This window comes from Bos mutus, chromosome 5 (genome assembly GCF_027580195.1).
Source record: "Bos mutus isolate GX-2022 chromosome 5, NWIPB_WYAK_1.1, whole genome shotgun sequence".
Lineage (NCBI taxonomy): Eukaryota > Metazoa > Chordata > Mammalia > Artiodactyla > Bovidae > Bos > Bos mutus.
Window position 1 is genome coordinate 57,853,135 of NC_091621.1, and position 144,179 is coordinate 57,997,313.

Here is a 144,179-nt window from a genome sequence, read left to right on the forward strand (position 1 = left end):
TTTCAGGCAAGAATACTGGAGAGGGTTGCTATTTCCTTCTCCATATAAATGCACATTCTTGTGTAATTTTAAGGCAAAAAAAAAATAAATAAATAAAGATATTACACAATCAAAATCATAGAATGCTCAAAATAGGGAACTGATTAAGCTAAGTTTTACTGAATATGGGGCTTCCCTGGAGAAGGCAATGGCACTCCACTCCAGTACTCTTGCCTGGAAAATCCCATGGATGGAGGAGCCTGGTGGGCTGCAGTCCATGGGGTCTCTAAGAGTTGGACACGACTAAGCGACTTCACTTTCATTTTTTCACTTTCATACATTGGAGAAGGAAATGGCAACCCACTCCAGTCTTCTTGCTTGGAGAATCTCAGGGATGGGGGAGCCTGGTGGGCTGCCGTCTATGGGATCACACAGAGTTGGACACGACTGAAGTGACTTAGCAGCAGCAGCAGCAGCAGCAGCTGGTAGCTCAGTTGGTAAAGAATCTGCCTGCAGTGCAGAAGACCCAGGTTCGATCCCTGGGTCAGGAAGATCCCCTGGAGAAGGAAATGGCAAACCACTCCAGTTTCCTTGCCTGGAAAATCTCATGGACAGAGGAGCCTGGTGGGCTGAAGTTCATGGGCCACAGAGTGGGGCATGACTGAGGCTCAGTTCAGTTCAGTTCGGTCGGCTCAGTCGTGTCCGACTCTTTGCAACCCCGTGAACCACAGCCCACCAGGCCTCCCTGTCCATCACCAACTCCCGGAGTTTACCCAAACTCATGTCCATTGAGTCAGTGATGCCATCAATGGTTGGTTGGACTGAGAGACTAACACAAGTGAATACTGGCTACTTAGTTTCAGAAGGAAGAAATTTTCATTCTATTTATTCTATGGAAGTTTTGCATATGTTTGCATGTCCAGGGAAATTCATACATTGCATCCTATTTTTTAAAAAAATCTTTCCATCTCTCACTAGCTGATAATTGCATTCCATTTTTAAAGCAAAGACCAGGTCTTACCTCTGAACCAAGTTATACAATACACTGTGGGGCATGGAGTTCAGTAACTGTTGAACAAATGAATGAATGAATAAATAAATCAAGTTCAAGTCAGTTGCCAGTATGTAGTAATTGAATCCAACACCCTCCTATGTTCTTCTAGCAAATATTTATTCCATGTCAAAATCGAGTGCTGCTTTTGCATCTACTCTGTATCACTACCTTGTAGTTACAGGTAGGCAAAGAACCAATGTTTGAGAATTTTGAAACATTTGTATGAAAACCAATGAGATTAGATATAAAATTATTTACCAGATTAGCATTCCAATATGTTCTCTTTTTCTGTAGAAGATAAGTAGAGCTTTAGTTAACATAAGGATGAATTTCACATAATTCTGTGTGTACCCTTAAGCACATATCTATATATTCTGGCAGGGAAAAGAGTGTCAGCACCAGGGGAAGAGCAATGGGAATAAAGCAAGTGTGCAGAGGTCTGATCTCATCAAAGGGGAGAATCTACTTAATCTTTTTCCCCCCTAAACCTACATATGGTATCCCCTTTCTGAAAGTGGCCCACAGCTCAGACTTTGATCTGCCTGTTGAATGATCTGACTAATAACTTAGCATGACAAGGGATATATTCTTTTAAATAGCAAGTGTCCCAAATAATTAGATTTTAACTTTGAACTACTATATTTGATCAATAATAATAAAGAGAAGATTCTTGATAATTTTTCTAACATTTTTTTTTTTTTTTTGCTTATTCTACATGCATGGGTGATGGTACTTCAGTTTTTCCAGAAAAAGCTCGTGATTGGAAATTAGATAATAAAAAATAAAAATCTAAATACAATATAACTGCTGCTGCTGCCAAATAGCTTCAGTCGTAGCTTTCATTTTAATAGAAATTGCACATTTAGGAAAAATAAGACCCTAGCATTTGCTATTTGTTCCCACGGTCATTTATTTACATCACACACTTCTATTAAGTGCCCACTTTGAGTCCTGCACTACTCTACATGCTTGAGGTATACCAGTGGGCAATGCAAAGGACCTTTAGGTTCATGGGCACAAAAAGAAAAAAAGATAAACATAATAAATAATGAAATAATTACAGTTTATTAGAATGCAATAACAATAACTGCTGCTGCTGCTGCTAAGTCGCTTCAGTTGTGTCCGACTCTGTGCAACCCCATGGACTGCAGCCCACCAGGCTCCCCCGTCCCTGGGACTCTCCAGGCAAGAACACTGGAGTGGGTTGCCATTGCCTTCTCCAATGCATGAAAGTGAAAAGTGAAAGTGAAGTCACTCAGTCGTGTCCAATTGTTAGCGACCCCATGGACTGCAGCCTACCAGGCTCCGCCATCCGTGGGATTTTCCAGGCAAGAGTACTGGAGTGGGGTGCCATTGCCTTCTCCCATAACAATAACAATAACTAGAGCAGAGTAAAGAGACTTGAGAGTGCTGGAGCTGAAGAGTAAGACAAAATTTAAGAGAGAATTGTCAAGGATACTGGAGCAGAGGTGGTGATTAGGCCATCTGACTTGCAGATATTTGAAGTTAAGAGTGTTCCAGACAGAGGGAACAGCCACTGCGAAGTCCCCGTTAAGGGTGGAGCACACTTGAGGTATTTGAGGCAAGAAGGAAGCCAGCATGGCAGAATCGGAATGAACAAAGGGCATAGACAACGGAGACCTGTACATAAGCTTGTGCAGAGTGTTAAGGGGTGGACAGAAGATCATGGAAGACTTTGGAGAAGGAAATGGCAACCCACTCCAGTGTTCTTGCCTGGAGAATCCCATGGACAGAGGAGCCTGGTGGGCTACACTCCACGGGGTCGCAAAGAGTCGGACACGCCTGAGCAACTTCACTTCACTTCACTTCGTATGGAATTTGACTCTACCATTAATGAAATGGGGAGCCATCTCAGTTTTTTAAAGCATAGGAGTGACAGGATCTGACTTCCATCCTCTAAGTATTATTTCAACTACTATTAGAAATGAAATATAGAGTAACAAGTCTAGTATTATGTCAACAAGTTAGGAGGCAATGGGAATAATACAGGTGAGAAATAGATGGTTTATTAATACATCAGGGAGGTAAAGCAGAGAAAATATAAGTAGTCTGTTTCTGTTAACAATGTTTTAATTTGGTCTTATAAGAACTCAGCTAGAGATGACAGTCAAAATAGTCACATAATGCTAAAACACTTACTCAAAACATTACTCAAAAGAACATTACTGCTCATTTCAGGCATATTTGCATTATCTTGTACATGGATGGTGAATTGCTTGAGTATAGAGAGCAAATTCCATATATTACTCTACCATAACTGTACAAAGTACTCAGTAAACATTCTTTGATTAGTTTCCTAAATGAAGATTTGTGGAAGCTTTCTGAAAATTTCCAATTTTGTTCAGTTATCATGTTCATTAAGTCTTCTGTGATTAAAACTTATGAAATCTAACATGTTTTATGATAAGTGCTCATGATTATTTTAATAAAATAGCATGATGACAAATGTTAATTCATTTAAATGTTTTCATCAGTTATGATATTATTGTGGTGAACAAATGTAACATTCTTTACATTCTTGCTGCAAATATGCGATAAAAAGATACTACTGGTGAAAAAGAAGTGTGAAAAAAAGAATAAAAGACTGAAATGTTAGTTTAAGCTTAAATGTGGCCCATGAAAGAGATGTGAATTTAAGTTAATGAGATATTTTTAGGAACAGTGAACAGTATGCTTTGATGCAGTTTTGTTTTTCATAAAGACTTGAAAATTAGTACAATAAATACAGTTACCTTTGTCTTTACAGCTTTTAAAATTTATCAATCTTTAGTAGAACGCTAAAGCGCAGGCGGCTGCGACGGGCGCGCTAAAGCACGGTCGAGAGGAGCCACCCCACGTCCGAGGTCAGGGGCAGAAGCTGGGAGGACCCCATGCCCGAAGGGCGGCGGCCAAGAGGAGTTACCCCACCTCCGAGGTCAGGGGCAGAGGCGGAGAGTACCAGACTGCGATGGCGCAGGAACGGCCGAGAGGAGCTACCCCATGTCCGAGGTCAGGGGGCGAGGCCCAGAGGAGATGCCCAACGTCCGAGGTCAGGGGCGGTGACTAGAGGAGTTACCCCGCGTCCGAGGTCAGGGGCGGCGACGAGAGGAGTTACCTTGCATCCGAGGTCAGGGGCGGTGGCCAGGAGGAGATACCCCACGCCCCACGCCCGGGGCCAAAGGCGGCGGCCGCGAGGAGCAACCCACGCCTGAGGCCAGGAGCGGTGGCCAGGAGGACCAACCCCAAGTCCAAGGAGCCGTGGCTGTGTGGGCGCAGGAAGGCCTAAAGGAGCTATCCCACGTTGAAGGTCAGGAAGGGCGGCAGTGAGGAGATACCCCTCGTCCAAGATAAGGAGCAATGGCTGCGCTTTGCTGGAGCAGCCGTGAAGAGACACCCCACGCCCAAGGTAAGAGAAACCCAAGTAAGACGGTAGGTGTTGCAAGAGGACATCAGAGGGCAAACACACTGAAACCATACTCACAGAAAACTAGTCAATCTAATCACACTAGGACCACAGCCTTCCCTAACTCAATGAAACTAACCCATGCCCATGGGGCAATCCAAGATGGGCGGGTCATGGTGGAGAGATCTGACAGAATGTGGTCCACAGGAGAAGGGAATGGCAAACCACTTCAGTATTCTTGCCTTGAGAACCCCATGAACAGTATGAAAAGGCAAAATGATAGGATACTAAAAGAGCAACTCCCCAGGTCAGTAGGTGCCCAATATGCTACTGGAGATCAGTGGAGAAATAACTCCAGAAAGAATGAAGGGATGGAGCCAAAGCAAAAAGAACACCCAGCTGTGGATGTGACTGGTGATAGAAGCAAGGTCCGATGCTGTAAAGAGCAATATTGCATGGGAACCTGGAATGTCAGGTCCACGAATCAAGGCAAATTGGAAGTGGTCAAGCAAGAGATGGGAAGAGTGAATGTCGGCATTCTAGGAATCAGCGAACTGAAATGGACTGGAATGGGTGAATTTAACTCAGATGACCATTATATCTACTACTGGGGGCAGGAATCCCTCAGAAGAAATGGAGTAGCCATCATGGTCAACAAAAGAGTCCGAAATGCAGTACTTGGATGCAATCTCAAAAACAATAGAATCATCTCTGTTCATTTCCAAGGCAAACCATTCAATATCACAATAATCCAAGTCTATGCCCCAACCAGTAACACTGAAGAAGCTGAAGTTGAATGGTTCTATGAAGACCTACAAGACCTTTTAGAACTAACACCCCAAAAAGATGTCCTTTTCACTATAGGGGACTGGAATGCAAAAGTAGGAAGTCAAGAAACACCTGGAGTAACAGGCAAATTTGGCTTGGAATACGGAATGAAGCAGGGCAAAGACTAATAGAGTTTTGCCAAGAAAATGCACTGGTCATAGCAAACACTCTCTTCCAACAACACAAGAGAAGACTCTATACATGGACATCAGCAGATGGTCAACACGGAAATCAGATTGATTATATTCTTTGCAGCCAAAGATGGAGAAGCTCTATACAGTCAGCAAAAACAAGACCAGGAGCTGACTGTGGCTCAGACGATGAATTCCTTATTGCCAAATTCAGACTTAAATTGAAGAAAGTAGGGAAAACCACTAGACCATTCAGGTATGACCTAAATCAAATTCCTTATGATTATACAGTGGAAGTGAGAAATAGATTTAAGGGCCTAGATCTGATAGATAGACTGCCTGATGAACTACGGAATGAGGTTCGTGACACTGTACAGGAGACAGGGATCAAGACCATCCCCATAGAAAAGAAATGCAAAAAAGCAAAATGCCTGTCTGGGGAGGCCTTACAAATAGCTGTGAAAAGAAGAGAAGTGAAAAGCAAAGGAGAAAAGCAAAGATTAAACATCTGAATACAGAGTTCCAAAGAATAGCAAGAAGAGATAAGCAAGCCTTCTTCAGCGATCAATGCAAAGACATAGAGGAAAACAACAGAATGGGAAAGAGTAGAGATCTCTTCAAGAAAATCAGAGATACCAAAGGAAAATTTCATGCAAAGATGGGCTCGATAAAGGACAGAAATGGTATGGACCTAACAGAAACAGAAGATATTAAGAAGAGGTGGCAAGAATACACAGAAGAACTGTACAAAAAAGATCTTCACGACCAAGATAACCACGATGGTGTGATCACTGACCTAGAGCCAGACATCCTGGAATGTGAAGTCAAGTGGGCCTTAGAAAGCATCACTATGAACAAAGCTAGTGGAGGTGATGGAATTCCAGTTGAGCTCTTTCAAATCCTGAAAGATGATGCTGTGAAAGTGCTGCACTCAATATGCCAGCAAATTTGGAAAACTCAGCAGTGGCCACAGGACTGGAAAAGGTCAGTTTTCATTCCAATCCAAAGAAAGGCAATACCAAAGAATGCTCAAACTACTGCACAATTGCACTCATCTCAGACCCTAGTAAAGTAATGCTCAAAATTCTCCAAGTCAGGCTTCAGCAATATGTGAACTGTGAACTTCCTGATGTTCAAGCTGGTTTTAGAAAAGGCAGAGGAACCAGAGATCAAATTGCCAACATCCACTGGATCATGGAAAAAGCAAGAGAGTTCCAGAAAGGCATATATTTCTGCTTTATTGACTATGCCAAAGCCTTTGACTGTGTGGATCACAGTAAACTGTGGAAAATTCTGAAAGAGATGAGAATACCAGACCACCTGACCTGCCTCTTGAGAAATCTGTATGCAGGTCAGGAAGCAACAGTTAGAACTGGACATGGAACAACAGACTGGTTCCAAATAGGAAAAGGAGTACGTCAAGGCTGTATATTATCACCCTGTTTATTTAACTTATATGCAGAGTACATCATGAGAAACGCTGGACTGAAACACAAGCTGGAATCAAGATTGCCAGGAGAAATATCAATAACCTCAGATATGCAGATGACACCACCCTTATGGCAGAAAGTGAAGAGGAACTAAAAAGCCTCTTGATGAAAGTGAAAGTGGAGAGTGGAAAAGTTGGCTTAAAGCTCAACATTCAGAAAATGAAGATCATGGCATCCCATCGCTTCATGGGAAATAGATGGGGAAACAGTGGAAACAGTGTCAGACTTTATTTTTCTGGGCTCCAAAATCACTACAGATGGTGACTGCAGCCATGAAATTAAAAGACGCTTACTCCTTGGAAGGAAAGTTATGACCAACCTAGATAGCATATTCAAAAGCAGAGACATTACTTTGCCAACAAAGTTTCGTCTAGTCAAGGCTATGGTTTTTCCTGTGGTCATGTATGGATGTGAGAGTTGGACTGTGAAGAAGGCTGAGCGCCAAAAAATTGATGCTTTTGAACTGTGGTATTGGAGAAGACTCTTGAGAGTCCCTTGGACTGCAAGGAGATCCAACCAGTCGATCCTGAAGGAGATCAACCCTGGGATTTCTTTGGAAGGAATGATGCTAAAGCGGAAACTCCAGTACTTTGGCCACCTCATGAGAAGAGTTGACTTATTGGAAAAGACTCTGATGCTGGGAGGGATTGGGGGCAAGAGGAGAAGGGGATGACAGAGGATGAGATGGCTGGATGGCATCACTGAGTCTGGGTGAACTCCAGGATTTGGTGATGGACAGGGAGGCCTGGCGTGCTGCGCTTCATGGGGTCGCAAAGAGTCAGACACGACTGAGCGACTGATCTGATCTGAATGTCCAGCCTTCTATAGTTTAAGCTATAATGAGATAAACCAATTTTATAGCTTCTAGATCTGAGAACAAATTGAAAAATATGTGCCTTGTTTTTACTTTCTGTTGAGGGTACACTTCAACATTGATCTAGGGGAATACATATTGTCCTAAACTAAAAACAAAATATTCAATACAAACCATGATTTGTATTTATAAAGTGAAAATTCATTTACATGTGTTAAGCCTGATTTTTCTCTTATATTCAGTTCAGTTCAGTTCAGTCACTCAGTCGTGTTCAACTCTTTGTGAACCCATGGACAGAAGCATGCCAGGCTTCCCTGTCCATCACCAACTCCTGGAGCTTACTCAAACTCATGTCCTTCGAGTCTGTGATGCCATCCAACCATCTCAACCTCTGTCATGCCTGTCTCCTCCTGCCTTCACTCTTTCTGAGCATCAGGGTCTTTGCAAATGTGTCTCTTCTTTGCATCAGGTGGTCAAAGTATTGGAGTTTCAACTTCAACATCAGTCCTTCCAATGAATACTCAGGACTGATTTCTATTAGGATTGACTGGTTGGATCTCCTTGCAGTCCAAGGGACCCTCAAGCGTCCTCTCCAACACCACAATTAAAAGCATCAATTCTTCGGCACTCAGCTTTCTTTATAGTCCAACTCTCACATCCATACATGACTACTGGAAAAACCATAGCTTTGACTAGATGGACCTCTGTTGGTAAAGTAATGTCTCTGCTTTTTAATATTCTGTCTAGGTTGGTCATAGCTTTTCTTCCAAGGAGTAAGTGTCTTTTAATTTCATGGCTGCAGTCACCATCTGCAGTGATTTGAAACACCCTAAAAATAAAGTCTGTCACTGATTCCACTGTTTCCCCATCTATTTGCCATGAAGTGAAGGGACCAGATGCCATGATCTCAGTTTTTTGAATGTTGAGCTTTAAGCCAACTTTTTCACTCTCCTCTTTCACTTTCATCAAGAGGCTCTTTAGTTCTTCACTTTCTGCCATATTGGTGGTGTCATCTGCATATCTGAAATTATTGATATTTCACCCGGTAGTCTTGATTGCAGCTTGTGCTTCTTCCAGCCCAGCATTTCTCATGATGTACTCTGCATATAAGTTAAATAAGCAGGGTGACAATATACAGTCTTGATGTACTCCTTTCTGGATTTGGAACCAGTCTGTTGTTCCATGTCCAGTTCTAACTGTTGCTTCCAGACCTGCATACAGATTTCTCAAGAGCAGGTCAGGTGGTCTGGTATTCCCATCTCTTTAAGAATTTTCCACAGTTTGTTGTGATCCATACAGTCAAAGGCTTTGGCATAGTCAATAAAGCAGAAGTAGATTTTTTTTCTGGAATTCTCTTGCGTTTTCGACAATCCAACAGATGTTGGCAATTTGATCTCTGGTTCCTCTGCTTTTTCTAAATCCAGCTTGAACATCTGGAAGTTCATGGTTCACATAGTGTTGAAGCCAGGTTTGGAGAATTTTGAACATTACTTTGCTAGCATGTGAGATGATCTTTTATTACTTTATTTTGATCTAAAAATCCTTTATTATTTTAATCTAAAAGTCCATAATATTAGTGAAGGTACATCATCCAAGAAATCAAAAGGGGTAAGGAATTATGGAGTAAGTAATTTAACATATCTAATTGATATAAAAGAAAGAATCTTGCTTGCATTAAGATAACCACACTTTGACTACACAAAGCTCAGACTATAAACACTTTTACATTAATATTTAAATTTCAATGTAATTGAAACCAGAGTTTTTCTAGCTAAATAAATAATCACAACATTAGCAACTATACATGATAAATTGGAGACATTTAGGACATAGGATAAAATAATTAGTAAGTTTTGTAGAACCTCATGTCACATAAGTAGTCCAGTTTAAAAGTACTTTTGAAGCATATGTTCTTCCAAAATCTGAGTTTGTTGGATAATTTTATAATTTTTTCTTAAAGAAAATTACATTTAGTATCTTCCACCAAACTGATAATAAGGTGCAATCACAAAAATATTTCTGCAGCATACTTGTGGGTTTTCTTATTTGTTTTATGCCTACCAAAATTTGCAAGCAAAAATTAAAAATAAAATTGGGTTGACCAAAATGTTTGTTCGGAGTTTTCTGTACGCTGGTATGGAAAAATTTGAACAAATTTTTTTGCGAACCCAATAAATAATAATAAAAAACTTTAAAAACTGAGAAGTTTTGTAGACAAAGATATTTTAATCTTTGACTATTTCATTATGTAGTGGAAAATAATTCAAGTGGGACCACATGGAGATTTCTCAAAATTCTGGACAATCTCAGAAATTAATAATACGAAGATATAGAAATAAATTCTAAAATACCTGTTGATTTCAGTTTATTATGAAAACTGTTTAATGAAAATGTACATCTGAGAGCAAGCCAGCTCATTCAGCTTATAGGATGCTGTACCCTTAATATTTTTATTTAAGAATAGGTCAGTTTAATTCCAGGATGTCCACCTTTGTCAGGCAACATTTCCTTATAACTTTTCATCTTCACTAAGAATGAAAACCATCCGCAGAAGAAATCCTCAGAAATTTGGGTCTGTACTTCTCTTTAAATTGCATAGAACATCTTTCATGCCCACAGATATTTTTACATCTAAGACAGCCTGCAGTTCTGCTTGCCAACATGAAATTTGTTTCACAAATTTTTCAGCAGCTGGTATGATAATGAGCCAGTTTTTATGCAAATTAGTGATCGTCCTAATCAATTTTTAACTACAAAATTAAAATTTAAAATTTTTTGAGTAAATTATTTTTAAACAGAGAAAAGCTTTATCAAATTTATATATTTAGCTTATATCCCATTATATTTTAAAAAAGTATGTTGAAGAACTATTTCTATGAAGCAGAGAAAAGTTTCTGCTGGAAGTGTAGTGTTTAATTATGTGCTATATTGAAAGATACATTTTATTTTTAAACTAATATTATTACAAAATGATAAATTTTCATTAATATAGTAAGGTTGCCACATTTTTGTATTACCACTTTAAATGCAATATATTTAATCATTTCTTTAGAAAGACAAAGAAGTACCACAAAATAAACTTGCTACTTTTGATGCTGAAGCTAATTATTCCTTCTAATTGACTGAGCCAACCTTTTGCAAACCACAAAGTAACCAACTATTAAATGTATCTAGTTGTTTACAGAGTATAAGTTACTTTATTTTTGTTCCATGAATGACTGTTCTTTTGAAAGTAAAGGATAGTTCTTATTATTGATGGGCTTATTGGTCTATGGCTGTATTTATATGTGTAAGGACCTCCTTTCTGAATTTTATGCCCTGTAATATAGTAACATATCCTTTAAGGTGAAGATAAAAATGGATTCAACTTTGGCATAAGGTTTAAAACAGGGAATAAAGTATATTGTTATATTTACTTTTTATCTGATCTGCATACATTTTTCTGTAAAATAGGGACTGTACAATCCATGGACTTCTCTAGGCCAGAATACTGGAGTGGGTAGCCTTTCCCTTCTCCAGCAGATCTTCCCAACCCAGGAATCGAACTGGGGTCTCCAGCATTGCAGGTCGATTCTTTACCAGCTGAGCTATCAGGGAAGCCTGTAAAATATTAGTATCATACAATTGGTTGTACCTTTGTATTCAGTCATTTCTCAAGCAATCAGAGATCAATTTTGAATTTAAAAATGGAAAGATAAAGCAAAATTTTCCTATGATTTAATATCACAGACATTTCAAACATGCATTTAGTATACGGTAAAACACCAATATTCCAAGTATATAAGAGAGGAAGTAAGTAAGTGTTATTCGCTCAGTCGTGCCGACTCTTTGCGGCCCCTTGGACTGCAGCTCACCAGGCTCCTCTGTCCATGAGATTTTCCAGGCAATGATACTGGAGTGGGTTGCCATTTCCTTCTCCAGGGGATCTTCCCAACCCGGGGATCGAACCCAAGTCTCCTGCACTGCAGGCAAATTCTTTACTGACTGAGCCACAAGGGAAGTCCAAGTATATAGGAACTTTTTATTCTAATAAATTTAAATAATTAAATAAATTTTTAATATTCAAAGATGAACAGAATTTGATATTTTTGATAGATTTTATTTAAACCTGCACTTTGACACTGTAGACTTGGATATGGACTTGCTGCAGAGTAGATATGTTAAAACTGAAAAATAAAAACATAATTATTTTATTACTGACATTATAATTTGTTTTTCCTTCTGTTCCCAGATTCAAGGTCAACTTATTGTCTAAATGCTTTTTTCTCAGTCCTCTGAAGTCTAGAATTTAGAACAGTTCCTAGCACAAGTTAGAGTCTGAATATATATGTATTGCTTAAATAAATGATAATGAGAATAGTTTTGTTCCTTGTCATTATACTAACAATGCATCTTTATTTTTCACTGACTTTTAATTTCATTTAATTTGTTCAGTTGTATAGAAATATATATACATTTTGTTTTCAGTTTTCTTGAGACACTGATTAACATAGACGCAAAAATTCTCAACAAAATACTAGCAAAATGAATCCTGCTGCTGCTGCTGCTAAGTCGCTTCAGTCGTGTCCGACTCTGTGCGACCTCATAGACGGCAGCCCACCAGGCTCCCCCGCCCCTGGGATTCTCCAGGCAAGAACATTGGAGTGGGTTGCCATTTCCTTCTCCAATGAATCCTACCATACATTTTTAAAAAAACATATATCATAATTAAGACTGACTTATCCCTGAGGAGCAATGATGTTTCAAAATACACAAATCAAAAAAATGGGATACAATACATTAACAGAATGAAGAAGAAAAATCATGAGATTATCTTAATGCATGCTCAAAAAGCATTTGACAAAACTCCATATCTATTCATGATAAAATTCTCAATAAATTAGGTATATGAGAAATATACCTCAACATAATAAAGGGCATACATGACAAACCAACAGCTAACATCATGTGTTGTGCTCAGTCACTTCAGTCATGTCTGACTCTTTGCTACTCTCTGAACTATAGCCCCCCAGGTTGCACTGTCCAGGGGATTCTCCAGGCAAGAACACTGGAGTGGGTTGCCATGCTCTCCTCCAGGGGATCTTCCTGACTTAGGGATCGAACCCACATCTCCTGCATCTCCAGCACTGCAGGCAGATTCTTTACTGCTGAGGGAAGCCCCAGCTAACATCATATTCAATGGTAAAAAGAAGAAATCTTTTTCTCTAAGATTAGAAACAAAGCAAAGATGCCTTCTTTAACCACTCCTATTCAATAAGGTACTGGAAGTTCAGGTCAAAACAATCAGGCAAGAAAAAGAAATAACAAACATCCAAATAAAAAAAGGAAGGAGCTCAATTGTCTCTGTTTGTAGATGACATTATCTCATATAGAAAACCCTAAAGATTCCAGTAAAGATACTGGGAAAAAAACATAGAAATTAATAAATCAATTTAGTAAAACTGCAGGATACAGAATTAATATACAAATCAGTTGCATTTATACATATTATCAATAAACTTTCCAAAAAAGAAAATTTAAAAAATCCCATTACAACAGTATCAAAAAGAATAGAATACTTAAGAATAAATACAATCAAGGAAGTGAAGATCCATACACTGAAAACTATGAGACAGTGATGAAACAAACTAAAGAAAGCATAAATAAATGAACAGGCATTCTAAGTTCATGGATTGGAATTTATCTTGTTAAAATGTCCATACTACACAATGCATTCTTCATAATAAAATTTAATGCTCTCTCTTTTGGAAAAGAACTTAGGGACTTAGGAAAACTGACGCAGAATCCTAGTTTAAAAACTACCCATCTCCTGAAACATGTTTTCGAGATAAAACAGTCAGTGCTTTCAGCAAGCCTATAGGTCCCAGCCCAGGCACAGTGACATTTACTTTCTATAGCAAAACAACATAAATGGAATGACTAATAAATTGCCTTCATTATTGATGAGTCAGAGACTGGGTGAGTCTGTGCCTACAAATAAAAGATACTTAAAACACGCCATTGGGCAAGACTGGAATTGTCAAAGATAGAAGTTGAGACACCTGGGAACAACTAGGTATGTAAATATATATAATGTAGGTATGGAACTCAAAAAAGAGAAGTCTAGTTACAGAAAGTATTTTAGGTTGCTTAAGTGCTTGGGTTGTATTAGATTACTGTTCATGATATTTAGTCCTTTCCCCAATTTTCTTTCTTTCACTTTCACTTTCCAATCTTACGCGGAAATAAAACGTCCCTGCTTCATTATATGGGGCTTGGCCAAGTGTCTTGCTTTGGTAGAATGTGGGCAGTTGTGATAGCGTGCCAGTTCTAATTCTGTCCTTAAAAGACATCAAGTTTCTGTCGGCCCTTTTGCCATGAAAAGAACACGCGTTAGAAGATAATGGTTCCAGGTAGGTTAAGAGACATGTAGAGAAGACCTGAATGAAGCTTAGAACTGATAGAACCAGGCCAGTTTAGCTAAGTGATGAGGATGGTAATTGTAGTTCTAAACCACTGGGCTTGGGAATGATTTGGGTTTATAGCATTGTGACAGTAACTGGCTTATTCAGTGCTCCTCACTTTATTTTTAAATTAGCACTACATTTTAAAATGAGCACTACCTTCCAGTCCAGTCTCCTCAGGACCTCGCATTTATTCCTGCCTTGCTATAATTTCAAATTGAGACTTTTATCATACTTTTCATAATCAGGAATTGACAGAGCTGTGCAGAGAGGTGGAGAGGGACCATTAAATGGTGGTCCCTAGCGTTATCAAATATAAAGAGAATCTAAATGATGAAAAAAAATAGAATTTAATATGAGAATCTACTTAGATGGGTTGGAAATATAATGCTCAAGTATTATAAGAAAAGTATGTGCAAATAACTAAGAGATTACAATGTGACAATTAGACTCAGAATAAGGTGGTATGAAAATGATGGAAGAGAAAGATTGCTGGTAGAGTGGTTCTAAGACTACAGATTCTTTTCTGACTCACTCTGAATTCTCATGTGTTACACACAACCTTAAATGCTTCATTGGCATAATAGTAAAGTAACTTATATTATTAAATATGATTGTACCCTGCTTTTCTGTGAAAGATATGCTATTATATCTCTCTCTACCTTTAAGTTCTGCAAATTAGTTTGGCTTAAATCCAAAAAAACACCAATATTTATACATTATTAAATTTAAAAAGCCCTGAAATCGGTGTTAAAAATCATTAATTTTCATTAGTCTCAAAGGAAATATAAACTTCTTGGCTATATTTCCTACAACAAACAAAGCTATTATAAGAAATTATTTGACAGAATTTATAAAAATAATTGGAAAATGGTATACCAACTTAGAATTAAAATTAAAAGTCCTATGCTTATTACAGAGCAGTTTAAGTAAGTTTTTTTTTTTTCCTATATAGAAGTCAAGAACAGTTAAATTCTGTTACATTTAGAATGCTATATTTGGTATTATGAATATAACAGAAGTACTGTGTTCCTGGCTTAGAAGTCATTCTGCTTTCAGCTTTGTAGCACTAACTTGACTGTCTTTTAACTTCTCTATCGTGGTTAAAAGCAACAGAAAATTTCCAATTATCCAGGCTTTGACTGCTGTTAAGCTCTTACCCTCTTTCAGGAGGCTAAGTTCAGTTAACTAAAAAGTCCATTGGAATTGTCTTTTCAGTGTTTTTTAAAGATGTTCTTTCCTTTCCTGACATTGTGCTATCTAAAACCTTTAGCACATATTAAAATACTGCAAAGACCACTGAGGTGCTTGTGCATGCTTAAGTATTCAGCAAATATTTATTGTGGAGAATGAATGAATGAATGAATGAATGTTTACTCCCCCTACACACAAATAAAACTCCTATGGGTTTCCATCTTTTATGGCATTAATTCATAAATCCTTATTATTGTGATCAAGCAGATCTCTAGGACATGACTTAATTACCTTTCCAATTTCATCTCTTAATATATCAAACACATCAATTCCCTCTCATGAGTGAAATTCACTTCACAGGTGTATGGTTTGCTCTCTTAATCAGAAATATCTTCCCTCAATTTTCTATTTGGAAAAATCCTACTTTTCCAGCAAGGCCCATTTCAACTGTTCAGCATAGTAGTTAAGAACACAGACTTTGATGCCAGATCACTTTGGAAATTTTTATCCAGTTTCCTATAAAACTAAGCATATGCCTACTATGTGGTACAGGAATTCTATTCCTAAAAATTTACCCAAGAGAAATGAAAAGACATGTCAATAAAAATCAGTACGAAAAATGATTATAGCAAATGTATTCATAATAGTCAAAATTAGAAATAGTCCAAGTATCCATCAATAGGAGTATGGATAATCATTATACACTTATATTCATATAATAGAATACTATTCAGTAATAAAAAGAAATAAACTACTCCAATAACATGGATGAATTTTAAAAGTATTATTCTGAGTGAAAAAAAAGACTTAGTACAAAGAGTACTATGGTGTGATTTGGGCTCCCCAGGTGGCTCTGGGGTAAAGAATCTGCATGCCAGTGCAGGAGACTCAGGAGACAGGGCTTTGATCCCTGGCTCTGAAAGATCCCCTGCAGGTGGAAATGGCAACCTACTCCAGTATTCATGCCTGGACAATCCCATGGACAGAGGAGCCTGCAGGCCCCTGTCCATGGGGTCACAGAGAATTGGACACAGCTGAGCACACATGCACAGTGTGGTTTAATTTATATAAAGTTTTAGAGAAGTAAAAATGGATGTATGTTGGAAAAATGAGAACAACTATGGCTTGGAGGGGTTTTACCTGAAAAGATGTAATTTTCTGGAGTGATGTTTTCTGCAGTATTTTATGTCTTGGCAAGTGGTTGTGTTACAACTCATCAAATGATATATCTAATTCTTGATAATTTTCTTTTATGTAAGTTTTACCTCAAAAGAACAAAAAAGAACTATAAATGTATATTGAATCCCAATGAATTACATCTATGCTGAAGTGCTTAGGGGAAAAATGTACTGATGTATACAATTTATATTGAGATGTTTCAATAATATAAGACAGATTTATGGACAAGTAGAATGGTAGAAATATAAATTGATCTGTGATAAAAACAACTATAGTAAAATATTAATGGTTGAATCTAAATGGTGAGTATATGAGCATTCACTAGAAGTTTCCTCAGACTTTTTGTATATTTGCAAGTTTTCATAACAAGTACTGGAAAAAAATTTAACTACTAGTTCTAGAAATCATCTTACTCTAATTATTACTCTGCTATTTGCAGGATGGTAATTTTCCAAGTCCCTATTCCAGGTACATTCAGTATTTGGCCTTTTACTGTAAGAAAAAACTGTTTCTTCTTTCATATTATTGCTTTATTTATTATAAGTATGGATTTATGTATTCTTATTCTATAAGAATTCTATAACAGTCATGTTATACTACATGACTGTCATTATTAATTTTCAAGTTTGAAATTCCTCATATTGAACAAGTTGGAAGTCTTTTAAAATAGTTATTTCCTTTTCCTAGGTCCCTATCTCTTTTTGATCACTTATGACACAACATACTTCCAAGCTCGTTTTGTATTTTCTTTGTCTCAGATTTAGCCATTTCAGAAACACTGATTCTTTTGAGTGCAGAATGATATTTAGAAACTGAGACCTTATTTCTAGATGTGTTCTTTGCTACATGTGTCTTTGCTTCTAGGCCCTTCCAGTAGAATTTCATGAATTTAATATATTTAAATTATATTTAAAGATGAGTTAATTCTGATACTACCAATTTCACTGCAACATTAGGGTGCTTTCTTTGCATTTTTTGGTCTTCTTTGACTTCCAGCACTGCATATTTGTATCACCTTCCTCCACCAGTGAAGACTCTGCCTCGAAAAAACATTAATATATTATACACAGCTCAAACCTGCCACATACTAAACATGTATAGTATCCTCAAGGAAGGATTCCTGGGTAGACAATGATGTTGTCAACTACAAATTGGCACTTGCCTGTCAACTACAAATTGGTGGGTGCCTGTCAACTACTAATTGGCGTTTGCCTATCAACTGCTAATTGGCACTTGCCAAGAGCATTTGCCAGCGACTGAATAACAACAAGGGCATCTGCCACCTGCCTCTGCTGCTGCAGCTGCTGACCTTCAACACTCCCTGAGGGAATTCAGGGTGGAGAGTGAGGCACTCTGTGCCCCAGGGAAACTGGTAGAATAGGTCTTTAGGTAGTTAGGTATTTTCAGAAACTGATTTCAAGATCCCAATCCTTGTGTCTCCTCATATCTAGAAAAGCCCTAACTCCCTTCCTGGTGACATCAGCTCCTCGGGACTGGCCAAAACTTTTGTAAAATGAGTGCTTGATTGCATTGAACTCTCCGTTCCCCAAAATCTTCTATATTGACCTTTCCGTAAATGACTCTTTGGAGCAGTCTCTCAGAGCTGCCCGAGGTGCTGTCTTCCCAGGCTGCAGTCCTCATTTTACCCCATATAAAACCTCACTCGCAAATCTCATGATGTGCATCTTTTTGGTCAACAATGTGAACACAGGTAACTATTCCTTTTTGAATCTGACTGCAATTATCAAAGGGAATCTCAAAGAGGGAGTTTCTGAATATGGGTTGAAAACTAAAGAAAGACACTTTTAAAAAACTCAAGAATTTTAATTTGGTATAATGTAGGAAGGTACAAATGATACTCTTTTTCTGCTTAAAAATGTTGCATCACTTCAAAATAATAAAGCTATGCCCTTCAGAACTTCCTAAACACACACTAATTTGCAGAGCAAGGAGTGAAGTCCTCAGTGAACAGGGATAGAGCTTATCACTTTCATTTTTTTTTAAACACTCTGAAACAGTATAAATGTGAAAACAGCTAGACTGGAAGTCATACAGAAAACAGCAACTTCAGAAAGCAGAAGAGCAACTGGGAAAAATCTCTAACACTGAGGAGCAACACTAAGAAAGAGGCTGAAGACAGCATCACTTTGTAACTAGTGAGATCCTTTTCTTATTCAAAAAAGGGGGGGATATTAATTGGGCATTATGTCAGACTTTATTTTTGGGGCTCCAAAATCTCTGCAGATGGTGACTGCAGCCATGAAATTAAAAGATGCTTACTCCTTGAAAGAAAAGTTATGACCAACCTAGATAGCATATTGAAAAGCAGAAACATTGCTTTGCCAACAAAGGTCATCTAGTCAAGGCTATGGTTTTTCCAGTGGTCATGTATGGATGTGAGAGTTGGACTGTGAAGAAGGCTGAGCGCCGAAGAATTGATGCTTTTGAACTGTGGTGTTGGAGAAGACTCTTGAGAGTCCCTTGGGCGGCAAGTAGATCCAACCAGTTCATTCTAAAGGAGATCAGCCCTGGGATTTCTTTGGAAGGAATGATGCTAAAGCTGAAACTCCAGTACTTTGGCCACCTCATGTGAAGAGTTGACTCATTGGAAAAGACTCTGATGCTAGGAGGGATTGGGGGCAGGAGGAAAAGGGGATGACAGAGGATGAGATGGCTGGATGGCATCACCGACAAGATGGACATGAGTTTGAGTGAACTCCAGGAGATGGTGATGGACAGAGAGGCCTGGCGTGCTGCAATTCATGGGGTCACAAAGAGTCGAACATGACGGAGTGACTGAAGTGAACTGAATTTAAAAATGAGAAATAGAAAAACAAAACAGATCAATAAATACAGGAGAATATAACAAAAGTATTAAAGCCAAAATTAGCAAGTTAAGAAATTGAAAAAAAAAAATCAATAGAATCCGTCAATGAAAAACAAAGCAAAACACCACCACCAACAAAAAACCAACATATACAGCATAGGTTTGGTTGGGATCAGATGGTGGATGAACAGTAGAACATTAGTAGAGATTGGAAAATGGCAACTGACAGTCTACAGTGGCGAAAAATTTGACAAAACTGTCACATGCCATCATTTAATAAAGAAATAACATGATGAACCTGGGTTCCGGGGGAAGGTTTCTAAAAATAGAATGTTATTGGTATGAGTTTGTTGATTTAGTTGTATTTTATAAGTTGTCTGCCAAAGAAGAGTTGAGTTAGGAGAGAACTGGCTTATTTTCAAGAAGAGAAAAAAAAAAAAAAAAAGCTCAGGAATTCCAGAACTTGCAGGGCTTATAGATATAGCACAATAGCACTTTCCTTTCTCTAATTGGTAAATGGAATAACAAAACAAAAAATGTTTTGAGTAACTTCAGTGAAAAAAGTGAGAGAATGATCACCATACCTTTTGTTTTAAACTAGTGCATGCTTAGTTGCTCAGTCATGTCCGATTCTTAGTGACCCTTTGGACTGTAGCCTGCCAGGCTCCTCTGTCCATGGGATTTTTTAGGTATGAATACTGGAGAGGGCTGCCATTTTCCTCCTCCAGGGGATCTTCCTGACCCAGGGATGGAACCCAAGTCTCCTGTGTCTCCCACACTGCAGGTGGAATCTTTACCTGCTGAGCCAACTCAGATATAATTAATTTGCCTTTCACCCATCAGATGCTCTAAGTTGGACAAAATATCTCTGGGAAAAGAGACCAAAGGCTTAATCCAACAGGTATCTGATAAACTCAAAGTACCTATGATTAAATCTAAAGAGAAAGGTATGTCTTGAAAAGAACTGTGTGTTTGACTATTTATACACAGAGTGTAAGTCTATTGACTATTTATACACAGAGTGAATAAATTGACTATTATACAGAGTGAAGCAAATAATTTTTAAACTGTATTGAGAACTATACTTCTAGAAGTACCACCAGTCTGATTAAGTTGACAGACTTTTTCAGGCACCAAAATTCCCATTTCACATGTGACAAGGGATGATACTGAAAAAGGAAACATTAATTAAAGAGCGGGGCACTCAGAAGCCATGGAGCACGAATGGCAAGGACATGTCTTTTAAGGAGGAGGACCATGACCTCTCACTAACATTTCCTCAGTGAGCCCAGGAACACTTTACAAAGCTATCCCAGTGAGGTTTCAGAACTTCTCTGGACTACTGACTACTCTGAATGGCAGTGTTTATCATAGTTGTCTTGTTCCTGTTCCACCATCATATGTTGGATTTGTGTTGAGTCACACAGGGAAGGCTGGATTACCACTTCCCCTCCTCTGCGTCTCCAGATCAAGAAGAGTCACACCCGATTTGTTTCGGACAATGAAAAGTAAGTGATGTGACACATGCCACATCTAAACAGAAGTTCTATTTGCAATTGCATTGGCCTCTTGTCTTCCCTTTTTCTAAGAGAACAGGTATATTCCATATAAGGTTTGCTTCTTCGGGCAAGGTCCTAGAATGAAAAGACATGGAGCAAAACTGAACATAGTCAAGCAGACTGGAGCAAACTGCAATTGCTGAAGTGTAATATGAGTGAGAAATAAACACGTGTTGTGTCATTACTGAATGACTAGTTGTGCAGCAGACTCTCTATCACAAACATAGCTAGAAAACAGATTTTAAAGTACTCCATAAATACTGTTTTAGTATGCACAACTCTTGTTTAAAATTTAGTTAAAGAAGAGTCTCTATTTTTTTTTTCCTCAAAGTAAATAAAGACAAAGAAGAAAACCTATATAGGAAGATTTTTTTAGAAGCTCTAGGAAATAATGTGAAAGAATTACCTCTAAAAGATAATTGGGCCCAGATGGCTTTACAAGCTGATTCATTTCAACCTTTCAAAGGAGAGATACATTCAAGGAGATATATTTACACTAGTCAACAATTTAGCAAAACATAAAATCTTCCCAATTCATTTTGTAAAATCAGCATAGCCATAATAACACCTAACAAAAATATCACACATAGAGAAGGAAACTCATAAAAAATTCAATTTGGATAGGAATGCTATATGCTGGATTGGCTGTTTTCAATATGATACCACTATTACTTCCACAAAAGGGTGAGCACTGCATTTCTAAGAATCGCCTTCCTTGTACTGATTCTTATGGTTTGCCAATAGTACAGAGTAAGGTGAAATCACCACGCTCAGTTCACACAGCCAATACAGTGGCTTCTTTAAATTCTCTGTGAATTTGGGAATCTGCATGTGCTATACTGCTTGACATGCAAGTTGTTAGTAGCTTGCAACTAAAGCTGTACTTACAGAGTAAATTATAATATTGAAGCAATCTACAAGCTAAAATACAACCATAGTTGTTGAAATCCAAAAGCAAGAAAGAGACACACATAAGAAATCTGTCAATAATGTGGGAAAAGAAAAATCACAAAAAAGCAACAACAAAAAAAATACATTGCCAACAATATCAAAAGTTGACTCTTTGAAAGGACTAGCAGACAAATGTTTAGAAAAATTGATTAGAAAAAAGAAAAGGTTGAAATAAACAATACTAAGGAAAAGTATATATATCTACAAGTATAATCTAGAATTTAAAATAAAAAAATACTAACAAACTTAACACAACACACTAAAAAATAAAAAAAAAAAATAAAAGAACAACTTAAAAGAACTAAGTCACCAAAATGTACTCAGTAAGAAATAGGAAACTTAGGAAAGGGATGACAAAGAGATGGTAACATAAGTCATTCCCGACTTCATTCACCCTAAGAAGAACAGCTAACATCTATTCAAGAATAAGACACCGATGAGAGAATCCTAGAACAAGAGGCTGAGGCAGAAGTAACCAGTTATAGATGATTACTCACAGAAAATTAAATATTTTAATATCACCATTATTTAAGTCAAAGATGAAAGAAAATGTAGGCGAGTGAAATCATCCAGGGAGAGCATGGAAAGAAAAAAAGATGTAAGGACCAAGGACAGAGCCCTAACCATTAACATTTATAAAGAAAAAACAATAAAGAAAATGGAAAAGGGGTTGCTAAAAAGAAAACTGTAAGCATTTACTTTTATAAAAGAGAACCACTGATTTCAGCATAGGTGACCTAAGTACTTAACTGTCATCTTGCTAAGTCATTTCAGTTGTGTCCAACTCTTTGCAACCCTATGGACTGTAGCCCACCAAGCTTCTCTGTGCATGGGATTCTCCAGGCAAGAATACTGGAGTGGGTTGCCATGCCCTCCTCCAGGGGATCTTCCCGACCCAGGGATAGAACCCATGTCTCTTATGTCTCTTGCACTGGCAGGCAGGTTCTTTACCACTAGTGCCATCTGGGAAGCCCTAACTGTCATCTTAATTTAATAGAATTCCAGCACCAATCTAGTCTTCTTGAGTTTTTCTGGCTATGTTTCAATGAGAAAAGCAGTCATTTGTCAAATTTTATAAAACAACAACACTAATAAAAATAAACAAAACTATATATTTGCATATCATATGTATATATAGACATGTGTATAGACAGAGAGAAAGAGAGGAAGAGACTGGAGAGGAGGAAAGGAAATTTTGTAAGAACATATATCAAATAGTTAACAATATTTACTACTAGCCTGTAGAATTGATGGAAAGGAAAAGAAACTTAAACACAGGGCTTTAACTTTTTAACTTCTTACCATTTACGTATTCATAGTTTTACACTTATTCAATGAGCAGGTATTGTTATTGTATTAAAATAATAATACAGAATTTAGATGATGAGATTTGAATAAATCTGTAGTGAGATTTTGAAATGAATCAAAGAAAAAGCAGAAAAGACATGAAATGTAAAACGAATACTATAAAATATTTTGGTTTTAGATCACTACATAGCTGTCAACCCAAATTAATGCCTGGGCATAATACCTGACATATATGTCAACTGAAGAAAAATGTACAACCTAAAATTATCAGTTATGACCAACCTAGATAGCATATTGAAAAGCAGAGACATTACTTTGCCAACAAAGGTCCGTCTAGTCAAGGCTATGGTTTTTCCAGTGGTCATGTATGGATGTGAGAGTTGGACTGTGAAGAAAGCTGAGCGCCGAAGAATTGATGCTTTTGAACTGTGGTGTTGGAGAAGACTCTTGAGAGTCCCTTGGACTGCAAGGAGATCCAACCAGTCCATTCTGAAGGAGATCAGCCCTGGGTGTTCTTTGGAAGGAATGATGCTGAAGCTGAAACTCCAGTACTTTGGCCACCTCATGCGAAGAGCTAACTCATTGGAAAAGACTCTGATGCTGGGAGGGATTGGGGGCAGGAGGAGAAGGGGATGACAGAGGATGAGATGGCTGGATGGCATCACTGACTCGATGGACGTGAGTCTGAGTGAACTCTGGGAGTTGGTGATGGACAGGGAGGCCTGGCGTGCTGTGATTCATGGGGTCGCAAAGAGTCGGACACGACTGAGCGACTGAACTGAACTGACTGACTGATGTTTTTCCAGGGACTTCACAGAGCACTATAGCCTGGGAGACAACTTTTCAGATATTGTGAAGAACTGTTTCAAAAGGAAAAAAAGCCAGCATATATAGGAGTTTTTGCTGAAAAAAACATCTTGTAGTCAAACATCAAAAGATTACTGCTAATCACAGAAGACAGACTTCTCAAGTTACTGATTTTTAGTGCTTTTCCATGTATGTGAAAGGGAGCTTCCTGGGGTTCAGAGGGTAAAGAATCTTCCTGAAATGGGACCTGGGTTTGATCCTTGGGTAAGGAAGATTCCGTGGAAAAAGGAATGGTCTTTCCAGGAGTCATGTACATGGCCCATAAAGAACTCTGAATGCCAAAGAATTGATGATTTTGAATTGTGATGCAGGAGAAGACTCTTGAGACAACAAGGAGATCAAATCCGTCCATCCTAAAGGATAAATCAACCTTGAATATTTATTGGAAGAACTGATGCTGAAGCTGAAGCTCCAATACTTTGGCCACCAGATGCGAAGAGCTGACTCACTGGAAAAGACCCTAAGGCTGGGAAAGATTGAAGGCAAGAGGAGAAAGGGACAACAGAGGATGAGATGGTTGGACAGAATCACCAACTCAATGGACATGAATTTGAGCAAACTCTGGGAGATAGTGAAGGATGAGAAAGCCTTGTGTGCTGCAGTCCATGGAGCTGCAAAAAGTCAGACAGGACCTATCGACTGAAAAACAACAATGTATAGGAAGACACAAGAGTCCAGGGTCATTGGCATTATTCCTTAGATATGCATCTCAACTATACAGAGCCACTATCCTGATTTTCCTCCATCCTGAACTGCCCCCGGGGGCACCACTGAAGGGCTGCTGCAAAGACTGATGGATCGATGGTGGACAACATATATTGTTTATTGGATTAGCAGGTGATATTCTCTGTTTTGGGGCTTCCTGGGTGGCATGGTGGTAAAGAATCCATCTGCCAAGCAGGAGATATGGGTTTGATTCCTGGGTTAGGAAGATCCCCTGGAGAAGAAAATGGTAACCCACACCAATATTCTTGCCTAGAGAATCCCTTGGATTGTGAGGAGCCTGGTGGGCTAGAGTCCATGGGATCACAAAGAATCAAACACAGTTTATTGACTGAGCAGGCACACATTCTTTGTTTACTAAAATGGCAGGTGACATTCTTTGTCCATATATATATATATATATATATATATATATATATACTATTTAGAAGTATAATATTATGTAAAAGAAATTTATGATTAAAAAGTAACTTAAGGGACTTCCCTGGAGGTCTAGTGGTTAAGGCTCCATACTTCCACTGATGTGGGATAAATCCCTGCTGGAGGAACTAAGATTCCACATTCCATAGAAAAAAAAATTTATAAAGTGATAATGTTTTTGGTATTTTCAGGTGTCAGAGTCATTATGGCTTTATCTACAAAATGTAGAAATAGTAGTAATTTGATCCTTGTCTACCGTTTAAGCAATTGTTTAAAAAATTTGATTTGATTGCTTTGACATTTATGAATTCAGTTAGCCCCTCCTCTCCTCATACAGAGATCAGATAACCTGGTTAATTGCCTTGCTTTTTACCTCTCAGTCCCTCATCAGTCATAAACACTTAGGATCAACAGAATTTTCAATAGGAATTTGGGAATTGTGCAGACTTTATTTTATAAACATTTTGAGACTATAGACTATATATCAAATAACATTTGGTATGGAGGGTAAAGAATAAAATTTTTATTAGGATGAAGAATAGAATTTCCACAAAATGCTAAAGAATGTAGAAAGGTAGAAAAATTCCTCCTCCCCAACAATAGAAGATGGATTAATATAATCTCATGATGTGAATTAATGTCAATATTTTTCTTGAATTGTTGTTTCCTCTTATAAAGTGAAAACCTTTAATTTGTCAGACCATCCTTGGGAATGAATGGATGAATCTTGTGAGAACTGCGTCCTTTGCACTGTCTTGTGGGACACCATTTACATCCTTAGTTAAGCCATTAAAAGGCTTACTGGTCTGAGTTGCTATTAAGATTCTTCTCTTCAATGGCCCGACAGTGCATGGATCTTTGAATTATAAATAATTCTAAATTATTAAAATTTTAATTAAACAATTAAACAATTGTTCTATGTTAACTGGCATTGTGTCCTGCCAAAAGGCAGAATTTTGAAAATGAATATACTCTTATGATGTGAAATGATTTCAATATTTTCCTTTAGTATTGAGCTTTTAAAACTTATAAAAATAATCTTTGAATTGTTTTTCTGAACTTGGGAGTTTTTGCATAATATTGTCATTTTGAGATTTGGTTTTAAAAATACTATGGTAGAAAGCTGTGGCAAGTCAAGATTCCTCTCCCCACATATACTCCCCACATGCTTAAGAGAAGACTCACTTATTTTCTTTTTCAGACCTTTTATTACTTTTTAAAATGAGAAGTATCATATTAATTGCTTAAAAGTAGGTGTCAAATTCAGAAGGTGATTTGGATACAGGCAGGTATTTATTTACTGTATCTAGCAGATGCCTCCAGACTACGTGAATTTAGACAGCCTAAGTCTCAGGTTTTTCTTCTGCAGTGTATCTACATCATAAGGTTGGTGTAAGGGTTTAAAAAAAATAGGCATATTAATTATTCTACACATTCCAAAGGCACATACTCAACATCAAATCAATACTTACCAATATATAAGAATACAGAATGGTGGGCTTCCCTGGTGGTTCGGGGGTAAAGAATCCACCTGCCAATGCAGTGGTGTGAGTTTGATTCCCCAATCTGGGAAGATCCCACATGCCTGGGAGCAAGTTAGCCTGGGCAACACAATTCTTGAGTCTGTGCTCTAGAGCCTAGGAGCCAAAACTCCTGGGCCCACGTGCTGCAGCCACCGAAGCCTGCGTGCCCTAGAACCTGTGCTCCACAGCAAGAAAAGCCACGGCCATGAGAAGCCCAGGTTCCACAGCTAGAGAGGAGCCCCTGCCTGCTGCAGCTAGAGAAAAGCCCTTACAGCAACAAGGACCCAGGACAGCCAGCAATAAATAAGTAAATAAATAGAATGATTAAAAGCACACAGTGTGGCCATAAAAGTGAGTCTCCCTTTACCTGTAGGTTGAAATCTTCCATGTTCTGCTCGTCCCCATTTGTGTTCTGCCTCTTCCTCTCACACCAGTCCTATGGGGTAGTCATATTCCTACTGTACGACAAGAGAAAGCACTCAGTAACTGTTAGTGAAAAGATATTAGCAATCGAACAGCAAATTTTTGAAGGATTTTGTTGTTAAAATTTTTTTAAATGATACTGTTCACCTCCGTGACTGCAGTTCCCAGGATCTCCTTCTGGAATCTTTACACCCCTGCTCCACTTCTTCTTTCTAAAGTGCCTAACCCTGTAGTAATTCTACATTTTCCTTCTCTTAAAATCTGTACCTTCACTAAAGGCTTACATAAATGAATAATAAAAAGAAAAAAAAAACCACATCAGTTCAGTTCAGTCACTCAGTTGTGTCCCAACTTTGCGACCCCATGGACTGCAGAATGCCAGGCATCACTGTCCATCACCAACTCCCAGAATTTACCCCAACTCATGTCCATTGAGTCAGTGATGGCATCCAACAAACTCATCCTCTGTTGCCTCTTCTCTTCCTGCCTTCAATCTTTCCCAGCTTCAGGGTCTTTTCAAATGAGTCGGCTCTTCCTTCAGGTGGCCAAAGTATTGGAGTTTCAGCTTCAACATCAGTCCTTCCAATGAATATTCAGGACTGATGTCCTTTAGAATGGACTGGTTGGATCTCCTTTGCAGTCCAAAGGATTCTCAAGAGTCTTCTCCAACACCACAGTTCAAGAGCATCAATTCTTCGGCACTCAGCTTTCTTCACAGTCCAACTCTCACATCCATACATGACCACTGGAAAAACCATAGCCTTGACTAGATGGACCTTTATTGGCAAAGTAATGTCTCTGCTTTTTAATATGTTATCTAGGTTGGTCATAGCTTTCCTTTCAAGGAGTGTCTTTTAATTTCATGGCTGCAATCACCATCTGCAGTGATTTTGGAGCCCCAAAAAATAAAGTCTGACACTGTTTCCACTGTTTTCCATCTACTTGTCATGAAGAGATGGGACCAGATGCCATGATCTTAGTTTTCTGAATGTTGAGCTTTAAGCCAACTTTTTCACTCTCCTCTTTCACTTTCATCAAGAGGCTCTTTAGTTCTTCTTTACTTTTTGCCATAAGGGTGGTGTCATCTGCATATCTGAGGTTATTGCTATTTCTCCCGGCAATCTTGATTCCAGCTTCTGCTGCAACCAGCCCAGCATTTCTCAGGATATACTCTGCATATAAGTTAAATAAGCAGGTTGACAATACACAGCCTTGATGTACTCCTTTACCTATTTGGAACCATTCTGTTGTTCCATATCTAGTTCTAACTGTTGCTTCCTGACCTGCATACCCAGTTCTAAGCAGGCAGGTCAGGTGATCTGGTATCCCCATCTCTTTCAGAATTTTCCACAGTTTATTTTGATCCACACAGTCAAAGGTTTTGGCATAGTTAATACAGCAGAAATAGATGTCTCTCTGGAACTCTATTGCTTTTTCCATGATCCAGCGGATGTTGGCAATTTGATCTCTGGTCCCTCTGCCTTTTCTAAAACCAGCTTGAACATCTGGAAGTTCATGGTTCACATACTGTTGAAGTCTGGCTTGGAGAATTTTGAGCCTTACTTTACTAGCATGTGAGATGAGTGCAATTGTGCCGTAGTTTGAGCTTTGTTTGGCATTACCTTTCTTAGGCATTGGAATGAACAGTAAGCTTTTCCAGTCCTGTGGCCACTGCTGAGTTTTCCAAATTTGCTGGCATATTGAGTGCAGCACTTTCACAGCATCATCTTTCAGGATTTGAAAGAGCTCAACTGGAATTCCATCACCTCCACTAGCTTTGTTCATAGTCATGCTTCCTAAGGCCCACTTGACTTCGCATTCCAGGATGTCTGGCTCTAGGTGAGTGATCACACCATCGTGATTACCTGGGTTGTGAAGATCTTTTTTGTACAGTTCTTCTATGTATTCTTGCCACCTCTTCTTAATATCTTCTGCTTCTGTTAGGTCCATACCATTTCTGTCCTTTATTGAGCCCAGCTCTGCAAGAAATGTTCCCTTGGTATCTCTAATTTTCTCGAAGAATTCTCCCATCTTTCCCATTCTATTGTTTGGGGGGGGGGCAGGGGAAAAAGCCAGCTAGATCTGGGTTTAAATATCTATTCTGCTATTGAACTAACTGTGTGACTTTTTGCAATACATTTTTTTCTTTGGGCATCACCTGTGTCTAATCGATAAATTAGGAAAAATCACCTCATTAATTAATTGAGAAGATTAAATAAGCTATTTTTAAGCCCCCCCAGTGCTTAGTGGGAAACTCAATACCAACTTTCTCATTGGCTTCAAGACATAAAATTACCAATCATTTTTTTGCATTTGCGATAGGTGTCACACATCAGTGTAAATGTGTGGGGAGGGGAATACTAGTAGGATAAAAAAGGTCTTCCTGGTATTACCATAAACTATCCCTGGAAGCATACAGAAAACTTTGTTTCCCATAGATATGCCTAATCCTGATTATGCAGAACATAGCTCTACTTATTTTCTTAAATTCTTCTCAGTTGTTATTGGTATTATTTGTACTACATTTCAATTTATATATATGTATATATATGATATATATCAACATAAATATTTGCCTGTCACCAACATGTGAAGTAAAAGCAAGTTTTGCAAGATGTTTTGTAAGATTTTTATTGTAACTCTTTTTAGCTTTTCCTGTGAGGCATCTATCAGAGTGTTTCTTTATCCATGTCAGAGGAAGGGCATCCAGAAAATCAAATCTAATTTAATTTTTCTTAAAAAAAAATAAAGGTAGGCTTGGAAGAGACTGAGAAACAGCTGTCTTGGCTGCATTAAAAGCTGAGGATTAGTAGCAATGTTCTGACTTGAAATTTAGGTCTTGTGATTTCTTTCCAGGAGATTTTTTACTGCATGAGAAACCTGTCTGTAATGGCCTTATTATTTAATTCAATCTTAATTGGATATAAACCGTTAAAATCTGAGGATTGTTGGAAGGCCTAAAAGTACACAAAGTTTTCTTTTCTTTTCTTTTTAATGGTAATATCAATCACCTAGAAGAGGGAAATGTCCTTCGCCAAGACACTAAACCCTTGCAGCATATTTTACGTTCATTTTGCATTTCTTTCAAATTTTAAAGTTTCAGGGACCTAAAATTTAATCTCTAGAGTATATGTTCTGCCTAGGGGAAGATTCAGCCATTTTCAAAAGTAGGCTAGGCTTTTGTGCTCAGTGATGTATATTTTAGGAATTCTCCACGTGGCTTCATTAGTATGTCTTCATTGCTAAGAGAGATGATTCAGGCTTCATCTCATAATAAGACCCCTTGGAAACAAACAGGATGCTAAGGAACCTACATACGGTGAACACCGGCTCCCTTAAAAAGCCGTAATTTGGCCAGAATCCCTGAGCGCTATCAAGCCACCGCCTGATGGAGAAGCAAATGCCCAGAGTGTTTTCCTGTGTGAAAGATGTAAATGACCGGCTTGGCGAGAAAGCTAGGGAAAAAGGGTTCTTTGGGTCACTCACTGCTTCCAGTCCGGTCGCCGACATTCGGAGAACATTCAAAGGGTGTGAGGTAGGACCATTTCTATTGTTATCCCGGCTGAGACAAAGGCTGGGTGGTGGTGGGGAGAGGGGGGCGGGCAAGTGGTGCCCATCCTCTCGGTTGCATGGGTTGGGCAAGGACGGGAGGGATGGCAGGGCGGGACTTGTTTTGTTTTGCTTTGCAGCCGGCTTTCCCCGAGTCCATCCCGCCCCCGCCCGGAGGGCAGCGAGGACGCGGCGAGGCAGCCGCAGCGGCCTCTGCGTCAGGAGGCGGCGGGGCGGGGAGGTGCGGCGCCCGACCGGGCGACCTGCCTCGTGTCCCCTGGCGCCCGCAGCCTCTCCCTCCCCCGCAGCCTGTCGGCGGCCGCAGCTCGGGCGGGCCGGGCACGTGGGCGCCTCCGTCACACCCTCACTCATACACACACACCCGCGCGCACGCACCCGCGCGCCTGCATCCCGTGCTCTCTCCCTGGCCGACACACAGACGCTCACGAGTCGCTCCTGGCCCCGGCCCGCAGGACAGCGACCCCCCTCCACCCAGACTCCGGGCCCGCCCTCGGCCAGCAGCGCCTGCTCTCCAGACGGCTCCTCGTGCCCGCGGGTCACAGCCACCTGGCCCAACTCTCTGGCCACTGCTGCTACTGTCGGCACTTGGAAACAGCCCAGAGGCGCCCGGCCAAGGCACCCTGAGGGTGAGGACACGCTCCTACCACTGAGGGCACGGTTTAGGTAGGGTGGGGCTCACCACTAGGCACCCTGTAGCCCGGGACCCGGGAAGCGAGCGGAATTGATGCCTGAATGCTGGGAAGGACTCTGGATGTGTCCGGGGGGTGAGGGGAGGCAGGACGGCTCCAAAGCCCCGGGAGGGCCAAGCTGGGCTCGGCGGGCGGGCGACCCTTCCGGCTCTGCGTCCTGCACCTGTGCACAGTCAGGGTGGGGAGTGGGGGCTAGGAGCGGCGCGTAACGGGGAAGCACATGGGTCGAAACGTGCCGCCATCCTTCCTTCCTTCTTGTGACCGCAGCATCCCCGAGAGACTAGTTGTTACCAAGTCAAATTAGGGCTGGCCGCAGGGTGGGGTCCGACTGGGCCAGTCGGAAAGTTGCGAGGGTCGGAGTGGAGCAAGGCGCTTCCAAGGTTCTAGGTGAGTTGGAAGCCGATCCTCGTGCAGGTGGGCGGTGGGGCGGGGAGAGGAGCCAATCTCATTCCTCATTCGCTTTTGGGGGCTTTTGCAACTGCTGAAGGCGACTACCTAAGGCGGGGTGGTTTCACGTGACCCCCGCTCCCTTTTGCCCGAGGCATCCTGCGTTAAATGGTCCCAAAGTGGGGCCTTTCTCCCGCACCAGGCACGCGCGGCTCCCCAAGAAAAGCACAGCTTGTGGGTTTCTGCGCCTCCAGGAACTGGAGAGGGTGTTGCTGAGGGTGTCGGTGCTGGGATTTAAAGGAGAGGATGGCAGAGATTGGAAACCCAGACCGTTTCTACGTTTCACGAACTCGGCGGGTTTGTGCGTGTCCTGGGCAAGAGGACCGTTTTGAGACTTTACGTCGGAACGCGCCTTGTAAATATAAATGGATCAAAAACGTCCGACCTGTTCTGGGGACAGGTGTGACCCACCCGCTCTCAAGAGGCCGCAGCGGCGGGAATCTCTTTCCGTTGAGCAGAGAAGCGGCGTGCGTGGCGCGTTCACAGCGAGCGCGGAACCCGGGCTCGCGCTCTCTGGCGCTGAGTTCTCCCGGATCCATTCTCTCACCTCGGGGAGAAACAGTGGAGTAGGACGAGGCGGGGTCCGCACTCGGCGCGGTGACGTCAGCAGTGTTTGGGTGCTTATGCAAATGAGGCTGCAACCGTTCTCCTCGGACCGGCCGTTTCCCCTCCAGGTCTTAAAGGTACACTCAGGCTCAGGCTGCGCCGTTTGTTTGGTTCACTGCCCAGCAACAGGAGAGGACCGGAGGAGTTGCGTTCTGTGCTACGTTTAGGCTTTTTGTCTCCCAGTTTTTAAAGCAGTCTTATACCTGTCATTGCCTGGTTGTCGTCCCAGAACACAGGGAACAATGTGTTTGCTTTAAGAAATATCATTTTCTGACGAATAACCCAATCGCCTAGTCTCAGTTCTGCAAGAACCACACTCCAGCTTGTCTTCAACGTCTAGTATTGGGTTGGACTTGTAGTAGGTGTTTAATAAATACTTGTTGATGGACTCGAGGGTGTGTGGATTTCTCTTATTAAATATGGAATATTCAACCAGCAAAATAGTCTTTTGTGTGTGTGTGTGAATATGAGTGACTTTTGCTTCTTACATGATCAATGATCCATCTATATTGGTTAGCGTAAAATATATTATCAATATATTACTGAATTCTTTGACTTTGCCAACAAGTGAAAAGAGCACCGTGCGTTTTTTTTCCCCCCCCAGAAAGACAGGAATTACGTGTTTTACAAGGAAGACAACCTCATCGTTTGTTGACAAGTTTTCTTTTTCTGATTGCACGTTATATACTTGATTTGAGAATTACTTTGGTGACTCAGATGGTAAAGAATCTGCCTGCAATGCAGGAGACCCGGGTTCAATCCCTGGGTTGGAAAAGCCCTTGGAGAAGGAAATGAAAACACACTCCAGTATTTTTGCGTGGAGGATTCCATCGACAGAGGAGCCAGGCGGCTACAGTCGATGGGGTGGCAGTCTAACACGACTGAGCGACTTTCACTTTATATTTAAATATATGTAACTTGATACTGTATTTTAATAGTATTAAGAAAGGTATTTATGTTTTTAGGAAATAAGTGCTATGTCATCCAATAAATAAATCAGAAATACTGTCAGTCTAGTTCAAGTTGCTATAACAAATTACCATAAGCTGGATGGCTTATAAATAAAAGAAATTTATTTGTCACAGTTCTAGAGGGTGGTTCAAGATCAAGGTGCATCAGATTCCATGTCTGGTGGGAGCCTGCTTCCTGGTACATAGAGGATGCTTTCTCACTGTGTTCTCACATAGTGGAACAGGCTAGTTAGTTCTCTAGAGGCTGTTATTAACCCCTAAAGGCTTCACCTCTTAATACCATCACATTGAGGTTAGAATTTCAACATATATGGGATGGAGGGAGGACTCAAACATTCAAACCATAGCAAATAGTAAAGAATTTTTAAATTGGATGATAGCTATTTGAGATACCAGTAATCAGGTGAGATGCCTTAGTTGTTATTGAAATTTTAAATTAAGTTAAAATAATTAGTAAAACCTAAACTTCAAAAGCATTAGTTTACCCAGTGATCACAGTTCAAATTTTGCTGGGTACATATTAGAAAATAGGCTTCCCCTGTCATAACATAAGACTTTTGTTTGAGATGACAATAAATTTGCATTCCTTTGAACTCTGGGGTTATCATACAGGTAATTAAAAAATCATTGACTTAGAATGATAGACCTGACTTTTGGTGATGAAAAGCACCACAAACTTTCACTTCTTAATTTACTTCTCAACTTCTTTTGAAGAGTTCTTTAACCCCTTTATTACTGTATACATATACATGATGGGCTGTGTTAATATATTCCTATGCAAAGTCGATTTTAAAATAGTTTCTGAGCAGATGGTATTATTAACAAAATCCATGAGCATAGTCTCATGTGTGCAAACATTCAAGGTTACATAGCAGGAATCCTTAGGTTTATTTCCAGTTTTGCCTGTAACTTAAAACAAGTCCTAACTACTCTTGTGGATATAGTGAGTAAATAATTTTTAATAAACAAATTTATCTGCTTATACATTAACTTTGACCAATAATAATTGTCTCATATTTCTTGCTGAACAGCAAGCCCTAGAGTATGGTACATGGTAGTTTTAAATGCACAGTACCACTTGATATACTGGGCTTTCCAAATGACTCAGTGGTAAAGAATCCACCTGCCATTGCAGGAGACACAGGAGATGGAGGTTCAGTCCCTGGGTTGGGAAGATCCCCTGGAGGAGGGCATGGCAACCCACTTCAGTATTCTTGCCTGGAAAATCCCGTGCATAGAGGAGCCTGTCACTCTGAAGTCTGTAAGCTAACAAAGAATTGGACACAACTTAGCGACTGAGCACCCACACAAGCATATAGGATAGGACTATCCTATATGATAGGATAGAACTGTTTTATAGAACTGTTGATATAGGATAGAACTGTTTTCAATTTTGAAGGTCAGTTTATTTATGTGTGGTTAATGTGCCCTTCGGAGAAGGCAATGGCAACCCACTCCAGTACTCTTGTCTGGAAAATCCCATGGACGGAGGAGCCTGGTAGGCTGCAGTCCATGGGGTCGCTAAGAGTCAGACATGACTGAGCAACTTCACTTTCACTTTTCACTTTCCTGCATTGGAGAAGGAAATGGCAACCCACTCCAGTGTTCTTGCCTGGAGAATCCCAGGGACGGGGGAGCCTGGTGGGCTGCCCTCTATGGGGTCGCACAGAGTCGGACATGACTGAAGCGACTTAGCAGCAGCAGCAGCAATGTGCCCTTATATCCTTTCACATAAGATTAATTGATGGCCATCTTTGAATAGAATGTTTAACTTGGAAGCTTTTTCACCTATCAGATTGGCAAAGATCAAAAAGATTACTCACTCTACTGAAGAAGACAGAGGGAACCAGGAACTATGATACTTTGCTTTTGGTAGTACAAATTGAGACAGCTTTTATAAAGGGTAGATTGTCAATTTTTACTAAAATGATAAAAGTATATACCTTTTGATCAAGCAGTTCCACTTCTAGGAATTTATTCTACAGATACATAAAGTGAGTTGCTTGACTATTTGAAGCAAACTTTTAGAAATAACCTGTATATGACATTCTCATCCCATGAGCTATCATATGATCATTAAACACACACACACACAATAAGCTATTGAGAGCAAAAGTTTTAAAAGATCTTTAAAGTGAAAAATCAAGCTGCAGAATAATACATATAGTATACAGTAATAGTGATGTAAAAAACACGGGTAGATGGAAAGAAAACACATAGTAGCTTTTAATGTGCATATTAACTTGATTATATACCAAATATCTGTGGAGGAATTTGGTGACATAGAAAGATAGGGGTGGGGCTAGATGTGCTCTGAAAAAAGAGTGGGAAGACATTTTTCACTCTGTGCCTACCATTTTACTGTGTTCAGTCAGTTCAATTCAGTTCAGTCACTCAGTTGTGTTCAACTCTTGGCAACCCCATGGACTGCAGCTCGCCAGGCTTCCCTGTCCATCACCAACTCCTGGAGCTTGCTCAAACTCCTGTCCATTGAGTCGGTGATGCCATCCAGCCACTCATCCTCTGTCTTCCCCTTCTCCTATGGAGTTCAATCATTCCCAGCATCAGGCTCTTTTCAAATGAGTCGGCTCTTCACATCAGGTGGTCAAAGTATTGGAGTTTCAGCTTCAGCATCAGTGCTTCCAATGAATATTCAGGACTGATTTCCTTTAAGATGGACTGGCTGGACCTCCTTGCAGTCCAAGGGACTCTCAAGAGTCTTCTCCAACACCACAGTTCAAAAGCATCAATTCTTTGGCACTCAGCTTTCTTCACAGTCCAACTCTCACATCCATACATGACTACTGGAAAAACCATGGCTTTAGACTAGATGGACCTTTGTTGGTAAAGTAATGTCTCTGCTTTTTAATATGCTGTCTAGGTTGGTCATAACTTTTCTTCCAAGGAGCAAGCGTCTTTTAATTTCATGGCTGCAGTCACCATCTGTGGTGATTTTTGAATCACCCCCCCCAAAAAAAAAAATAAAGTCTCTCACTGTTTCCATTATTTCCCCATCTATTTCCCATTAAGTGATGGGACCAGATGCCATGATCTTAGTTTTCTCAAGCCAACTTTTTCATGCTCCTCTTTCACTTTCATCAAAAGGCTCTTTAGTTCTTCGATTTCTGCCATAAGTGTGGTGTCATCTGCATATCTGAGGTTGTTGATATTTCTCTCCACAATCTTGATTCCAGCTTGTGCTTCATCCAGTTCGGCATTTCTTATGAGATATGCTACGTATAAGTTAAATAAGCAGGGTGACAATATACAGCCTTGATGTACTCCTTTCCCAAATTTGAACCAGTTTGTTGTCTCATGTCTAGTTCTGGTGCTTCTTGACCTGCATACAGATTTCTCAGGAGGCAGGTCAGATGGTCTGATATTACCACCTCTTTAAGAATTTTTAAGTTTGTTGTGATCTACACAGTCAGGCTTTGGCATAGTCAATAGGATTATACATTGGAAGTGACAAATAGATTCAAGGGATTAGATCTGATAGAGTGCCTGTAGAAGTATGGATGGAGGTTCGTGACATTGTACAGGAGGCAGTGGTCAAGACCATCCCCAAGAAAAAGAAATGCAAAAAGGCAAATGGTTTACTATGTTACTTATTCTAAATATAGATTTTAAAATATTCTTAAGTGAAGCCAGTAGCAAATAAAAGATACTCTTGGGAAAACAGTTTCTAGGCGTCAGATGCCATCAAATGAGTAAGGTATAAAAGTCAATGGATATTTTGACTCTGATTTTTGTAGTTTCTAAATTTAAAGAAGTTTCCTATATTCAGTATTCTTAGTAATAAAATTGTATTAGGGCAGCACATGGGATTTAATGAATTCACTAAAATTAACCAGTTATATCAGTATAAAAATGCATATTTTAGTGAGTTGACAGATATTTTAAAGGAAAAAATTGAGATGGTTATAGATTCATATGTAGTTGTTAAGAAATAATTATATAAGATAATATATGTTTGTAAGAAATAATACAGAGAGTCCTTGTGTGCCCTTTATACAGTTTTATGCAAGTGTAACATTTTGCAAAACTGTACTACAAATCGTAATTAGAATATTGACATTGATAAAGCAGCATGCAGGATAGTTCCATCACTGTAAGGATCCCTCTGTGGCCCTTTCATAAGCACAACCACTTCTTTCCTGTCCCCAATCTCTCCTTAAATTATGGTAATCACTAATCTATTATTCATGTTTGTTGTCTTGTCTTTTCAAGAATGTTGTGTAAGTAGAATCATATAGTAAGTATGCACCCTTTTGGGATTGGCTTCTTCCATTCAGCATAATTGTCTGTAGATTCATCTAAGCTGTTGTGTGTATTGGTAGTTTTTTTTTTTTTTTTTCTGAGTAGTATTCTATGGTATGGATTTACCAGAGTTTCTTTAATCATTCACTCTTTGAATGACATCTGAGTTGTTGCAGTTTAGGGCTGTTATGAATAAAGCTGCTATAGACAGTTGTTTATAGATTTTATGGAACCTAACTTTTCCTTTCTGCAGGATAAATGTCCAGGAGGTCAACTGCTGGGTAGTTGCATATGGGAGTTGCATACATTGTTTTCTGGAAAGCTGCACCATGTTACATTTTCACTCCCCAGGTGTGAATGAACCATTTGCTCTGTATCCTTGCAGGATTTGGTTGTCACTCTATTTTACCCATCCCGATCTGTGCAGTGACATTGCATTGTAGTTTTAGTTACCATTTCCTAATGGTAACTGATAATGACAAACCATATTTCACGTGTTCATTTGCCATCCATACATCATATTCAGTGAAATGTCCCTTCATACATCATGTTCAGTGACATGTTCCTTCATGTCCCTTGTCTGTTTTCTGAATAATTTTTAAATGATGAGTTTTATGAGTTCTTATAGATCCTAAATACTGTTTTTTTTTCCCCCTTGGGGTCATGGTTTGCAAATATTTTAGCTTTGCAAAATAAGTCTTTAGCTTATTTTTTCATCCAAATAATAGATTCTTTAATTGAGCAGATTAAAAAATTTTGAAGTCCATTTTGGTGTCATGTCTAAGAACTCTTTGCTTAGCTCTATACTTCAAACATCTCTGATGTTTTTTTTTTTTTTTTAAGTTTTATAGTTTGATGTTTTACATTTAACTCCATGATTCACTTTGAGCTAGTTTTTGTATTAGGGTAATTAAAATGTGTCTTTCAAGGCTAATATTTAAATTGTGGTTAAAAGAAAATCACTGCATGGGTTTAAAAACTTAAACCACACCCTTTTTATACAGGTGTAACCCCATTGTGAATAGTTCCTTGGAAAATATTTTATATTTAGTTAAGTATTTTTACTTTCAGTTAAATTCAATGACTATTCAGTTTATCTCCCCCTTTGGCAGTTATCAATTGCTACATATGCTACATCTGGAAGTTCACGGTTCACGTATTGCTGAAGCCTGGCTTGGAGAATTTTGAGCACTACTTTACTAGCATGTGAGATGAGTGCAATTATGCGGTAGTTTGAGCATTCTTTGGCATTGCTTTTCTTTGGGATTGGAATGAAAACTGACCTTTTCCAGTCCTTTGGCCACTGCTGAGGTTTTCGAATTTGATGGCATATTGAGTGCAGCACTTTCACAGCATCATCTTTCAGGATTTGAAAGAGCTCAACTGGAATTCCATCACCTCCACTAGCTTTGTTCATAGTGATGCTTTCTAAGGCCCACTTGACTTCACATTCCAGAATGTCTGGCTCTAGGTGAGTGATCACACCATCGTGGTTATCTTGGTCGTGAAGATCTTTTTTGTACAGTTCTTCTGTGTATTCTTGCCACCTCTTCTTAATATCTTCTGCTTCTGTTAGATCCCTACAATTTCTGTCCTTTATCGAGCCCATCTTTGCATGTAATGTTCCCTTGTTATCTCTAATTTTCTTGAAGAGATCTCTAGTCTTTCCCATTCTATTGTTTTCCTCTATTTCTTTGCATTGATCCCTGAGGAAGGCTTTCTTATCTCTCCTTGCTATTCTTTGGGACTCTGCATTCAGATGCTTATATCTTTCCTTTTCTCCTTTGCTTTTCGCTTCTCTTCTTTTCACAGCTATTTGTAAGGCCTCCCCAGACAGCCATTTTGCTTTTTTGCATTTCTTTTCCATGGGGATGGTCTTGATCCCTGTCTCCTGTACAGTCACGAACCTCCGTCCATAGTTCATCAGGCAGTCTGTCTATCAGATTTAGTCCCTTAAATCTATTTCTCACTTCCACTGTGTAATCATAAGGGATTTGATTTAGGTCATGCCTGAATGGTCTAGTGGTTTTCCCTACTTTCTTCAATTTAAGTCTGAATTTGGCAATAAGGAGTTCAGATGTTCAAGCTGGTTTTAGAAAAGGCAGAGGAACCAGAGATCAAATTACCAACATCCGCTGGATCATCAAAAAAACAAGAAAGTTCCAGAAAAACATCTATTTCTGCTTTATTGACTATACCAAAGCCTTTGACTGTGTGGATCACCATAAACTGTGGAAAATTATGAAAGAGACAGGAATACCAGATCACCTGACCTGCCTCTTGAGAATTCTGTATGCAGGTCAGGAAGCAACATTTAGAACTGGACATGGAACAACAGACTGGTTCCAAATAGGTAAAGGAGTGCATCAAGGCTGTATATTGTCAGCCTGCTTTTTTAACTTATATGCAGAATACATCATGAGAAACGCTGGGCTGGAAGAAGCACAAGCTGGAATCAAGATTGCCAGGAGAAATATCAATAACCTCAGATATGCAGATGACACCACCCTTATGGCAGAAAGTGAAGAGGAACTAAAAAGCCTCTTGATGAAAGTGAAAGAGGAGAGTGAAAATGTTGGCTTAAAGCTCAACATTCAGAAAACGAAGATCATGGCATCCGGTCCCATCATTTCATGGGAAATAGATGGGGAAACAGTGGAAATAGTGTCAGACTGTATTTTTTTGGGCTCCAAAGTCACTTCAGATGGTGATTGCAGCCATGAAATTTAAAGACTCCTACTCCTTGGAAGGAATGTTATGACCAACCTAGATGGCATATTCAAAAGCAGAGACATTACTTTGCCAACAAAGGTCCATCTAGTCAAGGCGATGGTTTTTCCAGTGGTCATGTATGAATGTGAGAGTTGGACTGTGAAGAAAGCTGAGGGCCGAAGAATTGATGCTTTTGAACTGTGGTGTTGGAGTCTTGAGAGTCCCTTGGACTGCAAGGAGATCCAAGTAGTCCATTCTAAAGGAGATCGGTCCTGGGTGTTCATTGGAAGGACTGATGCTGAGGCTGAAATTTCAGCACTTTGGCCACCTCATGCAAAGAGTTGACTTATTGGAAAAGACCCTAATGCTGGGAGGGATTGGGGGCAGGAGGAGAAGGGGACAACGGAGGATGAGATTGCTGGATGGCATCACCGACTCGATGGACATGAGTTTGGTAAACTCCTGGAGTTGGTGATGGACAAAGAGGCCTGGTGTGCTGAGATTCATGGGGTTGAAAAGATTTTGAATTGACTGATCAACTGAACTGAACTGAACTGAACATATGCTATATAGCTAACTATCCTTTTTTATTTTTATTTTTTCTAAGTAGGTTTTTTAAGTAGCTTTCACCTTCTGTTACCTTCTTGGGATTGTAGTGACTTGAAACAATAATGTTTATCTTTTTCATTATTCTCTATGTTCATTGGGCTCAGCTAGCTGCTTTATCTGTTCTAGTTGATATTAACTGGCAATTTAACTTTGACTAGAATGTCAGAATCTTTGTTCTCCTGCCTGTGGGTTTAGCTCAGATGGCTGATACAATTGGTGACTGATTGAATTTATCTTTCTCTCTCTCTCCATGTGGGATTTCTAACAGGGCAGATGGACTTTTTAGTATTGAGTCTGGCTTCCAAGAATTCAAAGCAGAAATTGCCAGGTTTCTTTAGACCTAGCTTTGTAACTAGCATAGGTTCACTTCTGCATTCTAATGGCCAAAGTAAGTTCAAGCCCAGCCCAGAATTAAAAGAAGGAAATAGACTCCATCTTTTAACAAAATGAGTAACAGGGATAAATACAGCATTGGGAGGAATTCTTAATGTTTGTTTTTGTTTTCTGTTATAGGAAATATCTAAGATCATACTTGACATTCTAGGATGATGACAATAAAACATGTTAAATGCTTTCAAATTCATTTTTTCCATAAAGCACGAAAATACAAATATATAAATAAATGTAGTACAATAATATATGCCTTTTTTTTTCAGTTGCTGAGTCATGTCCGACTCTTTGCAACCCCTCTTTACAGCATGCCAGCTTCCCCTGTGCTTCACTATTTCCCAGAGTTCGCTTAGATTCATGTCCATTGAGTCAGTGATGCTATTTAACCATCTCATCCTCTCCTGCCCCTTTCTCCTATTGCCTTCAATCTTTCTCAGCATCAGGGTGTTCCAGTGAGTCAACTCTTTGCATCAGGTGGTCAAATTATTGGAGCTTCAGCTTCAGCATTAGTCCTTCCAGTGAATATTCAGGGTTGATTTCCTTTAGGATTGACTGTGTGAAAGTCGCCCAGTCGTGTCCAACTTTTTACTATCCCATGGACTGTAGCCTGCCAGGCTCCTCTGTCCCTGGGATTCTCCAGGCAAGAATACTGGAGTGGGTTGCCATTTCCTTCTCCAGTTAGGACTGACTGTTTTGTGCCTATAATAGGCTACTAATAACTCCTAAAAATATGTCTACCTCTTAATTCCTGGTGCTTGTGAATGTTACCATAACTGGAAAAAGAGTCATTGCAGAAATTACCTTCAGATGAAAAGATTATCCCCAAATGTCTAGATGGGCCCTACATGCCTTGCCATTACAAATGTCCATATCTGAAAGAAGCAGAAGGAGATTAGACACACACAGAAGAGGAGGAGACACTGTGAGCACGAAGCTGTACATTGGAGTGGTGTGGCTGTGAGTGAAGTGACAAAGGCCGCTCCAGAAGTTAGAAGAGACCAGGCACAGATTTTCCCCCTAGAGCCTCCTGAGGGAGTGCAGGCCTGCCAACACCTTGATTTTGGTTCATTGAAGCTGATTTTGACTCTCTGGCTTCCAGGAGCTTTGAAAAATTAGATTTCTGTTGTTTCAAGCCACGAAATTTGATTTTGTTACAGAAGCCTCAGGAAATGAATACAGTGTCTAAATCTGAGGTGTCCTGAATATATTAATAAAAGTTTACATGTTCAAAAGACTTTTGTATATTTTTAAAATGTTTAAAGGACTTTTTGAAACAGTTAAGTAAGATATATGATCTGTGCTTGGTTCATGGAAGTCAACAGAAATACATTTCAGTTTCTAGAAATCACTTTACAATTAACTTTGAAATAATTGCAGGCTCACAGGAAGGTGCAAAGGGGAGTCCTGTGTATCCTTCTCCTGGCCTTCCCACTTTATAATCTGATATAAAAGTAGAGTACAATATCAAAACAGCATATTGATACTGGTATAATTCACAGAGCTTTTCCGGATTACACAGCCCTTTTTTTCTATATGTGTGTGTATGTATGTGTAGTTCTTTGCAATTTTATCACATGTATATCCTCATGTAACCCTTATCACCATGAAGACACTAAATGGTACCATTTTACAAGATTCCCTCATGCTGTTTTATAGCACCCGCACCTGTCCTGCTGCTGCTAAGTCGCTTCAGTCATGTCCGACTCTGTGCGACCCCATAGACGGCAGCCTATCAGGCTCCCCCGTCCCTGGGATTCTCCAGGCAAGAACACTGGAGTGGGTTGCCATTTCCTTCTCCAATGCATGGAAGTGAAAAGTGAAAGTGAAGTCGCTCAGTCGTGTCTAACTCTTAGGGACCCCATGGACTGCAGCCCACCAGGCTCCTCCATCCATGGGATTTTCCAGGCAAGAGTACTGGAGTGGGGTGCCATTGCCTTCTCCACCCACCTGTCCTTCCCTACCATAATTCCTAGGAACCCCTGTGGTTCATCTCTGTCATTATTTAATTTTACAAATGCTTTATAAATTGAATCATGAAATATGCATCCTTTTCAGATTGGCTCCCCCCACCATTTTACCCACTCCGGTATTCTTGCCTGGAGAATTGCCAAGGACAGAGGAGCCTGGCAGGCTACAGTCCATGGGGTCACAAAGAGTCGGACATGACTGAGAGAATAATACTTTCACCACGCCCCTCATTAAGCATCATTTGCTGGAAGTTCATCCAGGGTTTTGCATGTATCGATACTTCTTTCCTTTTTATGGCTGATAGTTCATAATGTGGATGTACTCTGGTTTGTTTAGCCATGCATCCATTGAAGGACACTGGGGTAGTTTCTGTTTGGGGCCATTACGATTAAAGTTTTTTATGAACATTTATTTATAAGTTTCTGCTTGAAAATAAATTTTTATTTCTCTGGGATATACGCCTAAGAATACAAAATGGTAGTCACCCTGGTAACGCTATTATTAGCGCTGAAAGAAACTGGCAGCTATTTTTTTAGAGTAGCTATATTATTTTACATTTCTATTCAGTTCAGTTCAGTTCAGTCGCTCAGTCCTGTCCGACTCTTTGCGACACCATGAATCACAGCACGCCAGGCCTCCCTGTCCATCACCAACTCCCGGAGTTCACACAGACTCATGTCCATTGAGTCAGTGATGCCATCCAGCCATCTCATCCTCTGTCGTCCCCTTTTCCTCTTGCCCCCAGTTCCTCCCAGCATCAGAGTCTTTTCCAATGAGTCAACTCTTCTCATGATGTGGCCAAAGTACTGGAGTTTCAGCTTTAGCATCATTCCTTCCAAAGAAATCCCAGGGCTGGTCTCCTTCAGAATGGACTGATTGGATCTCCTTGCAGTCCAAGGGACTCTCAAGAGTCTTCTCCAACACCACAGTTCAAAAGCATCAATTCTTTGGCGCTCAAGCAATGTGTGATTGATCTAGTTTCTTTACATCCTCACAAATTGTTGGTGTCATCATGTATTTATTTATGCCATTCTGATAGATATGTTATAGCCCACCTTTTTGGGTAAAACATATATTAACAAGTTTAAGTTGTTACTTTGTATTTCACTTGTAATAATAGTCTCCTCCTTTTGATTGGTTCTGTGATTTTTTTTGTCATTTTTTTTAATGCATATCTCAGATGCAAGTGCCTTCCTCCTACTTTGGGATTTTTCATATTTTCACTGGAAATATTAATTAGTGTCTACTATAATTTCAAAAGATTTTGTAACAACAGTAGTTAAAAAGTCTTAAAAGAGGGAGCAAGAATTGTGTTGATTGTATGGTGAGTTATATCTATTTTGAGTTAATTCTACAGTGAAATTTTTAGCAAGACTAATAAAGACAAAGGCAGAGAAAATACCTATTATCTATAACAGGGATGCAAATGATATAAGACTACAAATCCTATAGACGTTAAATAATTCTAGGGAATATTTTGAATCACACTGTGCTGCCAATAAATTTGACAATTTAAATAATATAGATTCTTTGAAAAACACAACTAACTGAAACTAAAACAGTGAAAAAAGAAAAGAAAACCTAGGTAGCTATATATCAATAAAATAAATTGAATTTTTGATTTCAAATATTGCAAAAAAGAAAACTCCAGGCCTAGATGGTTTTATTGGTGAGTGCTGCAAATGTTTAGGAAGAAGTAAAACTAATCCTCCATATATTCTCTCAGAAAATAAAAACTCTATTTGAAAACTCTTCTTTAGGGGTCCACGAAAAACAGAGAAGGAAAATATATTGCTTAAGAAAAAAAAATTTTATAGATCCACTTTCCCATGAATATAGTTGAAAAATATCCTTACCAAAACATTAGCAATTTAATTCAATAATATATTAAAAAGGGTAATAAATCTAGACCAAGTATGGTTTATCCCATAATGAAAGGTGTTAAACCAAACAATATAATACTTTACATGAACAGATTAAGAAGTTATGTGATTATCTTAATAAAAGCGGGAAATTATATAACAAAAGTCAACAGTTATGCATGATTCAAAAAAAAAAAAATCACTGAACTATGACTAAACAGTTAAAGGACCTAATTGGAAAAAAAAAATCCATCACTAACAGTGTACCTAACAGTAAAATATTGAGTACTTCCCCACTAACATCAGGGCATAGATGAAGAAGTCTGCTCTTAACACTTCTGTTCAAAATTGTGGTAGATGTCCTAGGCAGAAAATAAGTCAAGACAAAGAAATTAAGATAAGCAATGAGAGAAAAAACTATCTATTTACCAATGACATGTATATAAAAATCCTAAATGATCTTTAAAAAATAAAAACTTGATTGGCATTATTGCAGGAAAGAAAGGGCTTCCCCGGTGGCTCAGCAGCAAAGAATTTACCTGCAATGCAGGACCTGCAAGAAATGTGGGTTCCTTCCCTGGGTGGGAAGATCCCCTGGAGGTGGGCATGGCAACCCACTCCAGTATTCTTGCCTAGAGAATCCCATGGACAGAGGAGCCTGGTGGGCTTCAGAGTCAGACACTACTGAGGTGAGTTAGCAGCAGCAGCAACAGGATAGAAACCTTGTATTAAAAAAATCATTTTTTTTTTTTCCGGGATAGAAATTAAAGCAGATACAAGTAAATGGAATGCTATACTAAGTTCATAGATTGGAAAGCTCAATTTTTTTAAGATGTCACTGTTCCCCAAATGGATCTGTAGACTCAGTCAATGTAAACCCATTCAAAATTCCAGCAGACTGTTTTTTGGGATAGAAATTGACAAGCTGATTTCAGAATTTATGTGGAGGGGCAATGAAACAATCTTAAAAAAGGGAAAACATATTTAAAATGGTTAGGGCTGAGAACCACAAATTAAACATTTACTATGTTGATTTTAAAAGGTTTTGAATCTTGTTTTAAGTGTTTAAAATAGATTTTTTTTTCTGAAAAGTTACACATGAAGATATTAAACAATACAAAAACAGGAGAATGAGAAAAATGTAAAGATAAGTCCAAATTAAATACTGTAACATTTCAAACATTTTAATGTATAAGTCTTTACATAGAATAAATAAATGGTAATGACACACCTATTACATTTATAATGGGTGTATTATTTTAATAGGTATATTTACATTTATAATAGGTGATTTAGAATAGTGTCTAATGAGGTTTTTTGTTTGCAAGATACAGAAACTTATGCTGGCTAAGAAAGAAACAAAGGAATATTGACAGGGTCACAGGGGCTCAAAGAAACAGTGGGGTGCTTGGCAATAAGAAAGGAAAGGGCAAGAATGAGAACAGTTCTGAAAACCAGGAAGCAGGATCCATGACTACTGTAGTAGTTACAGCCTGGGCATAATGCCTTTGGAATTAAGTGAGATGCCAACTTTTTGATCTCTTTGTTCCTGTCCTCAAGATTCAAAATCCAGGGAAAGGAAATCTAAGTGGATAAATGCAGATTATTTTCCAAGTGATAGCAGTACTTCTGTCTTCCCTATACTCATACCTGCTATAGCAAATTTACTTTATTGCTCCTTTCATCAAAACCCGGAGTTTGTTTATGCTCAAGTCATCCAGACTTAGCTGTGTAACTTGCTTTGGGCAGTGAGACATCAGCAGTTATGACTCAAACAGGCTTTACTAGTGCTTGTGTGCTGAGCCCTTTTGGCTAGAGTTGGAACTCTGAGCTTGTCACGGGAACAGGTTGACACTCTACACATTGGAGAGACCATGTGTAGGAGGACCAAAGTGCGCTGACTTATAGGTTTAGTGGCTCAGTAATGTCTGACTCTTTGTGATCCCATAGACTGTAGCCCGCCAGGCTCCTCTGTCCATGGGATTCTCCAGTCAAGAATGCTGGAGTGGGTTGCGATGCCCTTTTCCAGGGGATCTTCCCAACCCAGGGATCAAACCTAGGTCTCCCACATTGCAGGCAGATTCTTTACCATCTGAGTCACCAGGGAAGCTGGACTTATAGGCTATCTCCTGCCTCCTGCAGAAGGTGATTTCCACCCTCTTAGACCACCCTCCTCCACTTGAGTTGGGATGGCTACAGTGCAGAAGCAACCCAAGTCAAGTGAAGCAAAGCAACTGACCATCTTAAGCCTAGCGTAAATTGCTAACCCACAAAATCATGAGCAAATACAGTTTTTGTTTGTTAAGCTATTAAATTTTGAGGTAATTTACTATGCAGAGAGAGAAAACTGTGTTTTCTTTCCTTAAAAAAAGGGGGTGTAAAAATACCCGAAACATTGCATTTGCTTTGAACTCACATTAGCCTTAATAGAATAAACTTGTAATATAATATAAACATAAGACGGACTATTATCATGGCTATAAAAGAAAACACAGTACTCTCAATGTGTTGGCATTTATCCAAGCTCTTTATTATTAGCTAACTCAGTATTTCAGCCACGGTCATAAAACCATTAGTGATAGAGTTTGGATTTAAACTCAGTCTATTTCTATATCCTAGATGTAAATGTTTGGCACCAATACATGTCTTTTCATACCAGTAAAATTAATTCCTACAAGATCCCATTAAAAGTAGTAAATAAGAAGGATTATATGAAATCATGAAGAGGTGCAGTCATTAATCCACTTTTGGACCATGAATTTCATATTTACATTTTCTTCTTTTCTGGCCATGCCACACAAAATATGGGATCTTAGTTCCCCGACCAGGGATGGAACCGGTGTCCCCTGCATTGGAAGTACAGAATCTTAACCACTGGATCACCAGTGAAGTCCCTCATATGTAGACAGTATCGTAACTTGCTTTCTGCCATGAAAGATGAACACGTCTCCAAACCTTTCTTTCTTTCTTTCTCCCATTTACATTCCTGATTTTGTTAGTTAGATTATTTTTGGATTTTAATTTTTATTATATTTATATTTTTCTCCCTATAAAATTCCTACGTTTGAACCTTATTTCCTTGTTTAAATTAATGTTTACTCCTATTACTTAACATGGGTCTCTGTCCTGGTTGGCTAAGCTTCACAATCATGTAGCCTGTTCCTCTCCCTCCCCGTAGGGCTCATCAGATCTCTCATGGATTAGACAATTTGCCTGTGACATTTATAATTGAAATATAAAATACTTGAGTGTGAAAACTGAACAGCAAGTATTTTTTTTCTCTTCACTTTTATAGAAGTGACTGAATATCCTGAGAAGTCTTTTTATTTCTCCTTTCTGCTTCTGCTTGAAATCCCTAGGAGTCTTTATCTCAGTAATTTCTCAGTGTAGACATTTCTGCATTACTTTTTGAAATTATTATTATCTAAACATCTGTTATTTCTTTTATTTTGTGTTTCATTAATTTTGTTTCCTGATATACTACGTTTATTTTTTGCTTTTTTTTCCCTCTCAACTATTATCCCTGTACTCTCAACTACACACCCTGTTTCTCTGTAAAACTCATTCATTCTTAGAAACTAATCTCATAATTACTTAGAAAATAATCTTACCTTTGAATAGGAAGGTTTCTATCTTGTCATACTATGTGATAAAAAATACTTAGTGTCATGAAAATGGAGCATTATATGGAGTGACTTGGAGCACTCTGCCTCTTCAATTCAGATTTAATCTCTGGAAGAGTGGTTCTCAGGCTTCCCAAGTGGCGCTAGTGGTAAAGAGCCAATGCAGGAGATTCAAGGGACTTGGGTTCCATCTCTGGGTTGGGAAGATCCCCTGGAGGAGGACATGGGAACTCACTCCAGTAATATTGCCTGGAAATTTCCATGGAGAGGAGCCTGGCGGGCTACAGTCCATGGGGCTGCAAAGAATCGGACAGGACTGAGCATACACAGTGGCTGTTAAATATTTTCAATAGTAAATATTTCAAGCTTTACAATGTATTCAAAGTGATTCAACTGTTGTAGCACAAAATTAGCCATAGGAGATATGTAGATTTGTGGGCATGACTATGTGCCAATAAAATGCTCTTTACAAAATCAGACAGTGGGCTGTATTGGACCCACGGGCAGTATTTTTGACCCAATTCTTTTTTTTTTTTTTTGATCATGTAGTAGTTTTAGTTGTTTTTTTTTTTTTTTAAACTTTACATAATTGTATTAGTTTTGCCAAATATCAAAATGAATCCCCACAGGTATACATGTGTTCCCCATCCTGAACCCTCCACCCTCCTCCCTCCCCATACCATCCCTCTGGGTCATCCCAGTGCACTAGCCCCAAGCATCCAGTATCGTGCATCAAACCTGGACTGGCATCTCATTTCATACATGATATTTTACATGTTTCAATGCCATTCTCCCAAATCTTCCCACCCTCTTCCTCTCCCACAGAGTCCATAAGACTGTTCTATACATCAGTGTCTCTTTTGCTGTCTCCTACACAGGGTTATTGTTACTATCTTTCTAAATTCCATATATATGCGTTAGTATACTGTATTGGTGTTTTTCCTTCTGGCTTACTTCACTCTGTATAATAGGCTCCAGTTTCATCCACCTCATTAGGACTGATTCAAATGTATTCTTTTTAATGGCTGAGTAATACTCCATTGTGTATATGTACCATAGCTTTCTTATCCATTCATCTGCTGAGGGACATCTAGCTTGCTTCCATGTCCTGGCTATTATAAACAGTGCTGCGATGAACATTGGGGTACACGTGTCTCTTTCCCTTCTGGTTTCCTCAGTGTGTATGCCCAGCAGTGGGATTGCTGGATCATAAGGCAGTTCTATTTCCAGTTTTTTAAGGAATCTCCACACTGTTCTCCATAGTGGCTGTACTAGTTTGCATTCCCACCAACAGTGTAAGAGGGTTCCCTTTTCTCCACACCCTCTCCAGCATTTATTACTTGTAGACTTTTGGATCGCAGCCATCCTGACTGGTGTGAAATGGTACCTCATAGTGGTTTTGATTTGCATTTCTCTGATAATGAGTGATGTTGAGCATCTTTTCATGTGTTTGTTAGCCATCTGTATGTCTTCTTTGGAGAAATGTCTATTTAGTTCTTTGGCCCATTTTTTGATTGGGTCATTTATTTTTCTGGAGTTGAGCTGTAGGAGTTGCTTGTATATTTTTGAGATTAGTTGTTTGTCAGTTGCTTCATTTGCTATTATTTTCTCCCATCTGAAGGCTGTCTTTTCACCTTGCTAATAGTTTCCTTTGATGTGCAGAAGCTTTTAAGGTTAATTAGGTCCCATTTGTTTATTTTTGCTTTTGTTTCCAATATTCTGGGAGGTGGGTCATAGAGGATCCTGCTGTGATGTATGTCAGAGAGTGTTTTGCCTATGTTCCTATACACTAATAATGAGAAAACAGAAAGAGAAATTAAGGAAACAATTCCATTCACCATTGCAACGGAAAGAATAAAATACTTAGGAATATATCTACCTAAAGAAACTAAAGACCTATACATAGAAAACTATAAAACACTGGTGAAAGAAATCAAAGAGGACACTAATAGATGGAGAAATATACCATGTTCATGGATTGGAAGAATCAATATAGTGAAAATGAGTATACTACCCAAAGCAATTTATAGATTCAATGCAATCCCTATCAAGCTACCAACAGTATTCTTCACAGAGCTAGAACAAATAATTTCACAATTTGTATGGAAATACAAAAAACCTTGAATAGCCAAAGCGATCTTGAGAAAGAAGAATGGAACTGGAGGAATCAACCTACCTGACTTCAGGCTCTACTACAAAGCCACAGTTATCAAGACAGTATGGTACTGGCACAAAGACAGAAATATAGATCAATGGAACAAAATAGAAAGCCCAGAGATAAATCCACGCACATATGGACACCTTATCTTTGACAAAGGAGGCAAGAATATACAATGGATTAAAGACAATCTCTTTAACAAGTGGTGCTGGGAAATCTGGTCAACCACTTGTAAAAGAATGAAACTAGAACACTTTCTAACACCATACACAAAAATAAACTCAAAATGGGTTAAAGATCTAAACGTAAGACCAGAAACTATAAAACTCCTAGAGGAGAACATAAGCAAAACACTCTCTGACCCAATTCTTGACTGTCCGTTGCTCCATTGTAGATAGGAGGCTCTTACCTGGTAATGATGACAGCTAATGCAGCTGCTTGGTACCAACAAAGAGCAGTCCTGACAGCTTGTTGGCCAGGTGACTCTCACAGGAGTGGATAATGCTAACGTGGTAGAGACTGTGCAGTTACTTGATTCTGATTATCCTACTTCTCATGTGACCTGTAGGATACCACTGCTTTATCATTCACTACTTCATGTCCTTCCTGGACATTCCTGTTTTGAAGCAACAGTGATACACTTTTGGAGATAACCAATTATATTTTCAAACCTTCACCTATGCCATACTTTTAAGTTCTTCAGGCAAACATAAAAGTTTTCTCTTTCAGAAAAGTTGGGTCTTAAAATTTTGAAATTTATTTGACTTACAAATTGTTGTCTCATATACTAAGTTTTTATAACTCCACTCAGAAACCCAATTTATATTTTTTGACTATATGCAGCCTCTGTATAAGAAAGGAATGCCTCTGACTCAGTAAATATAGGGCCTTGGGGTGAAAGGCAAAAAAAAAAAAAAAAACTGAAACCAAATGTGTAATAATGCAAAATACTTGTAGTTATTATACAATGTAATTGGCCATACTTTAAGTTCATATAGTTGACAGAGTTAAACATTAAGAATGTGAGATTGGTAAGATTAAGTCATTCTCCAAGGAGACATTATGGCCTATTGAAGAAGAGATATACTTTCCCCCAAAAAAACCTCACTTGTTATTGTGGAAGTTTCAATGTTAACTGCAACCCCACCCCATATTATCCTATAGTGATCCCCATCCCATATTATCCTGTAGCAGTCCCTAAGAGAAGGAGGTGGGTAAGAAACAGTGAGAAAAGAGAGTATAAATTATTTCACTTGTGACATTATTAATGTACGATCACTTTTGATTTTGCTTATAATAGAAAAGGAACTGTAAATGCATGCAAATAGATATATAATATTCCTTTTTAAGTTTTAAATTTTATAAACTTTGCCTGAGATTATTGCATTATAAATCTGTATATGTAGTTAAGTATATTTTAGGAATTTAAAATATAAAATTGCATTTAAATTTTGTTTCCGTTAGACACTGATTTTTTCATAGAAAATATGAACTTTGGGTTGTTGTATAGGAATTTTGAAATTAAACTTTGCCAAAAAGATTTACTATGTAAAGCTGGTATGATTATCTGTTGGGCCATTTCCTTCTCCAGGGGATCTTCCTGACCCAGGGATCGAACTCAGGTCTCCTGCATTGTAGGCAGATGCTTTTACCCTCTGAGCCACCAGGGAAGCCCATGTGAAAAACATGCAACAGTGTCTAAATATGTTTTTTTTTTTTTTTTTTCCTGCTAGAAGAAATACAATTCTGAGATAACTGATTTGGGGGAGACTCATGAGTAATACTTTTTAAATTTGTTTTCTTTATGAAGAAGAGTTTTAATATAATAGTACTTTAAACTTCAATACATTCCTTTCCTTTCTATTTTATGGAAAAAAGCAAAAGGAATAACAAATACATGTTTACTGAGGAAAATAAATTGAGTCATATAACTGTGAGAAGTTATATAACTAAGTAAAAAGGTTAGGACACAACTCCAAACTTGTCAAATTAAAACAAATACCCTTATCCTTGTATCAGTAAAGTTATTATGCCAACGGTTTATCATTAGATGATCCAAAAAATGTAGACAGTTAGACAATTTATGTCTCACAAATAGCACTTTGTTATGTCAGGTTGTCTTCTTCCAGCAAAAATTATTTGGAAACAGCTTTTTTCAGCTTTTCAATGATTATATGTTTTCATTTATTGAACTAATATTTACTGAACTTTAGAGGGAAATAATGCAAATTAAACAGGCATAATCCCTAACTTCACAAACTGTTTCCTTATTCAAACCTTGTTAGCCTCTTTAAAATAGTTAACTTTAGAAGTTTTTCACTTATTCTAGAGATGTTTCTATTATTCACAATATTTGGGGAATGCTTCTTCTTCAAGAATTTTCTTCACAGTCTTTCTCTTATTATTCACCAAGTCCTAAATTAGTGTTTTTCCTTGAGGTACACATTTTAATTTTGTAATCAATGAAACACCTCCAAATCTTAAAATGACAAATAGATGATCAAGTTAAAGAATTTTTTTTTTCTTTTGGTGACCCAGTACTCTTTTTATTAAGGTTATAAGATAAAGTATGACAGAATGTTTTTCGGACTTTTTCAAGGTAAACCTAACAGCAGTTCCATTAAAGAATTCCATTCTTTTTCTATCAGTGAATGGCAGAATTCTTTTGGATATTATTTTTCAAGCTTCCTGATCTAGTTTTGACGAGAAACTCTCATACATTTAGTTACTTTTGAAAACAGATAATTTCACACTGGTCAGAATGGCTACCATCAAAAAGTCTATAAATAAGTTCTGGAGAGGGAGTAGAAAAATGGGAACTTTTATACACTGTTGGTGGGAATTTGTTCAGCCACTATGGAAAACAGTATCAACATTCCTTTAAAAAACTGAAAAAGAGAACTACCATATGATCCAGCAATTCCACTTGTAGGTATATATTTGGAAAAATGGAAAACTCTACTTCAAAAGGATGCATAAACCCCACTGTTTAATGCAGTACTGTCTACAATAGCTAAGACAGGGAGGCAGCCCATCAGCAGGCAATTGGCTTATGAAGATGTGGTGTACACACACACACACACACACACACACATATACACACAAAGGAATATTACTCAGCCATAAAAAGAATAAAATATTGCCATTTGTAGCAAGATGGATGGACCTAGAGAATATTATGTTTAGTGAAGTAAGACAAAGAAAGACAAATACCAAATGATATCACTTATATGTGGAATCTGAAAAATAACACAAATGAATACAAAACAGAAACAGGCTCAAAAACATAGAAAACAAACTTATCCGCTACCAAAGGGTGTTTAAGAGAGGAAAGGAGAAATTTCCCTTCCTGCAATATATCGCTTAACAACTTTTCCCTTAATAGCAAATGAATGAGTAGATGAATATGCTAACAGAAGAAATTCTATATAAGACAAATTTACAGGGATAGCATGCAATTGTTTATGTAATTTTATAAGTACTTTATTCAGAGAGGGAAGAAGGAATTAAGAAAAGGTTTCAAAATTCTACTTACAAATGAACTGAGTATACATTATGCAATGGGGTATATCTGAGGCTGAAGTAGATTTTTGCAAGAAGGAAGAAGTTAGCTAAAAGAAAATGTGTGTGAAGCTCTTGTGTACTTTACAATTCTTATACTTCTGTGAATATTAAGCTCTGAAAGGTCAAGAACAAGCATATATTTTATACTATGCAGAAAGAGTTTGCATCGCAAAAACTAAGAAGACGAAGTCTTTGGTATTTTAAATATTTTTCTCATTAAATATTATTTTTTTCAACTTAAAATTTTACAGGTACCTACAGAATATTGAACAAACAGATCCAAGATCCATAAGACTTTATCACCTTGAATCAAAGATTTCTTTGATATCCTCCTCCAACTTTTATTCGTATCAACTAACATATTTTTAGTTGATTTAAGAATTTAAGAATTAAGAAGTTTGCCAAAAGGAAAGTAAAAAAAAAAAAACAAAACTACTACTACCCACACTTTCCAATGCCGAAGAATAGCAAGGTGGTAAAAAGAGAATTAGACGATGAGGTTATTGAGTCTGTCAAAGACCTTCTTTCCAATGAAGACTCAGCTGATGATGCTTTTAAGAAGAGTGAACTAATTGTTGATGTCCCAGAAGAGAAAGACACAGATGTTGTAGAAAGATCTGAAGTCAAAGATGCAAGACCGGCTTGGAACAGCAAGCTACAATATATCCTGGCCCAGGTTGGATTTTCTGTAGGATTAGGGAATGTGTGGCGGTTCCCATACCTCTGTCAGAAGAACGGGGGCGGTAAGTTTCTGTTTTCTGCCTTTTATGTGTGTTTTTTTTTTTTTTTGAGTGATACATTGCTGAGTAAATTGATTATGTCAAATAGCAATCATTGTTGCTGCAGTCTCAGTATTTTAGAAGCTATGAATTTCATTGTAAAACCAGGGAGACGCCTTTGTTGAAAGTGAGTTAAGCTTTGTTTTCAGATTAGGTTTCCATAGGAGCTGATGACTTGCTATGAACACACAAGGATTGCTTGAGGTCATAGTCTCAAATTCTTTCTGTGGATCCTGTTAACATCTCAAAATTACTGCCTTTTCTAACCAGTGTTCCATTCCTTGTTCCTCTCAGTTATTCACTTTGGAGAAAATCCTCAAGTTTCTGATACAAAAGATATTGGTGAACAAGAGAGAGAATGTTCTATCCACAATGTATTAACTCTGAGTTTTAAGTTGTTTCATTCTTGAATGAAACAAAGTTACATATAATTTAGAATGATTATAGTCTTCGGTTGCCAACCAGAACTTTGTAGATCCCAGTAGAAGGAATTTAACCAGATAATTAATATAATACCAGATAGTCTTCGTCTGTAGATATCAGCACCCTTAAGATGCTGTAAAGAAATTAACATTTTTATTTCAAGCAAATTATCTCCATCAGCATATTTAGCTATTTGTATTTGTGCATATAATTGCAAGGGTTATTTAGTGAAAACTGTCTTAAAATCAAGAAAATAAAAACATATACAAAAGAATAGATAGTTCCTATAGGATACAGGCTCAATAGTACACTTGAGTAAAACTGAACATTACCTAACATTCAGTTCAGTTCAGTTCAGTTCAGTCACTCAGTCCTGTCCAACTCTTTGCGACCCCATGAATCACAGCACGCCAGGCCTCCCTGTCCATCACCAACTCCCGGAGTTCACTCAGACTCACGTCCATCGAGTCAGTGATGCCATCCAGTCATCTTATCCTCTGTCATCCCCTTCTCCTCCTGCCCCCAATCCCTCCCAGCATCAGAGTCTTTTCCAATGAGTCAACTCTTCTCATGAGGTGGCCAAACTACTGGAGTTTCAGCTTTAGCATCATTCCTTCCAAAGAAATCCCAGGGATGATCTCCTTCAGAATGGACTGGTTGGATCTCCTTGCAGTCCAAGGGACTCTCAAGAGTCTTCTCCAACACCACAGTTCAAAAGCATCAATTTTTTGGCGCTCAGCCTTCTTCACAGTCCAACTCTCACATCCATACATGACCACAGGAAAAACCATAGCCTTGACTAGACGGACCTTTGTTGGCAAAGTAATGTCTCTGCTTTTCAATATGCTATCTAGGTTGGTTATAACTTTCCTTCCAAGGAGTAAGTGTCTTTTAATTTCATGGCTGCAGTCACCATCTGCAGTGATTTTGGAGCCCCAAAAAATAAAGTCTGACACTGTTTCCACTGTTTCCCCATCTATTTCCCATGAAGTGATGGGACCAGATGCCATGATCTTTGTTTTCTGAATGTTGAGCTTTAAGCCAACTTTTCCACTCTCCACTTTGACTTTCATCAAGAGGCTTTTTAGTTCCTCTTCACTTTCTGCCATAAGCGTGGTGTCATCGGCATATCTAAGGTTATTGATAATTCTCCCGGCAATCTTGATTCCAGCTTGTGCTTCTTCCAGTCCAGCGTTTCTCATGATGTACTCTGCATATAAGTTAAATAAGCAGGGTGACAATATACAGCCTTGACGTATTCCTTTTCCTATTTGGAACCAGTCTGTTGTTCCATGTCCATTTCTAACTGTTGTTTCCTGACCTGCAAACAGATTTCTCAAGTGGCAGGTCAGGTGGTCTGGTATTCCCACCTCTCTCAGAATTTTCCACAGTTTACTGTGATCCATACAGTCAAAGGCTTTGGCATAGTCAATAAAGCAGAAATAGATGTTTTTCTGGAACTCTCTTGCTTTTTCCATGATCCAGCAGATGTTGGCAATTTGATCTCTGGTTCCTCTGCCTTTTCTAAAACCAGCTTGAACATCAGGAAGTTCACGGTTCACATATTGCTGAAGCCTGGCTTGGAGAATTTTGAGCATTACTTTACTAGTGTGTGAGATGAGTGAAATTGTGCGGTAGTTTGAGCATAGGGTTGTTAAATTAAAATAACTTTAATATTTGCTTTACTTTCTTTACTATCTTTACTATATACTTATATGGAAGCTGTTAAAACAAGTGTGTTTAAATACTAAATGTTTTCTACGTGGCATTTCGGCACATAAAGGAAAGAATGCCTATTTTGGTATTTGATTCCAGTTTGTGATAGGTTTGGTGACAGGACAAAAACATGGTTTTATTTTATTTTTTATTTAATTACCAACCTATAAATCAGTTGAAGTAATAAAACCATTCTCATGTGAAATGGTTTCTTTTTGTCACTAAGATAAAAAGCTAAGGTGTCAGGTGACAAAATACATTTAATGTTTTGCTTACTTAATTCAACCAGGGGAAGACCAACAGGTTTGGGGAAAAGTAGGAGAATCCCGGGGACAGGGGAGCCTGGTGGGCTGCCGTCTATGGGGTCACACAGAGTCGGACACGACTGAAGTGACTTAGCAGCAGCAGCGCGTGTGATGGCTTCCCAGGCGGCGCTGGTGGTAAAGAACCTGCCTGCCAGTGCAGGAGACGTGAGATGTGGGTTCAATCCCTGGCTTGGGAAGGTCCCTGGAGAAGGAAATGGCAACCTACTCCAGTATTCTTGCTTGAAGAGTCCCATGGACAGGAGTCTGGCGGGTTATAGTTCATGGGGTTGCCAAGAGTAGGACATGACTGAAGCAACTTAGCCCAGCACACACAGCCTGTGTGATAAATCTGCCTGAGAGGTAAGAATCAATACATGGAGTTGGTGGTACACTACCCATCACTCCACTGAACCTGCAAGCTCCTTAGCTAGTCTTTAATATCACAGATTAATTATTTACCAAATCAGCCACAAGCAGCTAAGTACTACCCTGCTTTATATTTCACAACAAATTATCCCATTTGCAAGATGGGCAGAAGATGAATTCTTATTTTCAGACCTTTTGCCTTATGCACTTTATTGACCATACTATTGAGGAAGAGGCTATCTTGGCTGAAAACTCAGGTTTCTTTCTGTTTGATACAGTATTAGTCTTGGTGGAAAACTCTAAAGGATTTCATAGTTAGTTATCAGTTAGCAAAAATGGCTCTTGCTCCTTACTTTTATATGTAAAGAAAATCAAGATGCCCTTCCAAGAATTGTCCCCTGTCTTCTAATTACAAGTGCTAGAGAGTGATATTATAAAACACCAATGGACTTCATTATTTTGAGATGGCTGTTGGAGTTTAAAAGGTGGTACTATGCATGCAGTATAGCTTTGAGCATCTAGGTATTTGTTTAAACAGTCTCAACTTGCATAAATCGTATTCATCATTTGAGGTACTTTATGAATAACAGAATAAAAAGTAATAGACCAATATACGTTGATCTGTCTGGAGATATTACTTAAAGCACAATGCTTAAGCTTGAGAGTGAAAGGGAGAATGTTAGTTGCTCAGTCATGTCCGATTCTTTGCCACCCAATGGACTGTAGCTTGCCAGGCTCCTCTGTCCAAATGATTTCCCAGGCAAGAATTCTGAAGTGGGTAGCCATTCCCTTCTCCAGAGTATCTTCCTGACCCAGGGATCAGACCCAGCTCTCCCGCATTGTAGGCAGATTCTTTACCATCTGAGTGACCAGGGTAGCTCTGATTAAGTTTAGTAAGTGTTATAATATAGAAACTACCAGCTCAGGTTTTGAAGCCAGTTTGACTATGAAGCCTGGCTCTTTCCTTCACTATACAGGTGATCTTTCACAAGTTAACTTACTATTTCTGGCTTCATTTCCACACCTGTAAAATGAGGGTAATAATTGTGCTTGCTGCTGCTGCTGCTAAGTCACTTCAGTCGTATCCGACTCTGTGCGACCCCATAGACGGCAGCCCACCAGGCTCCCCATTCTGTGGGATTCTCCAGGCAAGAACATTGGAGTGGGTTGCCATTTCCTTCTCCAATGCATGAAAGTGAAAACAGTGAAAGTGAAGTCGCTCAGTCCTGTCCAACCCTTAGCGACCCCATGGACTGCAGTCTTCCAGGCTCCTCCGTCCATGGGATTTTCCAGGCAAGAGTACTGGAGTGGGGTGCCATTCCCTTCTCCAATAATTGTGCTTACCACACTGGATTCTTGTAAGGAATAAATAAGTGATTACATGTAACATGGATAGAAGTATGCCCGGCAAGTAGTAAATGCTCAGTTGTGTTTTAACTAGGACTATTTTAATTTCCAGGACTGTAGAGTAATTTGAGTCTGAAGAAATGGCTAGGTATCTAATAACATGTCATGTGCACATACCTGAGAAAATATTCCCAATGAGTCCAGTCTTCATTCATTCTCTTTTTTTTTCTCCTAGTTGTTCACACACACGTAAACCTATTCACACCCCAGGATTTCATGCAGGTGTTAAAGTGCATTTTCAGTCCTTCAGGAAACATTCTCAGGTCATTAGTGCCTGAATGCTGTTAGTCATCTTAGGGTTTGAATTTTGATAATTCTGTTTTATAATCTCACGCATCCATGCTTTACATTACATACTCCTTTGTAGAATCAACTCATGTCTCAAAGTCTGAAAATCAGCTGTAAGAGAGTAGAGATTTTCTACCAACCACCATTTTAAAGGAAATTCTTATACATGGAAATTATTTAAGAGGTGTATAGACACTGAGATAAATGACTTGAAAAAAAATCATTAATATTTACCTCTTCAACAGAAAAGGTACCAGAACAATTTGAACAGCTTCCAAAATCTATTCAATACCATTATTCATTTTCTTTTTAATGAGAGAAATATAATGAATGGCCTCCTCTTTAAAAAGGGCATTAGTCCCCACTTGGTAGTATCTGGTTGGAAAAAACTCCAGATATGAAATTTGAATTTAGCATGTCCATTTTAAAGATTATCTAATGAATAATTTGCATATGTATTCTCATTTAGATATGAGTACAGGTTTCTTGTTAGACTTTATCAATAATAGAGTCTAATATTAACATTGTCAATTGATTTAGTACATTTTTAAGTCACTGGGCATATGTCTTAAGTTGAGATTTAGCTGTAAAATAATATGCATATATATTTAAGTATGAAAACTTTACTATGAAAATATAGCACATATATTTTATAATAGCTATTATTTTTTTTTTTTTAATTAGTATTCATTCAGTTCAGTTCAGTCACTCAGTCGTGTCCGACTCTTTGCGACCTCATGAGTCACAGCATGCCAGGCCTCCCTGTCCATCACCAACTCCAGGAGTTTACTTAAACTCATGTCCATCGAGTGGGTGATGCCATCCAGCCATCTCATCTTCTGTCTTCCCCTTCTCCTCCTGCCCCCAATCCCTCCCAGCATCAGGGTCTTTTCCAGTGAGTCAGCTCTTCGCATGAGGTGGCCAAAGTATTGGAGTTTCAGCTTTAGCATCAGTTCTTTAAATGAACAACCAGGACTGATCTCTTGGACTGGTTGGATCTCGTTGCAGTCCAAGGGACTCTCAAGTGTCTTCTCCAACACCACAGTTCAAAAGCATCAATTCTTTGGCATTCAGCTTTCTTTACAGTCCAGCTCTCACATCCATACATGACCACTGGAAAAACCATAGCCTTGACTAAACAGACCTTTATTGGCAAAGTAATGTCTCTGCTTTTTAATATGCTATCTAGGTTGGTCATAACTTTCCTTCCAAGGGGCAAGCATCTTTTAATTTCATGGCTGCAGTCACCATCTGCAGTAATTTTGTTGTTACCTACCCCTTAACAGAGTTTTGGAAAACCAAAAATTACTTATTTCCCGAAGTGAACTTTTTTCTATAACATATATATGGGAAAAAAATACCATTTGTCTGTGGTAGATGTTCTTTTTCTTTTTTCTTCTCTTTTAGTCTAAGCAGGCATTTCTTCTTCCCTGTCGTTACTTAGGGAAAAAGTCAGTTTAGTGTCATATCATCTCATTCATTTTGCTTTATCAGATTTGAAATGCATGATTTAGATGAGTTTGAGTAAAATTTAATAAATGACTTCATTAACATTTTGTGAATAAGACTTCCAGGAGCCTTTGAAACCTATTTGAGAAAATATTTTAAGGAATCAGTTATTTTTACAAAAAGTAAAGTTGTTTTACCTTTTCAGTAAAATGAAACTAAAGCTATTCATTGATATCCTTACTTTTTTTCATAATTATTTTTTATCAGAAACTATTGGTAGCAGTCAAATTCAGGTTTCTGATACCAGAAAGCTTAAAGTAATGAAATTGCATTTTCTCTAAAGTCTTTTATAATTATACGTATGGAAGTTTAAATGTCATCTTTCATGAGATAATCAGAATTAGTGTATTCTATACTGTGGCTGTTGAAAATATAATCTATTTTATTTGTTCTTCTCTCTATAGGTGCCTATCTTTTGCCATATTTAATACTACTACTGGTAATAGGTATTCCCCTTTTCTTTCTGGAACTTTCTGTGGGTCAAAGAATTCGGCGAGGAAGCATTGGTGTGTGGAATTACATAAGCCCTCAACTGGGAGGGATTGGATTTGCAAGTTGTGTTGTAAGTTTCCTGGTATGGTATATGCCATATGATTTTTTTACAGGGTTTGTAATTATATAGTCTGAAGTTAAAAGCAACCTTGGAGTGTGTATTTCTCTAACTCAACTCTTTAATCATGTGTTAAAAAAACCACTCCTGGAGCTTGCACTAATACCCAAAATATGCTGTAATGTGAATGTAGTACAATCTTGTTAATGTGTTTTCTTAAGGCCTATGAGAGTCATCATTTTAGAAAAGATAATGTGTCTCAAATAAAAATTTAAAAAGGTTTTTTTTTTAAGTATTAAGTGGGCTTTGATGCATCTCATCTCATTGTTTCAAAGGTAGGGGCAGGAGAATTTTAATGTAATCACACTATTTTATTTTGCAGGTATGCTTTTTTGTGGCTCTCTACTACAATGTCATCATTGGCTGGAGTCTGTTTTATTTTTCTCAATCTTTTCAGCAGCCTCTGCCTTGGGATCAGTGTCCTTTGGTGAAAAATGCTTCACACACTTGTAAGATATCTACAATGTAGAGTTTTTGTATCTAAAGATCATAAAGTTAGTAAAGCTGGGAGCTTTCAAGATATTTTTTCTAAAATCTTTTGAAGTGATTGTAACAAACTTTCCTTGATATACTCAGAAAGATAGAGTTTGGCATCATTTATTTAGTTCTTTATTTTATTGTGTTATTTTATGTTGTTTTATTGTGCCCCAGGATGTTAGGATAAAAAATTATCAGCCTTCAGTTACAAACTTAGACAATATTTTATTTTGTTCGTCTTTATTGATGTCTTACATTTGCATTAAAATAAAAAAGAGGAGAAAAAGAATAATTTAGATTGAAGAAATTGTTTTTATGTCTTGGGTTCTGTTGTTCTATGTTTTTCTTATCTTTTAATTTTATATCCTAGAATATAAAGAATAATTCTGTAGCGCTGTCCGGTAAATATCGAATGTAACATACATATGTAGTCTGAAATGTCCTTAGTCGCCATATTTACAAAAAGTAAAAAGGGACAGTTGAAATATTTTATTTAGTCCAATATATCTAATATATTAATATTCTAACATAAATTTAATGTAAAATAGTGATGTAATAATTTACATTGCTTTTCTCATACTAAATCTCCAAAAACCCCTTTGTATTTTATGTTTACAGCACAAGTCACTTGAGACTAGGTCCATTTTGAAGGTCACATATGTGAAGCAGCTAGCATTTTTGATGGCTCTGCCCCCTAGGAAGTCAATCAGATAATTTTGGGGGCAAAAGGGGCTATAAAACTGATATGTTTTAATCACCTTGATAAAAGCTAGTGCTTTCATGCTCAGTCTTGTCTGACTCTCTGTGACACTTTGGACTATATAGCCCTCCAGGCTCCTCTGTCCATGGGATCTTCCAGGCAAGAATACTGGGGTGGGTTGCCATTTCCTCCTCCAGGGGATCTAACCAGGGGAACCCCATCTCCTGTGTCTCCTGCATTGCAGGCAGCTTCTTTACTTGCTGAACCATCAGAAAAGCCCCTGATAAAAGCCTCACACATTCCTATTTTAGAAATGTGTAACAAGATAATCATCAAAGAGGATTTGTGTTTGTTGATTTTTTTTTTCATATTTTTTCACAGGAGATTTCACTGTGGATTTAAATGCTTCTGTAGAAGCATTAAGAAAAGTAGTACTTTTCTAGGAAATGTTAAGAATTGATTTACAGGCTTACTGGGGGAAAAAAATAGCCTCGTTACTCTTTCTTGTCTGAAATGATTGTGTTACCTTTCTTTCTACAGTTGTAGAGCCAGAATGTGAAAAAAGTTCCGCCACTACCTATTATTGGTACAGAGAAGCACTGAATATTTCCACTTCCATTTCTGAAAGTGGTGGCTTAAACTGGAAGATGACCATCTGCTTGCTGGCTGCCTGGGTTGTGGTGTGCTTGGCTATGATCAAAGGCATTCAGTCTTCTGGAAAAGTTAGTATGTCAGAGCCCCTCCTGCTTCTGCTAAACATCTAATCGCCATTCCTGGGAACTATTCCCACCCCCGGCCCCTCTCCACCCAATATAAATAAATCTGTCTGAGCAAGCTGCAAGTAACACTTCAATCTAGGCAGTTAATTAAAGACTGGTAAAAAGTGGTATTTTTTTAAAAAATGTGTTTAGACCAAGGAAAGGACACAAATAAAGATGTAAGTTTTTTATAATGAAATCTAAAGTTGTTTATAATCTTTCCCTCTTCTATCAAGATCTGTTTTGAACTTTTTTGTCGACACTTAACAGTCCTTTCATTTTACTGGTATTCAGCTGAACCTAATGTTTTAGTTGTCTGATTAGTTCCAATCATGGAAATTGGGAAATGTAGTAGAATAAAGAACTTGTTTATGTTATTTGTGTATCATTTTTTTCTCTGCTCTAGGTGCTCTAGGGAATAGTTGCTTACAAGATTTTAAAAGTCCATTGTGGAGTGTTTCTTAAATATCTGAACATTAGGTAGTTATAATGATCTCAACAAGAAACGTAGAGTAATATAAAAGACTAAAGGGCGTGTGGCCAGGGCAAATGGAAAATTTTATGAGACTGTGGTTGAGAAAGACATTAAGTGAGTTCTAGATACCCTAGGAAGTCAATCAGATAATTTTTTAAAAGGATGTATTAGGAAAGTAATTGTTATTCACTATTTTGCTTTCATAGTACATTCCCCCCTCCCCATTGCCGTTGTTTTAAAAGTCTCTGTTTCTTTTGTCTGGATCACAGCAGGAATTAATTTTGGTTCTTCTCTCTGCCCTGTAGCAATCCATCTCTGTTGTTTTCTCTTTCCCAAGTATAGATCTGATCATGTATCTTTCCAGGTTAATATATTGCCACTTACCATCATATACTAATAAGAGTGGGAATAACTGTATTAAGATAGCAGCAGTCAGCAGCAGTAAAAGCAGCAGCAGTAGTAATAGTGGTAATAAATGACTATGAAGATGATTTTGACAATGATCAGAGCAAGAACAATAACAGATGCCAATATTTATTACATGTTTATTTTTTTTTTTTACATGTTTACTTTGTAGTAGGCACTATGAGAAGTGCTTCATATACTTTATCCCATTTAAATCTGAAAAAAAAAAAAAAAAAAAAACCCAAACAAAAACCTCTAAGAAGTAATTGCTACTCTCAGACCTGCTTTACAGATAAAAAGCAAGTTTGTGGAAACAGGTAACTAGCCCAAAGAATAATGGTTAGTAAATGTTGGTACCTGGAGTCAAACCTAGCTCTGTCTGAAGCTAACGCCCACATTATTGAATTGCAATGCTATACCCTCTCTTGCTGTGACAGCTTTCCCCCACTAAATAGTGAACTTTTTTAGGCAAAGTGTGTCTACTTCATCTTTGCTTCTTGTTGGTTCATATTTAATTAGAAGTGTTTGACAGTTTTTACAGCTTGTAAATCACAGCTGATTTTACATTTCGCTTCCTAATGGAACTTCTTTACCATTTTCCTTTGCAGAAATGAATATGGTAGATAACACACCGGAGTATTTTTTGGTCTTTTATAAATGTTAGTGTATTCTGTGATTAAATACGTTCAATTAGTTGGTTCCACTTGATGTGTCTTCTATAATGTCACAGCCCCAATATAGTCAGGTTTTAAATAAAGGAATAGATTCCTAAGCCAAATCTAACCACATTTATAGGCTTCCTAAGATAATGTCATTTGATAGAATAAGAACCAACTGTGGTGAGCCAGGGAAGACCAAAGATCCCTCTGCTCAAGTCTTAATACCACATTTTATTTTTTCTTTGTCTGAGTATGTGTCTTATCATTTAAAGAAAATACTCATACTTTTCTTATCACATATTTGGGATGTTTTTCTTATGTAAAATAACTTTTCTAGAAAATCTAATATAATTTCTAGACTATATGTGATTTATTATTTCAATGAGAAGGCTTAGGGAGAGGCTAGCTTTTCAGGAGATTTTGAAGAGAAAATTTAGTAGGCACAGATAAGAGAAAGCTATAAGTAATATGAACAAAGTTTTGAAAGTCTAAATGTATATTTGCTTATTCTGAACCAATGAGCTGAATACAATAAGAAATTTATTAGAAATATATGTAAAGCTTTATTTGTCTGCCAAACAAAAAAGTCTCTAAATAAACACACCAATGCAGTATAGAGAAATATGGTTTAAGAATAATGAAGTTTAAGGTTAGTATGTGGGGAAAAAACAACTAAGAGTATTTAGCAGCTAAAAGTCTTTGCCAACACACACACACACAGAGAATGCTAATTTCAAACTGCATGAATTAAGACAGGAATATGACAGTCTCATTCTCCTTTAGGTCAGGTAGGCACAAGTCAATTGAATTACACCTGTAATACTGGATTTTTACCAAAACCCTTATTTTCTCCTTTGTTATGGAGAAGAGTTATCTTAGCTTCTTAATCACAATCTTCAAGTATTTGAAGAAAAAGGAATAAGCCTTACTCATCCCATGTGGTCACATGGTCAAATCCTGGGGATCATGGAGAGTGGTGGGGTGGTGGTGACTCTTCACCGAAAGGAAGATCTTTCGGGAATCAAGCCTGCTAACAATGAAATTAGTTGTCTGCAGTGGTAGAGACTCACACTAGCGAAGGTGGTCCAGTGGACGTTGTATGGCTGCATGTCCTTTGTTGGATCCTCTGTGAAGGGGATGCCTGCCTCCAGGGAGATGGATAGAAATGAGAAGCTCCAGGCTTTCTTTATCTTTAAAGGTAATGTCTTCCACTGGTACTGCTTTGCTATCAGTACTACTCATGTGCCAAGTAAACACTCTGCATACATTAGCTTGTTTAATCTTTCTATCAGCCAGATGATTTACATGTTCATATCCCCATTTGACTGCAAAGTTAAGCTTAGGAAGAATAAATAGAATTAAACAACTGGTAAGTAGCAGAGCTAGAACTGGGCTATGAAGTCCTCAGAAAGGATGACTGTCTGAAGGTGTGTTAAAACATTTTAATATAAAAAAAGAGAAAAATAACTAAATGATTTCATATGTTTACTGTTTTTCCATAGTTGAGTGGAACGAAAGTATTTTCATGTAACATTTTGATTTGTAAACTTATCTCTTTTATTGAATGTCCTTGCTGTGAAAGGCAGTTCAGTTTTGGAATTCTCCAGGCCAGAATACTGGAGTGGGTAGCCTTTCCCTTCTCCAGGGGATCTTTCCAACCCAGGGATCAAACCCAGGTCTCCCACATTGCAGGCGGATTCTTTACTAGCTGAGCCACAAGGAAAGCACTTTTAAGGCCCAGGGAGTGTTAAAACCAGCCAAAGAAACATATTTCATTGTTTTAGTTCCCAGTTCTTAAGAAAAATACTTGAGTCATTCATGTACTCACTGAACTCGAGTTTATTGAGCGCTACTCTTTGCTGGGCAGTGACCTAACTCTGAAAGTGCAGCAGTGGACAAGGCAGACAAAATAGCTGTCCTCATGGAATGTCCATCCTAGTGGAAGAGGCAGGCAAGAAATCATAAAATATTAACAGGTAACAATGCAAAAAATGAGAAAGTGCTTGAGGGGTAGCGTTTTACATATAGTCAATTAGATAGAATTTAAACTATTTTTAATAATATCATGCAACTGGCAATTTTAGTATTCCGAGACTCATTAAATGAGAAGAATTTGTATTTAAAAACACAAAATGGATACCTCTGTAAAATACTGACGTATCTTTACATCTCAGAATTAATAAGTAAATATTTAATAAGTAAATATTTTAATAAGTAAATGTTCAATAAGTAAATATTAATAAGTAAATATTTAATAAGTAATAAGTAAATAATAAGTATTTAATAAAATAAAAGTAAATATAATAAGTAAATATTTTAATAAGTAAAGCTTTCATTTAATAAAATAAATAATAATTTGATAGTAAATAATAAGTAAATATTTAATAAGTAAATATTTTGTTATTTTACCTGCTCACAGGAGAAGAAAATTCAGGTGTGACCTACCTAATACTGCTTAAATGTTTTCATGTTTAAAATCTTGACCGTCACTTTTCTTTATGTTATATCTAACATAAAAGCTTCATGTTCGTTTTTGGACGAAACTAAGCTAGAATCTTATCACTGAAGCCAGATGAGTGTCTTTAAGAACTCAAATACTTGCTGAATTAATAAATGAAGCTTGAATTGTCTGATCATATAATTAGTACATCATTTTTTAAGTACTATAGAATAAAGGTGAGGGTTTTCTTTTTTTTAGAGAATGTGTACAGAAAGGAAAATTTCCTATGAATTGGCTCTTAAAGTACAATATTTTTGAGTATCAAAGAATGTGCAAAGGATAATAGGCCACCCCACCTTTATTCACATAGAACCCATAACTGAATGGGTGAGACAGATAATTACAGCAGAATACATGCAGTAAAGAGCTGCAAATAATAAGTTCATGATAGCATAGAAGCTGCCACTGAAAGTAATAGGATTTGGGGGAGGGCTTCACAGAGGAGGTAGATTGGAGGCTAGAGTTTGATGGTTGAATGAGTTCAGCAGCACGTTCAGAGAGAAGACACCAGAGGCATGGAAAACAGCAAGTGCAAAGCCCAAAGACTGCTCAGTAACCCTGTGTGACTTTTACATACAGTTTGTGTAGCCTGAGGGAGGTGAGGCTTGAAAGGTTAAGTTGACTGCAGGTATTAAAGTATTTACGGACACTGGGAAAATGACTGGCTGTAACTTAACAGTGTGAAGTATTTGAGGGTTTTTTAGCAGTTCATTAACACCATCAGATCTTTGGAAAGATCATTCTGGTAGTAGTGTGGGTGATGAATTTCTGAGATGGAGAGGAGAGCTGGAGGGAAAATCTAGAGGCAAAATGAGCAGGAAGCTGATAGTGAAGTGACACGTCATTGAGGATGAAAGCAAAGGGGCTTGCATGAAATTGGGAGTCAGTTGTGGAAAAAGAACCATATTCTGGTGATTTAGAGTTGTTTAGCATGGGCAAATACAGCTCCAGGAAGAATCATTGACTTTGTTAGCTTCTAATTTGAAATTATGTTAAAAATATACCGAGGTATATCATATCAATTGGAAAAAAAATCATTACCAAACTGTCCAGATTATTGCAGTGTGCAGCCTTCATTTTCACTTGTGAAATAAACGGGTTAATAGGAGTCCTTGTCACTTTGTTGTTAGTCACTCATTCAGGTCCGACTCTTGTGACCCCATGCAGCCCACCAGACTCCTCTGTCCATGGGATTTCCCAGGCAAGAATACCGGAGTGGGTTGCCAAAGGCACCAAATTTGAGTTCTGTTAAAAAAAAAAAAAAGAAAAGATAAACTATTGTGCAGAAGTGAATCCACCCTTCTAGTTGGCTTCAAAATTTGAAAGAAAAATCATAAAAGGAATAGCTGCAATTCAAGTGAGACCAAGGCTACTTGAATAGATATTGCAGACCCGCAAATATAAAGGATGGTAAAAGTAGGCAGAAAGAATGAAAAGCACTCCATCTGAAAGCATTCTGATTCTTAGAAAACAAGAAACGTGGATAAATGGATGCAATTTAAAATTTAGGCCATTTGAATTGATTGAAAAATTATATTTCTTTATAATTAAATTAGAATATAATTACTTTTAGAGAAATATAGTTTCCTAATTATGCAGAGATTTTGTTTGTAATATTTTTAATAATACTGAAATACAGTTACAAAGTATACAGAATAGAAGTGCAAATTATTGTGCTGACTTCTCTGTTGTCTGTCTACAATTATTATAGGATTCAGTGTCTCTGACCTACCTGAGTTATCCTCTACTATGGCAGTTTTTCAGTTTTTTTCCTCCATTCTTCTCACCTTCCCTCTATTTCTTCCCCTACAGATACATATCATATACCTAATATGTGTTAACCATTCTGTTAGATGTTTGGAATTTGGTAGTGAGCAAGAGAGAAAAGGTCCTTGCATTCACAGAGCTTATATTTCAGTAAGGGAGACTGAAAATTAACAAGTAAACACAGATGACAATTTCCGCAGTGTTAAGTGCTGTCAAACCAAATAAAAATAATATCATTGAAGGTTCATGGGACATAGGGAAGGGCATTTGGGGGCCTATTGGTTGGGAAAAAAAGTCTTATTCTGAGTGTTCTATGAAGATTTGCAAAGATGAAGCTGAGAGCTTGGTTTCCCTCAGGGCTGGAGCTCAGGGAGGCGTGGGAGGGCAGGCAGGTAGGCAGCCTGGTGTAAGGCTTTGCAGGACAGAGCCATTTGCCTTTTGTTTCTACTGTATTAGAGATTTCAGGAGAGCATGTAAGCAGGGAGTGAGATAGCCCGGGTGGGAGTATGGAAGCCAGGAAATTAGAAACCATGCAGAACTTCTGGATGTTTGACCTTAACGACTGTTGGGTGGTAGGGACAGCTTTGGGGGGAACCCAGGGTTTTAGGAACCACGTGGAGGTGTCAAGGAGGTGGCACATGTCTGGTGAGGACAGTTGCTTTTCTATGATAACATTTGTTTAATGATGAAGACTTCTGAGGTGGAAAGTAAAACCTTTATTATTCAAGTTCTGTAGGAGCCTTAACAGGGACCACTGTCTAGAAGGTTTACAGAATTATGATGGAACTTTGCTTAATTTTTTTTTTTTAAAAAGGACTTTTGCTATCTAAAACTATAAAGTAGGTCTTGTTAAGGAGTCAGTGTCCTTTTGTTTCTCTTAAACACTGCTTACTTGTGAACTGTGTGAACTGTGAGGAATCAACACTATTCAAGTTACATCACACCTATGGGCTCTTTTAAAGGAGATTAAATAAGGAAGATTTCCCATTTTTCATTATATCCCAAATAGATCTTAATGAATCATACCAAATCAAAACTAATAAGCCATTCTGCTATGATGACTAAACAATGTATGAATAGTATTAATTATTATATTATAAAAGGGTCATTTTCACAGTATGAGGATATGAAGTGAAAGTGTTAGTTACTCAGTTGTGTTGAACTCTTTGCAACTCCATGGACTGCAGCCCGCCAGACTCCTGTCCATGAAATTTTCCAGGCAAGAATACTGGAGTGGGTAGCCATTCCCTTCTCCAGGGAATCTTCCTGACCCAGGGATCAAACCCAGGTCTCCTGCATTGCAGTCAGATTTGTTACCATCTGAGCCACCAGGAAAGTGCAGTATAGAGCAGCACAAATAATCTTTAAGTATGAGAAAGAATATAGTTGTTAGTGTGTCTCACCTATTTTCATCTTTCTTTGCAGATCATGTATTTTAGTTCTCTGTTCCCATATGTGGTACTTATATGCTTCCTAATCAGAGCACTCCTTTTAAATGGTTCAGTTGATGGCATCCGTCACATGTTTACCCCTGAGGTATGTACTGTATTTCCAGTTAAGGCTTATGATCACAAAAGCTTTATGTTGTCAAAATATTCCCACAGTTAAATTTAAGGGATAATTGTTTGAACCTACGTACAACAATGTACACTAAACTATTAAATTATAACTGTTAAGTTAACCAGCCTAGTAAAACCAAGGCTTTTAGATATCTATAATTATATCCAACTCTCTCCACTTTAAAATGTCACACTTTATCCAGAGTAAGTTTCACTATTTAAACTTCAGAAGTTCCTCTTTTACAATAAATTAACTTCCCATTTTTATACCGGTACAGTTTAGAACTTATCAATCTTTACTCTTTCTCTTCTATTTCAGTGGTTTTTAATCTTTTGTGACATGGACTCCTTTGGAAAAAAAAAAAAAAAACTGATAATAGGATCTTCTTACCAGAAAAAATAATGAACATATTAATTTGCTTATTGTCTTAAGAGGTTGACAGAATTCCTAAAGTCCATGGACCCAGATTAAGAATGCTATTGCACTCGAAATCTTGTCTTAGAAAAAATTCAAGGTTTCTTGTTCTGTTTTGAGGTTTTGTATTTTTTAGAATAGTATTTATATTAGTGTGTTTGGGAAGTTCTGTAATTTTTATAAATGCATATGCATTTCAGGAAAATTCCATTAGGTTTCCTAAAAGGCTCAGAACTTAAACTCTGTCATTTAACTTAGAGCTGACCTCAATGTAGGGCTCATTGAGACTTGTATTGGTTTGAGAGGAAACAGTCAAAAACATATTTGAGGTGCATATAGATTTTGGATATTCACTGAAATGAAATCATACTTCAATTATCGTGCTAACACTATCATAATCAGACAATGAGTTATAAAGACACAATCTCAATTTAGTTCAGAAATTGGAAGTTGTCTGAGGCATGACTGCACCAAGCATCGTGCTGAGAGACTCGGGGAGAAGATTTTAGCCTCCCTGGAATTGTCACTCCTGGCAGCTGCCGTGGTCCTGTGAAAAAGAGGCTGTGTTTTTTGAGTATCTGGTTCCAAGTGGGGTTCTGTTCATTCTCAAGTAGCAAAAATGTTGACATTGTGATCTGCTTCTCTTCTATTGTTCAAAAGTCCTATAGGGTTGTTGGAATTTCTCAACGAATAATCAGTTCACATTTATGAATTCAGCTATATTATCATTTAAATCAGCCACAAATGGGCCATACTTAGTGACCACAAATATTTATTTTTTACAGTATAGAAAAAAAAAAAGTTTTCTGAGTTTAAAACAACTAGCTTTGATGTGGATTCCTGGAATTTCACGTTTCTCTAAGTTGGTAATTGTTTGTGACATGACTCTAAATATTGGATTTAAATAGATATTTTAGAATCTAGATACTTGAATATGACAGTTTTATACGGTCTCCATGTTTAAAACTGCAATACTTGGTTAACATTTTAAACCAGAACTGGAAATAACTATTAAAATACAGTGAATTACTTCTTCAGCTCACTTTGGACTATTGATAAGATTGGTATTAGGCCATTGTGGGATGTGATAGTTAATATAATAACAATACAAAATTTTCTATTTCCTTTAAATTTAAGTTGTTTATGTAAGGGAGAAAGTTCCTAAGGACACAAAATATTCTCAGAGAATGGAGATTCAGTTTCTGAATTGGAAATGATCAGAATGTCTTTGGTAAATAGGTATTGTCTGCCATCTAGTGGTAAAAGTAGAGATAGTTGAATGAGTTCGGTTTTAATTTGCTGATTGTGTCCAACTCTTTGAGACCTCGTGGACTGCAACTTGCCAGGCTTCCCTGTCCTTCACTATCTCCTGGAGTTTGCTCATGACTCATTAGTCAGTAATGCCATTCAACCATTTCATCCTCTGTCACCCGCTTCTCCTCCTGTCCTCAGTCTTTCCCAGCATCAGGGTCTTTTCCAATGCTTATCAGCGTAGCTGTTACTGTAGTCCATACGTTAGCAGTTATTGAGGACTCAGTGTGGTAGGCAATGTGATGAGTAGTATTTACATGCTTTGTTACTCTCATCTTTCAGTTGAGAAAAATTAAACTCAGAATGGACAGGCCACTTACCCTAGGATGCACTATTTTTAGATTATTAAATGACTGTCTATGGAAGTCATGTTCTTAACCACATCTGGCTTTGTTCCCGATAAAGGCAATTTCATTGCAAAGGTGAAAAGAGATAAAATACCAATTTAAATACTACTATTACTGAAATCAAAGTTAACTGTCTATTGAGGTCTTTGCCCAATATGGCTAATATTAATTGTTCCATTTAAAAGGTTTAGTTACATACAGCAATAACTGTTTAAGAAGTAAAGCTTCTTGAAAATTATGTTCAGCACAGATTCCAAACTTCAAAACTTTGGATCTGAAACCGCCTTTAAAGATTATATGGTTGAATTACTTCAATTTTCAAAGGAAAAGCTTTCAGGAGACTACTAAATGAAAGAATAATACCTATGTGAATATGCAAAGTACAAATAGTTCAACTCTACCCAGCTTATAATTATTACCTGCTTTGGCTGTTAGTCTTCACCAGAAAACACAAAACTGAGGGCATTACTTAAATAAAATTTATAACTTTTATGGCTAACTGGTTTATGGTTGCATTGGAAAGAAAACAAAGACAGAAATAGAAATAAGCGAAGATAGTTCATTTCTCCCTCAAATAGTCCTTTGCTTTGTCCTAAAGATATTGAAAATTTCCCATATGATTTTTTTCTCCATGTAAGTAACATCTCCATCTAAAGGTTCTATAGGCTATGGCCTTTCTTATTCATTTTCCTTGTAAAATTCCTCAATGAGAAATTTGTTCTTTCTCCTTAAGAACAGATAATCCCCAGATATCTTTGGGTGTGTGTCATTATGATATATTTAAACAACAGAATCGATTCCTTGTAGATTATTGAGAAATAATATTTTGCAGCTGACTTCTGTTCTGTTTAATTTTAAACAGCTGGAAATCATGCTGGAGCCAAAGGTGTGGAGAGAAGCTGCAGCTCAGGTGTTCTTTGCCTTAGGTCTGGGATTTGGTGGCGTCATCGCCTTTTCAAGCTACAATAAGAGAGACAACAACTGCCACTTTGATGCCATCCTGGTGTCTTTCATCAATTTTTTTACTTCTATCCTGGCAACACTGGTGGTGTTTGCAGTTCTGGGCTTCAAAGCAAATGTCATAAATGAGAAATGCATTGCAGAGTATAGTCATTAATTTTCTTTACATTTTATGGCATAATTGTATTTGAAAAAAATCTCCTTCCCAAACCCACAAGTGTTTATTAATGCTGTTTTACTTTTCAGAAATTCGGAAATGATCATAAAACTTGTGAAAATGGGCAACATTAGTCAAGATATTATTCCCCATCATATCAACTTTTCAGCTATTACTGCAGAAGATTATGACTTAATTTATGACATCATTCAAAAAGTGAAAGAAGAAGAGTTTCCTGCACTTCATCTCAATGCCTGTCAAATTGAAGATGAGCTCAATAAAGTTAGTAGTCTGTTTAAGCACTAAAACAATTCTCATTAACTTTAAAATATGCCTTACCCAGAAGACTTCTTTTAGGAAAAGGACCTTTAAAATACCTGAGGAAGAGCATGCTGTTTCAAAATTCATCTTTATTTCAGAGAGTGTATTTTCTTAAATCAGAAAGGTTTGCTTTACTATAAAAAGTAGTTTCACTGATGAAGCCACAATAATTTAAAATAATTTAAAATATGAATATAAATAAGGTGATTTTCACATAGAAAATGAAATTAGATACATTTGCTGGTATAATACTTAACACAAAACTTGAATTATGATGACCATTTACATATTGCATAATTGTTTGGACACATGAATGATATCTCCCATCTTAATATTTGTGTTTGTTAAGTCATGATTAACTCCTTTTTCTAGCCACTGTCATATACTTGAATAAAAACGATATAGGGGAATGTGAATTAATAGCTTTGCATAAATTGTCACCCTCTCTTTACTTTGCCAAAAAGAAAATATAATGAAGAAATTGGCCATTAATCACATGCTTTAAGATAGCTAAATGTACCTGAGACTAAATATAAAGAATCATGTGCAGGAAGTTACAGATGAAGCCATCATTAACACAACAATCTTAAATTCCATAAGGAAAGATTTAAATACTAACTTACTCTTAAATTTTTAAATTTTGGCTCTATCCGTGGTCTTAATGAGATAATATGATAACCCTGAATTTTGTTTAGAGGCATTTCTTAGGAGACAACATGATGTTGTCTCCTAAGCACACATCAGTGTGCTTATTTCCAGTAACTGTCCTGCATTATTCAGAGTTTCCCTGCCTTTTCATATACAGAGCCAGTGCGGCACGTGGCTCTGACTAACGTGGCTATTCTGTGTATCTTACAGGCTGTTCAGGGGACTGGTTTAGCTTTTATTGCCTTTACAGAAGCGATGACACATTTCCCCGCGTCTCCCTTCTGGTCAGTGATGTTCTTCCTCATGCTGGTAAATCTAGGGCTTGGCAGCATGTTTGGAACCATTGAAGGGATCATCACACCCGTTGTGGACACTTTCAAAGTGAGGAAAGAAATCCTCACCGGTGAGTTTTTATGTATTTGACTTTTCATTGAACTGATAGCAGGCCATTTTACTCTTGGTGACTGATCAGAGATGGAAATAGGAAAAGAGTTTATTTTTAAAGTCCACTTATTAATATGTTTCAGAAGTATTTGTTATTTAGGGATTTATGTAATAGGCAAATGAAACTTAATCTAGATCATATTATTATTAATTACTTATTAGTTATCATTTATTATATTGCTCTTTATTAGTAGTAACGTCATTATGAAGTGCTGGTACTAGAATAAAGTCAAAGAATGTTCATGTATAATTTTGTATTCAAGTCAAATAATTCTAAAAAAAAAGTTCAGATCATTGGATTTTTCAAAAGTGTATAGCTGACATTGACAAACCTAAATTTAGTTTCCATTTGAAATAGCAATTGTAGCCTGATAGAAGCTAATATATCTAGGAAGGAATGATAATAACATGATTTATCAATATTGACAGTTGTTAATAAGTCCAATCTGCAGTTATTAAAGTACTGCCTGTGTATTGCATCATCCTTGCATTTGAGGGATACCAAGGATGTAAGGGAAATTACAGCAGAGATGCAGACATATAGGAGAACCTCCCCTCTAATTATCAGAATAGGACTGATAATTAAAATCAACATGGTTAGATAAAACTTGTCTCATGTAGCTTGCTCTCTCTCTTAAAATTGTGTTATTTGTCTTTCAGAATGCCTTTTTTTTTTTTTTAATTGATAGCTAGACATGATAAGGACTTTGGGACAGCTACAAAAGGTGTAACATGCATAATGGTAATAACAAATTAAAAAGGAATAAAGGAAATATTTGAAATGAAAAAAAAAAAACTTGTCTCATGTAATATACTGACAGCGTGATAAAGACTATATGTTCTGAGCATTAAGAAGCAGCAAAGATCATCTAAATATATGAGGGAACTATCAGCAGAAGGCATGGAAATTGAATGAGAAAAGGCAATCTTCTCAGGTGTCAGAGGATAGTTTTAGTTAGTAAGAACACCCAAACAGAGACAAAGAAAGCAGCAAGGAAGCTGCTAGACCAGAGTGCAGCAACAGTGTTGGTAAGTGATGCAAAAATTAACTGGAAAAAAATATACAGATGATCTTGAATGCTGGCCAGTGGGGCACAAGCTCCTCCCCAGGCTCACTTTTTAGCTCTGAAAGATTCAGTAGTCATTTACGTGTCAATAACTTGCCAATGCATATATACCCTTGCCACTCATTGCTCTGCTTAGTGTGAGTCTAAACAATTTCAGCAGTTTGTCAGATATACATCTACATTTCTTTAATTCAGTTGGATACAAATGAGAAATGTATCTCTTTCTTTTCCTGAAAGGCCCGCTCTGCTTCTGCAGTTTCTATTTATTTTAAGGCTATCAATATCCTCTGACATGCAGACTAAATAACTGTCATCTTTGCTGCTTTCCTCATCTTTCCCAGCATCTCAACCCTCCTAATATAAGAGGGCTTGCAAAATTAAGGGAACAGCAACAGTGTGTGTGTGTGTTGCGGGGGGCGGACACACATGGGCGTATTTTTCAACTCCCAGTGGAAGACTTAGTAGATCAGAGTAAAGAGGAATATACTCTGTACTCCCTTTACCTGTATTTTGGGATCATACTTTTACTTCAAGTCATTTACTTTGAGGAAATGTTCCCCCATCACGTTTGTCAAATGTTTTTGTCTGCTTTGATATGACGGTAGGACTTAGATCTAAGTTACTTATTATCTGTTCCTCTCACCTCGTCAGCGAGGCTCTCAGTGTCTGTCCCACCTAGAGTACACTTTCTTCCTACTTATACTATGATGCAATTAGGCGAGAATAAGTGTGATACAGGCCATGGTTCAAATCTACGCTCTGCTACTTCCATCCTGAGACTTTGAGTATGATTTGCTGTGACAAGCATTTAAATATTTCAGTATGTGTTAGACTCCCAAGTAAATGCTCTTAATGTCTTTCCTTTTCTACCCAATGTGTTTATATATAATATTTACTTATGGATGATGTAACTCATACCACTAGCCTAGCACTCACAAGATGAATGAAATGGCTTAATTTCACCCATACTTATTGAGATTGCTCAGGAGCCTCCATTGGATGGGACCCAGGGATGCCTGTTTTCTCTCCTTCTGAACTGCCTCCACCTGCCCCACTTCTGCCATTTTTACTCACTTCTGCTAATAGGGAGTTGAGAAAGACAGCCCAGTCATCTCTTATTTTTGAGGGCTTCTCTACTAACATGCATGAGAGAACAAAGAGTCTAACAAAAATATGTGAATAGTATATGGATTCCAGAATTCTCTCTAAATTTCTATGGTAGTGGTATCTGGTTGGAAGTGTCTGCATCTTTCGGCAATACTCCTATAGAAACTCCTTTTAGACTATTCTTCTTAATTAATTGGAGAATCTGGTTGGCCAACCCTGTCATAACTGTATTTCCAACTCATCTGCCCAGGCAATATCAAGGTAGAGTATAGGTTATTACTAAGGGGTCAAACTTTTTTTTTTTTAATTATGCTTTAACAGTAATGATATTTCAATAAAATATAAAAATATATGTTATCAGTCTTATAAGGCACATTCATCTCATGATTAATTTGAAATTTCAATGTTGCTTCCAAAACTAAAAAACATTATTAAAAGTAGAAATGACCTATGAACATTTGCTGCCTGAAAAGATCACTTTTCTATTAATAATGAGACATGTGTATGGAGATTTATACTGTTATCTTCTCTGTTTTGCCTCGTTTGTTATTTGGGCTTGGTACATACATTTCCACAGACTCAAGGAGATGAATTGAGTTACTGTCCTACAATGAATTCCTATTAAATCCAGGGCTAAATTCAGGTAACTAATTCACAATATATTCCATGGTATCAGGAAAAGTATCCTATTCATATTATTGACAACTTATAAAAAGTAGAAACAAAGTGCATATAATAATTTATAATGCAGTTTAAAAGACTTGATTCTGACAAGGTCTTATTTTTTTTTTAATTTATTCCTTTTGTTCAGTTATCTGCTGTCTTCTGGCATTTTGTATTGGCCTGATATTTGTACAACGCTCTGGAAACTACTTTGTTACAATGTTTGATGACTATTCTGCAACCCTGCCTCTGCTAATTGTCGTCATTTTGGAGAATATTGCCGTATCCTTTGTTTATGGCATAGATAAGTAAGTATATTCGCTTATGCATCCATTTTACATCTCTGCTTTGATATGTATCTCACTTAGGAGAAAAATGACTGGAGAAAAAAATGCCTTGCTACAAAAATCAAATCTTATGCAGGCTCTTCTCCATTCAACAGTTTTAACAAAGTGCATCTCCTTATTAGGTGATGAGATAGAACAGTGTAAATGGTAATGAGGTTTAGGATTCTGGAGCTTTGATTTAATTCTGGTTATTAAATAGGAACTTCCAAGAGCTTGTGTATATTGACTAAGTTCCAAGAACCTTGTTAAGCTGTTTTGAGCCGTTGTTATCTCCACTTCACACATAAGAAAATGCAGGCTTAGTGAGACACCAAGTGACTTGCTCATCACACACCTGAACAGAGGCAGAGCTGGGATTCAGAGCCGTTTTTGTGCTGTGCTGTGTTTAGTCACTCAGTTGTGTCCGACTCTTTGTGACCCCATGGACTGTAGCTCACCAAGCTCCTCTATCCATGGGGATTCTCCAGGCAAGAATACTGGAGTGGGCTGCCATGTCCTCCTCCAGAGGATCTTCCCAACCCAGGGATTGAACCCAGGTCTTCTCCATTGTAGGCAGATTCTTTACCATCTGAACCACAAAAGCCCATTTTTACTTAACTCTGAAGTCTATACCTCTAATTATGTTGCCAACCTGTTTTACAAGAAGGATTGATAAAATGCTTTATTTTATCATGTTACACAATGTTTTGTGTAGCAGGACCATTTTGGGAAGATTATATATATATATATATCACTGCTTTAAGATATATATAGCATTCACTATACATATTTATGGAGTCATGACTTGAATTCACTAGATGCCTAAATCTTTAAATTATATACTTGCTTGGTCTGAAAAGTATATAAACTTGTGTGAAATGAAGCATTAGAGTAATCTCAGAAGAAAAACATTTCTGGAGACCTTGTCCAATATTGTTTAAATTTGTTGTCTTCAGTTAGCTTGTAAGGATTAAGGCAGTAAGACCATCAAGCTTATTAGAGGTTTCTCTGATGGAGAAATAAGTTCACTGAATGAGGACCAGAGTCCTCTTCAACAACATAAAGAACATTATTATACTTAGTGAGCTTTGTGACAAAACTTAGAGAGTATTTCATTATTCTAAAAAGCTGCAGGCAAGGAAAGGTAGGAAAATTTACATTTAATGATCATGTACTAAATAGCAATAGTGGTAATAGCTGTATATTGTTTAGTTGCTAAGCCGTATCTGACTCTTGCGACTCCATGGAGTATTACTACATCAAAATAAAATGGCTTCACAGCCAAAGAAATGATCAAGAAAATAAAAAGGTAACCTATTGAATGAGAAAAATATTTGCAAATCAAATATCCAAAAAGGTGTTAATATCCACAATGTATAAGGACTTATGACTCAGTAGCAAAAAAAAAAAAAAAATAAGTCAATTAAACAACGGACAAAGGACCTGAATTTTTCCAAAGAATATATACAGATCATCAACAGATACATGAAAAGTTGTCAACATCACTAATCATCAGGGGAATGCTGTATGCATTGTCTTAATCCTCGTAACAGTATTCTGTGGTGACTAATATTACTCATCACAGATGTACAATTGGCCTGCCTTGTATAGGCAGACACAGTATCTTAGTTGTAGAATCAGGGCTTTTAACTTTAATTTCAAAACCAGATATTTCTATAGTCTACTGAGCTACCCCCAACTCCTCACCCGCACTGTGTTGGAATTTGATACTCTTACTGGACTGATCTATGGATCAGTAGGATCATAATTTAGTTTTCCATTTAGACTGTTCATCATTTACAATAGGCATAGTGGTAAATATTTCTTTTTAGTAGTTCCTAGATAATAATCATTATAACAACAATAGGAATATTACTACTAATAATACTTGGATCTATAAATTTCTGCTGTTTGTAAGATAGTGTGCTTTGCATATGTTGTCTATGATCCTAAGAATAACTCTCCAAGATGGGTATTATCTTTCTTGAGCATGCCAAAAATGAAGTTCAGAAGGACTAAGATATACATTTAGAAATTATGGAGGTATGATTTGAAACCAGATCTGTTGGTCTCTAAAGCTCATAGCTTGTCCAAGGAGCACAATTGGAGTTCTCGTTTAAAATGCTCTTATTTAATCACTTTTCCCTCCTTTAAACGTCTGCAGGAATCTTATGTTCCTCCTGTTCACCTTCAGTGTTTTCATGAGCTCAGTTCTGCTCTGTGATCTGCCACGTTTACCTAAATTTCCAGAGACAGGGTTGAGAGAAATAAGCCTTCCAGAACCTAAACGTTTGAGATAGCAAACTCAGATGCAGAAAAAGAAATATTGTATGGGCTTCCCGGTAGCTCAGTCGGTAAAGAATCTGCCTGCACTACAGGAGACCTGGGTTTGATCCCTGGGTTAAAAGATTAGAAAGAAATATGATTGAGAGAAAATGAGAAGGAAGGTCCTATGATGCTGAAAGTGATGGCTGCATAGATTGCATTTCCCCAAGTTTCCTTTTTAAAATGAAGGAGAAAAAGAATGACTAGAAGGCAAAACCAAATACCCATGGACACCGGAAAGAAGATATTCCCGTGGACCCTCAAATATGAAAGGTTGGGACAAACCACTGGCAGCCACAGAAGCTGTGCGGTGTCACATCCGTGAGGGTGATGGTAGTGGATACACAGCTGGGCCTCTGACAGCTCTCTACTCATTCCCAGGTCCTCCCTGCAATGTGTGGGAGGCTGATTAACCTGAAGATAGTGAGCTAAACTGGGAGAAGTGGTATCTTTGGCCTCATTTCGCAGATTGCAGAGGGATCCAAACACAACAAGATCATCAGTGCTGGAACAAAGTGGTCTCTAAAATCTTGAAATGAACAACCCAGAGTTCTCTTCCAAGATAAAGCTCTGCACTGAGAGCAAAGTGGTGGGAGCAAAACCTGAACTGAGCAGGAGATAGGCAGTACAAGTGTTGGAAAAGGAAGTCCAAGTAAATACGAGAAAGAGAACAGAGGTTAAAAAAAAAAAAAAAACTGATAAACTATGAGGCCGCCTCTTTTGATTACTTTGCAAAAATAGAGAGGAGGGGCTTCCCCGGTGTTCCAGTGGTTGAGAGCCTGCCTGCCAGTGCAGGGGACACAGGTTCAATCCCTGGTCCAGGAAGATCCCACCTGCCACGGGGCAGCTAAGCCTGTATGCCACAGCTACTGAGCCCACATGCTATAGGGTCTGTGCTCCACGACAGGAATGAGAAGCCCACACACTGCAACTGGTAGTCTCCGCTTACCACAGCTAGAGAAAGTCCGTGCAGCACCAAAGACCCAAATGCAGCCAAAAAGAAGTAAATAATTAAAAAAAAAAAAGAAGCAATGCCCATGTATCCTTCCCTCTCCAAAATTCAGGAAATTTTATTTCACATAAATGTGGTTAAATCATAAACAAAAGTCATTAAAAAAAAGCAGAAAGGAGCAGAATAATATCCCTTCAGATAACAAATCCACACAAGCAAAACAGATGAAAAACTCATAAGATTTCAAAATGAAGTTGAAATAGTGTTGAAAAATGATAGAAGCCACAAAAGAATAGCATATATCAGTTATTTTAAAATTGAGAAATATAATAACTAGAGACAAGGGAGATTTGAAAACAGAGGTGATAGAACTCAGGAAACAATTGTGTATAACAGAAAAATCACTTAATACATGAAGTCAAATTAAAACGAAAACAACAAGTACAATATATATCTCCTCAAGAATTAGAAGCTAGAAAGGAAGAATACTTTTTAAAACCAAAAAGAAATCACCAAGGATAAGAAAATGAACAGAAACAGCAGTCAAGCAAAGATGATTCAACATTTGTGCAATGAGGACCTCTAAATGCAGTGGCTGGAAAATAACTCTGAAAACTGTAATTAAAGAAACATACCAAAGCAAATAACTTGAGTGTTGAAAGGGCAAATGATATAGTTGGAAGAAACAGACATAAAGGCTGACACCAAGACAAAGCCTAGGATGTTACTTGGAGACCAAAAAAAAAAAAGCATGCATGCAGGTAAAAAATAGTACCAAACAAATCATTTACAATAGAAAAATCTGATAGTCAACAAAATTTTTGTAACAATCTTACATAGACATATTTATGATTTTCGAAGAAAGAAAATGTAAACTACAGATTTTAAATTCAGCTGACCTGATATTCAAATATAGTGACCATAAATAATTTTAAACATGCAAGAAATTAGGGAATATAGTCACTGTGATCCCTTTTTGAAGAATCTACTGGAGAACTAGCTTTAGACAACCAAAAAGTCTACAGAAACATTAGTACAAGACTGGTGGATGGGCAGTACATATTTTATCTCGAATTAAATATTAAGGGATATAAACCAGTATGTAATGGCGACATGCTCCTGATAGCATTAACATCATACAGCTGTAAAGTGTGAATGTGCAGAAGTCCTTGGTGGTTCAGTGGTTGGGACTTAGCGCTCTCACTTCTGGGGCCCTGGGTTTGATCCCTGTTCTGGGAACTAAGATCCCACAAGCCATGCAGCCAAAAAAAGAAAAAGCAAATCTTATTTGAGGTAAATAATGTCTCAATAACTTGACTTTAAAAAACAAACACATAAGTCTAATCATTACTCAGTCTAAGTGCTAATTCACAGGAAATAGGAGGATGAGATACACTTGTGAAGCCAACAGTGTGGGATGCAATTATTAACAGCAAAATCTAAACTGTTGGAAACTACGGGACAGAGTGCCCAGCTCATTTAAAAAAAGAATGACAGAAATGACACAGAGGTTAGGAGGCACTTAGCAGAGATGAAGAAAGGAGTTCAGAAAAAAATAAAAAATCAAAGAATCATAATGTGTGGACCCTCTTTCAATCAAATGACATCAGACTGAAAACAGAAATGAGAGTTTGGATCAGTTGGATTGGATGATGTGAGTTAATTATCTCTAAATAAATTTTTTAAAAAAGAGAGAAACAAGGAAATTTTAATGTATTGCAAATATTGTGTTCATAGCATGGAAGGTCATCAGTTGGAGGAGACATTCCAATAATTATAAATGGGCTTCCCTGGTGGCTCAGATGTAAAGTGTCTGGCTGCAATGTGGGAGACCTGAGTTTGATCCCTGGATTGGGAAGATCCCCTAGAGAAGGAAATGGCAACCCACTCCAGTACTCTTGCCTGGAAATTCCATGGATAAAGGAGCCTGGTAGGCTACAGTCCATGGGGTCGCAAAGAGTCCAACACAACTGAGCAACTTCACTTTCACTTTCCAATAATTGGCTTAAGGGGACTTCCTCCAAATAAAAAGTACAGTACACTGGTTCCATTTTACATTATAAATGTTCTTAATTGTTACGTCATCTTCCAATATGACTTTTAGATTCAGTAGAAAGTGTCATAGGGTATCATGTTTAACCCTGGTCAAACCATTGACATAATGCACATTTTAAAGGACATTTAATTTAGCATATTTTAATATAGCTACCTTAACTCGAGGAATAATTAAATTATTTCTTTCTATTTAGGTTTATGGAAGACCTAAAGGATATGCTGGGCTTTACTCCCAATAGATATTACTACTATATGTGGAAATATATTTCTCCTCTAATGCTGTTATCACTGCTGATCGCTAGCATTGTGAATATGGGATTAAGTCCTCCTGGCTATAATGCATGGATGGAAGATAAGGTAAAATAAAAAGAAGAAGTCAGATAAAAGAATACACAGAATATCATTTTAGAGGTTTTTGGCTTTCACTTTTTTCAGTGTAATTTGCTGTTTAATGGGTGGTACTGCTTTTATGCAGGGATCTTAAGATTTATGTTTTGTTTGGCCCCAAATATGTATGTTTTTTTATTTGTAATGAATATTTTTAGTATGTAAGAAACATTGACTTGGACCTCGTTTAAGTAATTTTATCCACATCACCATAGATGGACCAATAATTATTTAGGCTTTTGACGCTAGAGAACATATTGATCAAACCACCAGAAATTTTTCCTGCATAAATTTATAAAATCATATCTGAGACACTCTCTGCCAATGAAAATATGCATCAACAATGTAGATATAATTTAAATAAATATTGAAGTAGAGTTTTGCCTGTCTTCTATTAGCCGTGAATATTCAGTACTCTTGCCTGGAAAATCCCATGGATTGGAGGAGCCTGGTAGGCTGCAGTCCATGGGGTCGCTAAGAGTCAGACACGACTGAGTGACTTCACTTTCACTTTTCACTTTCATGCATTGGAGAAGGCAATGGCACCCCACTCCAGTACTCTTGCCTGGAAAATCCCATAGACGGAGGAGCCAGGTGGGCTGCAGTCCATGGGGTCACGAAGAGTCGGACACGACTGAGTGACTTCACTTTCACTTTTCACTATCATGCATTGGAGAAGGAAATGGCAACCCACCACTCCAGTATTCTTGCCTGGAGAATCCCAGGGATGGGGGAGCCTGGTGGGCTGCTGTCTATGGGGTCACACAGAGTCAGACATGACTGAAGCGACTTAGCAGCAGCAGCAGCAGCATTCAGTTTCTTTTCTCAAGCTGCATTAGCTACATCGTAATGCAGTCACAAGATATATATTATCTATTAGAAAATTAGAATGTTTAATTTTTAGAGCTACCTCTGACCTTTATTCTATGGTCACTAATTCTATACAACAACTCAATTCATGACTGTTCTAAAAAAATAAGTCGGCTATCCTTTATCAAAACCCTTGGGGACAAATGTAGTTCAAAATTTAATTTCAGATTCTAGAAAGGTAATGTGGAGAAGGAAATGGCAACCCACTCCAGTATTCTTGCCTGGTGAATCCTGTGGATGGAGGAGCCTGGTGGGCTGCCGTCCATGGGGTCGCACAGAGTCAGACACGACTGAAGTGACTTAGCAGCAGCAGCAGAAACGTGATGTGGCACATACAACAGGTATCCATTGCCTAGTAACAGTGACCCACAACTTAATGACTGAAAGCAGTGCTGACATTATTTCTTAGGGTTTTGTGGATAAGCTAGAAGATTCTTCTCTGGGTCTTGCTTGAGTCAACTCATGCAGTTAACTGAACTTGGAGAGCTGGGCTCTCTCTGTGAGCTTTCGTTCTTGACTTCTTCCAGGCATTATGGGCTTAGGGTAGCATCTAAGACACAGAGGCAGAAATCATCAGGCTTTTAAGGCTTTGCCTTGGAAGTTGCTTACTGTCACTTCCACAGCAATTTATTAATCAGTCACAAGATTAGCCCAGGTTCTTTGCTTATAAACCTGAGATAAATATATTTTTTTTCACATCCCTGCAGAGAATGCTAGATGATTAATAATTATTTTTTGACTTTAACAGGCATCTGAGAAATTTCTGAGCTACCCAACGTGGGGGATGGTCATCTGTATCTCTCTGATGGTCCTGGCAATATTGCCCATCCCAGTTGTCTTCATCATCCGCCGCTGCAACCTGATAGATGATAGTTCTGGTAATTTAGCATCTGTGACCTATAAGAGAGGAAGGGTCCTGAAGGAGCCCGTAAACTTAGAGGGAGATGATGCAAGCCTCATTCATGGCAAGATATCAAGCGAGATGTCCTCTCCAAATTTCGGTAAAAATATTTATCGAAAACAGAGTGGATCGCCAACTCTGGATACAGCTCCCAACGGACGCTATGGGATAGGGTACTTGATGGCCGACATGCCAGACATGCCGGAATCTGACTTGTAGCTGGAGGTGGAGGGCGGGGGGTGCAGAAATCAGTGAGTGTTATTTGGTTCATTTTTATTAATGAACATTGGCTCTACTAAGAGAAGCGTCAGACTTCGCTTATCAGAGGGTGATCTCAGGTGTTCCGTGGCTGTGATCTTTAATCCTAACGGCAAGGGTAAATTCAGCTTGACCATTCCTTTGGATTCTTCGGTTTACATTTGAGCAGAAAGAGTCACAGACAAAGTATACAATAACTGACTGAGGTCCACATTGATCGGAAGTTTTAAAAATACTTCTGGCATTTGTCTTTTCCAGGGATTCCTATCTCTATAAAAATAGGTGTTACCTCAGTTTCTAACAATTTCTGGCTGTCATGCTATGGGAAACTCAAAAATGGTATACTTCAAAATCGATTAAGTTTGCCTTCAGGGTAACCCCCAGGATTAAAACAAACAGTTTTGTAAGCTGGTGCCGCTCAGCACACTTCCATGAACATATCGTGTAGATAGGCTGCACTTATTTTGGTAGCATTGATACCTTCTTAGGCTATTAGTTGAAGAAAACTGCAAAGTATTTTCTTATGTAATAGCTGTATAGAGCAATAGTATCAAATAATAAGAAGGCACTGATGCTGGGATGAAAGGTGAAATTCAGAAGTGACTGGGGATCGTGTGTGTGATGGCTGTATATTTTGTGTAAAATACATGTGTGTGAAAATGATCTCAGAATGAGTCACTCAGCACTCTCAAGAATTAAGCTGACTCCGCATTTTTCTATGCCGTGTGCCTAAAAACCTACTTGATATTTATTGTGGTTTCAAGATTACTCATAGTATATTTCTATAATATACTTGCAGTGTATATAGCTATATATTAGTACTCTAAGTACTGATTTGAAAACTTGAAGCAAGATGGCATTTTATTTCATATCTTTCTGTTTTGCTTCTGTTTTATGCAAATAAAAATCCTTTTTTAAGTGATTGTTAAACTTGTATGGCATTACATTTTAAGCAACAAATAAAGTTCAAAAATGATGTTTGTTTCCCTCATTGATTTCTCTTGTGCTACCTGAATGGGATTGTCTTGCACCTCCGCCAGCACTTAGGCTTTTCATAGTAATTAATCATCACATTCCAAGAGGGATTAATAGATTGACTAATAGAGTTACCACCACTTTAGAGACAAAAGAAAAGGAGAGTATTATGGCTAAATGGTGTTTGAATGTAGTCTCATGAGCTTCCCAGGAGGCTCAGTGGTAAAGAATTCACCTGCAATTGAGGAGATGTAGGTTCAGTCCCTGGGTCGGGAAGATCCCCTGGAGAAGGAAATGGCAATGCACTCCAGTATTCATGTCTGGGAAATCCCATGGCCAGAGGGGTCTGGTGGGCTACAGTCCGTGAGATCACAAAAGAGTCAGACGAGACCGAGCAACTAAACAGCAACATTAACAATGTTGTCTCACAATTCTTGGAAAAGTACTTATAGGCTCCCAGGAAATCACATGCAGAGGTGAACTGCTTGCTGGATTGGTATTGTCTCTGAAGTGTAAAAAAGTGATGACGATTTCTATGAAACTGTTGTATATATGAGGTTGGATGAAGCAGAACTCCATTGAGTGTCATCTAGTTAAAAAGATTTTATTTGACTGTCCTACCACTATATTGGTCATATTTTAAAGATAATGATGGATAAAGCAGCAAAAGAGGAGAGGTAGTGTACACACTGTATCCATTGATTTATTTTGGCCAAATATTCTTCATCTGCTATGGACATACTAACAGACTACATCACTGCATTTAAAATATAATTCCACTGGTGACTAAAACTTAAGTTTTTTTTTTTTTTTTTCATCTTCACTAATACAGTATTTTGTTTCACTTCAATAATATTTTATAGATAGGGAATATATTCACATTATATGGACTCAAAAATTGTCATAGTTCAGTATAAATTAAATTCCCCCTTCAAAATTTCTCGTCACCCATTTTCCATCCTTGAAGGCAACCACCATTACCAGTTTCTTAGGTGTCTTTATGGAGACACTCAACATATACTCTTTAAAAAATGACAGCATTCTGCATTCTTCCCTATGAATCTTACTTATGTCAAGAAATAATTTATTTTCTACAGCGTTTCATGGGAAGGCACATAAATCTGCCTCTTTATTTCAGAAGTTACGGTAATATAAATTTTGTTTGTTTTCGTGTTGAAATAGTGTTTTCTTCCATGAGCTATCCCAACGTTAGAACTGCTGTAGCAAATGCTTACTTTACCTGCCAACCTTTAGCTTAACATGATAGTATACGGCCAAGTAGCACACATCCCTCTACACTCCCTCTCTTGCCAAAGGGCAGCTGATGTATAATTTGGGGACATGCCTTGCACTAGGGAATAGTGTCTTCTGTTCTCAGAGTAATAGGAAAAATTGCAGGAATCCTTTCAGATGGAAGAGAATCTGAATGCCTTCTAATGCCTTCATATGACAGATGAGGAAACTAAGGCCATGGAAACAAAAGTAAAATGAATTCTGCTTTTTTCATTCAGTTAATTCTTCAGCTGTTCGTTCATTTCTTCACCCTTTCTTTCATCATCTACTTACTAAAAATCTGGCTTATTCTTAATACTAAGCTGAGAAACCATTGTAATTAAGGTGTAAACAATTCATCTTTTCCCAACTTTCTCACTTTTACCTGGGAGCTCCCCTCCCTGTTTTTTTTTTTCTAAGCCAGTGTAGTATTTAATCAATAAATAGTAGTATGAAGTGTCCCAAATTTGCTTTTGCATTACTTTCCACTCTTTCTATAAACTCTGGCCTTAAACTCACACCTAGATGTGACAGAGCCAAAGGTTATTCAAATGGAAATCAGTCCAGGGAGTTTGACAGGAGGGCTAGTAGAGTGTTCCGTTCAGTCAGTTCAGTTGCTCAGTCGTGTCTGACTCTTTGCGACCCCATGAATCGCAGCACGCCAGGCCTCCGTGTCCATCATCAACTCCCAGAGTTTACTGAAACTCATGCCCATCGAGTCGGTGATGCCATCCAGCCATCTCATTCTCTGTCGTCCCCTTCTCCTCCTGCCCCCAATCCCTCCCAGCATCAGAGTCTTTTCCAATGAGTCAACTCTTCGCATGAGGTGGCCAAAGTACTGGAGTTTCAGCTTCAACGTCAATCCTTCCAATGAACACCCAGGACTGATCTCCTTTAGGATGGACTGGTTGGATCTCCTTGCAGTCCAAGGGACTAGAGTGTTCAGAGTGGGTCAAAGGAGATGGAGAAAATGTATTCACTTTCAGGTGTTAGAGTCATAATGAGGAAGCCTAATACCTTGGTGAAAGGACATCTTATGGCATAATTTTATGTAAGTATATTTGCATTTTACATGTATTTCTGTTTATGTGCATTGTTAGATAGATGTTACTTTTTAAATTGAATCTTCAAATGGGTGCTTGATTCCTGAATATTTCAGATAAGACATAGTACTTCTTAACTACAATTATGATTTTGAGTCACTTGTGACCTTTCTAAAGACATAGTTCTAACTTACCAAATTTGAATCCTTTTGGGATTGGATACAGGATATGAGTATTTTTTTAAACATATTCTAATATTCATTCTTGGTTAGGAACCATAGGTATGAAGAAGATGAAAAAGGAAATCAAGTAGAATATGAATTCTGTCTTCAATTAAACAAAATAAAAATGAAGATACAGTAACTGTAATATTTCAGGAGAACAATAATTCAGGTAGGTAGAATTTGGAATTCATAATTAAAAAGTACTTGAAAAGTAAAACATCTTTCTCCTTTTGCCTTTTTTTCTTGTCACTGTATTTTCTGGTCACTCCTCAAAGATATACATGTCTATGCCAACTGAATATGAATAAAATCACTATTAATTATAGCAATTACATAAAATTTCCCATAACTTTTAGTTGTAGATTTTTTGCGTCAAAAAGGGAAAAGACATAAAACTCTAGGTAACTACTAGAACTATTGAAGTTGACATTTTGTATAAGCTATCCATTGATGGATATAGCAAACACCCTCTCCCAACAACATACAGATGACTCTACACATGGACATCACCAGATGGTCAATATTATGTTGATTAATTTTTTTGCAGCCGAAGACGGAGAAGCTGTATACAGTCAGCAAAAACAAGACATGGTGCTGATAGTGACTCAAATCCTTAAAATTCAGGCTTAAATTGAAGAAAGTAGGGGAACCAGTAGACCATTTAGGTGATTAAATCACTTTATATAGTGGAGGTGACCAATGGATTCAAGGGATTAGACCTGGTAGACAGAGTGCCTGAAGAAATATGGAAGGAGGTTCATAACATTGCACAGGATGTGGTTATCAAAACCATCCCCCAAAAAGAGAAATGTGAAAAGCAAAATGGTTGTCTGAGGAGGCCTTACAAATAGTTGAGAAAAGAGAAGCGAAAGGCAAAGGAGAAAGGGGAATATATACCCAACTGAATGCAGAGTTCCAGAGAATAGCAAGTAGACATAAGAAAACCTTCTTAAGGGATCAATGCAGAGAAATAGAGGTAAACAATAGAATGGGAAAGAATACTCAGTTCAGTCACTCAGTTGTGTCTGATTCTTTGTGATCCCATGGTCTGCAGCACATCAGGCTTCCCTGTCCATCACCAACTCCTGAAGCTTGCTCAAACTCATGTCCATCCAGTCAGTGATGCCATCCAACCATGTCATCCTCTGTTGTCCCTTTCTCCTCTTGCCCTCAATCTTTCCCAGCATCAGGGTCTTTTTCAGTGAGTCAGTTCTTTGCATCAGGTGGCCAAACTATTGGAGTTTCAGCTTCAACATCAGTCCTTCCAATGAATATTCAGGGCTGATTTCCTTTAGGATGGACTGGTTGGATCTCCTTGCAGTCCAAGGGACTCTCAAGAGTCTTCTCCAACACCACAGTTCAAAAGCATCAATTCTTCAGCACTCAGCTTTCTTTATACTCCAACTCTCACATCCATACATGACTACTGGAAAAATCATAGCTTTGGCTAGATAGACCTTTGTTGGCAAAGTAATGTCTCTGCTTTTTAATATTCTGTCTAGGTTGGTCATAGGTTTTCTTCCAAGGAGCCAGTGTCTTTTGATTTCATGGCTGCAGTCACCATGTGCAGTGATTTTGGAGCCCCCCAAAATAAAGTCTCTCACCATTTCCATTGTTTCCCCAACTATTTGCCTTGAAGTGATGGGACCAGATGCCATGATCTTAGTTGTCTGAATGTTGAGTTTTAAGCCAACTTTTCCACTCTCCTCTTTCACTTTCATCAAGAGGCTCTTTAGTTCTTCTTCACTTTCTGCCATAAGGGTGGTGTCATCTGCATATCTGAGGTTATTGATATTTCTCCCAGCAATCTTGATTCCAGAAGTAGATGTCAATAAAGTAGAAGTAGGACAGGACAAGAGGCCACTTCAAGAAAATCAAAGATACCAATGGAATACTTAATGCAAAGATGAACACAATAAAGGACAGAAACTGTAAGGACCTAAGAGAAGTAGAATATATTAAGAAGAAGTGGCAAGAATACAAAGAACTGTACAGAAAAGGTCTTAATGATCCTGATAACCATGATGGTGTGATCACTCACCTAGAGCCAGACATCTGGAGTGTGAAGTCAAGTGGACCTTAGGAAGCATCACTACAAATAAAGCTAGTGGAGGTGATGGAATTCCAGCTGAGTTATTTCAAATCCTCAAAGATGATGCTGTTAGACTGCTGCACTCACTATGCCAGCAAATTTGGAAAATTAAACAGTGGCCATAGGACTATAAAAGGTCAGTTTTCATTCCAATGCCAAAGAAGGGCAATGGCAACAAATATTCAAACTACCTCACAGTTGCATTCATTTCACCTGCTAGCTAGGTAATGCTCAAAATCTAGCAAGCTAGGCTTCAACAATATGTGAACTGAGAACTTCTGGATGTAAAAGCTGGATTTAGAAAAAGCATGGGAACCAGAGATCACATTGCCAACATCCGTTGGATGACAGAAAAAAACAAGCAAATTACAACTAACGTAAGCTTCATGGACTACGCTAAAGCCTTTGACTGTATGAAGCACGACAAACTATGGAAAATTCTTAAAGAGATGGGAGTACCAGACTACCTTACCTGTTTCCTGAGCAACTTGTATGCAGGACAGGAAGCAACAGTTAGACCTGAACATGGAACAACAGGCTGGTTCAAAACTGGGAAAGGAGTACAAAAAGGCTCTATACTGTCACCCTGCTTATTTAACTTATATGCAGAGTGTACAGCATGTGAAATGCTGTACTGGATGAAGCACTAGCTGGAATCAAGATTGCTGGGAGAAACATCAACAACCTCATATATGCAGATGATACCACCCTAATGGTGGAAAGTGAAGAGGACCTAAAGAGCCTCTTGATGAAAGTGAAAGAGGAGAGTGAACAAAAACATTAAAAAAATGAGGATCATGGCATCTGGTTTCATCACTTCATTGAAAATAGATGGGGAGAAATCAGAAGCAGTGACAAATTTTATTTTCTTGGACTCCAAAATCACTGTGGACAGTGGCTGCCCCAGGAAATTAAGACACTTGCTCCTTGGTAGAAAAGCTATGACATACCTAGACAGCATACTAAAAAGCATAGACATCACTTTGCCAACAAAGGTCCATGTAGTGAAAGCTACGATTTTTCTAATAGTCATGTATGGATGTGAAAACTGGCCCATAAAGAAAGCTGAGAGTTGAAGAATTGATGTTTTCAAATTGTGGTTCTGGTGAAGGCTCTTGAGAGTCCCTTAGACTGCAAGGAGATCCAACCAGTCAATCCTAAAGGAAATCAACCCTGATTCCTTGGAAGGACTGATGCTGAAGCTGAAGCTCCAATACTTTGGCCACCTGATGAGAAGAAATGACTCATTTGAAAAGACCCCGATGTTGAGAAAGATTGAGGGCAAGAGGAGGAGGCGACAGAGGATAAGATGGTTGGATGGCCTCACCGACTCGATGGACATGAGCTTGAGCAAACTCCAGGAGATAGTGAATGACAGGGAACCTTGGCATGCTGCAGTTTATGGGGTCGCGTATGTTCAGACATGACATAGTGACTGAACAACAACAATAAAATATCCTTTACTGAGTATAGCATATTATTTCCTTCATAATTTAGGATTGATGTAAAATGTTTCAAATGTTAATTTACCTCAATAGACTAACTCCAAAACTGACTGATCTAGTTATCCTACTATAATCCTCATCTCAATCATTAATAAAGCCCATCAAAAGAGGTTAAACTAGAAAAGGAACCAGGACAGTACCCTGTCCTAAATTCAAAGCCTTTTGAGTTCTACCATTACTTTAACATATCACAGTCCTCCCAGCACCACCATCAAAACACACACATACAGACACACACACCACCATCCCCATCACTACCATCACCACCAAAACACCTGATCTATATGAACAACAAAGAAAAACTCTGTGGTGCTTATGTAATTCTATATTTGGTTTCATGTAAATAGAAGAAGCCATACCTTGTAGACTAATGATGATATCTCAGCTGCTCTTCCTTTTCTAATTTATTAACTTTTCACTGGATAGTCAGCTGCATAGAGGCTATTTAGAAGAGACAGACATTTATATTTCTTAGAATACAATTTTCTCAGGAAAAAGCCATTAAAAGAGTTGCAACAATATATCATTTCACTGTTCTTTAAATAAATGTTTACAAAAAGCAAAAAAGCAGAACATTATACAGCATTGTACCCCAATCTGAAAACTTTGGTAAAACTTAACTTCTACCAATTTATGTTTTTGGTAAAACTTAAAATTTGCAAACCTGGTAGCCAAGTGACATTCATTTGATCTACTCATCACCAGCATTTACCCATATTATTGATGCTGCTGCTGCTGCTAAGTCGCTTCAGTCGTGTCTGACTCTGTGTGACCCCATAGACAGCAGCCCACCAGGCTCCCCCGTCCCTGGAATTCTCCAGGCAAGAACACTGGAGTGGGTTGCCATTTCCTTCTCCAATGCATGAAAGTGAAAAGTGAAAGTGAAGTCACTCAGTCGTGTCCAACTCTTCGCGACCCCATGGACTGCAGCCTACCAGGCTCCTCCATTCATGGGATTTTCCAGGCAAGAGTACTGGAGTGGGTTGCCATTGCCTTCTCCTTTTACTGATGAGGTCAACAGAATTCATAGATGCAGATGCCTGGCTTATATTCACTCATCTAGAACACTGTATGTCTCATGACTTTTTCCCTTTCATTTTGAAGCTTTTCTTTAATTTGAGTAAATATTGAAAGGATCAGTATGGGATCATTTGAGATCAGTTATATCATTATCTGGTAGGATTGAATGAACAAGATATCGTCTCTGAGCAAGAGGGGGTCTGGATGGCCCAATCTCTCTGCCAAACAGAACAAATAGAAGTTTATTTGTTATAAACTTTTTAAATATACTTTTGAGGAGAATTATTTCCATTCAGTCCTTTTGTAAACAATTTTATAAGATTTGATATCTCAATACATTTTTTCCTAGTTACTCTATGAAGTAATACAAGGTCGATAAAGACAGCTAAATGAACAGCCAACCAGGCATTCTAAATAGAAATATCAACCCCTCATTTCTTCAGCCAAGTGAGGTCACTGATAAACTGGTTCTAGGACTTAGCTTCAGTGGAATAAACCTAATTATTTACATAGTATGCATTTTATTATCATGATATAAAATGCATTACCTACTTTATTTTTACTTTTTCAACTCATACTCAGAGCTCATATCCATTAAACAGAGAGCATTTTTTCACTCAAAGGTTCTTTCACTTTCATTTTTTTTTTGCCACCTCTTCATAAAATATTTATATTCAAACAAATCCCAACCCAAACAAGTAAATTGAGCTACATTTCCTGTTGACGTTTACAGATGAATTTCAATAGAAAAAGCAATACGCACTTTTTGTCATCCCTTTTGTGGTATTCTTTTAGAATATCTTTCTGTGTTCTTTAAAAATACCATAGTTCATATCCTAACCTTGAGTTTTTCAATTTCACATTTTCAACTTTTTCAAATAAGACCTTTAAGGGGACTTCCCTGGCGGTTCAGTGGTTAGGAATCTGCTCTGCAATGCAAGGAATATGGGTTCAATTCCTGGACAGGGAATTAAGATCCCACATGGTGCAGAGCAACTAAGCCCACATGTCACAACTACTGAGCATGAGAACCACAACCATAGAGTCTGGGTACAAGGAAAGATCCTGCATGAGGCAAGGAAGGTCCCACGTGCTGCAACTATGCCCCTAAGCAGAAAAAAAAAAAAAAAAAAAGTGCACAGAGGCACGTTTCTTGTCAAAAACAAACAAACAAACAAACTCCCAACAAATTAGGCTGTTAAAACTGGTTCTCTATTTCAGGCAGGTGAGTGAATGTAACATCCCTAGAATGGGGATGTTTGATGGATGCATCACTTTTTTGGTATTCTTACTACAAAACTTAACTTTATAATGCACATAGTGATGGCAAGCACTAGTTCAGACATTACTTTGCTTTTGTCATGATTAAATGGAAAAGTACCTGACATTTCACAAGTCATTTGTTTCATAGGAATTTAACAATTGTATATGATTAAGGCATACATGTTCCTTTACTATGCTCAAATAATTTGGGGTAATGTCAATGACACCCCACTCCAGTACTCTTGCCTAGAAAATCCCACGGACGGAGGAGCCTAGTAGGCTGCAGTCCATGGGGTCTCGAAGAATCGGACATGACTGAGCGACTTCACTTTCACTTTTCACTTTCATGCATTGGAGAAGGAAATGGCAACCCACTCCAGTGTTCTTGCCTGGAGAATCCCAGGGACGGGGGAGCCTGGTGGGCTGCCGTCTATGGGGTCGCACAGAGTCGGACACCACTGAAGTGACTTAGCAGCAGCAGCAAGGCCATTAACAATGCTTTGGGGATAGAAAGATATTTTTGTCATTGAATGATCCTATTTCTGAATAAAATGGTGATGATAATTATTTGATAATAATCTGAGGAAAATTATAAATCTCTGTTTTTTACGTCATTGTCCTAGTCATCAGAAAGGGAAGTAATTTATCTGTGAATGTGTCTTTATCTTTTAATAAAAAAAAAGCAGTGCCTGAGCAATGTAACTGAAGAAACACAAAACTGTTCTGGTCTGTTCGGAAAAAAATACATAGATGTTTCTGGCAAAAGTATTTACCAGTGTGTACTAGACAGAGTGGACTATGGGACCTTGTGTTCCTTTGCCAGCGTGTGATATCCTTCACTGATCAGCCAGGTAATGGCAGCCTCACCTGGTCTTATTGATTGCCTCTCAAGGCTGGCCTGAACCCTTGTGCTGTCCAGGTTTCAGAGTCGTCTAGTTGGTTTCACACAAAGGAAATACTAGGAGCTGTCACCCTGAGTGCAGCCATAAAAGCAGCCACATCTTAAAAAGCAAGAAGGAATAATTGGGAGAGGATATTGCTTAGCATAACCCATGTGAATTTTAAGAAATTACTCCTGTTTTAAGAAGGACTGTATACTTTAGATAATTTGGAGACTCTGCTACTGAAAATTAGACTGTAAACTTTTGAAACAGTGAAATGTGATCATTTCTGTTAAGAGATGATCTTAATACTGAGGTCTGGGAGGCTAGGTATAGAGGGGTTATCTATTGCATCCCTACTATTTATCAATACCTTTTAAGCTGGGTGTATATAAGGTTTACCTCGGGATTCCTAAGCTTCGTGTTAGCCAGGTTTCTCTCGACTTTTCCCTCCTTCCTTGTCCATTTCATTGGAAAAGGAAATGGCAACCCACTCCAGTGTTCTTGCCTGGAGAATCCCAGGGACGGCGGAGCCTGGTGGGCTGCCATCTGTGGGTTCGCACAGAGTTGGACACGACTGAAGCGACTTAGCAGTAGCAGCTTGTCCATTTCTGGCTGCAGTGTTCTGCTCTTTTCCTTGCTCTTCTCCTTAATTCATATCCATTAGTCAAGGAATGCATGTGTGTGTGCTCTGGGAAATCCCAGTCAAGGAATAAATGACTAGCAAAAGTTTTAGGGTTTAGCTTCACTCTCTGTGGCAGCTAATATTTAATACAGAGAACAGACTTAAATGTATTCCCCCTTTAATCTCAGAGCTCTAGTCTTTAGGGAGGCAATGGATGAGGTTTTTATACTGACTCCACCTTCCTTTTTATTCAACTAAAGCAGCATCATTTTTTTCTGTTTTCAGGTTGAGTAATATTTCAGTAAAAAGATTAATTCTAAATTTATAAGAAACAATATGCAAAATTCACACGCACACACACACACACACACATAATAAAACTTTGGTCCTGGGACACAATTTAATTTTTTCTTCATATGCGCCCTACCATGTAATATTATGTGACTCTAGATAATTTACCAAGCTAATCTGAATCTCAGTTTTCAAATCTGTAAAGTGGGATTAATAACAGTATCTACCAGTTAGAGCTATTATGAGAATTAGAGAAGATAATGGGATAAAATGCTCAGCACAATTGCTGGCCCATATAAAGTGGCCATTATATTCAGGAATTTCCCAAAAGCTGAAGGTGCTTCTTTACAAACTTGAGGCTTTCCAGATCCCATAAAAGTCAAACCACATACAAGGACTTCCTATTTTTTGTAACTGTAAGACTAGCCTTGAGATGCCAAGATAAATTAGTCTCTTGATTTAGAAATGGCCAAGACATTATGTTTCAGTTCTATTTAAACAATATTTTCTGAATCTATGCCACATGCAAATTCCAGTAAAATCAGTGAAGACAAATATAAGACCCATCCAATGGATGCAGGGCTGAAGATTAGACACTGTAGCCCCAAAGCCCAAAGAATCAGGAACCCAGGGAAGAAATGGGAACTAAGAAGCATAGAAAAGAATGAAACCTGAGAGGCCAGGACTTTGACATGACTCAAATCTCCTTCATATGAGGGTAACAATAGTTTGTCCCATTGGCTTAGAGAAACCAGATCAGTGTAGACCCCACCTTGACTTCTATAGGCATAATGTAGCCAGATGACAGGTACATATATTCAAAGCAAAGTGAACAGTGTATAGTGACAAACTCTGATCTTTCAAGTTAAATAAAGGTGAAAATCAAAAGAGCTGGAGGGACAGTTGGAAAGTGGACTCCATATCTAAGTTCATTCAAAATGATTATTAAAAAAATTAGGAAATACATATTATGATGAAACAACACACTCTAGGGGCCAGATTCTGCCAACAGCTTACCATATTCCTATGCAATATCTCATTTGCTCTTACTTTCATCATGGCATCCATATAAAATCTTGAGAATTACCTGGCTAGGAAGTAATTCTTCATGCACTATTATCTCGGTGGGCTAAAGAGAAGACACTAGACTTAGGAAACTTCTTGGGTACTTAGACTACTGCATTTACCTAAACACATATCCATATAGAAAATTCAGAGAGAGGAAAATACAGAAAAACATCTTAGCAAGTATAATGATGGCCTTTTCTCATGAGCCAACTAACTGCCTATCACTTTCTGAATTCTGTGGTGGTCTGTAGTGACCTGCTATGAAGGTCTAAGGGCAGAACTAAGCAGGACGTTGTGTTAGTTTTCGAGGGCTGCCATAACAGTGCATTGCACGGGCTGGCTTAAAACATCAGAAATCTATTCTCTCACAGTTCTGAAGCCACGAGTCTGAAATCAAGCCATGCTCTCTCTGAAGGTTCTAGAGGAGTGTCTTTTCATGCCTTTTTTCTTAGTCCCAGTGGTATTGGGCAATCCATGTTGACATAAATATACTTCACTCCAATCTCTACTTTTATCATCATATGGTGTTCTCCCTTCATCTGCATCTCTTCTCTTTTTGTAAGGACAATTGTGTTATTAGACTGGGGCCCATCTTGATCTAATACGACCTCATCTTAGCTTAACTGGACCTGCAGTGGCCTATTTCCAGCAGAGGTCACACTCACAGGTACCTGGGGTTAGGACTTCAACATAACTTTTGGAGACACACTTGAGCCCACGAACAGAGGAGACTAAAGCTGTGTTCATTTTTATTTGTCTTCCCTGGGTCTAGTCAAGGCTAGGGTTTTTCCAGTGGTCATGTATGGATGTGAGAGTCGGACTGTGAAGAAAACTGAGTGCTGAAGAATTGATGCTTTTGAACTGTGGTGTTGGAGAAGACTCTTGAGAGTCCCTTGGACTGCAAGGAGATCCAACCAGTCCATCCTAAAGGAGATCAGCCCTGGGTGTTCTTTGGAAGGAATGATGCTAAAGCTGAAACTCCAGTACTTTGGCCACCTCATGTGATGAGTTGACTCATTGGAAAAGACTCTGATGCTGGGAGGGATTGGGGGCAGGAGGAGAAGGGGACGACAGAGGATGAGATGGCTGGATGGCATCACTGACTCAATGGACATGAGTCTCAGTGAACTCCGGGAGTTGGTGATGGACAGGGAGGCCTGGTGTGCTGCGATTCATGGGGTCGCAAAGAGTCGGACACGACTGAAAGGCTGAACTGAACTGGAACTGGTATATATAAATCTTATGCTGCTAAAAGTAAAAAAAAAAAAAAAAAAATACAGACTTCCCTATTATCCTTCATTTCTAGAGAAAAAAGCAGATAAGTGGAGCATTCAAAAGTGTACTTTCACTCTGATTTGTCCCTTAAAAATCCCTTAGGATAAAGTTCAAACTGCTTCTGATGGTAGACAGACTTGGCGGTTCTCAACAATCTCTGCGTCACCTCTGGTTCATCTCTTTCCTAGCACATTCTACATCCCAGCCACATGCTGTATTTGCATTTTGAATGTTCTGAATTCCTTCTAATCCATTTCTTTCCACATGCTGTTCTTTGTGTCCAGATTGCTCTCCACCCTTCCCATTTCCCCCTTAATCTTTGGCTAGAATCAACACATCTTTCAGTTTAGAAGATATTTTCCTTCGTGAAATTGTTTGCCTTGCTATGTACTCTATCTTTGGAACTGCATAATCACACTATACTCAAATTCTCCGTTTTCTGCTTTAGCTTGTATACTTCCAAATGTTAGATGTTTGTTTTATTCAGAAATGTATTTTCCAGGCCTTAAACACAGTGCTTGGCACAGAACAGACATGCAATTTTTCCTTTTTTCTCTCCTTTTTTTTTTTTTTTTTAAGGAAGTAGGAATAGGTGAGAAGGAGAAAATGAAGGTGGAAGTATCATTAGAGAAGAATAAACAAGGCCATTTCTAAACATCCACATGCTTATTCTAGACCAAACTAATCTACCCACCTGTTAGCTAAAATGATCCAATTTATAATGAGCTGCCAGTTTCTGGGATTTTTCAGGGGTTTTAGATAGATACATCAAATATTTTAAGAAATTATCTGATCATAGAGAAACAGCATTTTGTACTTAAAAACAGGAAACCAGTTTGCCTGTTTCAAATGCCAGCTCTGCTACTTTGTATCCAAGTGGCTAATTCAAATCCTTCTCTATGCCTCCTTTGCCTCATCTGTAAATGAGGGATGGTTTTGAACTGTGGTGTTGGAGACCACTCTTGAGAGTCCCTTGGACTGCAAGGAGGTCCAGCCAGTCCATCTTAAAGGAAATCAGTCCTGAATATTCATTGGATGGACTGATGCTGAAGCTGAAACTCCAATACTTTGGCCACCCCATGCGAACAGTTGACTCATTGGAAAAGACCCTGATGCTGGGAGGGATTGGGAAAAGGAGGAGAAGGGGATAACGGAGGATGAGATGGCTAGATGGCATCACTGACTCGATGGACATAAGTTTGAGTAAACTCCAGGAGTTGGTGATGGACAGGGAGGCCTGGCATGCTGCGGTCCATGTGGTCGCAAAGAGTCAGACACGACTGAGCGACTGAACTGAACTGAACAATACCTAACTCATAAGGTTAATGTGAGAATACAATGAGTTAATATATGTAGAATGCTTTGTACCTAGAATAATGCATATCAAATACATTGCTACATAAAGTTAGCTATTATTTTCAAAATTTTCTTATTTTATCCAGTTCTATCTAGATTAATCAGACATATTAACCACTAATTGCTTAATATTAAAATGAATATTCTTACCCACCCTCAAAATTAAATGGTCAGTTGTTATATTTCAGTTTTCCATTAGATATATTACTGCCATTCTGACACAAATTCAAAGGATACTATGTGAGAAAGGAATTTGTAGAAATTCTGTATTTATAATATTAAGGGGAAAATTACACAAATAAAAAAATTAAGTGCCATTTTGTTGTTTTTAATATAGTTAATATTTCTCTCCACTTCAAAAGAGACGTATAAAACCACTGAGTGTCATTAAAGTATTTTCCATAAGGGGGCGCTATTACATTTCCGTATCAATGGAAAGTTTTCAAACTGTTGGTCACATTATATCCAAGTAAATTGACAGTAATAATTGGTGCTTTCGAAGGTGTATATCTATGTTAAAATTTTGTTTTTATGGCTTAAGGCTTTCTTTTTTACATCTCTATTACCATGTAAATTTTAAAATTTTGATAGAATTAAAACCTTTATAAAAATATTAAAAAGAACAACATAATTGATTCTTCAAAACAAAATACACATATACAACCACGAAAAATCTTGTTTTACTAAATTAAACTATCAAGAAAATTAGAATATATATTGATATTTCAGTAACAAATTTGGATATTAGTAAAATATTTTTCTTTTATTAAAATAAAACTTGCTAAGATATATTAGTCAATTTTCCATCACTGTTTAGGCATTGTTTATGTGTGTGTGGAGTAGTATATGTAGAAATACATGAATTATTATATTTTACATGAATTCTTAAAAAATAAATAGAACATTTTTGAAATAGTCTGGTAAAATGAATTTACTCACATTATCTTCTATAATCTACTCACAAGTATGCAATACTTTTCCTTTTTTTTTTTGGCGGGGCTCAGGGTATGTCGGAGGAGCAGCGGGGACAGAGGGGCTGATACGGACGATGCAAACAGTGGTGAAGCCTCCCGGCCGCGGACCCGCGAAGGGCGGAAGCCCGGAATCCCCTGCAATACTTTTCATTGCTGTAAGTTTACAATGTCTTGAAAAATTGTTAAGATTGAGGGATGCACAAATTCTTAAAAAAACATAAGTCTGAAGAGTGCTAAAGAAAATATTAACAGGAGGAGTGTTAAAGTATATTTCTACAAAATACTTCCATTATCATTAATAAATGTATTTAGTAGCTAACTCTGCAGTGAAGAAAGCTTGTACCATCTTAACCAAATGATGAAAGTCAGTATCACCAGTAATATGGCAATTATCCATGGTGTACTTTCTAATACAGTGTATTGAGCAGAACACAATCAATGTAAAACACTCTTTGAAGTAACTGTCCTCTAGTCTTTAAACCTATTGAAGACAAGAAGAATCCAAGGACTGTTTTAGATTAAAAAAGACTAAGGAAACATATCAGTTAAGTGCATCATAAAGTTCTGTGTTGGATCTCAGCACTTTACAGGAAATTATTAGGTCAATCAGTGAAATCTAACTGAGGTTTATAGATTAGATAGTAATATTTAATCAGTATTTGATCAATGGGAATTTCCTGACTGTCATCATTTTACTGTGGTCATGACAGCAAATATCCTAGTTTGGAAAAAGGGTACATGGGAGCTCTTAATACTATTCAACAGATTTTATGTATATTTGAAATTATTTTAAAATCAAAAGTTAAAAAAAAAAACACGAAAGAATTAGGGGAGAGGGGAGAGGTTACTAGAGAGAGAAGACAAGCAAAGGCTGAGGCACTAAAACAGAGAAGGCAGGCAGAGAGAGAAGGCCTAGGTGGCTGAGCATAGCCAGGAAAGGGGTATGATATGCACCAGATGAGGTTTGAGAAGGATGCAGGAACTGTTACTTTGTGAGCTCCAGTGTCCAAAGGCCTTTGAAAGTTGTATAACAGGTAATTGACATGACCTGGTTTATGCTTTAAAACTACTGTGTGTGTGCTGAGTGTAGATTGGATTGTGGTGTGGAGCAGGAGCGAGGAAAGGAAGAAGCAGGAGCGAGGAGGTAGTTTCCTGGAAGACCATGATTGCTTAGCCACTGTGACTGTAATACAGATGAAAAGGAATAGATAGATAGATGTATTTTGGAGTTAGAACATATAGCTACAGGCTGATGGATTGAATGAAGGGATTAAGGATGACTCAGGCTCTCTGTTAAATCAGCAAGCATGTAAATTATAACTTTCATATGCCCCAAAGTACATGTGTAACATAAGGTCTGGCATATAAGAAAGATGAAAAGGAATAGATAGATTTGAGATATATTTTGGAGTCAGAACATACAGCTACAAGCTGATAGATTGAATGAAGGGATTAAGGATGACTCAGATGCTCTGTAAAATCAGGAAACACAAAAATTATAACTTCGATATGTCCCAAAATACTGCTTAGCATAAGGTTTTGCATAAGAAATAGTCACTGTATATATGTTCCTTGATAAATTTAATATCAGTTGAAAATAATTATAAAGGTGGACATAATTATAGAATAAAGCTTCAATAGTGAATGTTTTATGAGGAAATTATGCAAGTTTGTAACTTGAAGCATTTTTAAGTGATACCATCAGGTATCAATGTGATTACTGCTAATATTCTATCACATTTTAGATAATATGGTAACAATTCCATAATAATTCAGAACTCCCATTCGTTGGTTGCTACCTCATGGCTCATAGATTACAACATTGTAGCATTTAAAGTAATTTTAAAAGTGACTTCTAAAGCAATACTGTATTTCAGTGTTTTCCAACAAACATTCATCTAATCCATCTCTAAGGATGCCTGGGCCTAGGAAATCTTTGTGTTCGTTTCAAAGACAAATCAACAAACATTTATCTCTGCTGCCTTCTCTTTTTCTGCTTCTTTCTGCTTCATCCATCTCCATCACGTCATTCGTAAGGGAAAAAGTATGGGATAGGACTGTATTATTCAGAGGTGATTCTACATTAGTGTGATATTTAGTTTAGTTTAGTTCAGTCGCTCAGTCGTGTCAGACTCTTTGCGACCCCATGAATTGCAGCACGCCAGGCCTCCCTGTCCATCACCAGCTCCCGGAGTTCACCCAGAAGAAAGGCATTTACATGGATAACTAGAGGCTTTCCAAACCATTGCAAAGGCAGAGGATGTGACCACTAGGAAAGACACTTTCAGGATATGAGAAAATGAAGTTAGAACTGGGAAATCAACACAGTGAACTTAGCTGCCTGAAGTACCAGTGGGTTCTTTTCAGGATGGCTTAGGAAAGCCTTGGGAAGGCATAGAGCAATGAAATGGATACACTCAGGAGAAATTCCCGTGGCTGCTGACAATACCCTTCATTTGCTGCTTACCTGCTCATGTGCACATACCTGTCTGCAGCTGCAGTAAGATACTCACTCCTCCTCTCCTTCTTTACTTCCCAGCTGTGAAGGGGGCCTGGGGAAAATGGCTTTTCATTTTCTTCCCCCGAATTCTTTGAGAGAAGTCTGAAGGTCAGGGATGGTACCGAGAACCAGCAAATGATATCGATCACAGGTGTGAGGTTTTCCTTTCTTTGAGCTCAGTATCCAAGTTAATGGTTTGTTATTTTTCTGTGCCCACTGCTAGAGTCAGCTGAAGGAGCATATTTTGCCTTTACTTCTCCAGAATTTTTCTTATGTCAATACGATGTAAAGCAAAGTGAGGAATCTGGGAATCTCTAATCAGGATGACACAGAAGATTTTTATTAGGATGGCAAATTTCACTTGGTCAATTTTGTTATACTTCGGCACACATTTATGGGGAAGAAGCAATAGAGTTTTAGACCCAAAGTCATTCATATATTTGACAATTTAGTTAATAGCAGAAACAACACTTGGTTTAAAGACAATTTGCATAATTAACCAGGTATCAGTGGTGCTGGTGGTTTAGTCACTAAGTCGTGTCCGACTCTTGCGACCCAATGCCAGTCTCCTCTGTCCATGAGATTTTCCAAGCAAGAATACTGGAGTGGGTTAATCATTTCCTTCTCCAGGGTATCTTCCCAACCCAGGGATCAAACTCAGGCCTCTTGCATTGCAGGCAGATTCTTTACCAACTGAGGAATTAGGGAAGCCCAACCAGGTATCAGTATGTAAATTCTACTCAGTTGTCAAATATATGAGGAGCACATAAATGTGTCAGAAACTCTCTTAGGAACGGAGGAATTAATAGCTAATGATCTTGATTGACTGCACATTCCATCTATCCTTTGCTTACTGTTAAGACATGAGCTGGCTGACATTCTTCACCTGGTAGTGATCGAAAGGTTTGTTGAGGGGTCTGAGTCATTAGTGAACCTACTTTATCTATCTGTTTGCTGACTTGTTTGTTCGTATGTTTGTTTTGCTCCAATTATTCATTACTGTTACTGCTTGGGATGGAAGTGTTGAGAAAAGCTCTAGGAGAATTCTAGAAGTTCCTGACAGGTTTTCTTTCCTTGCCATGTAGCAACAACCACAGTTTCTCCTTGTTTATGAGGATCCATCCCCCCAGCCAGGATACGATATACTTTTTGCCTTTTGTTTGAATGACATGAGGAATGCAAAATGGCCAAGTGCCAACTAGCAAGGGACAGTTTCAACTTCCCGTACTATGAAAGGAGGAATGTGCAGGAGCAGGTACATATGGGCCCCTGAGAACTGACCATGAGCTACATTTGTCAGCTCTGCATCTGTGACATCACTTTGGAAGCTGGAAATCAGCCTTTGGAAGTAGGTACAGCACAAAAAGCAGCAAATGCTACAAGTCAGGGCCTGATATCAACTATGGCTTCATGACTTATAGACACAAGTGCTGCAGCAGTTATGCATGCTTTCCTAAGCATAGTGTGTGTGTGTGTGTGTGTGTGTGTGTCTACCAGGTACTCTCTGCTGCTGCTGCTGCTAAGTCACTTCAGTCGTGTCCGATTCTGTGCGACCCCATAGACGGCAGCCCACCAGGCTCCCCCGTCCCTGGGATTCTCACAAGAACACTGGAGTGGGTTGCCATTTCCTTCTCCAATGCATGAAAGTGAAAAGTGAAAGTGAAGTCGCTCAGTCGTGTCCGACTCTTAGCGACCCCATGGACTGCAGCCTACCAGGCTCCTCCATCCATGGGATTTTCCAGGCAAGAGTACTGGAGTGGGGTGCCATTGCCTTCTCCACCAGTTACTCTCTACTACTTCTAAAATAGATTCCAGGCTTCCCTGGTGGCTCAGCTGGTAAAGAACCCACATGCCAATGCAGGAGATTCAAGAGATGTGAGTTTGATCCCTGGGTTGGGAAGATCCCTTGGAGAAGGAAATGGCAATCCACTCAAGTATTCCTGTCTGAAATATCCCAGGACAGAGGAGCTTGGCTGAACACATTCCAAGGGGTCACAAAGAGTCAGACACAACTGAGCGAGCACGCACACCACTTACTGAAACTTCTGATTACAGCCTAAACATCAGACCATTTCCTGTCCATGATAATGCTACAATATTTTCAAAAGAAAAGTTGATATGCAAAAGGTCAAACTTTACTGTGCTGTATCTTTGTATTACATGTCAAAGGCTAAAAGTTTATAAGGCTTTATTGAGAAATTGAGGTTAAATAGGGACTTTAACTCCAAAAGCATAGAAGAAAAATATAGAACTACACACTAAATATAGCCACAAGCGCTGTAGCAGTTACACATGCTTTCCTAAGCATAGTGTGTGTGTGTGTGTGTGTGTGTGTGTGTGTGTGTCTACCAGTTACTCTCTACCACTTCTAAAATAGATTCCAGGCTTCCCTGATGGCTCAGCTGGTAAAGAACCCACCTGCTGGTAAAGAACCCACATTGATTCTAGTTCAATGTGGAAAAATTAGACAGGGTGCCATTTTATGGGCTGAAACACAATTAATTTTTACCATATAATTTTAAAACATTCACAAAAAAGAGAGAAGGAGATAATAAATCCTGGTGCATTTCATTGACCCAACTTGAATAATTTTAAAGGACTGGCTAATCTTGTTTAATCTACTTCACAGCTATTTTTTAATGCAGTATTTTAAAGCAAATCTCAGACAGCATATAATTTTAATTTGGTCCTTTTAAAATAAACAAAGTTTAAATGAAGGTAGAGCCCAATCCACGGGGCCTCTTATTCTTTACCCTCAAAGTATTAAACACATCTAGGTTCTATCCTCATGGGTTTCATCCCTTAGTTCTAATTAAAGTGAGGCCTTCTCTTTGCACTCCTTCTCTAAAACTCTGAGCAAAGCTGAACTTCCCCAGAAGGTTTAGTTTACAATGAGTCACTTGCAAAGTGGAGAGGGATTTTGGCCACTTTCATTACTTCTTCTTGGGTATAAACAATGGGTTGTGATAAAAGGGAATTATATCACTTCAGTGAGATGGATTCAGTGAACAGGTGGTCCCTCTCCATTCTCTAAGAACAACATTAAAATAGCAAGGACTCATTGTATGTTGCTTGCATTATGTTTAATTTGTCTTTTTTGTTGAAGTTCATGCAGATATTAAAGTCAATTGTTAACAATTATAGATGTTCCTAATCACATATCTACCCTGTGAGAATAAGGAAAAAATGTCTTTTTATGATGCGTGTTAGGAAAACATTCATGCTATTATAAGCTATTTAACCGAAAGATTTTCAGAAGAATTCAGTTTTGCACGGGCAGACTCCCAGAAACTAGTCATACTCCCTTATATCGAAACCTGTTCCTTTTTCCATATCCTGGATACTGCCTTTTAGGCTGCATTTCCACACCCTTCTCTTAGAAAACTCACTCAAAAATGAGTCTATCACAGACACAGAGAACATACCTGCGGTTGCCAAGTGGGAGGCCGGTGGGGGAAGGATAGATTGGGAGTTTGCAGTTAGCAGATGCAAACTATTATATGCAGATGGGTAAACAAAGTCCTACCATGAAGTGCAGGGAGCTGTGCTGTAGTCAATATTCTGTGATAAGCCAAATAGAAAATAACATAAAAATAAAATGTCTATATATGTATAAATGAATCACTTTGCTGTACAGCAGAAATTTACACACGGTAAATCAACTATACTTAAAAAAAAAAAAACTCCATAAAATCTAGTATAGTTCTAGAATCAATTCTACCTCTCCACTAGTGCGATCAAGGGAATTCAATACAAGGATCTGAGTAAATATCACAGGTCTGTTTTTCTGTTTAAAACAAACTACAGATAGGGAGGGGAGAAGAAGCTTTAACAGAACTGTTGTGGATGAGACATGGGAATTTAGGTGTAGCTCACAGGTCTGGCTCAGATTTGGGTACTAAATCTGAGGACTCATCACTAGGATGGAATGGAAATGGGTGGTTGTTAGTGGAAAATTTGTGTAAAATGTTTATATGCACATATACCATGACAAATGATAATTCAGGGTGACTGTGGTCCAGATTCATACTAAATGCACTCTATTCTCTCGAGGCTAATTTGCCAGCCATGTCTAGATTACCAGCATTTTCAGTCACACCTGTGATCCTCCTCCCAATTCCTAAACCACATCCAGGGGGCTGTGGGTCAATGAGAAAGAATGTCTATTGTCGTGCATTTTCCAAGCATCTGTCTTTGTGGGTATCTTCTTCTATAAAAAGTCTTTCTGGAAGAAAAAATACATTTACTTGCCTTAGATTAGACAGAAGCAAATGGATGCTAGTCAACATGGTAAAATAAGGATTAATAACCTCCTGCCCATTGCAGTCAATGTTCTGATGGGTCAGGAATGTGGAAAGGGAGGAGCATGGTATTTCAGTTACATATTCACTGCTTGATTCTCACTGTCCTGTCTCGTTGTGGACCAAAGGAGACTTTCTGTTTGGGGAGAAATATGAGAGATTTGTTCCCAGGGTTAAAATTAATATGTGTAATGATATGATAAATGCTGATTTCTAAATATAGAAGTCTTTAATAAATATTCATTTATGCCTTTATAATGATAGTATTCAAACTTTACTGTGATTAAAATGACTAGGGAAGCTTATTTAAATGACTGCTTTCTACTCAGAAATTCTGATTCAGTAAGTCTGGGAAGGACTCAGTGATTGACATTATCTTTAATGGATATTTTGGGGATCTGAATACAAAAGACATGTGCCATTTACTGTGAGAGATATTCTTCCACGGAGTGTAACTACATGAAGCAAGCAGTTTAGTGAATATATGTCATATTCCACTCAGATGCACAAGTAAGTCCAAACTTTACCAAACGCCCTTAGCTTTAGCCTACTGTGAAACTTTGCCTGTGTAAAGTACCTACTTTACCTGTGTAAAGAATCAGGCTTCCTTGAATCCATCGCACAGCCTTTCTTTTATTCTCTCACATTGCAACAACATTTTCTTAGCCTCCTCCTTCCTCTCTCAAGTCCTCAGTCTCAATATTCACTGTAAACTAAAATTTTTTATGAGGCAAGGGTAGGATAGGAGGGCTGCAAGGAAGTTTTTGTTTGCTTCTGAGGAAAAGGAGCCCAAAGTCATGACTTAATAAAAGGAAACTAACAAGAGTGAAAAGGCACAAATTAGCAATACAATATATTATCATGCCACGAAGTAAACCTACTATCTTTTTTTTTGGTACTATTATTCTTGATCACTGGGGCTTCCCATGTATCACTAGTGGTAAAGAACCCACCTGCCAATGCCAGAGGGGTCAGTAAGAGACACAGGTTCAATCCTTGGGTCTCTTACTGACCCCATGTTCTTCCCATGTTCTCCTCCAGGGGATCTTCCCGACCCAAGGATTGAACCTGTGTCTCTTACTAACCCCTCTGGCATTGGCAGTATTCTTCCCTGGAGAATACACTCCAGTGTTCTTCCTTGGAGAATCTCATGGACAGAGGACCCTGGTGGGCTATGGTCCCTACGGTCGCAGAGTCAGACACGACTGAAATGACTTAGCATGCAGGCATTCTTGATCATTATAATGTTCATTCCACTTACAATACCCATTTGGTGTATTTCTGAAATATCTTTCTTTTTAAATTTTGAAAGTAATTCATATATACTTACAGAAACTTGGAAAATACTAAAAAAATATATCCAAGTAAATAAAATCACCCATAATACCATAACATCATCTGGAAAAGTTTTTAATAAACTTTTTAAAACAGCCCTAAAATCTATATAGCATTTACTTTGTTCCTTTATTTCTCAAACAATCACACAGGAAAGACCAGTAAGAATAAATATGCCATAATGAGGTGTGGGATGGAATAATAGCAGAGAGGTTTTCTTCTTGCCGGAGATCATTCTGTTTACCACAGGACACTGGCAAGGATGCCCAGTTGCTCTTAGTGGTCAGTATGGCTGATCTCTGAGATAATAAAAGGCTTAAAGTAAATTTGATTTAATAGTTTATAGAAAAAAAAACCAGTGTAATTTATCTAAATCTTTGACTAGTAACAGCACTTAAATAAAATATTGGTAAATTTTTAGCCAACCCTTACTTATTACCTGCTTTTGTTTTTATAATGCAGCTAATTGTCTTACAATAACACTTTTATCACTGTGAACCATGACTATAGCCTTGAAATTAAAAGATACTTGCTCCTTGGAAGAAAAGTCATGACAAACCTAGACAGCATATTAAAAAGAAGAGACATCATCACTTTGCCAACAAATGGCCGTATAGTCAAAGCTGTAGTTTTTTTGGTAGTCATGTACGGATGTGAGAACTGGACCGTAAAGAAGGCTATCAAAGAATTTATGCTTTTGAACTGTGGTGTTGGAAAAGACTCCTGACAGTAGGAGATCAAGCCAGTCAATCCTAAAGGAAATTAACCCTGAATATTATTTGGAAGGGATTTCCCAGGTGGTGCTAGTAGTAAAGAACCTGCCAGCCAATGCAGGAGACCTGGGTTCGATCCCTGGGTTGGGAAGAGCCCCTGGAGAAGGGAATGGCAACCCACTCCAGTATTCTTGCCTGGAGAATCCTATGGACAGAGGAGCCTGGTGGGCTACAGTCCACGGGGTCACAAAGAGTCGGACACGACTGAAGCAACTTAGCACAACACAGCACAGCATTCATTGGAAGGACTGATGCTGAAGCTGAAGCTCCAATGCTTTGGCCACCTGATGAAAAGAGCCAACTCATTGGAAAAGACCCTGATACTGGGAAAGACTGAGGGCAAGAGGAGAAGGGGTTGGAAGATGATGAGGTGGTTAGATAACATCACTGACTCAACGGACATGAGTTTGAGCAAGCTCCAGGAGACAGTGAAGGACTGATGCCTGGCATGCTGCAGTTCATGTGGTCCCAAAGAGTCAGATACAACTTAGCGACTGAACAACAACACTTTTATGTGTGGTATATTTTATCTGACAAAGTTTTAGGTCAAGTTTAGCTTTAGAAGATACAAGCCAGCTGTTAAAACTTGTGACGGTGTTTTGCAGTTCCTTGCAAAGTATTTTACTTACTCTGCTTTCCTGAATGACTTATTTTGCTGATCTGTGGCTCAGTTAATGATCTTTCATCATGATGATGACCCTACCAAAGAGTGATATTCACACAGAATTGGATTAAATTTCATTTAGCAAATCAGCCTTGTCCTTTTGCTTTTCTTTTAAAAAAATATGTATTTATTTATTTGGCTAGGCCAGGTCTTAGCTGGAGCATGTGGGATCTTCAGTCTTTAGTTGCAGCATGTGGAACATAGTTCCCGGACCAGGGATCGAACCAGGCTCCCTGCACTGGGAGCAGGGAGTCTTCACAGTGAACCACCAGGGAAGTCCAGACTTGCCTGTTTTCAAATGAATTTTTCCCATGTCGTAAAGCATGGACTCTTAATGATGAAGCAACACCCCTAGCTTCAAAAGTATATATTAAATAGATTAACCACTTTTTCGACTGGCTGCCAGTACAGGGAAAAAAGAAAAAAAGAAAAACTATGAGTCATTGGGAATGGCTTTAATTCATTGTCAACCATAGCTAATATCACAGGCTCTGTTTCTGCAATATATTCACTTTCAGCTGTGATGATTGAATCTGAATTAAAAATCTTCTTTGTCATGAACCTAAAGAGAAAAATATCCTCTGATATATTTATTTGTTCTTTGTTGGTAGTTTTGGAGTTTGTGAGATTATTACTCTGGCAGCTGTGGGAATTATATGGACATAATTATATATGTTTTTAAGTTTATTATTTCTTTTAGATATGTCACTGCATTTAACATAGATATATGTATGCACATATATATGAAGAAGGATCTTAAAGACTTCCTTTCCCATTTTTTTGATTAAAAATATTTTATTTCGGTAGCCCTGTGATAGACATAAAAAAAAAAAAATGAAAATAAGAGAGGAGAAACTCTATGGGTACCATTTCCCGAACTTGTACTTTCAGCTTGAGGACCCAGTGTGGGAGGAATAGGGCATGGAATTGTTGCAAAGAACCCTTAAATCCTTAGACATGTTGTGCATTTTCTGAGAATGGAAATAAGCATGGTTTTCCACTTCTAGACATACTATTGGATTTATTGTTGATGCAACCAATAAAGTGTGAGCTCATCTAAAAAAAAATCCCTTATTAGATATATGATTTATAATATTTGTGCCTAAAATATGTAGATACCATCCATGGTCAATCCTAAAATAGTCTGCTTTTCTTAGCTTCATAATGTCAACAATTTAGGATAAGCAGTACATTAGAAAAAAATAAAAAAAAAAATAAAAATAAAAATATTTTATTTCAATTATAGGCTAGTATTTATTCTTAAAAGCTTACGTGAAGAAATTCTGAGCCCATAACTGTAAATATTCATGTCTACTCATTAAAAACAAAAGGGAAAAGAAAACAAAATGTAAAAGAAAACTTACTTTGTTTACAGACCCTTAAAATGTACCCCCTAAATTTTTTGTATGGATTTGATCATTTTTAAAATTTTAAACATTCAGAAGAGCCTACTCATCCTTTTAAGCTGAGAGAAAAAGTTTTCAATTTCAAGAATGCTTCAGAAAAAACTTCATAAAAACTGTTTCACCAATGAATTAATGAATAATTATATTATTATGATATCAAATAACATAGAATTAGCATGATGGATTTCTGACCACATATAATTTTTTACAAATTGTTTCCAGGTTATAAAAATACTGTGGGAAAGAAGAACAGATTTACACTGGAAGTCCCAGGAAGAATTTCTCTTGAGGGGAAAGATTATTTATTTCTTTGGCCTATACTTATTTCCCTCTAAGAAATAGATTTGAAGTGCTTGGGTATATCTACACAGAGTAAGTGTAAAAGAGTAGAGAAGTAGGGCAATGATATAGAGATGTATATCTCAATCTTGAACATGCTATACACCTCTCTTGAGTTTGTTAGAACATAGAGTCTGATTCACAGTTCTCTGATGAGGTCTGAGATTCTATGTTACTAACAAACTCCCAGATAACACTGGCTCAGACCACACTGAGTAGATTCAGAGCAGTGGATTCTATAACTGACTGCCTATCAAAGAAACCTTGGGGAGATTTTCAACCAAAAGAGAGGTTTATGTCATAATCTAGATGTGAATCTGGGTCACCAAGTGGGCCTGTGACATGTATGTAGTGAAATAAGCTGCACCGGTGATTCTGAGTCTCAGGCAGGGTGGTGAACCATGGGCTTAGACTAGTATTTCTCTCTACCAAGAATGAGCATGGGTATAGGTGTGTAGATGGGGCTTGGGGGGCAAGATTTTCACAGATCAAGAAAGAGAAGAAGAGTTTATTCTGAGCAGGTGCACCTCCTAATCTCAAAGCTTCTTTCCTTTCAAATAGAGAAACACCCATTGGTGAGATAAAAAGCTGACTCATAGTTACAGCATCATTATTTAGAACTAAATCCAGAAACCTCTGAAATCATTTCCCAATTTTCTTCCCCTCCCCAGCTCTGCTCTGGTTGTAACTGGCTTTCTTGTTTTTTTCTGAAAATCCCTAAGCAAACCACTCCCAAATTTTAAATAGATGTTTTTTCAGCCTGGATTACTCTTACCCCAAATAATCCTTTAGCAGGTATCTTCACCTTTTCAAATATTTGATCAAATACTGCCTCCTCAACAAGCTTCCTGACCACCTATTCAAATAACAACTTGCCACCAGCTCTTTCAAGCTTCCTCTCAGCATCATTTTTCCCCTAAGCACACGTCATGTTCTATCACATTATTTATTATGTTTATTAATCAATTTTTGTTCTCACTCCCTCTTTACCCTCAACTGGAAGGTAGTGATGTAGGGGATCTTTGTTCACAGATATTGCCAAACTGATAGAAAATTCCTGTACCATAGCGCACAGAGTCAGACACGACTGAAGTGACTTAGCAGCAGCAGCAGCAGCAGCACATATTTTATAAATGAAAACATATAAACTCAGAAGTCATTTCAGAGAGGTCCTCTATGACTGCCCCAGTAAAAGAAGAACCCATCTTCAAACCTCCTTTCTTCATTTCTCTGTGCCACACTAGATTACTATACTAGCTTATTATCTATTCCCTATGTTCTCTCTCCTTCTCTTTCTCTTTCCACACATACATAATTTTCATTTGTTTTTGAATGTATTATTAGAACATAAATTAAGGATAGTGGTAGTATTTCAGAGGTATGTACTAAACAAACATAACACCTCCTCACACAAGCTATGTAGGTAATAAATATTTGTTGACTCTTTTAAAAAAGGGGGCACTATAAAGATATGTTAGCCTCTCTGCATTGCTATAAGGTAATGAATAACTACTGTTTTACATTTCTCTAGATAGAGAAACACTGTCTGGTGTTGATGGCTGATTTAGTGCTCTATTATTCAAGAGAGCAAGGGCAGATAAATCAGTGAGACATTTATTCCCAACATTTATTCTACGATCTTTTCATCTAGCAAAGTTTACATTATGACTGCATCCAGTTAGTTTGCTTGCCCACAAGCACCCAGGTACTGAGATTCTCCCCCACTCCCACCACTGTCTCATTTTCTTGACTCCAAAAGGTGCATACCCAAGAGTTTTCCTAATGAGGAATCAGCAAAAGTCTGGTTCAGCCCAAGGCAAATTTACACAGCTGGCTAAAGTCACCGCATGGTGGGATGCTGTTCTTTAATACACTTGTGGTTATCAAGAGCTCCCTATTTCACAGTTGTTACTTTTGATCCAACAGGGTCTATACTTTGCATTATACAGCACTTCAGCAACCTTGCTGTTGCAGAGGCTCCCTGCCCTGACAGGGTGTATGAGGTATGTTGGCTAAACAGCCTTGAAGCTGGCGTCTGAGTGTTCTTTCCTGACCTAAGCCATCCAGTTGTGTCAATTTACTCATAGCTTGTGGCACCCGAGGCCACATTCAAAAGATGCAAAGATGGTTGTGCATTTGTCGCTCTTGGTATAACTGCAAACACAAGTAGGTCTAGGAAAGAAAAAGAGGCTCTAATCTCAGTCAAAATCCAATAGTCATATTTTCTAAAATTACAAGAATGGTTAAAATTAATCATTTTAGAGTTGACAAGATAGAAGCTAGATGCAGATCATCTGAGGTCTCTGGCTAAACCTCTGGCCCAACAATTAGTTATTTAGTCATTCACTTATTAATTCACTCAAGAAATTTTACTTAATCTTATAATGTACACATTATTGGGCAAAGCACTTGGGGGCAAACTCAACAATTCTGATTATGCAAAATATTAAAATAAAAACAGAAAAAGGGTGATGCATGTAGTGATTATAATGAATTTAAATGCAATTCAACAAATACTTATTAAGGTACTTATTTTGTGCTCCAAAGATAACACCTGCACATACACACAGTTGGTTTGACCAATTATTAGCTGCACACTGTGTAACATAAATTTTGAAAGCTATAAACAATTGTCTAAAAATTAGGTCTTAGAGAACAGGAAGGAGTGAGTTTTTCAAACACCTCCCCATCACTAAGAAATATTTTCATTATATCTTGGATAGTGATGGTGTTGGGTACCTCTTTCTGAGGAAAATTCATCTTAAATAGGGTATTTTAAAATTCATATTAACTCCTGAGAGCCGAGTAGGATTGGAAATTTGTGGAGTAGGTTTATGGTTGCCACTATCCTTTTGCACTGCAAGCAGTCAGGGCTCTTACTTAGATCAGAGTGCTAGAAATCATAGAATGTGGGGAGAGTCCCACATACAATGTAATTTTACTGTGTCCTAAAGACTTCTAAATATTTCAGTGTTGCAAGTGGAAAAACTCCCTTATAATTATTTGAGAATAGACCCTTCTTTCATTTTACATATAAACACAAAGGATATTTTTGCATAATTTTAATGGACACAATTTTGTAGGCATGTACTATTGAACAAATCAAGGGAAGATTATCCATTATTCTGTTTGAGAATTTACTAACAGTGTTTCATATTGTAGGAAATAAAATAACTAACAGTAATCCCAATGATAATATTTAAGACAACAAATGTATACAGTTTGGATCAGGTTCAATGGTTATGAACCTACTTTTATTTTACATAAAGCCATGACCCTCTGGCCACTTCATCTCATTTAGTGTAGACCTGCTTGAGTATTGACTGCTGCTGCTGCTGCTAAGTCGCTTCAGTCATGTCCGACTCTGTGCTACCCCATGGACTGCAGCCTACCAGGCTTCTCCGTCCATGGGATTCTCCAGGCAAGAACAATGGAGTGGGTTGCCATTTCCTTCTCCAATGCATGAAAGTGAAAAGTGAAAGTGAAGTCGCTCAGTCGTGTCTGACTCTTCGCGACCCCATGGACTGCAGCCTACCAGGCTCCTCCGTCCATGGGATTTGCCAGGCAAGAGTACTGGGGTGGGGTGCCACTGCCTTCTCCTTTAACTCTATATAGGTAAGTTATTTTATCTAAGAATTTTATTTCAGGAAATTAATGGGGAGTTTGAAAATTATTAAAAAAATGAAGTTTTATATATCTGAAGAATTTGAAAATCACAGTATGATTTGACAAAAATGTTTTTGAAAGTTCAGTTGCTTAGTCATGTCCAACTCTTTGAAACCCCATGGACTGCACTATGCCAGGCTTCCCTGTCCATCACCACCAACTCCTGAAGCTTTCTCAAACTCATGTCCATCGAGTCAGTGATGGCATCAAATCATCTCATCCTCTATTGTCCCCTTCTCCTCCTGCCTTCAATCTTTCCCAGCATCAAGGTCTTTTCCCAGGAGTCTGTTCTTCACATCAGGTGGCCAAAGTATTGGAGTCTCAGCTTCAGCACCAGTCCTTTCAATGAACATTCAGAACTGATTTCCTTTAGGATTGACTGGTTGGATTTTCTTGCAGTCCAAGGGATTCTCAAGAGTCTTCTCCAACACCACAGTTCAAAAGAATCAATTCTTCTGTGCTCAGCTTTCTTTGCAGTCCAACTCTCACATCCATACATGACTACTGGAAAAACCATAGCTTTGACTAGACGGACCTTTGTTGACAAAGTAATGTCTCTGCTTTTCAACATGCTGTCTAGGTTGGTCATAGCTTTTCTTCCAAGGAGCAAGCATCTGTTAATTTTATGGCTGCAGTCACCATCTGCAGTGATTTTGGAGTTATTTTAATTTTTTAAAAATTTTAAATAAGTGATTTTAAAAGTTACATCTCTATTGAACTCATTTCAAAGCTCATATTCTTCTAAACATAAAATCTGGTAGAGAATATATAAAAATGGAACAGGTAACAATAAATTATGACAAAATACAACATGAGGCAATATAAAGAAGGAACACAGGGCTTGTGAGAGGACAGAGGAAGGAGAAACAGGCTTTTAAGAATGTGTAGGGTCAACCTGTGGGCTTCCCTGGTGGCTCAGATGGTAAAGAATCCACCTTCAGTGCAGGTGACCTGGATTTGATATCTGGGTTGGGAAGATTTCCTGGAGAAGGGCATGACAACCCACTCCGTTATTCTTGCCTGGAGAATCCTCATGAACAGAGGAGCCTGGTGGGCTATAGTCCTTGGGGTTGTAAAGAGTCAGACATGACTGAACAGCTGAGCCCAGCACACAAGTTATCCTATAGGGCTGGTGAGAAATGAAGAGAGAGAAAGATATAGCCACACATTAGATCACGTATAGGAGGCATTGGTAAAATTGGTAAATGGTTCCACTTTGGGAAGTAAATGAGCTTGGCAGAAATAGTATTTAAAGCTTCTTATGTAGAATGAGAATGAATGAATGCAGGGAAAAGATTGAGAAGAAGCTACTGGAAATATGTTAGACCAATGTTAACAGGATTATGAAGTAAGTGGAAAGTGAGTAAGTTATTAGGTTCTTTTAAATTAAGAACATTTATGCATTTTACAACATAGAGATAATGAAACATTTCTTTATCTTCCTCTTTACTCTGTTGACATTCTCTTGACTGTTGCTTCTGAGATCTCCAAGAACCTGGGGAAAACATTCTCTCACATTGTTGGGCTTGTGCTTCAGTGGCTTCTGTTCATCTTAGATCTTAACCTGAAAGCCAGTTCCCAAGTAAACCTTTAAGGAAGTATAGCTGGAGAGTTGCCTCTCTTCTCTTTGAAAGCTTAGACTTTCTTCCCAGTGATTTTTAGGCTTTCTTCTCAGATTATTGGGAAGTTAGGAGCTGTACTTTCTTTTTTTGTTGTTTTGCCAGGTACATAATGGACTTACAGATTATTTTGTTAATTGAAAATAACCACACAAATACAGAGAACCCAGAACAGTCATCAACTTAACAGAAAAATTGGAACTAACCTTTCAGAAAGTATTATATATGTTTACAGAACAGTCTAATGCTGTCATAGTTACAGTCAGTTCCAGGCAATGGCATTTGCTACACTATAGGAAAATCATAAATTGCCTCTAAATATTGAGGATTTTTATTTAGTGATCAGCACAGCAATTGGATACTAAATGGACTTTCTGGATCCCTGGTTAAGGTTAAAAGTTCCATTCAATAAGACTTCTGAATGCAAAGTAACCTGTTATATTTAATACATATATGTACACAAATATATATATATACATATATATACACAATATATATGCAATAAAATGTTAGTCTACTTACTGATTTACCTGTAAACACATTATTTTTTAGTCTACTTACTGATTTAACTATAAACATATTATTTTATTATTTTAGTTTTCTTATTATTTTCTATAATAGTGATAACTTCAGTTACTATAAGAATAAAAACATTTGGGGTAAATACAACTTTCATTTCTTTCTCTGAAAATTTCTACCTTACCATCTTTCTTTGCTACATTTTTCTTATCTAAAAATCATACTGAAAATGAAGCTAGATTATTTATTACACAGTTTATCTGCTTTAGAAAATGGAATCTGAGGCAGGTCCATGAATCAGATGTAGACAGTGGTAACTTGGAAATTTTAGGATATAAAGGCCAATCATTTCTTTTGTGTGAGAACCAAAACCTCTCTAAAGTTCTTTCAAAATGGAACACATTTTGTTTTATTGTTTTTATCATTTGACAATTCATTTCTACAAATTCAAGACAGAAAATTTCATTCAATTCTCTTAGGATTGGAAAGGAAAACTTTAACATCACAGGCTAAAAAATCATAATTCCATTCCAAATATATCTGAACCACAAGTTCTCACAGAGAATAAAAAAGTGAATATTTAAATAAAAACACATTCATTTAAATTTTATACATGAGACTGGGGAAATAAATATGTTCCAATAGGATGAACTTTGGAAAGCAACGAATGTCAAAGTGCTATTCTTTCATCTGTCTAGTGAAAACATATCTTTACATTGTCAGATTCCAAATTGTATTGTTTGGAAGTGATACGTTTCAAGTATCGTCTATTACAATTTGTTATAGATCCTTTACCTTTGATTTTATTTGATGAGTATCTTTAAAAGTTACATTCTAATGAAACTTAACCTTAATCATTTTTTTCAATTGTTACTACAGTTATCTGCCTACTAGGCCCTTATGTCAGCTGGATTTCACAGCCCTGTGATGGGGTTTCAGTTTGTTATAAACACGTTCTATAATATTCTTCCCATTTCTAACTTGTATTTCACTCTGGCAAAGCTGGTTCTGATTTGGATTTAATTATGTTTACCTTTTAAACTTTTTAATCTCTTAACTTCCTGTTTTCTATTTCTAATTCTTTCCAAATGCCAGCCTTAATCTTTTTTTAAATAATGCCATTTGTGTTTTTCTTTCTTATGGCTGTGCTCTGTTTCTTTGTGCGTATCATTCTTTAATTTTTTTTTTTTTTTTTGTATAGGCCTGTATAGGTAGATACAAAAAATACTGACTGCTGGATGGAATTGTTACAAAAACTAATCTGAAAAACTTTTATATGTTAAAAACATTCATAAACTTAGATAATATGGATTATTTTTGGTAAATTATTGGCAACTGATACATTTACATTCATTCCAATGTTTTCATCAAGGTATTAAAATCAATAATGATGGGGTAATTGGGGAGATGTTAAATGACTTCCCTGGGGCTCAGGCGTCTGCCTACAATGGGAGAGACCTGGGTTCGATCCCTGGGTGGGGAAGATCCCCTGGAGAAAGAAATGGCAACCTACTCCAGTGTTCTTGTCTGGAAAATCTCAGGGATGGAGAAGCCTAGAAGACTACAGTCCATGGGGTTGCAAAGAGTTGAACACGACTGAGCGACTTCACTTTCACTTTCACTTTACAGAGTACAAGAATATGAGTAACTTCTGAAGATCTAATGCATAGCATAATGACTATGGTCGACAGCACTATATTATATACTTCAAAATTGCTAAAAGGCTAAATCTGAAAATCAATAGTGCCATATCAGCAGGCTTTTGTATTATTTATTGATTTCATTATCATAATATACTATTTTTTTTTGTATTTTTCTATTACATTTACAGGGAGTTACACACTTATGTATAAAGGGCTTAAAAGTATCTTCATTTAAACTGTAAATTTAATCTTGGTTAAAAAAGAATGTTTGGAGGCATGAAAGTTAGAACTTCTATATCATTTCATTTATAATGTTCAAGACACAATCTGAGAATATTTACCATATTATGAATCACAAAAAAACATGAGGAGGGAGACATTCTTCACAACTTGTGGGTAAGCTAAGGTTTGCTAAGATATTAAAGAGAAATTACCGTAAAAAGATGATAAATTAGACCTCATCAAGTAAAACTTTGGTTATTTAAAGATGTCATCAAGGAAATACAAATATAAAATACAAGTATTGTAAAAACCTATATCTGACAAAGAACTGGTAACCAGGAAATACTGCAAATCTTCTACAACACAAAAAATAAAAAGACAGAGGCAGAGCCAAGATGGCAGAGGGGGAGGACACGGAGTCCCTGTCTCTCCACTCCTAGGACACTCAGCAAATGCTGATGGGGCACCTCTGACAACCAGGCAGACTGCAGGAACCCCCAAGCAACCAGGATGGCTAAAATAAAAAAAAGTCTGAATTCTGCAGCTAAACTTGTAGTTCATCAACAGTAATATAGGTTGATCAACAAATGAATTGATGAGATATATGTGATAAAGCAAGTATAACAAAGTATTAATTGTATCAGCTATGTACTATGTCTATGGATATTTACTGCAAAAACCTTTCAAGTTTTCTCCATGTTGGAAAATTTTTATTATAATATGTTAGAAAAAATAGGATATAACTTTTATTTTAGTTATTTATGCATTTTTAATATAGTTCAGCTTAAAGCATGCACGATTTTGATTATTCTTACTGATGATAAAACAAGACAACTGTATACTATTGACATTTTCATCAGTAAAGTACTTAAGTTCATTTAAGTACAGTTGAAGTGGAAAATGAGTCCTTGGTGTATTAAGATCAAGGAAGCCCAGTATAAAGCATGTCAGTGCTTTGAAATAAAATTCTGAATAATTGTTGAGAATCTTTTAATTAAACACTGCATCATTGGTGTTGACAATGGCACAGAGGCTGATGTGGAAAAAACAGGTATCAATCTATCTGAGTTGAAAAAGATTCTGAAATTCAGACTCAGGAAGTTTCAGGACTATATGATAAAGCCTATTAGGAATTATAAAATAAAAACCCTATTGCTAAAGTGGTTATGTTCTTTCTTATTAGTATATACTGTGACAATGCATCTTACATCTTCAATGCATGACATTTTAGGTTTAATGAAATATGGTATGTATGAGTCCCTCCTATGTTCTAGACACCGTGTTACAGTAGGTGCTAGAAAGAGACATGAATAAAACACGATCCTTGTCACTGGAAAGTGCAAATTGTGTAAAGAAATATATCAGGTACACAAATATAATTAATAATGCATCATATTAATTGCATTAATAATTGCATCATATGAGCCCACTCTGTAGGAGCATATAAACTTACCTGGACTTGTCTGGGAAAATTTCCCAAGAACTGATATATATTTAGTTATGATGTTGTTGTTTAGTCACTCAGTTGTGTCCGACTCTTGTGATCCCATGGATTGTAGACCCCCAAGCTCCTCTGACCATGGGATTTTTCAGGCAGAATACTGGAGTGTGTTGCCATTTCCTTCTGCAGGGGATCTTTCCAACCCAGGGATCCCAGCCATGCCTCTTACATCTCCTGCATTGGCAGGCGGGTTCTTTACCACTAGTGCCACCTGGGAAGCCCCATAGTTATGAAAGATGATTATCAATTCATTTGGTAGAGAAGACAGGTAGACAGGAAAGAGCAGTCTTAAAAAAAAAAAAAAAAGCAGAAAGCACAAAAACATAAAATAATGAAGGAACAGACCATTTCAAAAGTGATGACACGTTTCATATGTAAGAATGAGAGAGCTGTGGGAGGCAGCAGTGAAGGTAAGTTAGATTAGCTTTTGTAATATGTTGTATGTCATGGTAAATGTTTCAGTACTACAGGCCAGATGTTACCAAACTGTGAAGTTGGAGTATCTGCCTTATGGGGGAAGAACTGATAAAATTATTTCCTTAATTAGTTCTTATAGTCAAATCATATATTATCCCATTGCCTTTTATTTTTAGACATAAGCAATATTTTTTTATTAGCAATCAGCTGAGTTATTAAGAGTTACACACACTGTTTCAGACAATGAAGTTACAATACTGTTAGAGTTTTGGAGGAAAAAAATCCAATATAGGTGTACTTATAAGGTGAGTTGTAATTCCTACAAATTAAAGAAGGGCTGTGTATATATGTATATCAGATATCTCATTTTTACCATTATTATTATTATTATTTTTTACCTTTTAGGTAAATAACTTCCCAATTTTTCCACAGGAAATGAAACACATCTCAAGATCAGTCTATGATGACTTGGTTGTTCTAGCTCAGATTCTAGGTCCAGAATAGATATGTATATCAGGCCAAGCAGAACTTCACATTGTCCTGGTCACATTGATTGATTCAGGATGGTTTTATGATTCAGCAGAGATACAGGCTAGCACATCTGTGGAAGTACATCTCTCCCTTTTCCCTCTTTCCTTTCGTCTTTGGAATTTAACTTGGCAGATGTGGACTTATAACTGCTGAGAACCATCTTGATACCAAATGAAACCTAAATATAGAAGCCATGGAAAATCTAACTGCAAACGGAGAGAGAGGGCATTGTGTATGCCCTTGAATCAAGCTGCTCTTGAGGTGATTTATACTCTTGGGCCTCTCAGATCTATTAACCCATAAATGTGCCTCGTGCCCATCCAGTTTGGATTTTTTCTGATACTCACTATAGAAAGAATTATAATAAGATGACTGGTTTTCAGTGTATCTGTAGTACATGCTCTAGAAATCTTCATTTCCAATCTCTTCTCTGTTGACCTTGGTGTCAAACTGCCTGGTTTAAGTCCAGATTCTGACACTCCATTGTGTAATCTGATCACCAGCTACAAAACTTCTTGGTGCCTCATTTTCCTTAGTAGTAAACTGGCAATAAAAATGCACCCTACTGGTAGTGGTTTTGTGAGGAATAAATGAGATGATCAATGTAAACTGCTTACTAAGGTGGTTTCCCATGTTAAATAAATGTTAGCTGTTTTTACTGCTTCACAACACGTTGTTTGCTTTTATTTTCTGTTTGGAATGCTGAGACACATTTGGTTTCTTTTGCATTGTATTTTATATCTTTCATATTCACATATTTTTGTGTAAACCATAAATTATTCTTTCACTTTTGTTTTAACAGATTCCAAAGGATGAAGATAAATACGTTCCATTTCCATTATTATGACTGCGAGTTTTAGCCACTGCAGATAACATCTGGTGGGATCTGGATTGCTCCTTGAAAGAGAATGTTCTTAGAGTCAAGGTCAAGAGGATTGTATTTTCCTACATTCCTCCGTCATTTAATTTGTGTCATATTTTAGTTGTGTCATATTCGGATTATTGTTTTTTGGACTCTTTTTGTTTGTGAAGTTTCTATTTGCCAGCTTTTTTTTTTTTTTTTCCTTTCCCTCGTCTTTCTAGTCATCCTCTTTCTTTCTTGTTCTCTTCCTTCTTTTTTTTCTTTATCTGGAAGGTGGAACATGGTATTCTTATCAAACAACTAATATACTTCTGCTTATTCATTTTATTGGTCAAGAAAAAAATTTGGAAGACTTTGAAATGGGCAAAAGAGATGCCTAGAAGTCTTGTTTAACTCAGCCTGATGGATTATCTGTGACTTTCTTTGTCAAACTTTTACAGCTCCAAGGTGTAGGGAATAGATAGAAAAGTAAATAACTCATATCCATAGAAATATATGAATTTTGTCAAGTGGAATACAATAATTATTGCCCTGTGGACATTGAGTAGTTTTGCATTTGGAAAAAAAAATCATTTTAGAATTTCTGATTACCTATCTAATAATCTGTATTCTCACTTACCATTGCATACAGCTTCTCCTTGACAGGCAAAGGCGAAGAGTAGAACTCAGAAAAATGGTGAGCTTGCCTTAAATATTTCAATTAAACAACAGTTTTGTTTCACATGTATATTTGTTCAAATGAGTCACAAAGGAAGCTCTCTAGTTTCCCTAACTGCTTGATTTAACTCTACTTGGTATCTTGAAAAATGTACCCTAGATATTAATGTCTACAACCCAATCTAATAAAAAAACAGGAGTCAAACTAGTTATGCATTCCATAACTGGAATGATCTGATGGCAAGCAGCTAAAACATTTATCTGATAGCAGATTGTTCCCTAAGGAAAGTTATAGTGAAAAATCATTCTGTGATATATTCTAAAATGAATGCATACTTGCCCCCCATTGATTCAATTTAAGACCAAAATGAAAAGATTCCTAGCTAACTCTAACTTGGGAAAGAAAGGAGGAAAATTTGGTACCTTGCCATGAAATAAACATGTAAATGGTTGGCATTTAATTTATCTCAGTAACCTTTTGTATAAGTTTGGATTTCTTATTAAGAAATAATAAAACTTTAAGTATTTTTAGATTTCTTATTTATTAACTCAAAACATAATGAGTAATAAAAATAAAATCTATTTTTCTAAAATAAATGTTCTGGGTGCTAGAGAGAAAAAATAATACTATATAACCCAATAATAAAATAAACTTTCTATAGAGAGTAATTGATTTCTAAATGATAGACAAATAAATCAAATAAGAAAACTTCTTAGGCTTTTGAAGGTACTGACTTTTGGCATGAATCTCTTGGAGAAACATATCATTCAGTTAACCAAGTTATTAAGGGAAATAAAATGAATTAATTTTCAAATATTCTTGTGAAATAAAGGAGAAAACTAATTTACTATCAACCCTGCACCATCCTTAGAAACTGAACTATTATATTGTAAAACTGCTTCTGCTTTACTGACTTAGAATAAATGTTTGTAAAATTATATGTAGCTCAATTTATTGCAAATTAACTCTCCAGGTTCATGTGCAATTTATATGACTGAGTCTTATTTTATATTGTGCAATAACATTTTCATTTTATTCCTCATCAAGTTTAAAGATGTTCTAGCTTAGAGCAAATATAAGAATCACATTGTCAAAAGCTGAGCCCATCTGTCACCACTGGAGGTCATCTGGTTTCATTATTTATTCTGCTGGAATATGTGGGCAAAACTGTAAGTTTTCAAGACTTGAAATATTTCCATATAATTTGTGTTTGAATCCATATTTAATTTTCATTAAAAAAAATTAAAACACAACCCCAATACTGGTAACCAAAGGGTCTCTTCTTTCTGAAGTACAGATGTACATTTTTAATATTTTCCAAAAAAAGGGTTAAAGCAGAGAGGTATCAAGAGGAATGTGATATATGGTTTTTGTTTTCTTCTTTTATTTTTATTTCTTTAAAGAGGCTTTGTTTTGAAGTAAAATATTCCTTTCTGTCCACTCTATTCATTTTTCTTAAATTCATGTGATAACTTTGTAAGAAATACTCTAGTTTTTAGGATAGGTTTCAGTAAATGGAGGGTTATATTTTACATATTCATTAGTTGATGAATAGTCATAATGACATTATCCCAAGTCATATATACGTATATGTTGCATTTCTGTGGTGACCTTTCATGGTTTCATTGATATCATTTAACCTTATAAGTTCAGTATCCTTGTTAGGTCAGCATTTACAAGCAAGTCTAACATCCTTATGAAAGGGTATTAAATTTAATGCACAAATCCAAATGTAAAAGAAATATTACTTTGTACATACTATTAAATAAATTCAGATTGATCTCAAAGTTGTATTTTTCCTGTGCTGCATGAGAATTTCATCTCAATCATTATAGGAGCACCTTTCCTCTTTCAGAAATCAGGAGATCTGGACACTATCCCACCAAATGAGATAATGACTTCTAAGCTCTTGTTTACTATTTATTTTTTTTAATTTTATTTTTTAACTTTACAATATTGTATTGGTTTTGCCATATATCAGCATGAATCTGTCACATGTATACTCGTCTTCCCCATCTTGTTTACTATTTAATGCTAGTTTTTTTATTTATGTTGTCGAGTCTGCAGTGTTCCCTTGGTGTTCTGCAGTTCTGTGCTTTCAAGCTAGATGTGGAATATAGAAATCTTGTCTATTCTATTTTTGGAAACCATTTTTGTCCTTGAAAACTGTCACTTTTTTCAATCTCATCCTGTGTGGTTTGGGTAAAACTGATTTTAACCTGAAGACCTGGAAATATGCATATTATGTTAGCCTGGCCAATTAGCACAGTACATTCCTCTGGCTACATTGATTGGTTCATAGATGAATGTGTGTGACACGTTCAGGGCTAATGAAATGAATGATACTTTACCTTAGGGAGGGCACCCTGGATAACATAATCTCATTTTTCCTTTAAAATATGAAGCTCAAATTATGTAAGTCTGAGCTACTTAAGCTGTCTTAAAACCAAGAGAGGAGAGTTTGCTGGATAATAGCGCTGATGATGTAGTGAATAGAAATAAAAGATAGAGAATAGGAAACTGTATCCTGGGGTATCATTTCAATGGTGATCAAATAATTTCTGAACTTTTCAATCATGTGACCCAATAAACTGCCTTTCTTCAAGCTTTTGGATCTGTTTTTTCTATCTTTTTGTAACAGATATAGCATCTCCCTCGGTACACCATGGGCTTCCCCAGTGGTGCTAGTGGTGAAGAACCCACTTGCCAATGCAGGAGACTCAGGTTCAATCCTTGGGTCAGGAAAATCCGCTGGAGTAGAAAATGGCAACCCACTCCAGTATTCTTGCCTGGAGAGTCCCACAGACAGAGGAGCCTGGCAGGCTATAGTCCATGGGTTCACAAAGAGTCAGATACGAATGAAGCAAAATAGCATGTAAAGATAGTTCATACAACCAATTTCTAAAAGACTGAGTCCTCTTTCCTGGTTCAGCACTTCCCTGGAGAAGTATTTAGATGCCCGTTACTGTAGAACTTAGAATTCTACCTTCCATTCCATAATCTACATTTTTTGCCTCCTTGATTCTTAAAGATACTCCCTCATGTAAATTCTGCCTATACACCTAACATATTCTTTTCTTTTATTTTTTGTTGGTTTTCAGTTCAGTTCAGTTCAGTTCAGTCCTTCAGTCATGTCCGACTCTTTGCGACCCCATGAATTGTGGCATGCCAGTCCTCCCTGTCCATCACCAACTCCCGGGGTTCACCCAAACTCACATCCATTGAGTCGGTGATGCCATCCAGCCATCTCATCCTCTGTTGTCCCCTTCTCCTCCTGCCCCCAATCTCTCCCATCATCAGAATCTTTCCAATGAGTCAACTCTTTGCATGAGGTGAACAAAGTATTGGAGTTTCAGCTTTAGCATCAGTCCTTCCAAAGAACACCCAGGACTGATCTCCTTTAGAATGGACTGGTTGGATGTCCTTGCAGTCCAAGGGACTCTCAAGAGTCTTCTCCAACACCTTGGTTAGGGCTCATGAATTTTGAGCTGACTTGTCTCCTAGAAACAGAACTAAACATATTAGGGAATGGTGAGGCTTGTTGTGAACTTCGTATTTTTAACTATGTCAACATTCCAGCCAGTCAGTTTCAGCTCCCAATTAAACATTATTTTTCTCAAAAGACAAAAACAATTTATTGTATCACTTACTTATGAAGTTTTCTACGCCATCAAAATCCTTGGACTTCCAAAGGCTGGCTCCCTTTTGGTAGAAGATAATAAGTGGCAGAGAAGCAAAAAAAGAAAAAAAAAAAAAGAAAAGAAAAAACAAGCAAACATTAATATTTCAATAAGTTATCTTGTTTTATTAATGTTCTTGGATTCTATTGAGTTAATTTACAACTGAAAATTTTTAATAATACATACACTTGAATATCTAGTGTTTAATCATAATAGTATGTATTTGAGAAGGTCAAGCTATGTGTTGATCTAAGAAGGTCAATCTATATGTCAACCCCCATGACTTCTTTTGCCAACACTCAACTGGTCAAAGGCTTCTTCCTTTGAATGAGGATTAGTACATAAAAATTGTCAAGAAACAGGAAGAGAGTTAATGATTAGCTCCAATATAATGTACAAAAATTTTAAATAAGGACCACCAAGGAGATCAAGAAAGTGTTTATACCTCAAATACCCTCTTGAAGATCTAGGTTCCTAGAGATTGGGTAATGATCACTTTGGAAGGATGGGGATGATGGTGGCATGATATGACCTTGGAGGAAGTGGAATATCGGCCTTCCCCAAGCTGGCCCTCTTCTTTTTCTCTCTTTATTAGTTTGATAGGACTGCCATAACAAAGCACAGAATGGAGTGACTTAAACATTTATTTTCTCCTTATTCTGAAGGCTAGAAGTCTGAGATCAAGACATCTGTGTATACAGGGTTGGTTTCTCCTGAAGCCTCTCTCCTTAGCTTACAGATAGCCACTTTATCTATCTTTACATCATCTTTCATCTGTGAGTGTGCAAGTCTGTGTTCAGATTTGCTCTTACTAGGACTTTAGTCTCAGAGAAGGCAATGGCACCCCACTCTAGTACTCTTGCCTGAAAAATCCCATGGACGGAGGAGCCTTGTAGGCTGCAGTCCATGGGGTAGTTAAGAGTCGGGCACGACTGGGCGACTTCACTTTCACTTTTCACTTTCATGCATTGGAGAAGGAAATGGCAACCCACTCCAGTGTTCTTGCCTGGAGAATCCCAGGGACAGAGGAGTCTAGTGGGCTGCTGTCTATGGGGTTGCACAGTGTCGGACACGACTGAAGCGACTTAGCAGCAGCAGCAGGACTTCGGTCATATTAGGATGGACCCTAAAGACCTTAATACTTAATTCCCTCAATTCTTAATTGAATTACCCCTTTTAAGACCTTTCTCCAAATCTGTTTATGTTCTGAGGTGCTGGGGGTTAGGACTTCCAATGTAAGAATATATTTTTTTTTGTGGGGGCGGGGGGGAAGCACAACTCAACCTGTAACACTCTCGTACTCTACTTTTTAGCTTCATTTGTTATGATAAAAACTTCACACCTCAATCTCTGTGGGGCTTTCCCATTATATTTTCTATTACTAGCTATAGAAATTTAAAAAGCTGACCAATGAATGGGCACTGCTTTCTTGAGACTTTCCTTTATTTCCAGCATTTTGCTGACTAATCAGTTCCCAAATTTCCCTACTGTCACTCTGCTGCTAAGTCACTTCAGTCGTGTCCAACTCTGTGCGACCCCATAGACGGCAGCCCACCAGGCTCTGCGGTCCCTGGGATTCTCCAGGCAAGAACACTGGAGTAGGCTGCTATTTCCTTCTCTAATGCATGAAAGTGAAAAGTGAAAGTGAAGTCGCTCAGTCGTGTCTGACTCTTCTCGACCCCATGGACTGCAGCCCACCAGGCCCCTCCGTCCATGGGATTTTCCAGGCAAGAGCACTGGAGTGGGTGCCATCGCCTTCTCCATACTGTCACTGTCACTCTAGTTCCATAAATTTAGATTGGCATGTTCACGTTCATCTTGAAGCCTCATGTTAACCTTGCAAATGGATAAACTCACGATCCTTACATACTTTAGAGTTTTCTTTGACTTCTAATGTGTAAATGGAAGAAATTGTTTAGTTATTTTTATTTAATCAATGTAGCTTCTTGAGTCAATAAAGCTACAATTTATAGAGCAAGTATAAAACCAAGTAAGGACTCAGTTGAATCTTTCTGGAGTAAACCTATTTGTTGAACATGTGCTCTACTAATCTTTCCATTTAACTGGTGGCTGCTGACGGGTTTGAATTTCCAGTGTTACCAGAGATAAATGGTCAACCAGTAGGTGAATTGCTGTCAAAATGCACTCATTCTTTGATGACAGATATCATCTTAATATTATGCTGCTGAATCCATTTCTCTTCCTGGAATTCACTAGGTACACATTAAGAAAAGACAATGAATGGGATGCTTACTATCCGTGAGTTAGAGGAAAATGTGTAAGAAAGTAAAACGTACAAAAGAGTCTTTTTCATGGGGCAATTTGAGCAGGTCTTCACAAATAATAAGAAAATTATCTGATCATGAGTCAGTTAATAGTGTAGTGTTATAAATCAGACCATATTCTTTAGGATAAAAGAAATAATTGTATACAGTGATTAAAGTGCTCTCTGCAGTACTCTAACTGTGCTCCTACCCCTTACTTCTGCCTTGTTGTACTCATGTTCTAATAAAAGCTGTAACAATATGTACTTTATAACCCCCTTGGAGGAGGAAATGGCAATCCACTCCAGTATTCTTGCTGGGAAAATCCCATGGACAAAGGAGCCTGGTGGGCTACAGTCCAAGGGGTTACAAAGGGTTGGATGCGAATGAGCACACTCACACTTTATAAATATTTTATATACATTATTTAATAAAATCTCCCTATAAGTATGGTATAGTACATATTATTATTTTATTAATGTTAAAGGTGAAAAAAACTGATGCTTCAGGAGTTTAATAGCCTGGAAAAAGTCACATGCTAGTAAGTGAATTTGAAACCAGTCTGCTTGTCTTTAGCGCCTGAGCAATATTTGATGCCTTAGCATAGCTGTATTTAAAAATAAATTGGCTACTGTATAAGGCAATGGTTTCTAAATAAAATGACACCTTAATTACTTCCCAACGTTCCTGGTAACGTACCCCATTCCAAAATTGACAGCATCTTATTAAACACCCCATTGTAGTGTGGAACAGTTTTCTAGTGAGTATGCTTTGTGCTTTACTTTGCTTTAAACTGTTTCACTTGAATGAAGACCAATAGATGGCTTTAGAGAGAGAGAGAGCTATTTATTGACAAGATGTTGTGATGATTAAGGCTCCAAAATATTCTTACTATTTTTCCAGTTAAAAACTTCAAACAAGTTATATGCAATTCTGTAGAGGCCAATAAATATTCTGTTATCTTAAGATGTAATGCTTGAGAATCTTATAGTTCACATACAGTGCTCAAAGTATTGGTTGTTTATTAATAATGGAAAAAGGAAAAAAATCTTTAGTTGGAAGCATATATAATGGATGTAGTAAAAGAGAACTGATAAAATTTTATAGACAGCTCATTGTTTGATAATCTCCCTGAAATAGTTTTAAAAATTAGGAAATTTTTTTTAATTTTAGGTAAATACATCAAAGTGAGAGCAACTATTAATTAACAAACTTAACAAAAGGCAAGTGTGTAGTCTCCTTGTTCAATGACCACCCCACTTACTGCATCCTATGTCCATTTTTAATACATCTTCAAGTATGGAAAATAACTTTTGTACTGATCACTGGTGACTGTTTTATGGTTCAGATAGCTGGTGCTCCAATATCAACTGCCCTTAAATTCCCTGTTAATAAAAACAAAAAACAAACTATTTTTTGCTTTATTCACTCAGAATCTATTTGTTAGCTGCTGTTGATTGCAGGAATCTCATAAGTCCTACTTCAAATATCATAATTCATTTTTCAACTTGGGCTAATCCCACATGTAACTTTGTTGAGGTTAGTTTTGGACAGTGAAAGGGGTAACATCTGGGCTAAGTTCCTCATTACACTAGCCACACAAGTAGGTGTCACTGCATCCTAGCCTGTGGAGTGCCTGCGCACATGTATGCCTAGTTAAGTTGGACTCCTTGTGACCCATGGACTGTAGGCCACCACTGCCTCTATCCATGGGATTTCCAGGCAAAAATACTCAAGAGGGTTGCCATTTTCTTCTCCAGGGGATCTTCCTGACCCAAGGATCAAACCCATGTCTCCTGCATTGACAATGGATTCTTTACCACTGGTGCCAGATGGGAAGCCCGTCTAGTACATGACTTACTTTTATCTAAAACAAATTTCCACAGATCCTTCAAGGACCTGCAGTCATTGGTTCTTTCTCATTGAAGTTCAGAGTTTTTGCTTTTGCTCTATCACTCTGTCACTGACTCATTTGCAACTGGTAACCTTCTTAATAGTCTTCTGTGTGTGCTATACCCCTATTTCATCATCAAAAAGCTTCCAAACTCTGCAACTTTCAGCAGAAGACAACTTTCATTTTCTTTTTGAAAACTTTATGGAGTATCCAGTTGATGATCCAAGTTTCAGACAAATTAAGACTTGATCTCCACCTGGATATCCCATACAGGTTTCAAAATTCATTTTATCCTAAATGATCTGATGAGATGGTTGGATGGCATCACCAACTTAGTGGACATGAGTCTGAGCAAACTCTGGGAGATAGTGAAGGACAGGGAAGCCTGGCATGCTGCAGTTCATTGCACTGCAGACAGTTGGACATAACTTAGCGACTGAACAACAATTGAACAACCTCAAAATAGTTGCTCCCTTTTTATCTACTTTCAGCCAATGACTATATTATCTTTTACTCGATTAGACCAGAAGCCATTAACCAAAGTCCATGGACTTTCCTCTATACAATTTCTCAAAATCTGTTTATTACAGAATTCTATAGATTTCAATTAGAAGGTTAAATTCTTCTGCCATAATGCCCCAGATTTTGGTGTTTTCGACTTCCACTGGCAGAGAAGACAATGGCAACCCACTCCAGTATTCCTGCCTTGAGAATCCCATGGATAGAGGAGCCTGGTAGGCTGCAGTCCGTGGGGTCGCTAAGAGACGGACACGACTGAGCGATTTCATTTTCACTTTCCACTTTCATGCATTGGAGGAGGAAATGGCAACCCACTCCAGTGTTCTTGCCTGGAGAATCCCAGGGACTGAGGAGCCTGGTGGGCTGCCGTCTATGGGGTCGCACAGAGTTTGACATGACTGAAGAGACTTAGCAGCAGCAGCAGCAGACTTCCACTGGACTGCTGTAGTAACCAGCTACATTCTTCTGGCTAACAACTGTGATTCATATATTCTTGGCTCTTTAAGCTTGGCTTTGGTATTTGCTTCTGGCCTAATTATTTCTTCAGAGTTTTAAATTAAATTCCCAAATAGCCTCAAGGATTTGTTCAGTCCTTTGACTTTCATGTTGTCTGAATGTTTCCTTTTTTCTCTCATTCTTGGTCTGAAGAAAATCCCTTCAGAATCTTAAAATTCATCACTCAATGACAGACTCTGATATTAAAATCCATATCCTATTTATTCACATAATACTACTGCAAACTTCTTGCCTTTACATAACCTAATTATAGCTAAAGACTAGGTTCTTTATATTATGCTTTCTTCTATGGCTGCTGCTGCTGCTGCTGCTGCTGCTAAGTCGCTTCAGTCGTGTGCGACTAAAGTTTCATATTGTTGATCACTCTGGAGAGCATCAATCCTGACAATTTCTTCTCACTAAGACTTCAGATAAACATTATCTTATATGAAGACTTCTCTGAACCACCCTAATTAGATCTTGTCCCTTCTTCTGGGTTCTCACGATAGGAAAGCTTTGGTGAATAAGAAAAAAGGGATTTTTGTCCTCAGAAGTTTGTATTATTGTGGGATTATATTAATTAAGGGAAAGATAATTTTTCTAAGTAACAAATTCCAAATTTCACAGTTCAATAAAGATAATTGAGTTTTCACTTATGATAAATCCAAACAGGTATTACTGTATAGCTTGTGTTGGAGTCCATGAAGTGGTATAGAAACTTAGTTTTCCTATGTTGAAAGAAAATGCACCAGAAAAAGTTAAACTGGCAAGGAAGAGACTGAATAGTGGTCTGTGGCAGTAAAGGTCAAGACTAATATAACAGGAAGGAGAGATTGGATTCAAGGTGACTGAAACAAAAGGTGGGAGCCTAGGTCAGCTAGTGGAGAGGTATTGGACTGCAAACATTCTAAAGTAAATGCTGTAAGAAAAGGGAGGTCAGATGCCTATAGTCAAGAAGAAACATGTTTAAATAAGTTTAGTCAAGCTGAACTTCCCTGGTGGTACAGTGGATAAGAATCTGCCTGTCAATGCAAGGGACATGGGTTCAATCCCTGGTCCAGGAAGATTCCACATGTCATGGAGCAGCTAAGCCTGTGCACCACAGCTACTAAACCTGCTCTCTAGAACCCGTAAACTACAACTACTGAGCCCATGCGCTACAACTACTGAAGCCCATGCACTGCAATGAAGAGTAGTCCCTGCTTGCAGCAACTAGAGAAAGCCCATGTGTAGCAACGAAAGCCCAGCACAACCAAAAATAAAAATAAATAAATAAAAATTTAAAAAATCTTTAAAAAAGTTCCCGGTCAAGCTAAAGGAAAACATTAAGATAATCTTGGTCACTTCCTGGGTTTTACATCATCTTCACATACCTTTGAGGGTTTCATTGTTTTTCTGTATGAAATAGGTGTGTGGGGATGGCCATGAATAGTGTCCTAGGAAGTCCATGGTCTAGTCCTGAAAGTGGCACATTCCACTGTCACTATTATTGCCCTGACTAAAACTCAGACACAAGACCACATTTAACTGCAAATGGAGCTCACAAAAACGTGGGTTTTTGTAGATCCAAAAAGAACATGCAACTAGTTTGACAAAGAGTAATCTTTCCTGGTGTCTCAGATGGTAAAGAATCTGCCTGCAATGAAGGAGACCCAGGTTCAATCCTTGGGTTGGGAACATCCCCCAGGAAATGGCAGCCCACTCCAGTATCCTTGTCTGCAGAATTCCATGGACGGAGGAGCTGGGCAGGCTACAGTCCGTGGGATCGCAGAGCTGGAAATGACCATGCAACACAACACAACGCCACCACCAACAAACTAGCCCATGCCATAGGATGGAAGTTGAAAATGCAATTATACAATTAAATTACATGATTACCTTATAGAAATTCATCATGTTGCTTTATTTCAAGACCTTTAAGGACCATGCTTGTATCTCTTCCATTTTTGGCTTCTTAGATCTAAGAAAATGTCACACACATAAAACCTATTGTACCCAGTAAATATTTCTTAAATGAATCACTGGTGGCTAAGGGTGATATTTTTAGATAACTGAGAAAATTGCTGCCTTTAATCACACTCCACTGTATCACTTATATTCCCCCAAATCTTTAAAGTTTGTATTGCTTGTATAAATTTTAGTTGACAAAAGTGACAGAATATGCAATCTCCTTATTTTAGAATGATTTGTACTTACTTTTTAGATAGAAAAATAAATCATTTTATATATAGCTTTATTTATGGCGCTTTATTTATAGCTCATCAAAATTACTTTTTAAATTATAATTGTTTAAATTTTATTTTTAAATAATATTATTTTCCTTCTATTGTTCACTAAAATAATGGCAGTTAATTAATGAACTATATATATATATTCTTCAGTTTGTTTTCTTAGGCAAGTACACCCATATTGATCCATGATCCTACTCTCTGAGTTTCTTAGTTAAACAACATTTGTTATTTTTTCTGCATATGAATCATTAGAAAACATCTTTAGTGAAAGCTAGAACTAAATAGAGTTATCATCAGGATTCATAGGCAAAGAAAAAAGCCAAATATAAGACCCATGATATGCTTAAATATTAGGATATTTGGAGGGGGTAAATTTGGTCATTATTTCATGCTTTCTATGTGATATGATCAAACCTAACTGAGATTCAAATTTCAATAGTACTGAATCAAGATTGCTGGGAGAAATATGAATAACCTCAGATATGCAGATGACACCACCCTTATGGCAGAAAGTGAAGAGGAATTCAAAAGCCTCTTGATGAAAGTGAAAGTGGAGAGTGAAAAGTGGGCTTAAAGCTCAAGAAAACTAAGATCATGGCATCTGGTCTCATCACTTCATGGCAAATAGATGGGGAAACAGTGGAAACAGTGACCGACTTTATTTTTTTGGGCTCCAAAATCACTGCAGATGGTGATTGCAGCCGTAAAATTAAAAGACGCTTGCTCCTTGGAAGGAAAGTTATGACCAACCTAGATAGCATATTTAAAAGCAGAGATATTAATTTGCCAGCAAATGTCCGTCTAGTCAAGGCTATGGTTTTTCTAGTGGTCATGTATGGATGTGAGAGTTGGACTGTGAAGAAAGCTGAGCGCCGAAGAATTGTTGCTTTTGAACTGTGGTGTTGGAGAATTACTCTTGAAAGTCCCTTGGACTGCAAGGAGATCCAACCAGTCCATTCTAAAGGAGATCAGTCCTGGGTGTTTATTGGAAGGACTGATGCTGAAGCTGAAACTCCAATACTTTGGCCACCTCATGCGAAGAGTTGACTCATTGGAAAAGACTCTGATGCTGGGAGGGATTGGAGGGCAGGAGGAGAAGGGGACAACAGAGGATGAGATGGCTGGATGGCATCACCGACTTGATGGACATGAGTTTGAGTAAACTTCGGGAGTTGGTGATGGACAGGGTGGCCTGGCATGCTGTGATTCATGGGGTCACAAAGAGTTGGACATGACTGAGCGACTGAACTGAACTGAACTGACTGATATTCACTACTAATGTTGGTATTATTTTAAACTTTTTCTAATTGATCATTTAACATAGTAAATATTAAAAAGTATTTTAATTTTACTGATGAAGACAACTGAAGCACAGAAAATTTATATGCATAAGCACCAAGTATTTCATTAGAAAAATTAAAATTTAAAGCTCTCAATATTTTAACAATTGCACTGCATATTGAACCACTACATTATCATAAATAAAACATTTTAAGTCTTATGACAATTCATTTTCAAGTTTGTACTTGTACACAATTTTTGGAATTGGCTTTATAGGGCTTGCTTTTTTGTTTTAATATTGACTTAATTGCATATCTTGTATGGGCAGTTCATTGACAAGCTAGAAATAATTCTAGACAATTAGTTGGAATCTAACACTTCTGTTCTCTCCTCCTTGTCACATAAGTTAAAGAATAGTTATATTCCAGTAACATCTTTCAGTTATTGTGCTCGAAAGTTTATTTTATCTTTTTTTTGAACATCCTAATCAGAATTTCATAATCCCACGTAGAATAAGTCAAGCAGTTTCCATTTTATAGAAGAAAGAATGGAAGCACAGAGGGATTCAGAAACTTGATTTAGATAGTATAGCTACTATGCACAATTCATTCTCCAGGATGGCGGGAACAACCTGTCTAGTCCCAGATGCTCTTCTTGCACTGACACTGACATTCTTCCCACTGAGCTGCAAGTGTCCATGCTCACTCCCCAAGCTGGGCAGGCCCTTGACTAGATTGGAATTAAAGCTATGTGACTTCTGAAGTTAGGTTATAAAAGCGACCATGCTGTGAGGCAGCTCAAGCCTTGTAAAAAGGCCTCCTGTGGACATTATGGCCCCCAGCTAGCATCAATCAACAGACATGTGAAGTGAAGAAGCATTTGAGAGGACTCCATTCTCAGCTACAATCTGAGAGCGACTGTGTAAGAAATTCTCAAAGAGAATTCCATCAACCCCCAGAACTAGAGTGATAGTATTACAAGAACTGCTGTTGTTTTAAGTCACTGAGCATCAGGATGATAGGTTCTGTTGCAATGGTAAGTGAAAAGCTAGTGATTGTAGCTGAGACGATAAAAAGTCTGATTATCTGTCCTCACTCATTGTGCTCACTGGGTAGCACACCAAAATCTGCATAGAGAGTCATGTAAAAGGTGAAAATTAAGTACTGTAACTATGTATGGCGATGGGTTTTAACTAGACAGATCGTGGTGATCATTCTGCAATTTATAAACAAATAGTGAGTTATTACATTTGTACACCGAAAACTAATGTTGTATGTTAATTATATCTCATTTAAAACAGAGGAAAACTCACTTACCTAAAAGGAAGCTTTGTTATGCTTTCCAGCATAAAATTTTCAACAAAAAGTGATATAAATAATTGTTGCTGTGAGTGATGTAAAGAGCTGGATGTTTTTTCTCTGTTCTTATAGTGACAATTGATGACCTTGGGCAAATCAAATAACTTCTTTTTAGCATTAAAATCAAATATTATGGCACACCTCTAAATACCCCCTCAGGAAAGACCCTTATAAGAAAACTAACTGAAAGCTACTTTGCTTTACTTCTGAACTATTCAGATTTTGAAGCATCTTTAGAGGGACCAGTGGCTCAGAGAAAAATCCTTCATTTTTATGTCTCAGTTGCTTGCTAATAAGCAAGAAAAAACAAAGTATAGTTAGAGGGTTATAGAGATTTAATAAAATCCTTATGAGTTTATGATTTATATCTTTATTCTAATTGCTTCAATCTGTTATTAATTCAACCTTAAAAGTCGCACTCTGTAATGGTATAAATATCTACTGTTTGCTAATAAAAAATGTCTCAAGTGTAATTTTCACATTTACTACACTTGTTACATTTTAAAATCATTAAGACTAAACCATGTTTGGTTACAATTTTAAACAAAAGGAAAAGAAAATAGTTCAGGAAGAGAATAAATTCAAGGTTTAATAACAAGTTTGAGTGGCCACTGAAGACCTAAAGATATGCAGAAGATGTATTCTATATTATGTTGGACCCTTAGATCTGTTTCAATAAGAGGCTTCCTTTCAACACTTAACAAAATAGACAACAAACATGATTCCGTATACCGGTTTGCATTTCTGTCACAGGAAGATATGCCTGGTGACCTCCATGAATGAAAGACACAAAATATTCTTTTACCAAGTGGAATCTCAGCTTAAAGATATTCAATGGCTTTCTATTTTAACTATTAATAGGATAAATTCTAAATTCCTTAGCCTGGCACACAAATCCTGAGCTGGGTCTCTGTCTTCTGGAACCTCATCTTCCTCCTTTCTCACCTTTGCTCACTATCCACTACGCACATTAGATCCTTGTTCTTGTGCTTTGAACAGACCACCGTTCCCTTCACTTAGGCCACAGATTTTGTAGTTCCCTCTACTTTTTTAGTTTCTCAAGTCTTAATACAAATGATGTTTATTCAGAGAGGCTTTGTTTGGTGCAGTCTCCAAAATAGCATGTCCTGATTTCTCTATGTCATTACTCTTGCAAGGAAAGAAAAACTTTTCCTCTGCCTTTTTAGGTTAAGTCACTGGGACCTGCAAATTAAACTGAGAGAAGACAAGCCGACAGCTTATGCATGATTTTAAACAGAGAGTGCTAACTTGTAGAGAAGCAACTAGACAAAAGAAAAGGTATTTGGGCTTCCAGAGCCAATAAACTGTTGGAAAGTGACTAGGAAATATATGCAGGGAACTAATAGAAGATAAGTGTTATTTTAGAAATATTTGCTTATGCAGAATCATCTTGTCATCAATTCTTTGTCTCCAATGATGAGTGCTCCCTTCTCTTGATACAGGAAGGGCACCTTTTTCATGGGAAATTTATGTCCTGCTTTTAGGCAGGGAGGGGAAAGATGGAGAGATTTGCCTGTACCTGCTGTTTCTCAACTGCTTTTAGCTCAAAATAATCAATATGCCAAAGTGGCCTATTTTGGGGTGGCATATCTTGGTTCCCCTTCTGCTGGTTTGTCCTCTTCTTATTACTTAGTTAACTTGTACTGATTCTTTAATTTTGTCATTATTTCATTATGAGACTTCTCTGGAATCAGTGCAAACTCCACACAGGCAAAGAACTTCTCAGTGTCGGTTTTCTTTTTTTTCTTTCATTCCTGTATTCACAGTTCCTAGAACAACACAGGGGCTCACTGCGGTGGTTTATGTACCTCTTCGTTCTTTACTCCTGTCTCTCTCACCAATATGATTTTCCCTTGATTCTTTCAGGCACTCTTGCTTTCTTTCTCTGTCTTTTATGCAAAGATAAAGATGTTGAAGGCAATGGCACCCCACTCCAGTACTCTTGCCTGGAAAATTCCATGGATGGAGGAGCATTTTAGGCTCCAGCCCATGGGGTCGCTAAGAGTCGGGCTCGACTCAGCGACTTCACTTTCACTTTTCACTTCTATGCATTGGAGAAGGAAATGGCAACCCACTCCAGTATTCTCGCCTGGAGAATCCCAGGGACAGAGGAGCCTAGTGGGCTGCCGTCTATGGGGTCATACAGAGTCAGACACGACTGAAGCGACTTAGCAGCAGCAGCAGCAAAGATGTTGAAAGAAGACTGCTATAGGCAGTAATTTTCATAGGATCCAATTTTTGACAGAAAAAATTGGAAATCAGGTAATTCAGAGGTAAGTTAATATAATAATTAAGACTGCAGGTTCTGGAGCGCTAATACTTTGAGTTCTGACTTCATCATTTACTGGAGGCACATCTTGGGCAGCCTCTTTAAACTGTTTGAAGCTTTGCTTTTGTATTTCTAAAGTGAGGCTGATGATAGTTTCTGCTTCATGGAGTGGCTATAATGATCAAATCAATCAATGTATTATTTCTAAGAGTAAAGCTGTTAAAAGATTTTCTGGAAGTAAATAAGCTTTAGTTTCATTTTCCTTTTGGATAAATTAGTATCAATAGTAATCCAGAGGGGTACAAATGATGTGGATGGGCAATTTACCTAAATTGAAGAGAAATTTAGCAACTAAACTGCTAAAAAAATAACAATAACTTATACTTAGGTATCATGTATCCGGAGAAGGCAATGGCAACCCACTCCAGTACTCTGGCCTGGAAAATCCCATGAACGGATAAGCCTGGTAGGCTGCAGTCCGTGGGGTCGCTGAGTCCGGCACGACTGAGCGACTTCACTTGCACTTTTCACTTTCATGCATTGGAGAAGGAAATGGCAACCCACTCCAGTGTTCTTGCCTGGAGAATCCCAGGGATGGGGGAGCCTGGTGGGCTGCCATCTATGGGGTCGCAGAGAGTCGGACACGACTGAAGCGACTTAGCAGCAGTAGCAGCAGCAGCAGGTATCATGTATGATATTAAAGGAGATCAGTCCTGGGTGTTCTTTGGAAGGAATGATGCTAAAGCTGAAACTCCATTACTTTGCCACCTGATGCGAAGAGTTGACTCATTGGAAAAGACTCTGATGCTGGGAGGGATTGGGGGCAGGAGGAAAAGGGGACGACAGAGGATGAGATGGCTGGATGGCATCACTGACTCGATGGACATGAGTTTGGGTGAACTCCGGGAGTTGGTGATGGACAGGGAGGCCTGGCGTGCTGCAATTCATGGGGTCGCAAAGAGTCAGACATGACTGAGAGACTGAACTGAACTGAACTGATGATATTGTTTCTGGTATTACTGCTCTGACAGCCTATGTATATTACCTTATTTAACGCTCATATCAATGCTCTGAAAAAGCCTTTAATATTGTCTCATTTTAACACTGTGGGATCAGAGACATAGATCATACAGTTATGAAGTGACAGAGTGAGTATTTGAACCTTGGCAGGTTGATGTCTAACGTTCTTGCTCTTAACCTAATTTTTCATAGAACTGTTTCAAGTAAACAAACAAATAAACATACACAAAACGTCCCTTCAATCAGCATAGATCACAGAAATATTATATAACTTATTTACTTATTTTGTTTATATTTATTCAATATTTTATACATGAAGATTTCTGATTTGTATTCAGTGAAAACATGTTTAATGTGTTTCCTCCCTTGTATTACAGGGGTATCATTTAACAAGTATATATAGGTTAATAGTCATTTATAAAGATAAAAATATTAAAATTTAATGTTACTTTTTCAAGAAATAGAAAATACAAAATCATAGAAAACTTTAAAAGTCATGGGAATTTTTAGTAATTATTTATTAGATGGGCTACTTATTAGATGGGCTTCCCTGGTGACTCAGTGGTAAAGAATGTGCCTGCCAATGCAGGAGACATGGGTTCAATCCCTGGTTTGGGTTGATCCCTTGGAGAAGGAAATGACAACCCACTCCAGTATTCTTGCCTGGGCAATCTCATGAAGAGAAGAAACCTAATGGCCTACAGACCATGGGGATGCAAAAGAGTCAGACATGACTTAGCGACTAAACAATAACTTGTTAGATACATAATGTTTCATATTAACGTGTTCTCAGATTGAGATAGGTTTAGGTGGAATTTAGAATATCAAAATTATAAGCGCTGTGCCTTACATATAATAGGTATTCTTAATATTAAATTTTTTGGAAAATTTCCTTTCTAGTGTAGTCCCTCTTTACATCTACTTCTTTAGAATAAGACCATCTCCTTTTATTTGCCAATTTTCTTTTTTTTAAATAAATTTTATTTTATTTTTAAACTTTACAATATTGTATTAGTTTTGCCAAATATCGAAATGAATCCGCCACAGGTATACATGTGTTCCCCATCCTAAACCCTCCTCTCTCCTCCCTCCTCCCTCCCCATACCATCCCTCTGGGCCGTCCCAGTGCACCAGCCCCAAGCATCCAGTATTGTGCATTGAACCTGGACTGGCGACTTGTTTCATACATGATATTATACATGTTTCAATGCCATTCTCCCAAATCTTCCCACCCTCTCCCTCCCCCACAGAGTCCATAAGACTGATCTATAAATCAGTGTCTCTTTTGCTGTCTCATACACAAGGTTATTTGCCAATTTTCATTAAATTATTTTAAGATTGTAAAACTAACTAAAATAAAGTGAAAGTCGCTCAGTTGTGTCCGACTTTGAGACCACATGGACTCTACAGTCCATGGAATTCTCCAGGCCAGAATACTGAAGTGGGTAGCCATTCCGTTCTCCAGGGGATCTTCCCAGCCCAGAGATCGAATCCAGGTCTCCCACATTGCAGGCAGATTCTTTACCAGCTGAGCCACCAGGGAAGCCCAACTAAAATAAAAGTAG

General features: G+C 37.8%; 1 protein-coding gene and 1 long non-coding RNA gene across 2 annotated transcripts; one reads left to right on the forward strand and one right to left on the reverse strand.

The window, feature by feature from the left end:
- Positions 1 to 11,073: 11,073 nt before the first annotated feature.
- On the reverse strand, positions 11,074 to 32,363 carry LOC138987838 (uncharacterized). Its single transcript, XR_011464127.1, has 3 exons — positions 32,234 to 32,363; positions 27,061 to 27,151; positions 11,074 to 11,299 (listed from the first exon to the last, which is right to left on the reverse strand). It is a non-coding gene; the product is annotated as an uncharacterized lncRNA (long non-coding RNA).
- On the forward strand, positions 30,949 to 87,710 carry SLC6A15 (solute carrier family 6 member 15). The gene is made up of 12 exons (XM_005904043.3): positions 30,949 to 31,312; positions 54,797 to 55,288; positions 61,743 to 61,900; positions 62,271 to 62,397; positions 63,666 to 63,847; positions 71,115 to 71,225; positions 74,184 to 74,425; positions 74,528 to 74,720; positions 75,618 to 75,810; positions 78,837 to 78,996; positions 84,541 to 84,703; positions 86,352 to 87,710. Exons 2-12 carry the CDS (start codon positions 55,000 to 55,002, stop codon positions 86,721 to 86,723), a joined length of 2,190 nt encoding a protein of 729 aa, XP_005904105.2. The 5' UTR covers positions 30,949 to 31,312; positions 54,797 to 54,999; the 3' UTR covers positions 86,724 to 87,710.
- Positions 87,711 to 144,179: the final 56,469 nt, after the last annotated feature.

Coding starts and splice junctions, on each gene's coding strand:
- SLC6A15 (XM_005904043.3), top strand. CDS start 55,000: ATGCCGAAGAATAGCAAGGTGGTAAAAAGAGAATTAGACGATGAGGTT. Junction 62,398..63,665: donor GAAAAATGCTTCACACACTT/GTAAGATATCTA, acceptor TTCTTTCTACAG/TTGTAGAGCCAGAATGTGAA. Junction 84,704..86,351: donor ATGCATGGATGGAAGATAAG/GTAAAATAAAAA, acceptor TGACTTTAACAG/GCATCTGAGAAATTTCTGAG.